Raw genomic sequence first — 140,333 nt, 5'->3', positions numbered from 1 at the left:
GAAGTTGGGGGAAAATATAGTGGCGGGAATCAATTATTATAATGTTGACGACCGATGAGACGCCACTACCACTAAGCAGAAGATAAGACGTGAAACCCCTTATGATCAAATGCAGAAGTCAAAATGAAGACTGGAAGTATACTATGCTATACATTTAAAATCTGAAGAAAATTAAAATCTTGACGGGGGAACAGCAGCACACTTCAGCGTTGGTCGTGGAAACAAGAAGGAGGATGTCACCTTGTCTGTGGGGTCAATAATTGCTGACCGTATTGATAGCAGTTATAATGAACACAGAGGGATCCAGCATTCGGGACGAGAATAGCTCTTAGTAGAGTTGTGCTAAAACATCCGGGGGGCAAAAAAAATCCTCAAATGTGAAGGAGATGAAGGAATGGAGTGACGGACAGGACGGAGACATTTATGAGAGAAGACAAGGTTCAGGTGATTGCGGGCCTTATGAGTGGCAGAGGACTGGGACATAAGGAGGTGGAAGGGCAGCCAGAGTGACAGAAGGACACTTGAACGAATGTGCCTGACGTGTAGGTTGAAGTCTCCCAGGAGAATCAACAGAGTGTCGTACCAGGGAGAGAGCTCAGCAAGATGTCAAGGTCATCTCAGGAGCAGTAAGGAGGCCCAGTAGGGTGACAGAACGATCCCGAGGAGTGGTAGCGGTAGAGAGTGTGTGGAATTCAAAAGAGGACAGGTCAGGCAGGTGTAGCGGGAGAACAGAATATTACTACTGGGGAAGAGATCAGCAGGACTGTGCCTTCACCTCTACTAGAGGAACGTAGGGTATGGGAGAACAAGTAGTTTATGGAGAAGGCTGCAGGTGTGGCTGTGCTATCTGGCATAATCCAGGTTTCTGTCAGGGCTAGGAGGTCCAGTGAGAGGCGGGAGGCGTAGGCTGGAATGATGTCGGCTCTCCTCACAGCGAATTGGCAATTCCAGAGTCCCATGGAGAGGTTGAAACAGGATGGAGGGCTTCATAGACAAGGAAACACCAGATTGCTGGTGCAGTGGGAGCATGTCGGTTTCTGATGATGATGGTGGTGCTTAGTTCGGTTATAGGAGACAGCTTTGATATAGTGTTCAGCACACAATCCCTTGCAGAACATGATGTGGATGGCAGAACTTGCGTATTAGCAGTGGACTCTGGTATGCAGCTGTTAAATCACCAGACTTCCTAGTTACTGACATAAAAGATAACTGAGATGCAGGAGACAAACATATTTATGCTTTCTCTTAAATGCAGTAATTTATAGCTGCTGCCATGCTTCTTTTTTTTCTTACCATTCCTGCTATATTCCTGTCAATTCCATTACATTCCATCAGTCTTTTAAAGGTGACAAATTGTAGCCAGCAAAAACTCATTTTTTGGAGGGCAGTACTTACTTTTTATACTGTACATTATCCAGTGTATTATTAATTTACAGCACCACATCCTGTATTCCCCTTGTCTTTCTCTGTGATAGTCAAAATATACAGTAATATTTTTTTCAGATTTTGTTTAAATTATACAGCTTGTTTTTATTACTTCCTTGAGGATTTATAGTTTTGATATAGTTAATCCATGGGCATGAGGTAAAGCAACTTCACCATCTTGTCTCTTGGTTTGTTTTATACTAACTGTGTGTATGATGAACGATGAGACCAACGTTAGTAAAGTGGGAACACTAGACTTTCTCAAAAAGACTAAGTGGGAGTACTGAAGGAAATGGAAGAGGACTAGCAGCAGTTAAAAGAATGAAGTAGATCACACTGACAATGGACATACCCCTTTCAAGACTAACCTCAAACATGCTGACATGGCTGACTGAAGTTAACAACACACACACACACACACACACACACACACACACACACACACACACACAAACTGCTTGTCCCAAGCAGGGTCGTGGCAAACCAGACCCTAACCCGGCAACAGAGGGTGTAGGGCTGAAGGGGGAGGGGACACACCCAGGACGGGATGCCAGTCCGTCACAAGACACCCCAAGTGGGACTTGAACCCCAGACCCACCTGAGAGCAGGACCCGGTCAAACCCGCTGCGCCACCACACCCTCCCAGAATAATAAACGCATTAAACCCCAATACAGAATACATCCGTCTTTAGACAGTTCCAAACCTACAAATAGCAGTGACATGAGAAAGACCAAGATGCAGAGCAAGTATCATGAGTCACTTCGGAGAGGATTCAAGTTCCAGTATCAGTTGACTTCAGTGCTTTCGGAAGCAGAAACCAATTTTGTGCTTCTTTTCATATTTAGCCCTGCAACAGGGGGTGGGGGGTCATCTAAACTGAGGGCATCACTGCAAAATGCATGTGAAATGCAACTGTATTGTACCATTACAAGTACACTATAAGATTAATTTACAGCAGCTACCAGTAGTCAGAACATACATATTTAATACACTTACAAAGTTACTACAGCCCTCTGAAATGCAGAAATAGTCTTTAAATCACTATACTATCACTGACAGTATCTACTTAGGCTGGCAGGAAAAATAGCAGCCACCACACAAACAGCATTTATACATTTTTAATGGTGAAAAACTATCTTAAGATCATTTTGAGATGAATTTGTGGGGGGGGGGGGGGTTCTTCGCAGAAGACAAGGTGAGGGGAAAAACATTTACAATGTTAAAACCAATATTATTGCCAAAAGTATTAACATTTTAAAGACTGAAGTACCTATCAATACACTATTTTGTGGACATCCTATCAGTAGCAACCATAGAATTACTTTGTTCATGAAACACTGAACCACTAAATGAACAGCAAATAAAACATTTCATTCCAATAAAATATTTAGCATTTCAAGTTAAAGGATTTGATAACCTTTCTTAAAAGGCACTTTGCTCATTATTGCATTTCAGATGTAAACTATACTTTTAACGGTAACTAATTTCATGTCCTTCTATCCCTATGCTGCTTCTCAGTCAAAATATCTTCAAAGCTCCCTCTTCTCAAATAAACTGAGGTTTCCTCAAGGCTTCACTGGGCAGAGCAGTCATTTCTAGCAGTTGCCGTGGCCAGTACAGAATTATAATTTCACCAACAGGTGTGTTTGTTGAATTGCACACAGCCTAAAACCAGGAAAGTGAAACGATTAGACATTTACCTCAGTGAAGCAATCTCAAAGCCTATCACCTACATTATAAAAAATATCCTGCCCCAAAAAATTTTACTTTTTTTTTTTTTTTAAACAAATTTTACATAATGTAGCATGTCTTTATATAATGTCATATGTAGAGCTGATGTATTACGATTAGCACACGTTACAGGTCCAAATGTTGTGCATACAGTATTAGCATCTGAACAGGACTGCAGTAAGTGTGTAAAGTAACACAATCCAAAGTAAAAAGGAGGTTAACATTTGGGGTTTTTGAAGGCAACTGGCTTTTTGTAGTCAACACCTCAAAACTCCCAGGAGTCCATCCATTTGAGACCAGCCATTGGACTGGTTGGATCATGGGCAAGGGGTCCCCTCATGCCATAGGAGAGGGGGTGGAACAGGTAAAAACTGGAAAGTGTGAAAAGAGAGTCACAACATCTAGAAAAGCTTCATTTAACCTACTTATCTCAAGAAGCCAATAGGGTAAAATCCTACCATTCACAATTATTTAAAAAAAAAAAAAAAAAAAAAAAAAAAAAAAAAAACTAATTTTATGCCTTTAGATTACAATACAGAGCTACATCTGGGTTTAAATTACATCACACTGTAAAAAAAGCAAATAATGTTCTCTATATGCTTCCCTCGAACCATAAAATGTATTCATCCATCCATCCATCCATCCCATTTTCCTGACCACCTGTGCAGCTAGGGTTGTGATGACAATAGGGAGAGCAAAGAAGCCCAGACATCCCTGTCCCTCGCAAGATCCTCCAGCTCAACCTGAGGGATCTCCAGCCGCTCCCAGGCCAACTGGGAGATATAATCCTCCAGCGGGTCTTGGGCTGACCTCGAGGCCTCGTCCCAGCTGGCCATGCCTGCTATACCTCCGAAGGGAGGTGCCCAGGGGGCATCCTTATCAGATGCCCAAACCACCTCAACTGGCTCCTCTCAATGTGGAGGAGTAGCGGTTCTACTCTTGAGTTCCTCCTGGGCGAACTCCTCACCCTGTTACGTAGAGTGAGTACCATCACCCTGCGGACAAAACTCATTTCAGTTGCTTGTATCCGTGATCTTATTCTTTCGGTCATTTCCCAAAGTTTATGACCAAAGGTGAGGGTAGGGATGTAGACTGACCGGTAAATAGAGAGCTTTGCCTTATGGCTCAGCTCCCCCTTCACCCCTACAGTCCGGTACAGCGACCGCATTACTGCTGCCACTTCTCCCAGTCTGCGGCCGATCTCAACTTCCCTTCTCCCCTCACTTGTGAGCAAGACCCAAAGATACTTAAACTCCTCCACCGGGGGCAAATTCTCTCCCCTTACCTGAAGGAGGCGTGTCATCCTTTTCCGTGAGAGGACCATGGACTCACGTTTTGAGGTGCTAATCCTCATACCAGCCGCTTCACACTCGGCTGCAAACCGTTCCAGTGCGTGTTGGAGGCAACCATGTGACGGTGCCAAAACGGCAACATCATTCCGCAAAAAGCAGAGACATCACCTTCCAACTCCCACATAGAATGCCCTCCTGACTTTGACTGCACCTTGATATCCCGTCCATGAAAACCACAAACAGGAGTGGGGACAAGGCACATCCTTAGTCAAGTCCAACACCTACAACGAACTTGACTTAATGCAGAGTCTGCGGACACAGCTCTCGCACCGTGTGTAGACGCTGAATGGCCCGCAGTAGTGGCCCGAGCACCCCATACTCCTGAAGCACCTCCCAAAGAATTTCTTGGGGAACATGGTCGTAGGCCTTCTTAAGTCCACAAAACACATGTAGACTGGATTAGTGAACTCCCACACCCCCTCAATTATCTGTGAGGGTAAAAAGCTGGTCTGCTGTTCCACGACCAGGAAGGAATCCGCATTGTTCCTCTTCAATCCGCGGTTCAACTATTGGCTGGAGCCTCCTTTCCAGTACAGTAGACTTTCCCAGGGAGACTGAGAAGTGCGATACCCCGGTAGTTGGCACACACTCTCTGGTCCCCTTTCTTAAAGATAGGGACCACCACTTCAGTTTGCCAATCCAAAGGCACTGTCCCCAAGGTCCATGCAACATTGCAGAGGCGTGTCAGCCATGACTGCCCCCAACATCCAGGGCCTTAAGCAGTTCTGGGCGAAATCTCCTCGACCTCTGGTGCTTTGCCACTGTGGAGCTTTCCAACTACCTCAGTGATTTTCACCAGGGAAATGGACTCTGACGTCCCGGAAGCCTCTGGCCATAACTCCTGTAAGAGAGGCATATTTCTTGGGTTTAGGAGTTCCTCAAAGTGCTCCTTCCACCTCCCGACAATGTCCTCATTTGAGATCAGTTTCTCCACCTTTGCTGAGCACAGCTTGAGGGAAGCTCCTCCGACCCCTCCTGAGCAGCCGGATAAGTTCTCCAGAACCTCTTTGAGGCCGACCATAAGTAATTTTCCATGGCCTCTCCAATTCCTCCCACGCTCCAGATTTTGCTTCTGTAACCACAGCTGCTGGCGCCTTTTTTGCCTGGCGGTACCCATCTGCTGAGTCAGATGGGTACCGCCAGGACTCCCATCAGGAGTCCTCAGAGCCAACCAGTCCCTAAAGGCCTCCTTCTTCAGCTTGATGGCTTCCCTTATCACCGGTGTCCACCAGCGGGTTCTTGGGCAAACTTTTGGCCACAGCTGCACCTGGCTGCTTCCACAATGGAGGTTTTGAACAGGGTCCATTCAGATTCCATGTCCCCTACCTCCTCCGGGATCTGAGAGAAGTTCTCACGGAGGTGGGAGTTAAAATAATTCTGGACAGGGTCTTCCGACAGTTGTTCCCAGCACACCCTCAGTATACACTTGGGTCCACCGGGTCTGTCCATCAGTTTTCACCACCAGATGGTGATTGGTTGACAGCTCAGCGTCTCTCTTCACCCGAGTGTCCAGAACATGTAGCCTCAGGTCAGATGAAATGACTACAAAGTCAGTCATCGACCTTTGGCCCAAGGAGCTCTGGTACCAAGTACACTTATGAGCATCCTTGCGTTCGAACATGATGTTTGTTATGGACAAACCAGGACTAGCACAGAAGTCCAATAACATTTCAACATTTGGGTTTAGATCGGGGAAGCCGTTCTTCCCAACCACCCCCCTCCAGATTCCAACAGTCATTGCCAACATGAGCGTTGAAGTCCCCCAGCAGGACTATGGAGTAGAGCCCTATCCAGAACCTCATCCACTCTCTCCAAGGTCAAATACTCTGAACTGCTGTTTGGTGCATACGCACACAACAATCAGTTTTCCTCTCTGTGACCTTAAGTCACACTGAGGCGACCCTCTTGTCCACCGGGACAAACTCCAACTGTACGGCAGCCAGCTGGGGGCTTGTGAGTATCCCCACGCCCACTCGGTGCCTCTCACCCTCTGCAACTCGAGTAGGACAGAGACCACCCCCTATCGAGGAGTTTCATTCCAGAGCCGACACTCTGACTGGAGATGAGCCCAATTATATCTAGTTGGTATTTCTCAACCTCCTGCACCAGTTCTGGCTCCCCCCCCCCCCCAGTGAGGTGACGTTCCACGTGCCAAGAGCCAGTTTCTGCTGCAAGGGACCGCGACGCCATGCACCACCCTGCCCCCTCCTGTTGCCTGGAAGGCATTGCACCTAACCCCCCTGTTGGACCTTGCAGGTGGTGGGCCCACATGGCGCCCCCCACGTTGCCTTTTCGGGCCAAGCCCGGCTGGGTTACGTGGGCTGCCCATCCACCAGGCACTCGCCCAGGAACACTGCCCCCAGGTCTGGCTCCAGGGGTAGGTCCCGGTGACCCTGTTCCGGGTAGGGTACACGTTGTAAAATAATTTAATATAATAATATAAAATTTATGTGCTTACCAAAACCCTGTATCCCACATGTATGATATCTACGCTGCATCTCCGAACAGTCAGATCAACAAGCCTGGAGACCTGAAACCTCAACTCTTTGTACTCGTCTCCTTGAATACACCTGCTGCCTTGTGCTGAACACCAAGCACCACTGAGGTGCAGCGCAGCCACCAGTCTCACCTGTAAAGGAAGGCAGAGAGAAGCAGGGTATGTGCCCCTCTCCGCAGGTGCGAGGCCACAGAAGGAGGAAACACCAGGTCTGCGCTCTGCAGGAGGACATCCCAGGTGACGCCTGGAGTACAGAGGACAGTAACAGCCATACAACTGACACTTCCACATAGATTCGGGAGACGGGTAAGGGTACCCGGTGACCCACACAAACAAGGAGGTCCTATGAGATGTACTTGAAAACAAAGAGAAAAGGGTGCCAAGGATGTCGAGGAGGAGCCATGTGCCGCACATGTAGCTGGGAGGCTGGAGGCAGTTGCCCTAGTACCTACCTGTGAGCATGCTGTTGAAGAGCATGGCTGGGAAGTAGTGGTGGTAGTAGAGGATGCGGCCCATGGTGTAGAAAGGCAGGTAGTGCAGGACCCAGCCCAGGAGGAGCAGCCCGCCACCATCCAGTAGCACCCGGCAACGTTCTAGGACATTTAAAGAATGCTTGGGCAGGGATCCCGATGAGGAGATACCACCAAACTGAGTAGACAATGAGTGGAAATTTGAGATCCCTTCTCTGACCTTGTCCCTGCCTACTGAGGGCGACTCCTCTCTGGAGTGCCACGGCCACAGCCGTCGCCATGACCACATACAAGCAAATGCAGAGCAGGTTGAACCACCAGATCACCTAGCACAAGGACAGAACAGGCACACTTTGTTAGCCTGAAAAAACCTGATTGCCTTTTGTGAAGCTGGGTAATACAAAGAAAGAAAGTCTTGAACACACTTCAACAAACGTGCTAAATAGTGGTTTAGAGAACTGATGTTTAAAGAACTATCAAACTGGACAGCTCACTCATGTCACCTGCTTTGCCTGCTATTAAGACTCAAGTGATATTTCACCAGCACTGCTGAAGCTCTCTCCTGTTTGGCCTTCTTGCCTCTGCTATCAAACCTCTACAACTGATACAAAATACTGTTGCACGAGTGTTTGACCCGCAGAAGCGTTCCCATGCATCACCCTTCTCCTGTCACTGCACTGGCTTCCTATAGGTGTTTGCATCAAATTCTAGAGACTCTGGTTACTGCCTACAAAACAACCAATGGATCTGCTGCTCCATCAGCTGGCAAACGATCTGCTAAATGAATAAATAAAGTAATGTTCACTGAAGATGGATACCGCATTTGGTGAAACACACAGTGTAAAACTTCACCAGGACGAGAAAAAAAACAGGGAGCATAGAACCTAAGCACTTACTGGATTTCCAAGCAGATACACACGATACTCTGTTTCATTTACTCCAGAGAACCTTAACCCCTGAAAGAAAGGCAAAAGCATTGGATTTTTACCCACTGTATCACATTTCACATTCTGGAACAAATTTGCAGGCCACTGATGTTTCTGACCACCCCGGCCTCTAATCTGAGTCTCAGAAGGGAAGGTCCTTCACCTGGTAGTTGATAGGCCAGTGCCATGGCCTGGAGACAGCTTCATGGTCCTTGGGCTTCAGACCACTGTTGCCCTGAGACAGAACGTCAGCCATCATTCAACTAACAAAAACCCTGGATTGTGTGAAAGTCTCGGGCAGGCAGTCCTGACCGCAGATCTCATCTTACTGCAAAAACCTGTTGACCTTATAACCTTGACTCACCCTGATCATGACGATGTGAGACTCAAGGAGGATCTCCAGGAAGGAAGGTTTTAGCACTGCCAGGCTGATGTTGGGCACTGTGGACACAGGACAGGACTGCGTGTTGAGGAGGAAGGGGATTTCTTAAGAATGAGCAGAGTAAACCCAATGTGTTACTGCAGTACATCAACACACAGGTGGCACGCCTACACTTACACCTGGGATTTATGTGGTCCTCAATATTCCACTGGGAGCTGGGTGTCTCCTTTAGATATGGGCTGCACGTCACCTCCACCTGTTCCCATCCCCTTGAAAACAAACACCATGGAAACAACACACTCTGGGTGCTATCACTCAACATACTGACTCAAAATTCAAGTAGAAGCTAATCCACCTGTCTCAACCTCTTTTAAAGAAAAAAAAAACCAGAGTTCAAACCCAAAAACACATTCAACAGATAATGTAATGCAAGCTTATGGAGCTCATATGAGATGGGAAAAGAAGTGGATCCAAAAGAGATGCCTTTGAGACCCTTCTTGAACACTGATAGGGATTCAGCAGTTCCAAGGAACAGAGGGAACTCATTACACCACACTGGAGCCATTTTGAATAAAGGATTTGCTTTCCATCGCAGCAATTCAAGAAACAGGGGTGCTCTCACCATTTGGGCAGGGTCTTGCCAGAGGAGTACAGAACACAACCCGTGGAGCGGTGCACCAGTCGCACTTTGCTGCGCAGCACCTTGACCAGATCGCCAGGCCGGCCCCCACACACCTCTACTTGCCACAGGTCGTTGAGGTCACCTGTCCCATTCTGTAGCACCACAGAAAAGTCACTGAGAAAGGCAAGGCCATCTCTCTCTCACTCTCTCTCACACACACAGACACCACATTCTGCATGGGGTAGCAGTGAGACCAACTCTCTGTTTAGTCATAAAAGACATGAAAAGCATGAATAATGTGATAAGTGCATTTCCATTTGCTGTATAATACGTGCATGTGGAGCCACTTTCCTGAGAATTACTGCGGACAGTAAATTTCTGTTCCCCGTTAAGCAATTTACACAGGATTACTATGTTCTCTGTGCTACTGTAATATCTAGTACCTACAAAAGCAAACACGGCATCATGATTTCAGTTTGGCTTTTCTCCACTTTGTCCTCGTTTGACATTACGCATTATCATCACCATCATCTGAATCAGGAGTGAAATACAGCAACAGCATTTTCAGCAGCGGAGCAGGGTGCTCACACTCATGACACTACTCACAAATCCATAGCCTGTGACCTGCAGGTGCTTCTTAGTGAGGGGCGCCTCCTGGAGGTGGCTGTGAAGATTACGAGTGGTCCTGTTGAAGAACAGTTCACGTTTTCAAGGACACTTCCTCCACTGTGTGCGCAAAGCAGATGTCGGCAGTAGAGAATTGTTTTGCAGGCGGCGGGGGCGTACTCTTTGTGCTTCAGTCGGACAACGTCACCATGACGAACGAGGTCTGGAGATCCAGACTGATCTAGTGCACAGAGGAGAGTTCCAGAGGGGGTCACGCCACCGACCATTCGAAATTCACCGATCGTGTGGATTTGGGTTAACGTGAACCCGTGCGCTCGCTCACCATCCTCACCGCGTTGCCTGCGGACCAGCCACAGGTTGTTGTAGTCCTTGTGGAGGTAGGCTGTGACCTGCAGGGGGCAGCGGAGCAGTTAGCCAAGGCTCTGGGGCCAATCCACCGGGGCGCCTCCTTACACATCGGTGCTCATCTGTGAGAACAGGGTACTGCATGAGGTGCAGCCAAAGCAACCGCGGTCAGAAGGGTGCCCACCTGCTGCTGTCGGGCGCCCACCCCTTCTGGGTACAGGTGCCAGTGGGAGTGGAGGTAGCCGCCAGCGATGCGCACGTTCTTCAGGGTGATGGTGGAGCCATAGGCCAGGTCTGCAACAGCGGGCATCGGGGAAGAAGCACAGCGGCGTCACAACTAACAGGACTTGTGGGAAATTACGGCACCTACGTTTCCGATTCTGCTCAATCCAGCCCAGCGCAACATCGGCAGGGAACGAACGCGGAGGAGGAAGCTGTGGCGAGCGTGCTGGGGGCAAAGGGGAACGCACACTCGGGCATGGAGGCGTTGTGCAGGTTGTTCCCGACCAGCCGTGACTGGAAGGCCGAGCTGAAGAAGCCGTCTCCCGGGCCGCTGGGGAAGAGGAGGAAACAGGGAGCGCTTCATACACCTTTACTGCACACCTTACCACACACTCAGCTGCATCCGCCATTAGTCAGTCATTATTCATCACGTCATACTGTACTCTCCATTCCTTACACGTCATGTGCCGGGTATCTCACACACACTGATTCAGGGAGCAAACGCTTCTCCACAAAGCGACACACAACTCAGAAGAAAACGTGCATTTCCCCAACAGACAGAGATCTATAGTCTTAAATTAATATATAAAAGTGGCGATATTTTGGGCTTAAACATGCAAGTCATACACATTTAACACATATTTTCCAAACAGTTTTTTGAACACTCCGATTTCCTCAAAAAAAAAAAAAAAAAAAAAACCCCATTACGTGTTTCATTTTTCCATGTGTCATTTTTACAATTTTTTTGCTCATTTTCATGAAGGGGCCAATAATTAGAGAGGACTGTACAGTCAATTAGTGAGCTCCGCCATTTTGCTCTTCCTATTGATGTGACATACTTTTTATTCTCTCAAATGTACGTTGCTTTGGAGAAAAGCATCTCCTAAATGAACATAAGCGGACTTGTCCCCCCCCAAAAGATATAATGTAGTACTGTACTGTAAACCCAATATGAGAGATGAGATGAGGTCCAGAATTTTGGACCATGCTATAAGCAAGTCAGCACTCTGTCAAATCTACGTATTTTAATGTAAACTTATCAATGTTTCCTTTGAGAGAAACCACCAAAGTACACAACTGCAAATAATTACCGTAACAGCAGACATAGCAATCTTGTACATTTTTTCAATGCTGGAAAAAAGAATTTGCTTAATTTTTTTGGTGTTTTATTGCCAAGAACAAAATTCACACGTCCAGATAAAAAAATACTTGCGCTCCATCATTATCAATTAAAAAAATATATTGATAAGCACATAAAGATTAAGAATGTGGCAGTAACAAAGCAAGCGTTTTTGCATTAACATAACAGTGTGAAAGAAGCGATTGATGGCGTCGACACAACACACACCTCATCACACTGCGGGGTTTCTTAATAAACGAGTAAAGTGAACTCCTTCCTTGTCTTCCGCTTCTCCCTTTCTGCAACTTCAATAATCAATTTCATATGAAGGGTATGAATTCTGTCCGCATTCCCGATTCCAGCACTGAAATGAGGTCTCCAAGCTGCTGAAGCCTCCGCTGCCTTAGGGGGTTGGGCAGTAACGCTTATTCACAGGACATCATGGTGCAGATAGAAACACTGCTGATCACTCCATGGGGTGTGTGAAAAATCAACAACGTTAAAAGTTCATCAGCGGTAAACGCACTGCGTTAAATCTGACGTGAACCATGAAGAGCAGAGTGGGACTGGGCTCCAACCGTCACATCGAGTCTACGGTGTATTAGATGGAAGCTAATTAAGGTGGTAAGATTATTCAAGCATACCGTGGGTCTTAATATTGTACCATACTGTTAGAGAATGCATTAATCTTCAGGGTTTAAAAAAAAAAAAAAAAAAAAAAAAAAAAAAGGATATACCATATTGTGTATGTGTGTATATATTATATACATATTATACACACATACACACACACACACACACACACTATGGTATAGTTGATACTTTGATTCACAAATACTGCTGACAACATGCTCTTAGACTCACACTAGTGAGAAAGTGAAACTGCACCCACCTCTTGTTCAGGACAGCAAAGTGGACAGCAAAGATCACGATGTACAAGGAGAGGGGGAGCAGGATGAGCCCCAACACCCTGGCCAGAAGATGCTTCCCAAACTCCACCTGTCAGACGGAGACGCAGAAGAACGTCTTTTGCCCTCCCTTCCTGCTAATTTACATTCGCTCACTGGGCAGGCGCACGTCTTTGTGCGTGCGGACGGGTACCAGAGGGACGTCCACGTTTCCCAGCAGCCTCCAGAGGTCGCCGGCCGTGTTCAGCCCCACCAGCAGGATGACAAAGAGCCCCACGAACTTCACCCCAAGAGCGCCGGCCAAGTTCGCTCCCGTCAGCACCAACCACAGCCACCAGGGAGCCCCGAAGGGCCTGGACAATGTGTGAAACGTGAGTGGAGATAACAGGCGTCATAATCCATTCCAGCAGTAGTGCGTAAAAACAGCATTAATTCATATTTAGACGACACCTCTTTCCAAAGACACACCACCCAAACTATGTTTATCAATTATCGACGAATCCACCCAACGGAGCACTTCAATTCAGGTCAGCAGGTGGCGCAGCACTTAGAGCTGGCACTCGGCATTGAATCCCAGCTCCTGCTGTAATGCCCGAGATCGAGGCACCGACCTTGAAGCGATGCAGTAAAAGTTACCAGGTTTTATAAATGGCTAAATCTCTGCAAGCAGCATAAAACTAAGTGACTTTGGCGAAAAGTGACAGCTATAAAGTTAAATGTGAACATAAACAAAACACACACTAAGGGCAATTCAGAGTCACAAATTCACCTGAACCATATGTCTTCTGACTGTGGGAGGAAACCAGAGCACCCAAGGAAACCCACACAAACCCAGGGAGAGCATGCAACTCCACACAGGCTGATGTGATGGCCAGGTGGACCCACATCCAACACCGCGGTCCTGGAGTTGGGAAACACCCACATTTGTTGCACGCAACAGGGGGCGTGAGACCGTGTGCTGGGTGTTACCTGTTGGCCTGCAGGTTGAATTTGACCATGCTCAGAACTGAGGCCATTATGAAGAACATGAGGATGGGGTCCAGCAGGATATACTGGGAGATGGTGATGCAGCCTGTGTCTGGGGATCAAACACCAAGACAGGTTCAGTGACCGATGAACTTTGAAAAATCCTCATAATCATCACCAAGTAAACACTCAAGAAAAAGCTCTTCGAAAGAAAGGAGCATTGCAACATCTCACACTTCCTATATTCAAACCATCAGCTTTCATCACGAGTGAAGCCAATCTGGGCTGTTGCTCATATTTCTGCTCCATGTATCAGAGAAGCCGAGGGCAGTTCCTTCACGCGAGCCAGGGTGTGCAAACAGGGAGCATCCTTGATCACAGAAACAGTCTGTTTCCATGGCGACTGACACCCACCGAAGACGAGCGCAGCAGCGGCGACGAGGGCTGCGGGTGTGGACTGGGAGAGCTCCAGCACCGTGAGGTAGGCGAGAGGGGGCAGGCAGGACCCCAGCAGAGCACAGAACTGCAGCCAGAACCAGATATGAGGGTCAAACCACGAAAAGGTGAATTTTTTATTTAAAAATAAAAATAAAAAAAAGAAAAAAAAATGTATATGATCTAAACATTTCTATTTACCTATCACTTTTGTACAAAGCGACTTATTTATTTACCCTTTTTTACAGCTGGGTAATTTTACTGAAGCAACTTATGGTAAGTACCTTGCTCAAGGCACTACAGCTGGATGTGGGATTCAAGCCTGCAACTTTTGCTCCAAAGGCAGCAGCTGTAACCGCTATGCAACCAGCTGCCCCAAACACATCATCATAGCAAAATATTAAAAGTGAGCCCAGGCACAGGGTAAAACTTACCCCTCTCATCCCCCAGTATTTGTGATGCTCATATCCGTCCCCCGGTTTGACGAAGGGGAATGTGCCGTCGTAGCCGCTCAGGTGGCCGGCCAAGCCGACGAGCATCTGGGAGACAGGAGAAGCAGGGTGTCAACATGTTTCAAATGCGCTTCACACACCAGGGTTGGAAGTTAAAAAGTTTTAATTTTTTTTTTTTTAAATCTGCAACTCTAAACATTTATTATAATAGCAATGTTGCTGAAGTGTGTGCATTATTCCAGAAAACTGTAAAAACTGTTTGCCGGGTAGGCTCTGGCTCCAAGCGGTTCAGAAATGTGTGTGTGTGTTTAAAATTGTTAAAAATGATGTCATCGATGCGGAATCCATGGCTGCTGTCAACCAGCTTCCCTCCCCTATGGATCCTCCGCTGGAGCGTCTTTAGCACCTACGGACTCGTCCGGTCCGAACTTGGGAACACGAGCTGGGGGTGGCAGAAGTGACCCGCACTTTTAGTAAAACTGTTGGAGTCGGCGAACCAAGAACGATAATGTCATCGTTATCTAAAAGTTGTGGTGTAATTTAATTTTTCACATGTTTTTGTCATGGGGGGCATGGCAGCGCAGTGGGTTTGGCCTGTGCCTGCTCTCCGGTGGGTCTGGGGTTCGAGTCCCGCTTGGGGTGCCTTGCGACGGACCGGCGTCCCGTCCCGGGTGCGTCCCCTCCCCCTCCGGCCTTATGCCCCGTGTTGCCGGGTTAGGCTCCGGTTTGCCGCGACCCCGGTCAGGACAAGTGGCTTCAGACAGTGCGTGTGTGTGCTTTTTTTCATATTTATGTTTAAAGCTGACTTGTGTGTTAAACACTGTGGTTTAGTTCTCCTACATCCTTGTCGCTATTAATTCGGTTCACTTTTTTTACTCATTTAAGCACTTTGCGCTGATGGTTTCCAGTCATTTAAAGCTGCTTTCAAGTGCTTCTAAACACGTTACCAAACAAACATTCTAAGATTTGATGAAACATAAACATAGTGAAGAAGAAGGAAAAAAAAAAAGTCACTACATGTAAGAAAATTGTTGATTTAAATCAGCGTGATGTAACGCGCACACTTTGTGACGCAGGGTCCAAAAGCGATGAAGGCGCTGCCAGCAGACACTTACTTTTCCCAGCGGCGGGTGGACGTCGAAGAAAAAGGTCCTGTTGATGTAATAGCTGCCCATTTTGCCAAAGTGGGTCTCGTCCCAGCTGTGAACACACACAGAGAGAGAGAGAGAGAGAGAGAGAGAGATCACCGCTGAAGAGCAACACATCTGTGCTACTTTAGCCCGAACGGACACCTTGCCCAGCAGGTGCTGCGGTGCTTAGGGCCGTTGTTTCGCAACCTCGAGGTTGTTGGCTTGAATCCCACTGCTGCTGCAGCAGTACCACTGATCAAAGTACTTACCCTGTAAGAAAACCCTACTGCATAACTGTGTAAAGCAGCACAGAATTAATTGCCTAACTCTAATTAATTACCTCCCCCCCCCACAGTCACCACGCCCCCTGCTGGACACACAGGAGACACAGACAACAGAGCACCGCCTCACCATATGTGCGCAGGTTCCAGGATTCTGTAGAAGCGCGTGCACAACGAGAGGACGGACACGAGCAGCACGAGGCGGCTACGACACCGTCCTCCACGGCTCGCGATGCTGCTGCTCGGCTCCGCTGTGGACTCGCGTCCCGTGGCGGCGTGCCGCTCCTCCCCATGATGATCGGCCCCTCTGCAGCCCCCTCTGCGCCTCCTCGCGGGGGGGATCTCCCGGTGGGCGCGGTGTCGCGTGCAATACAGCGATTCCATCAACACGCGCCGCAACCCTTAACTACGGGTCGGGTCAGGTCAGGTCAGGAGCTCGCGGCTCGTCCACGTCGCACTCACGCTGTCACCGTGCGCGGGGCTCATCGACGCTCATCGCACCCGCAGCGAACTAACACACACACACACACTGCGCGTGTCTGCAGCAGGTATACAGCACACCTGAAATGCAGCTAAACGCTTCTACTTCAGTTTCTACACATGTATCGTATGTGATTACGCGCTAACGGCTATTTCGTGGCCCGCGTGTCCAACGCAATGGAGAGCGAGTTTCTGGGAGATGTATTTCCCCGCAGGATCCCGGGATGCTCCAAATGGAGCAAGAGAACTATATTTCCCAGAAGCCAGCGGGACAGTCGTACGTCACATTCAGCCATTAGTCGGGAGCCGCTGCTTCACACTGGGGCGGTGATGTGTGAATGAAATGATGACTGAACAGTTCGCTCGCAATTTGTGAAGCGAAGTTTCGGAGGTTTGGATTGGAAAACCTGTGTGGTTTTAGCACTGATTTTTAATATTTATGCAATAATATTTTCTTTTTGTCCGGAGGTGGTATTACTATTTGCAAGTTCAGTTGGTTTCTGACGAGAGAAACATTATGAATACCATGGCCTTTCGTGTCCCAGATATTAAATTAATAGTGATTAATTTTGCTACTTGCAAAACTTCATAACTGAGTAAATTTAGTGGCAAAACTTTCTTTGGTTTCATTCATGATGATGACACAGAAATGATAAAACTAGAAGAACATTGTGTGCTGATCTGGGCTTTCGTGTCGTCTCCCTTCTCCTCTCTCCTGTCTTCTTTCTCCTCTCGTCATTTGTTCACTTGTCTCTGCGCGATATTTTCTTTTTGCAATGTTTTCATTATTAACAATTTGGGCCTGGCGCTCGGCCTCGTGCAGTAATGACGTCATCCGCAAGGTGGCGCGCGTGGCGCACGGGTAAACGGGAGACTAAGCCGGTATTTTTTTCCCGCTCATTTATTCATTTTTTTGGTTAACTGCTTTCTGGCATCTTGAATGTGTTCCCAGCTCATGTAAAAGACTGACATCAGGTGCAGAAATGGCCACATGCTTTGATTTCTGCCCCAGAAGGCAACACAGCATGGAATTCCTGGACGTTATACTGTATTACTTTATTTAGCAGATTTTTTTTCTCCAAAGCGACTTCCAATGAGCTCTGTGTAGTGTCATCAGCCCAAACACCTTATTCAGCAAGGTGACTTACACTCCTAGATACTCTACTTACACTGGGTCACTCATCCAAATATCAGTGGAACACACACTCTGTCACTCGCACACTATGGGGGAACCTAAATAGCATGTCTTCGCACTGTGGGAGGAAACCAGAGCTCCCGGAGGAAACCAACATTTGGGTAGGTTAGAGTATAATAATGGCTCGAGCTTACTTTTTAGGGTTAGGGGTTTGGGGTTAGGGTTTAGTAATTCTTAGTTCGTGTTACGTTAGTTTAGGTTTACAACTGAGGTTAGAATAGGGTTTAGTTAGGGTTACAGTTTGGTTATGGTTAGATTACGGTTGCATTAGGGTAGGTTAGGGTATAATGTTCAGCGCTTACTGTTTACGGCTACAGTTAGGGGTTTGGAGTTAGGGTTAGACTTTAGTAATAGGATTAGGGCTTAGGGTTATAGTTAGGGGTTAGGGATTAGTATTGGTTAGGTTAGTGTTACATTGTTAGCTTAAAGTTAGAATAGGGTTTGGTTAGGTTACGGTTGCATTAGCCTTAGGTTAGGTTGGGGTTGTATTAGGGTAGGTTAGGGTATAGTAATGGTTGGGGCTAATTGCTTAGGGTTTAGTAATAGTTAGGGTTGGGTCTTATGGTTTAGAGTTGACTTGATTTAAGATCTTTAGAAAACGGTTTTGTGCTAGTTTGGCGAGCTCTTCCAGTGTCGTCACCATTTTTGTTGTCAATGTATCGAGCCATCTCATTGTGGGTCTTCTTCTTCTCCTTGTTCCTTCAGTCTTTCCGATCATGATTTCCTTCTCTAGTGATCGTTCTCTTCTAATTGTGTGGCCAAAGTATGATGGGCGTAGTTTCATTGACTGAACTTCGAGTGACATGGTTGGCTTTATTGCTTCTACAGTAAACTTGTTTGTTCTTCTAGCTGTCCACGGAACACACGATATCCTTCTCCAACACTAAAGTTTCAATGACTCTATCGTCTTTCTGTCTTGTTTCCGCACCGCCCAACTTCCACACCTGTAGTTTACTATTGAGAACACAAGTGCCTGAACATCTCAGTCTGGATTCTTATGTCTTTGCTTTTGAACACCTTATTGAGAGCTTTCATTGATGTTCTGCCTAGAGTGATCTTATGTAGAATTTCTTCACTGCTAGTTGCTTCGTTGTTTACATAAGAGCCCAGCAGGTTGAAGTTTTTCACAATTTCTATTTCTTCGCCATCAAGCTCAAAGTTCTCAATTTTTTCCGTAGTCATAATTTTCGTCTTTTTGATGTTTAATGCTAGACTGGCTGAGTGATCCAGTGTAAGTAGTGTATCTAGCAGTGTAAGTCACCGCGGTGAATAAGCTGTGTGGGCTGATAACACTACACAGAATTCATTGGAAGTCGCTTTGGAGAAAAGCATCTGCTAAATAAGTGTAAGTGTAGACCCACATTACGGCTTTTCTCCTTCCTTAAGAAATATTCCATGTCTTCTTTGCCACTAGTTAACATCGTCGTATCGTCAGCATATCGCAAATTGGTTATATTTCTGCCTTCAACACTTAAACCAACTCGTTCTTCTGATGAGGTATCTCTACGAAATATTGCTTCGGCATACAAGTTGAAAAGGTAAGGTGACAATATGCAGCCCTGCCTCACTCCTCGTTTTATTTGGAACCAGTTTGTGTTGCCATATACGGTACGTACTGCAGTTTCCTGATTTTCATATCGATCTCTAATTAGCTGCATTTTGTGCTTTGGTATTTCCATCTGTGCCAGAGTTACCCACAGTTTGTCATGATCAACACAGTGAAATGCCTTGCTTGAGTCAATGAAGCAAAGATAAATAGGCCTTTGATATTCCTTGGTCTTTTCCAATATCCATCTCACGTTGGCAATAATGTCTCGTTCCTCGACCTCTTTTAAATCCTGCTTGAACTTCTGGCAATTCCCACTCTACTTATGATTTCAGTCGCCACAGGACTATTTTCAGCAAGATTTTGTTGGCGTGAGAGAGAGTAATCGTTCGGTAGTTTTCACAATCCTTGGTGTCTCCTTTTTTTAAGTATCGAGACAAAGACCGATTTTGTCCAATCCACTGGCCACGAGCTTTGCTTCCAGATCTGCTGACGTAACTGTAAGAGCCATAATGGCACCTTCAGATTCTTTGATCAGTTCAATTGGGATTCCATCTATTCCTGGTGATTTGTTATTCGACAAGACCTTTAACCAGCAATAACCTCTTCTTTAAGAATATTAGGTTCATCTTTTAGTTTCAGGTTTCAAGTTTATTGTCATAGGTACAAGTACCATGTACAAGTATCATGAAATTCTTCTTGAATGCTTCTCCACAGACGATGGACAAGAGAGACAATACAAATGCTGCAAACATGACAATGACAGTGAGTAATGCAATAGCAATAACGCTAATGATAACGGTAACAGTAATAACAATAATGCCAATAGACAGCCAGAGAACTCAGAACGTGAGAATGAGAATGCTTAAAGTGACAGTGTAATTTATCAATTTGCTTGGGGGGAGCAGTCCAACTCTATTTACTAAAGGTGGCAGATTGGTGAGTGTTGTATACTCTTACAGCAGTGGGGTAAAAGCTGTTCCTGTACCTAGCTATGCGGGTTCGAATAGACCTAAGCCATTTTGCAGATGGCAGGGAAGAGAAAAGTGCCCACGCGGGGTGACTATGATCTCTCATGATGCCCATTGTCTTTCTGAGGCAGCGTGTGGTGCAGGTGTCCTCGGCTGCTGGTAGCTGTGTGCCGATGATTTCCTGAGCTGTTTTGACCAGCCTCTGTAAGGCTTTCTTGTCCTCCACAGCACACCTGTAGAAAGTGGTGAGGACTGTAGTGGACATCCTGACTTTCTTCAGATGCCTGAGGAAGTTGAGGCGTTGATGGGCCTTTTTGATGGTTGATGCTGTGTGCTCAGTCCATGTGAGTTTGGCAGTGAGGGTGACCCCGAGGAATTTGAAGCTGTTGACCCTCTCTACCATGTCCCCTCCTACGTAGATGGGTGCCTGAACCGTATCCTGTTTCCTGACGTCAATCGCCAGCTCCTTAGTTTTACTGACATTTAGAGACAGGTTGTTGTCCTGGCACCACTCTGCCAGGAGCCTCACCTCCTCTCCGTAGGCCGTCTTAATCGTTGTTGGTGATCAGACCCACAATGGTGCTATCGTCAGCAAACTTTATGTTGGTGTTAGAGCTGTGACTGGCCACACAGTCATGTGTGAACAAGGAGTATAGCACTGGGCTCAGGACACTTCCCTATGGAGTGCCAGTGTTGAGGATCAGTGGGGAGGAGGTATTACTGCCAATCCGCACACGCTGGGGTCTGTTGGTGAGGAAATCCAGGATCCAGTTGCACAATGCGGCACTCAGTCCCAGCCCTAGAGCAGTTTTTATTATCCAGGTGAGACAGAATGGTGTGAAGTGTATGTGATATCATGTCTTCAGTGGGCCTGTTGTGGCGGTAGGCAAACTGTCCAGGTCCAGAGTGTCTGAGATGGTGTCCTTAATGTGTCCCAGCACCAGCTTTTCAAAGCATTTCATTGCAATGGGGGTCAGTGCCACTGGGCAATAGTCATTAAGGCAGCTCACTTTGTTCTTCTTAGGAACGGGGATGATGGTGGTGTTTTTGAAACAGGTGGGTACAGGTGGGTTTTTAAGGAGGTGTTAAATATGTCTCTGAAGACAGTAGCCAGTTGCTCACTGCATGCTTTTAAAAGTCGCCCTGAAATTCTGTCCGGACCAGCAGCTTTGCGGTTGTTGACTCGGCTAAAAGTTTTTCTCACTTGTGCCACAGAAATGGTGAGACTGGCGTGACGGATGCAGTGACACCTGTCAATGTTCGTGTCTGTGGTTTATAGTCCGTTAGAGTTTGGATCCCCTGCCGCAACCTACGTGCATCTTGAGTGCAGTTAAACTGTGATTCTACCTTCCTGCTGTATTCCCGTTTTGCGCGGGCGATGGTTTTGTGGAGCTCGTACTTACTCTTCTTGTACGCGTCCGTGTCTCCAGACTGAAACACACAGGTTCGCGTGCGGATCTTATTTCAGATTTCAGTGGTAATCCACTGTTTTGTTATGAAATGAGCGGACTCTTTTATGGGGTTAGCGGACACTAACACGGTACCGGAAGAAGTCTGTGACCACTGTGGCATACTCATCCAGATTGGAGGATGAGTTTCTGAACATGTCCCAGTCCAGAGAGTCAAAGCAGTCTTGGAGCCTTTCTTCCGCTTCTGGTGTCCACCGCTGCACAGTGCGCTTCGCAGGCTCCTCTCGCTTCAGTTTCTGCTTGTAGACCGGGAGCAGCAGAATTGAGGCGTGATCTGACTGCCCAAGGTGCGGACACAGTAGGGAATAGTACACTCCTTTGTGTGAAGTGTAGCAGTGGTCGAGGGTGTTTGTGTGTCTGGTGGGGCAGGAGATGTGCTGATGGTACTTTGGGTACACATTCCTGAAATCGGCTTGGTTAAAGTCCCCAGAAATAATGAACAGTCAGTCTGGGTGCTTGTTCTCGTACTTAGTGACGACGTGGTACAGTTCGTTCAGAACGCTGTGTGTGCTCCCTTGGGGTGGGATGTAAATGTGGCCATGATGAGCACAGCCGAGAACTCCCTGGGCATGTAGAACGGTCAGCATTTGATCAGAAGGTATTCGAGGTCCGGAGTGCAGTTCTGCGCAATCACTTTCACATCCGTGCACCATGCGTTCTTAATAAGAAAGCATACACCCCCTCCTCTCTTTTTCCCCGATGAATCAGTCCGATCTGCTCGGTAAATTGAGAAGCCCTCGGGCTGGACCGCATGGTCCGGCGTGCTAGTGGTGAGCCACGTCTCCGTAAAGCAGAAAACGCAGCAGTTCTGTAGGTCTCTTTGGAATTTAAGTCGTCCTCTGAGATCGTCCGGTTTGTTGTCCAGAAACTGAACGTTGGACAGGAAAATGCTGGGCATCGGATGTCGTAGCCTGCGGTGTTTCGTTTTCACCTGTACGCCGGCCCTGCGGCCCCATTTCCGGGATCGCGTCTTCCGAGTGGTCCCAGGTGGGACGCGGTCATGATGTTGCTCGCGGTAGAGCGAAGGTAGCGAGTTCAGCTCTCTAACGCTAAGAATTGCGTCTAATCGCACCGTTTCACGTATTTGCGGAAGTGTTTGGCAATCACAAGTAATAAGAGAGTAAACTGGCTGGAAGGGCAGTGACACAAAATAATATACACTAAACTAACAAGTCTGCGAGGAGAAGCAATCAACACGTTGCCTCACGCCAGCGCCATGTTGCTCATTCTGCCTCCTTTTTTAATTTTTCAACTTCTTCAAAGTCGCCCACAGCTCCTTTCTTGCATAGATTCTTGTTGTATTCCTTCCAGCGTCCTTCAATTTTATCAGGCTCATTCAGTATTACACTGTTGGCATCTTTCAGCGCTCCTAGTCGAGGTTGAAATTTTTGTCTTATCCTTTTTATATTCTGACATGCTAGCCTAGCTTTTCTTCTGACATGTTCTGACTCAATCTGCTTGCAAATCGCTTTGAAATAAAGTTCCTTATCCTTTCTCGCTTCTCGTTGAAATGCTCGATTCATTTGTATTGCTGCCTCTTTAACGCCACATATTTTAGCTTGTTTTCATTGTTCCGGTATTTTTCCTAGTTGCTTCTGACATCCAAGATTGTTTCTTTGTTCTCACCTTCTTTATCAGCGTTTGTTCCGCCTGTTTTTATGTTCATCCACAGCTCTTCAGGTTCTTTATCACCCATGTCTAGAACAGTGAATTTGTTGTTCAGCTTTTTCCAGTAGTCTTCCGGTATGTTCTCTAGATTATACTGTATTTAAGTGTAGCTTTGTTAATGATCTTCTTACGGCACTTAGCTTTGATTTTGCACGTTAGGAGTTCATGATCAGTACCACAGTCAGCCCCAGGTTTTGTTCTTGCTGTCAAAACTGAAGATTTCCACCTCTGTCCAACATTTATGTAATCGAACTGATTGCGGTACAATCCGTTTGGAGAAGTCCATGTATGCAGGCGACATTTATGATGTTGAAAGTATCTATTCATGATGGTCAGTTTTATTGGTTTGGCAAAACTGAACAAAAGTACACACACACACATTTTCAGAACCGCTTGTCTCATACGGGGTCACGGGGGAACCGGAGCCTACCCGGTAACACAGGGCGGAAGGCCAGAGGGGGACACACCCAGGACGGGACGCCAGTCCGCCGCAAGGCACCCCAAGCGGGACTCGAACCCCAGACCCACCGGAGAGCAGTACTGCGGTCCAACCCATTTCCAGTTTAATTTCGATCGCCGATTCCATACTTCCCAACCACTGAATCTTCGGCTCTGCTTCCGACTTTTGCATTAAAGTCTCCCATGAGAACAAGCAGGTCCTGCTTTGGAGTTTGATCGATTTCAGTCTGAATTTGTTCGTAGAATAATTCAACAACTTCATCGCTGGCATCTGTCATGGAAGCATATACTAGTATCGCTGTCACATTGATTGGCACTCCTTGAAGACGTATTGATATTATCCTATCATTAATCACATTGTATTTCAGTATTGTCTGGACAGTCTTCCTGTTTACGACAAATACAGCTCCATTCCTCCTATGCGTTTCCTGACCACAATAGCAGATCCAGTGTTCATCTGACTGAAAATGTCTCTGTCGTTTCCACTTAAAGTTCACTGATACCAAGCAAATCGACATTTGCCTCATACATTTCATTTGACGATGTCTAATTTTCTCTGATTCATACTGCGGACATTCCATGTTCTAAAATTGATGATATCTTTGCAGCTTCTGATCACCTCTTTCTGTCCAGCAACATCAGCTTCAGGACGACCTTGCGGCTTTGTTCCATCTGCTTTACAAATTTCGGGCATATTCTAGCTGCCCATCAGCTCTTTCCTAGTAGTCTGTTGAGTACCTTTCCAACCTAGCAGCCCATCTTCCAGCACTATATCAAAATTCTTTCTGTTCACTCATTAAAACAAGTGAAGTTAAAATTTAGAACCTTTAACCACTGGGACCCCATGTATCCAGGATTCTTGCTCTTTAGTGTATATTCTTGTATGTAACTTGATAATACCAATAATAGTTCCATATTACATTTACATTTATTCATTTAGCTGATGCTTTTCTCCAGACTGACATACAATGTTAAGCTACTTTCAATTATATACCCATTTATACAGCTGAACAATTTTTACTGGAGCAGCTTAGTGTAAGTACCTTGCTCAGGGGTACTACAGCTGAAGGTGGGAATGGAACCTCCGACCTTTGGATCCGAAGGCAGCAGCTCGTCATTTAATGTTCTTACGCATAAACTAATAAACTCCATTCAGTACTGTGAAATATTAAAGATTCTTCAAATTTAAAGTTTGTGCAGTGTATTTCAATTAGAGTAAAAGATGTTGTCAAATTCTTGTCGGTGTTTTCAAAGTATTATCAACGTTACCAAATCAGTATTCTCAGATACTTTTATATATGTTCCATATAGATGTATTGTAACGACCCATGTTACTGAAGAGAGCCCTTTTCGAGCAGGAACAGATGTTTATTGTAAATTTATTTTTTCAGGGATCAGAATGGATCACCAGCCCACCAAAGGTGTCTGGTTCCACACGCTGTCCAACTCGACAGGTAAAAATTTCTCCATTCATCATTTCCGGCAATTAAAATCTTTGTTCAATAAATAAGTACTTAACTGTCATGCCAAAATAAAATCTAAAATAAAACAAAAATAGTAAGACCAGCTAATATGAATATACTGCATGACAGAACTTTTAAAACACTAAAAGACATACCCCAAGGCTTAAAACCATAAATAATAAAAAAGGAACTAACCCGGTAACTCCACCGCTCAAGATGGGTAGTCCTCTGGCCTGTTCCTAGGGTGTTACCATACACCTTACCTACCGTTTTTGGGTGTTTCCCTTTTCACAACACATCTCCCCTACTGACGTTTTAGTAAAACAGGTGAATGGTATAGATACATATACACAATCAAAACATTGACAAAACACCCTCACAGTAAACTAACCTACACTATAAATAAATAACAATGACAGTAAATAAATACACACCACACATGTAGTCATTTACAAGTGACTACTTGAAAGTGTGGGGGTGCGGTGGCGCAGTGGGTTGGGCCGCAGTCCTGCTGTCCGGTGGGTCTGGGGTTCGAGTCCCGCTTGGGGTACCTTGCGATGGACTGGCGTCCTGTCCTGGGTGTGTCCCCTCCCCCTCCGGCCTTACGCCCTGTGTTGCCGGGTAGGCTCTGGTTCCCCGTGACCCCGTATGGGACAAGCGGTTCTGAAAATGTGTGTGTGTGTGTACTTGAAAGTGAAATAAGTACTAATACATTATAAAAAAAAAATGTGTAATTAAAGTGTTAAAAAGGATTTAAAAACCCTAACATAAAACACACAACACACCACAAAGCAAATGGGAGGCCATCCCTTCATGACAGGTGCAGGATGTTCTGTCTCATTATGTAGTTTGGCCATTAGGAGAATATTACATGGGTTATTGTGGGTTTCGGTGTTGTATTTATTGTAATATTTTAACTGCTTTATTTTAACCAGATTTTTATGTTGTGATGTATGGTGAGGGAATTATGGTGTCATGTTTTATGGGGTGTTATGTCACAATCTTTTTATATTATGAAACGTACTGGACAGACGGTAGAGGGAGCAGTTCAAGTAAGGGAAACATATGTTATGATGTGTTATTGGTGATTTAATTGACTTCATTCAGTAATGTTTGATTAAAAATCAAAATCCTTTGAAGACATTGATTCCTTTAGAAGTCACCGGTTCCTCGCGCTGTGTGCCGGTGTTCCAATAAACATTCGTCATCAACGGTGTTTGTGTCTCTTTCTCAGTCCCATCGGGGCCCAAAGCAGCACGCGGTACAGTACAGTACAGCAACTGAACCACCTGTAGTATCTCTTCTGATGAAGAATGGACTTTTCCCACATTCACTGCATGGTGCACCAGTTCTACTCGTATCCTTGAGGCTGTAATTTACCGTATTTGCATATTTATTTAGTGTGACTATTTGTCGCTATGGAGAGAAGCATCAGTTAAATGAAGTAATGTTTCATCCACAGTAACATTTATTTAGGTGGTGCTGTTCGCCAAAGCAGCTAGCAATGCTGAAAACTGAAAACCAATTATATTATATTAAAGAGCAAACAAAACGCACGCTTTTATTCTTTCACTTTATTTCCATGACTGAAAAAAGTACTTGGAGGGGGTGAAGACAGCACTGATCAAGACAAATCTCAAAAAGAGACCAGGTCTTCTTTTCCTTATGGTTTACAGAATTTAAAAAAAAAAAAAAAAAAATAAGGCAAATGTGCTCATCATCATACTGGAAGACTCATTAACCTCTTGATGTAAAAAGAACGATACAGCAGAGTATTATTATCTATGACATACAGTCACTGCATATTAAGCTTCTTTACAGAAGAATGCAGGTCGAGGGCATCAGTCATTGAAAAAAAGGCACGATCCGATAACAAAAGATATGTATTTCTTTCAGGGCTTGACAGAGTCTTTCCAGATACAGGCAAAGGGATGCAGTGCTTTGATCATGGAGCTCCAATAATATTTGACCTCCAAAATGCTGAGAGGATCAAAATAATTTTGGAACCACTGAGAAGGCCAGCTGTGGTTCTCCAGGCTGTGCTCTTTAGATCAACATCCAATTACAGGAAAAAGACAATGCGTAGAGTACGATGACAATAAAAACTGTTTTCATGACGGACGTCATCATCGGAGGAGACGCTGACATGTTTGTCGAAGCACTGGCACCAAACCTAGACTATGTCTGAAAACACCACCAGGCCCTAAAGTCATTTCCATGGTCTGCTCCACAGGGCAGGATATGTACACTTTCTATGGTACACTGTAAACCATTGTTTGTTTTTTTTTTTTTTTTTTCCCCAAAAATAACCATGTTAAAAAAGCAATTTGACATAAATATAAAACCTAAATAGCTAAGATATATAGTGGGTGTTTTTATTGTTTTGTTGTTATTTTTGTCGCACAAAAATATTGATTTAAGTACATAGCTAAAGAGAATATGTAATAAATGCATATTTAATACACAATACTAGATCTGTACAAATTATCTCAAACCCCTTCATCAAACCTTAGCCTGCTTTCTGGGTTGTACAAAAGGAGAACAAATAAGAAAAGATAATAAATGGGATCCTGCAGATAAATGGCTAATAAAACACGTTTCTGCTGAACGCAGAGCATAACCATAGTTGTAGTGCTGCTGTTGTCATACAGTATGTGTAATAGTACATATGTGTTCACCGTTCATATGCGATGCATACATGATACTGCCTTTCTTTACTGTTATAAGTGCCATGGCCAGGAGAGGTTTGAAAACCCCATCGAATGTAATAATATAGCTCAGCATATACAGTTAGACCTCTTGACTGAAACAGACACTTAGTGAGAATACTGGTTTGTGGGGATTGGACGCTCAACGCGCCTGCTCCGGAAGGACCAACTTTCAGCGTGTCGCCGGGACTGAGGGCGAAGAGACGCTCGAGGTGTTCGTGGGGACCTGTGCAGGGTACTGCAGGGCAGATGTCGTTTCGGATGCTAAATGACGACAGCGCTTCCTTACCGGTGTATTTAGGGGCCGTGTGGAGCGAGTAGGGCCTTAAGCGCAGCCACTGACTCGAGTGCGAAGGGGACCCTTGGGCTACAGGAGCACAGCACCATTCTCGCTGTGCTCCACGCAAGTGGTTCTTCTTACCGATGCTTTGATGAAAAGGTTCAAAAGGGAGCAGTCTGGAAAAGTGGTTTTGTATTCAGCGTAGTGATGTGTGCCGCACATTGAATACGCACAAACAAGCGTGTGCTCAACTAAGACTAACTGGCACTCTTGGACCGTGCTGTGTGTACGGCTTAGCGACGACCGGGGTCCCGCTAGTGGTGCTGTCCTGCGTTGTGCTTCCGGATCAATCGTCTTGCGCAAAATGCCATCTAACAAGAAGCAGAGCTGAATGCGTGGAGCGGTGGCGAGTCACGCTATTATTTCCCTGCAGCGTTACAAAAATAACCAGTCAACAATAAGCACTTGAACCCTTCCTGTAGACGGGCTTCTTTAGGTGTCCTTTCAATAAGCTCTGCGTCTTTCCAATTCAGTCATAACTCAAAACACCTGACAAAACAGAATTCATATATATAATTTTTTTTTTTTACAAAACATAACTTAGCATTGTTAGTTTAAAAAGCTTTATGTTCTAAAAGAAATAAATAATTAACGGAACAAAAAAATCCTAAATTGTGTATGTACATAAAATTCTGCGGGGCAACTGGAAATCGGGGGGACCTGACTGGACGGCCAAAGGAGGAGGACATGAGCTGTGGAATGTTTGGATTCGGTCTTCGGATCCCTTTAAGGTACCTACCAACGGGTAGTGAATGTATGTCAGGGTGTGCTGACCTCTGTTTCTGCTCTACTCTTAGAGGTTTGTGCAAGGACTGTAAGAGGCCTTGCGGGAAGGAAATGGAGTGACCGAGACACGGGCCGGTGGTGGACAAGGGGGGAGGGCGGAGCGCGCAGCCACACTGCTCGGCCCCGCCTTTCACTTTCCCGCCTCCCTCCGGGTGAACTCCCGCTCTTCTGGGATGCACTCGTGGGGTTTCGCCGTGGTTACGAAGCCCGGTAGGCAGGTGCACTTGTACGAGCCTTCGGTATTGGTACACACTCCGTTCTTGCACAGGGGCACCTTGTCGCTGATGTCATCACATTCGTTTATATCTGGAAGAGAAAAAAAAGGTGGTGGAGTGAGGATCGCGGTCCTGTGACGGCGACGGCCGTCCTCTCGCGCTTCCAGAATCGCAGCGTCGCCAAGCCTGGGGAGAGGCCTTTCGTGACTTGGCATCTGACAGACGAGGGGTATGAGGGCATCTCGGCAAACACAAACTACACTCAAAGTGGTGAGTGTGTGTGTGTGTGCGCGAGAGAGAGACAGATAGAGAGTGGCAGGGCTAAAACCTCCCTAGCAGGCAGCACACTTGTGCAGGGTTATGGCAGCAGTGACGCACATGTCTGAGCCACCAGTTCTACCGTTTCTGTGCTGTTCTCTTCCGCTGTAATGGACCCTCTCGCCGGCGCCCTGCTCGCCTTTAAACGCATGGAAAAGCAGCGTGCCGTCATATTGCTTTTAAGAACCTGGCACGGCCCCGTGGCCCTGGGTAGCGCTTTATTCCGGCGCTGCGAGAATTCCGCGTCCCGCTTCCTCTCGTCGGCTGCCCGCGCACGCTTTTCATTTCCTGTGCTGGCACCGCACGGCCGCAGCTGTCGTGGCGATAACCTGGAACGACCTTCTGCGGCGGGAGCTCCCGCAGACGCTGGCGGCGTCCGTGTCGCGCGCGCAGCTCCGTGTCTAGGGCTCGGGGGGCGGGGGCCGTCCGGCCTCGGACCCCCCGCCTCATACCCACCGCACGCTGCTGCGGAGATGAGGCCGGTCTGCTTCCAGGCCGAACAAACACCGCAGATTCTAAATGCGCAACATCCACTTCTCACACGATGCGGCAGATGTCCAAAAACTCGTGCTGCTGGCTGGGTGGCGTCACTGTTATTCTACTCAAGTACTACTGGGCAAAACCCAGCAGCTCCGTAGGCAACTTCATCCATGCCTCTAATTAAAAAGAACAGCAGCAAAGCCATTAGAGAGAAAGCCTTTGTTTTTACAGCGTGCGGCTGCATTGAGGCGTAACGCGAGAGAGCGCGGCTACGTGGATCTTTCCAGCATCGTTACGCACTTAGTTTGCGTCATATCTCTTGTGCCCGCACTAAATTATCTCTCGTTTTTAATCCTCCGATATTTCTAAATTTAGCTAAACGTGAGCACGTCGGCAGGACTTTCAAAGGCAAATGGACGGATGGCCAGGGTCAAGGCAGCAGCGAGAGGAGACGGGGAATTCTGGGGAAAAAGGCCAACCTACCAGCGCAGGCCATCTTGGTCATGTCGAGATGGTAGCCATCAAAGCAGTCGCAGGTGTAGCCCTCGCGCACACGCACGCAGCGGCCGTTCTCGCAGCCGTTCAGGATGCCGCATTCCTCGGCCCGCAGGCCCTCGAATTCGTCGTGCCGCTCTGGAAGGGGGGACAGACCCGAGCTCTGATTTCGCACACGCGTTCAGGCCGTGTGTTTCAGACCAACCGGCTAGCAGCACGTTGTCGGGGCGCCGCAGCATGCGGGGTGTGCGTGTGTGTGTGCGTGCGCGCGTGTGCGTGAGAGATGCGCACCACTGTAGGGTTCCACCAGACGAAGCTGGAATTCTCGTGGTCGATGGACGGGGACCCTCATCACCTCGTGGGAGGTGTAGTCATGGTGCGCGTTCTGTCTGATGAAGGAGGAGCCCCCCTGGGACTCGCGGGGGCCGTACTCGGGACTCCCTGGGCCGTTATAGTAGTTTTCCCCCCCGGTGGGCCCAAAACCTCCGAAGTACAGAGGGGGGCCGGTGTCCTCGGGGTCGTACTCGTACCCCGGTCTCTCCCGCAGGCTGTCGGACCCCGATCTAGGCAGGTTACACAGCATGGCGTAGTCCTCTGATACCGCACACGAAAACAAACAAACGCAGAGAGCAGTTCAGTTCAGATGTGGGCTGAGTTCAGATATGCTGCCAAATCTGTCAGCCAGGTGAAAAAGTTGCAGTATTTCTGAATTTTTTTCCTTTTTTTTTGGATACCTGAAGCTCATTTCTTCTAAACCCAATATCCAGAACAGTGTTTGGATAAAGTCGTTCAAGCAACTTTCCCCCTTTAATCAAGAACATTAAGACAATTAACACAATTTCACCCTTAATTTACCACAACTGCGGCTGCAACCAAAGTTCCGTTACCGACTCGGAATATCGCAGAAACGCAAACGCTGCATTGCGACGTGTCGTACGATTTACACAAAGTCCCACTGGTGGATCTCGAACACATTTCAGCAGTATGGCTAGCGGTTAATGGCGCCGTTAAGCTGTAGGAGCATCACGAAGCATGTAGGCCTACCAGATGTCTTGCTCGGGCATAAGGCACAGTGGTTGCTCCAGGCCAGTCCGAAGAGACAGCAGCACTCTGCGTAGGTAGTACTCCTGCCCAGCAGGGGTCGGGAGCACGTGTTGTCATCGGTCAGGGACTCCCAGCAAATGTCTATGTGGATTTCCTCATAGGGGTCGGGGTTCACTGCAGGGAGAGCAGCACAAGAGCCAAACTGCCTACGGGGTCTTTGCCTATTAAGCCACGTCAGCTCGCGTGACACACAAAGCCGTTCCAGCCTCTCGGTACTACTGTTCCATTAAATTCTAATGAGTCCTACAGCAGTCGTTTTAAATACTTGCATAATCAGGTTATAAAATGTGTGAATGAATCAAAAAACAACAGGGCAGGGACACTTCTGACCCGGTGAGACTGCAATCTGGCACGTTCTCCAAAACCACAAACCAGTCGAGTCCAGAGGCATCGAGATCCGGCCTTTATGGACCAAAGTGGCTTTTGACGTTTTAAACACGTCTTCGTGCAAGCAGATGATTTAGCTCTACTGGTAACTGGAGATGCAAAGCACAATGGAGGCACATTAACAGCCAGGAGAGTTCCATCCTCTGGTGCCTCAAACCGTGAGACTGAAAGAGTCTCCTCGGGTTCAAAGAGCTGTTTCGGTTATGGCGTGCTTTGCCGGCGGCTGAAAGGAACCTGAAAACAGGCAGCGCTGTGGAGTTCCGAGGTGTGCGTGGAGACGGCCGCCCGGTGCGATGCGACAGGGTGAGCCCAGGTCCGGGACTTACCCTCGGTGTCATTAATGCTGACGCAGCGGCGGCGCGTGCCGTCCAGGACCAGCGGGGGATTACAGAAGCAGTTGAAGGAGCCATCTGAGTTAATGCACATGCCATCCACACAGCTGTCCTGCTCCAGGCACTCGTTGTGGTCTGAATAAAGGAGGGACATGACAATACGTGCATGCATACTCAAATGCTCATATACACACACGCAATTTATCGCAAACGCATATGCAGCACGTGAATACGGACAGACTGCAGTCTCTGCGGGTTGTGCTCGACAGCGAGCAAGAGAGGAGTTCGCACATACAGCGCATTAAGAGAATATGAGATGACACTCCTACAGGCGGACAGACGGCGGATTCACCTCGGACGCACCGACGGCGCAGAAACTCACCCACGCACCCCAGCCGAGCAGCATCGTAGTAGTAGCCGACGCGGCAGAAGCAGGAGAACGCGGAGTACGAGTTGGAGCAGCGGCCGTTCTTGCAGATTTCAGGCCCAAACATCTCGCACTCATCTGCATCTGGAATCGGGAGAAGGGAGAGCGGAAGGAAGGAGCACGGCTCAGTCGCTTGCAATTTACGGCACGGTTCGTTCTTGATGCGACGCTCTTATCGTGCAGATAGGCTCAGGATGCGTTCGCAAGTTTACCAACAAAACAAGTGAAGACTCGTCACATACGACTCGTTTAAGGACGACGCTATACGTTAAAGTAATATGTACGGTTAAAATAAAAGTCCCAAAAGCAAACTAACCGATAAGGGGTGAAATATGGCACGAGTGGAATCCGACAGAGTCAACGCCGCCCTTTATGATGAGGAAGCGGCAAGTTACGGCTTCGTAGAGTAAAAAGTAAAAATCAGGCTTCGCAAACAATTTATTGCTAATGTTAAGGAAGTGTCTGCTGTTCATTCTCATTTAACAGAATTAATCACAAGGGTTGTTGACTCGATTGCCGATATTTTCAGGGGCTTTTAAACACTGTATTTATTTTGTCAAACTAAAAACATACTTTTACAAATGAGGTATATAGAGAAACGTTCAGGCTTCAAGCATGGAACCCAGTTGTGCTTCGTCCGCACTTTCCTTTCGCTCTTTTTGCGCTTCGTATAGCGCGACCCCCCTTGAGCTCTACGAGGACAAGCTGTTTGACTTGGCGTGTGCGTTTCGGTCAAATCGCACAAGCGGTTAGTTTCTGCGTGAACGGGGCCAGAAATGAAATACTTTTACACCGGGGAGAGGGAATCCCAGCTGCGCTTGGGGTCGGGCGACTCCGTTACCTTTGAAGGTCTGATGGCTGAAGCCGTGGGCCAGAGGCGCGATGGGGATGAGTCCGGTGCCGTAGGGACACAGCTGGTTGTACTCGGCTGTGACACACAAACGCAACTCCGGTGAAGGGACACAGATTCGGACGTGCCGTGCCGAACGCTGGCGCGCGGAGAAGGTGGCACACGCTTCCAGTCGAGGGCTTTTCCCGCCCAGGGATTGCGCTCCAAGTCTTGCGATCCGTTTCGTTTCGGTGTTCGATTAACGCGGATCGGCCGGGAAGATTTTCGCTTTCTGGCTGAGGCGCTATTCACCCTCTCCTTGTCTCCCCACAGTCCAGGCCTCACAGTTCATTTCACCGTCCCCATCAATTTCCTGGCCGCTGCCCCCACCTGCCACCCTTGACCACGTCTGGCATTCCCACTTAGCCAACGGCTGTCCCCGTAATTCTACTCTCCGAGTCTGTATCTGGCCCACCATCCCCACACAGCCCTCAGGCAGTGAGCTACAGTGATTGCTATGCAATATTTAGCGGACACCTTTATCCAAGGGGCCTTACGGTGCTAGATACACTGCACTGAACTCCCAAGAGCCCTTCATCCATTTACACAGCAGAACAATATAGCATGTGAGCATTACCAATCCACCTGGTGCTACCAGCCGTGCCTCCTGTTCCCAGCCTCCTCGTACCTCTCTCTACGAGCGGGCAGGGGTGGATCTCACAGTTGTCGCCCCAGCCCGCCCCCACGGTGCAGCAGCACTCCTGCTTGGTGGTGTTCCGGGACAGCACGTTGCTGCAGAACTTCTCGTCGTTCAGGTTGTAGTAGCACTCCTTTCTCTCCTCTTCACTGGAGAGCTCCGGGGGCTCTTTGGGAGGAGATACACAAGTCAGCACAGAAAACAGAAAGCAAATACAAATAAGACAAAAGAATCACTGACGCGCGGTCACAGTTAGCACGGCTCTGCTCCGTCCTGTGGCTATATGGAAAACTGACCACAAGGGGGCAGCGGTACGATCGCCTCCCTCTTCTGCTAAGCGGCCGGCAGAGTTCTTTGTCAGCTCTATTGCGCTCTTCTGCAATCATTTCCCAGGGGCTATTATGCGTGCGCAGTTGAGCAGCAGGCTCAACAGAATGGAAACACTGGCAAATCAACATTTCACTTTTCACCTGACCGATGAGCACATGCCACAGGCTTACGGTGGAATGCGGCAAAAGTACACGAGGCATTTCTGGGGCTTAACGCCGAGCGAATCTCGCGCAGCCGAAACGCAAACGGTCCGACAGCGTAAATATCCCCCGTTCGGCGCAATACAAGTGGCCACACGAGGACCGGCCAGTTTTGAATTGAGGTGAATTTTTCCACCCGTTTCATTAAATCGCAATGCATTTCACTTGGATGTTTACATTTGGAGATGCCGATGTGTTCAATTTTATTGGAAAAACATTATTTAGGACAAGTCGGCCAACAACTCTGGCGTATCCTATTTTGTTCTCGGAGAGCCTTGGGAATTGCGCTTGGCACAAAAGCTGCTCGGGAGAATGAAGCAATAAGAAGAGAACAACATCACCTAAGTGGGATATACTCTGGATTCATACTCCAGCGGCTTTTCCCCATTGAGTGTCGGGTAATACGAACGCTCGCATTACCCGACAGAAAGCGAGCAATAGTTTGGGCATACGCAACAAGATAAATGACCTGATAAGTGTCCTCAGGAGGGAAGAAAACATTAAAAATTGTGGATATGTCCCTGATTTAAGGGATTGCGGCTGGACAACCCAGGAACCGCTCCATTTGTGTGCGTGCGTATGCGTAGGCGTGTACGCGCACGCGTTACCCGTCATGAGCACGCGGCCGCGACACTGGTTGGTATGCGGATCAAATTCCTCGCTGTCGCTGGTGCAGACGCACAGGAAGCTGCCTTCCACGTTCTCGCAGAGGGCGTCGCCGCAGGGCGCGGGGCTCATCTCGCACTCGTTCACGTCTGCAGAGGGAGGGATGAGTGAGCGCGGACACGTTATGCAGACAGGCATCCTGACTGATGAGTTTCCCGAGCCTGGGTCGCTCACGGGTTATCCCGTGAAGCCTCCCAGGTTCGGTACGTAACGAACTCCGACGGAAGACTACCGCGAGAGAAATATTTTCTGCGGAGCGATACTATTACACTAAAACAGGCGGACAGGAACAGCAGCAGTAAGAGCGGTGCGTTTGCAGTACTGTACATACCCACACATACGGGTGCCCCAGGCGAGTTGGTATAGCCCAGGTCACAGTGGCAGAGGTACGAGCCGTCCGTGTTCTTGCAAAAGCCATGATCTCCACAAACGGTCTTGTTCGCACACTCGTCGATATCTGCAATGGGGACACACGTGGGGGTGTGGTTGATATGCTTCCGCCGACTTCGCTCTTCCGGGTACGCGGAGGCAGGCCAATAAATCGGTACTAGGGTAAGGGCAGGGTAAGGGCAGGGTAAGCGCCGGCGAGCCGAATTCAACTCGTAGCGACCGCTCGCGTGGTTTCCGAGGTGAGGGAGAGTACGGAAGCGGTTTACCGCCGCCTTCTTCTGCGCATGTCTTTGGGTTGTGGGAAGAAAGCCACGTGGACACAGGGGAGGATACGCAAACTCCACACAGGCTGACTGGTGACCAAAGGCCAGATCTGAAACCACCGCGCAAGAGCTATGGAACGGCAGTATTAGCCACCATAGTACTGCGACCGTGCCACTTTCTAAATCAGTACCGCTTTATTTCGATCTGAATTCTTGGGAAAGCAGAGCGGCGGGAGGCACGGTTTGAGGCAGGACACCCCTGTTAACATCCCCTGAATAACTGCACAGAATTAGTAGGGATCCTACTTAATTCAGCTTGGAGCATTGCAAAGGCTCACACGGCTTCCACAGCAACACATACGCTGCAGCCCCATGCCAGTTGTCCTTTTCCTCTGTGTGTTTGAGCAATGGAGGCATCTGGAAGTTTTCCTCAGTCCAAAGCTTTCAGCAGCAATGTAGACAGGGCAAGAAATAATCTGTTGCTCAGTTACTGGGCTTGCAAGGATGGATTATATAACAGCAGGGAGGGAAGGGCTTAGGAACAGCCCCCACGCCCCCACGCCCCCCCACCAAGTGCATTTTAGCCACTGAAGAGACACGTTTCTGCAAAAACCCCAAACATAAATAAGTGTTTCTTGCTTTGGAAAGCTGCTTTTGTGGAACAATCACGTCTGTAATTGTTCCTCGTATCCATTATTGTAAGCCTATTACGCCGGTGTGTGCCAAAGGCCATTCAATGTCGTTCAAATGGAGTCGGGTTTCGAGATGTGCCCCCCCCCCCCCCCCCCCCAAGCCCCCGTGGTGCTTTTGAGTAAAGGAGTTGATGTGGAACGGCTCGAAACCTCCATTATTCTGTCCATCTGTCAGGAGATTGCCTGCGTTAGGAGCGCAGAGGGCCCATTCCTCAGCGCTGATAGAGTTATCGCCTTGCCTCGACGGGGGATGGGGGCCCGATCCACGTTCGCCGAGATGGATTAAATGGATCCCAGGCCCGGATTAAGCTCCCCAAAAGGTCCTTTAGAAGGCAAAGCCAACTGCTGCGCGCCGTTTCGTTCACGACCAGGGCGGCGTGGTCCAAAACAACACTGGTCTCTAAGCTCGTCTTTATTTCTTTATTCCCTAAGCAATTCCGAATCTTTCCGGGTACAGGGTTTACCTCACAGGGGACAGAGACGCACTGGAAGACGCCTGGTTGCAACTGCAGCGGAAGCAGATGCCCTGCTCGATTGCATTTCGGTCACCGGCGACAAGCCTCTAGCCAACCTGCAGACACGTCGGGCGGCGGTCCGAAGCACGCGACTGTGTACCGCTACTGCCCCTTCGATGCAGATGCAGATGTTGATGGGCCATCGCAATGCGTTTGCACATCTTGCCAGAAGGCCAGATCACGAGCATAAGGTATATTAAGTATATAATGTTTGACAAGGCAACCGACACAAAGCTGGAGATCAAGAGCATTATTTAAAGTTTGTGCTGAGACCACGCGGCATGTTTTTGTGCGTTTCCCTGTAACAAGAAACAAAAGCAACCACACCGGTCCAGGAAAGGACTAATCTGTCAGAGAGTGTGGACAGCGCAGTGAAAAGGAGCTGGCACTTTGTTAAACAAGTCCTCGACACCTGAGAGGCAGCTCTGCCAATACGGGGAGCCGCACATGCCGAACCCGGTCCGGGAGGGTGGATGCGACAGGCTGGGAAACGCTTGCCGTCCTCCCTCTCTGTGCCCCTCTTCCTTACAACCGATCGAAGAAAGCGTGCGTAGAGATACGGCCACAATCACCGTGATGAGTATGTTTCCTAAGAATGAAGGTTCTTCCATTTACATTTATTCATTTAGCACATGCATGTCCCCAAAGTCACATACACTAATATGAACTGCTGACACATTTACCAAGCTGACATACAGTGCTACGTACACAGCACTAATCTCCCTGCAATCATCTACACATTTATGCCGTAGAGCAACGTCACACACACCAGGTCAACTCGCCAATCCATTTGGATCACCGGTCTTTTCACTCCTGGAGGAAACCGGCACATATCCATAGGAACACAAGTTTAACGTGCAAATTCGACACGGACCGAGTCGGGTCTGAGCCCCGGTCCGAACGCGCGGCCCAGGTGCTGCTACGCGCCTGTGTGGCGCCAGCTCACCGAGCACCACAGTACAACAGCACGGTAACTACACATGGGCTTCCTCTATTAGCAACTGCCTCGGCCTTTAGTGAACACAAGGGTTCTGCGTTGGTGCAGGAATACTCACTAGACGCAGGTTCTCTCTTTCGGTACAGGCCTCCCGTTTAAGTAAAGGTGTTCTCACACAGGGATACCATGGGCTTGACCTCAAAATCATTTTATCACTTTGATGCATGAAGGTATCTCTGGTTGCTGCTCATTCTCAGTAAGGGTTGTGTGCAGTTATGGGAGACTGTAGCAACAGGAGGTGAAACGCGGCCAGTTTTCTTCCATTGTGTCCTCAGTACGCTTTCCTAAAAAGGCTCTTCTTTCACTCTATTTACACAGGGAGCCAACTTCTTTTTCCACAAGCCTCAAATGTCCAGGGGATTACAAACAGCCCCTTTCTGTCTTTCTTCTCTCTGCTATTTCGCGGCTGGACTACCTGGCGCTGACTAATGTAGGTCACTCCTGGGGGGTAGACAGAGAGCAGCACCAACGCACGACAAAGTAGGACAGCAAAAACGCTATGCTATCTTGGAATTATCTGCAACATTTAATGGAAACAATGGCAACAGTCAAATGACCAAGGTGCTCGAACACCCGGCACAGGTAAATAGGATCAGGTATCGGTCCCCACAGGCAGTCGGGATTACGTAACGTGAACACTGAGGCTAAATGGTGAAGGCGGGGACCCTATTCATCTAATGAAGGAACTGAAGACTCAGCAAGAGCAAAATGGCCAGGAGAACAAAGAGAGAGGGAAAAGAATCAATGCATCCAGGGACAGCGCGTTCTCATGACACATAAGTTGATACCAAATGTAGGCCCACCGATGTAGGTCAGAGCTGGGGTGAGTGTAATGCTCTTGCTGGGGTTTATGGAGTGATCGGGTCCTGCGGGTAACAGCGTGACAGTCCTTTGACCATACTGTTGGACATAACTACAGTATCGATGTTGATACAGGCAGCTACAGGAAATCAATGTAAGGAGATGAGGAGGGGTGATATATGGGAACACTCAGGCATATCAAACAACTCATGCCCCGGCATTCTGTATCAGCTGAAGAGCCTTGATGGGGGAGGCTGGAAGACTATACAGTGGGGAGTTGCAGTGGTCTAGGCAAGATATCAACATAGCCTGGACCAGAAGCGCTGTAGACTCTACTGTGACATATAGGGTCGCTTCTGCGGGTGTTACACAGCAGGTATCTGCAGGACCAGATTATGGCTTCAATGTGTTGGGAGAAGCAGAGAGCTGAGTCTACTACACCCAAGTGGTCTCCCTTCTTGAGAATGAAATCCACACTGATAAAATGAAATGGGCACGATCTATTTAGGAACTTCCGATTTTCCCTGCGTGGTCATGCACACCTTTAGACTTGCACGGAGACTGCAAATCCATTTCGTTACATTTTTACACTCTATTTCTGTGTATTTTTAATAGGCAACTGTTTTCATTCAAGACCCAGGGATTTTAACACACGATGAGGACCAGGGAGCAGACATATTTGTGCCCACAAGGGTACCACACTATATCCAGAAAGACTTTACATTTACATTTTTCCTTTAGCACGTTTCTCCAAAGCTATGCACCACTCAAATTGAAAGATAGCTCATTTCACAACAGACAAAAAGCTTCAGATGCAGACCGTTTTATTTGGTCCTACAGCACTCCTAAATGTTTTACTGTATAAAGCAGGGAGAGGGTCTACCAGAAACACACAGAAAATCTGTCCAAGGTGCGGAGGATGGTTTAGCTGGAGACCCCAGGCTCCTGCTAAAGTACTGTACTTTATAATGTGCTAACCACTATAATATCCCATAATAATCAAGAGTGCTTACATCAGGCACATTAAAAGACACAAGTTGCTCTCTTTGTCACCTCCCCAAATACTATAGGATTATCAAAATTGCCTTGGTGAGTGTATGGGCTATAAAGTGTTTATCTACGACAAAAGAGAAATTCTGGAATATGTGGTGATCCACAAGGCCTTCTCTCCATGACCAAAAGTTTAATCAAGAGACCAGAACAGCAGTCAAAATTCCCTGTATTACTATGCCACAGGGAGAAACAGGCAGTGCCCAGGAGGCTGTGCTCATGAAACACAAGCTGCAAAGCAAGGGTCACCTTGGGAGGGTAGGAGGGGACTGTAAATTCTGTACTGTGTCCCCCTCCTCCACGTTCACCCACCCGCCAATGCTCCAGAAACAGGTTCAGGGAAATGGCTTCAAAGCAGTGCCCTAGACACGGAGAGGGAGGGGGTGTTCGCTCAGTAACTCTGAAGCGTCGTACTTTACAAGTCAAAAGCTTGTGGTGGGTGGGTGGTTCGACATCAGAGCAGCCCTAAGTATGAGAACCAGCTGAACTGGGCCCTCAGGCAAGCACCGGGATAAATGAATTCCAGTAATGGCAAAAAAAAAAAAAATCGGTGCAAATATCTCCTACCGTTGAGAGATGCGACACGCCACACCACACACACCACAGGACACCACAAAAGGCTGCTTCCAGTTCTGCCAACGGTATGCCATCTCCTTCAGCTTGGCAGGCTAGGGAACTTGCACGAGTGCTGACGTAATGTGATGAGCTCCAGCAGTAACCCTTCCCTGGGAAGTGGGGGCGCTTTTCTTAATGATGACATACAGATCGTGGGAGAGAAAGTGCACAGGTTAAGTGGACCACCATACTCCTCTTGCTAATGTGGAGCACATTAGATCAGTGTGTGTGTTGGCCAGATATGGTAGCGCCTATCTGGTTCCCCAACACTGCATGTTCCGATTGAACCCATGTGCAATGCTTAGCAAACACTGGGCTGGAAGAGAGGAATTAAGAGGACTTTCCTGCAGAGGGGCATATTCGGTTCAGGGGCAATGGGGGTCCATCCCCCTCCTCTTGCTCCATCCCACTGACCCTGCTGCTAGAGGCAGCTGTGCAGGTGAGAGCTGCATTCACACCAGCGCTGGCAATTCCACAAACACTGTCACTCATCTGGTTGAGAGCACAATGCATCGCTGTCACTGACAGCAAACCGCAGTAAACCAGAAAGCTGGGGAGGTGAGGTGAAAGAGACCATCTCTATCCCCACCTCCAGGCACCACCATAACATCAATCCACTGGCAGCGTCTGTTGAAATCTTCACATCTAAGAAATAAATCACCAAGAAGGTACCAAGAAGTTCATCACAGGCAAAAATGACAGTGGTATATGTATTTGCTACACTTCTGAGGATTTCATGGAGCAACACCGGAGCAGAAAAATGAACAGGGTAACCACTGTGGCCAGGGATCTCTGTTATTTTGTGCAGGAGACCAACCTGGCGCGTCCTCCCTTCCCGGCCAGCCCGAGTGGCTGGGTCCTTTTACAGCACAAACACTTCAGGCCATCAGCCACACCCGCCACAAATAAAGGGCAACGTGGGAACAGGCGACCCAGACATCCTAGTTGAAGAGTGTTTATGGAAGTCTAGGCAGCTGCCCAGTTCCCAACATTACGGAAGGTTAACACACAGACATAAATATAAGATAGAACTTTATTTATCCCGAAGGAAATTCTTGTGCCAGAGATTGCTCAAACAGGTTAACCACAACAATTAAATATAAAAGTAAAAAATAAGTAAGTACAAAAAAAAAATAAAAAAGCTAAGTGGAAGGTAGAAAGTGACACAGCACATGCTATTACACCTTATATTACATTATTATGTTAAAATTTAAAACAATTGCACATGATATTGGATGGTTATATTGCTAGTAATGTTGAAAGAAGTAATGATATTGCACATAATAGTTATACAATTATAGTCAATGTCTCGATGTTACCACTTTACTCCCTACAGAAGGGGGAAGAGTTATACAAATTGATGGCCACTGGTATAAAAGACCTCCTATGGCGTTCTGTGGCGCTGTGCTTCCAACGTGGCATGTAGGGGATGAGAGGCATTATCCATAACACTGAGTAGCTTCCTCAGCATCCTCCTCTCTGACACCTCTACCAAAGACTCCAATTCCACCCCAAGGACAGAGCCGGCTTTCCTGATGAGCTTATTGAGTCTATTGGCATCGGCTGCCTTCATCCTGCTGCCCCAGCACACTACAGCGTAGAAGATAACGCTGGCCACCACTGAGTGATAGAACATCTGCAGCACGGTTCTGCAGACATTGAAAGATTGAAGTCTCCTGAGAAGGTACAAGCGGCTTAGACCTCTCTTGTACAAAACCTCAGTGTTTTTAGTCCGGTCCATCTTATTATCTATGTAAACACCCAGATACATGCAGTCCTCAACAATGTCCAGCCCTGTTCCCCGGATGCTAACGGGATTCGGACAGGTCTTTTGCCTCCGAAAATCTACCACCAACTCCTTGGTCTTTGTTATGTTGAGTTGCAGGTGATTTAATTTGCACCACTTCACAAAACTGTCCACCACACTCCTATACTCAACCTCCTGTCCCCTACTAATAAAACCAACAATGGCAGAATTGTCAGAAAACTTCTGCAGATGGCAGGACTGTAAGTAGTATCTAAAATCTGATGTATGGAGTGTGAACAGAAAGGGAGACAGGACTGTCCCCTGAGGTACCCCTGTGTTGCTCACTATTGTATTTGACACAGAAGTCTAGGCAGCTGCCCTGTTCCCAACATTACGGAAGGTTAACACACAGGCATATGAGGTAGAGGAAAAGAAGGAGGCACCCGGTGCTCTGCTAACTGCAAAGTTTTTCCCTTCGATTTTTACAACCATGAAATGTGCAAGGGCAACGCAAAACTGAAGACAATCCAAGCCTCGATAAGAAAACCACAGGAGCAAACAAGACAACGCCCAGAGGACGGCAGTGCGGCAAACAACTCGTCTGGTCTGCCTGCGTCCACTCAAAACACTTTTACGAGTCGTCACAAGGCCCTGCGAGTGTAATCATCCACTTTATTGGGGTGACAGCAAAATCTCCCGTAACTTTCCGGAACTCTCTCGAACAAGCACCCATTGTGCACGATGGCCAACTCACGGGTGGGGGAGAGCTCATTTTATGAGTTTAAAGCCTGGCTTGGGGTCAACGGGCCAGACAAACAGGTCTGTCCTTTGTTTGTGTCATCATATAGCATGGAGAGGGGCTCATGTGCCAAGAAGGGCTGGCATCGGGACTGCGGAGTGCACAGCACTCATCCGTGACTCCATCTGGATTCACCATCTGGCTCGAGCGCTGGGTTTGAATGGACCTGTCCAAATTTAATGGGTGCTACATAAATGTTGTCCACGCAGCTTGTAAAATGTCCCTGTCCCTCACACATCCCCTTTCTTCAGCTTTCCTGTTAAGATGAGTACATTACAAGAATGCATCAACATAGTACCTCCCAGCTATGAAAGAACACAGTGGAATTGCAAGTGAGGCCATGACTTTGACAACCACTGCGGCAGAGTTTGCGGCAGCTCTTCGTTTTACATTCAGTGGCGTCACTAGGGTTGGTGTCACCCAGTGCGGTAACTCATGGTGTCACGCCCCCCATAGACCTCCTCCCGTATCAGACCATACAGAATCCTTAGTAAATTTTTTGTACTAATGTTACAGGCAGTCTCCGGATTACGAACGAGTTCCGTGTCCTCGGTCTGTCTGTAAGTCGGATTTGTATGCAAGTCGGAGGTTGGTATTTAACGTCAGTTTGTCAAATGTTTGTCTTAGTATATAGTATATACCGTACCTTTCTATGCATAAAAAACATTAAAGAAACACTTCCGGATACACTAAAACATCTTTAGTATAACAATAGAGTAATAATAATAGTAATAATACTAATAATGCAATGCAATGATAACAATAATAAATGTAACTACAGTATATATAATAGAGAGACATAGAAAGAGATAATAATAAATGTTACAACTGTGATGATGAACAGAGAACACGGAGGAGGCTGGACCCAAGTGCAGGATCGTTTATTCAGAATCAAAGGAGCAGACGTGTTCTCGTGGTCGGTCGATCGGCAAACTGAACGGAGGCGAGGATCCGAAATCGTGCTCGAGGGACGAGGCGGGCGGTCGTTATTAAAGAGACGTGGAATGGGACAGAGGAACGACAAGGGACAGGACTTGGAAGAGAAGAGTGAGTGAGGTTTGAGAACTCAGTGGGGATGGTGGTCTCGAGTGAGATTCCGCAACTGGGAAGAGGCTGAGAAGTGTCTTTTATAGCCAAGTGCTCTCAATGAAGCTGCTGGTTGAGGTGCGGGGCTTGGTCGTCACAACTACAGTATTTATGATAGAATGAGAGAATGAGAGTGTGTGCGTGTGTGTGCACGTAAAACATTAAAGAAACTTTAATGTTCGCTTTTCCAGTGTTCATTGGCGTTTCACCTTTTTCCAATAGCATTTTAATATTTTTTCCACTTAAGTTTCACTTGCATCACATTTAAGTTTGGTGCCATGGTTAGGAGGGTAAAAACAAAAAAATTAAAGCCAAATACAGTAACACATGAGACACTGTTAACAGCAACGTGGTCTGTCTGAAAATAAGGAAGTCTGTCATACTTCATGTTCATGCGCCCCGCCCACGAGCCGACAAACAGCCGTAGACGCGCAATGTTTTGATCTGGGTTGCAAAGTAGCGCCCGTTTGTTATTACAAACCATTATATGTAACTCAAATTTTAAATATAACAGGCTTAATCATTAAGTTTTATTTTTACTTAAAGGTGACAAAAAAAAAAAAAAGAACTTTCGGTCAGTAAGGGAGTGGTTCGTAACTACGGGTTGTACGTAAGTTGGACGTTCGTAACCTGGGGACTGCCTATACTTGTAAATCGTAATTCCCGTAGCTATATCACTGAATCTAATGGCAATAGTAGTGACATAAACAACTAGAAAAATTAAAATTACACCTTTAAATTACAATATCATACGAACAGCCTAAATGTATTTACATTTACATAGTGTCGCGGTTAAATTGAACATTCGGTAAGAAAAAACTGAATTCAAAGTAAAAATGTTTAAGAACTATATCAAAATTATGTTTATTTTAATGTGACTGATATAGGTTCACAAATACCAATTGCCACAATATCCAGAAAGTGTGACAAAATCAGCGACTATATAAACAGCAGCGGCAGCGACGGAAACAAGAGTGGGTGTTTGTAGTGCGTGGAGACAAAACCGCCGCGATTCGACGCGTCACCGTAATCGGGTAATAATGAGAGCTCTGACCGGAGCGCAACGCAAAGTTCAAAAAGTAAATGAGCACAAAGTTTTATCCTTGTAGGTATGCTGACGGGGGGGTCGTCGGGTTTGAGCGGTGCCCGCCGCGTGGCGGGTCTGGGGTTCCGAGTCCCGCTTGGGGCGCCTTACGATGGACCGGCGTCCCGTCCGGGGCGCGGCCCCTCGGCCCCGTGCCCCGCGTCGCCGGGCTAGGCTCCGGCTTGAGACAAGCGGTTGTAGACATTGGTTGGTTGGTATATTGATACATGTAAGCTGGGCTTGATTATGAAAAATTTAGTTTTTGTTGGGGGGGCACGGTGGTGCAGTGGGTTGGACCGGGTCCTGCTCTCCAGGGGGTCTGGGGTTCGAGTCCCGCTTGGGGTGCCTTGCGACGGACTGGCGTCCCGTCCTGGGTGTGTCCCCTCCCCCTCCGGCCTTATGCCCTGTGTTGCCGGGTAGGCTCCGGTTCCCCGTGACCCCGTATGGGACAAGCGCTTCGGAAAGTGTGTGTGTGTGTGTGTGTGTGTGTGTGTGTGTGTGTGTGTGTGTGTGTGTAGTTTTTGTTGTTATAACAAACTACAGGGATATTTTAACAAAAAGATACATTTCTGCTGAAACACTGCACAGACATTTTATAGACAGTCATTCTGATGTCACCCCCTCTGAAGGTGTCAGCCAGTGCAGTCTGCAGCCCCCAATTGATTTCGCTGTTTACATTTATTCATTTAGCAGAGACTTTTCTCCAAAGGAACATCTAACAAAGTCTATGTAGTGTTACCAGCCCACAAACCTTATTCACCAAGGTGACTTACACTGCTAGTACTGTACACTACTTACACTGGGTTACTCATCCATACCTCAGTCAAACACATTTTCTCTGTTACTCACACAGTATGGGTGAACATGAGCAGCATGTCTTTGGATTGTGGGAGGAAATCAGAACACCCAGAGGAAACCCACACAGATGCAGGGAGACCATGCGAACTCCACACAGACTAAGGAGGGATCGAACCCATGTTCTCTCGTATCTAGGTGCTGTAAGACAACAGCGCTACCCACTGTGCCACCATGCCACTCTTTGCTTTAAGGCCAGTGCAATAGGGATGAAAAGCATCCATTTACCCAATACCCTAAACCAGCACGGCGTTACCTTCCTTTTTGGCTGCAGACTCTCATGTTTGAACAACACTGAACAACATCATGATCTCAAGCTCAAAACCTACTTTGTTATTTGAATCCTGGGCCAATGTAGCTGCCACTGGGTTTTCTCCTAAACCACTTTTCACGTGTATGAAATTTCTGCTGCATTCTAACATCAAGCAGGGAGGAATACAAAATATTCTTGAGTGTGTTTATATAGAGGGGGGCGCGGTGGTGCAGTGGGTTGGACCACAGTCCTGCTCTCTGGTGGGTCTGGGGTTCAAGTCCTGCTTGGGGTGCCCTGCGATGGACTGGCGTCCCATCCTGGGTGTGTCCCCTCCCCCTCCGGCCTTACGCCCTGTGTTGCCGGGTTGGCTCCGGTTCCCCGCGACCCCGTATGGGACAAGCGGTTCTGAAAATGTGTGTGTGTGTGTGTGTTTATATAGACGCCTACTAAATATGAGGGCAATATTAAAAAATTGTTGTTTAAGCTTTATCTGGAATAGGCTAGGACAGGTGCCGTTTCTTCGAATTTGTTCATAGCGACCGCTCGTGTGGGTTTTCTTGGAAAAGGAGGGATGGAAGCGGTTCACCCTTGCCCTCTTCCACAAATGTCTTTGGGTTGGGAACACGGGGAGAACATACGACCTCCGCAGACTCTAAGCTGAATTTGATCTTCTATCCGAACAATGAGCTCAGGAGCCGTGAGGCACAGGAATTTTCTCCTGCGCCACCGTGCCTCTTTTGTCAGGTAAGCCTACTGAAAATCGGGAAAAAAGTGGCACGGCCCTGCATGTGAACATTACAGCTAAAGTACAAAATGAACCACAGCTGAAACTGGGGACTGCTTTCAGCCAAAAGGGCTGTGGGAGTAGCAGAACTTGAAGGAGAACGGCTGTCTGTCCATGCTGGGCTAGTGTCCCTGCAGTTATTGTTCACTTGGTGCAAACACAAACACAGACAAATTGTTTCAGGTCCCTGTAAACACAAAACTGCACTAGGTTTCTTTCCACAGAGACACGCTGTTGTCTTTAGACAGATGTGGATCCAGATGTGCAAGCGTCACCGCACCCTGCCCCGTGACCCTTGCCCTGGTGTGAGTCCAATGCTGCTGTCGCGATCACATTGCAGTCTCGGCCTCTCGCCCCAAATGCCCCATTGTGTCTGCAGTCGGAGTCATTATTTGTTGGCACTTAAAGTGGGTTTGGATGTCAAATGTTCTCTGTTGCTAAAGTGCTTCAATTTCAGGGCCATTTCCCCCCCAGCGAGTTGCCCAGGAAGACCCTGTATACTTGATCGCATTTGCTTTATGAGACTGTCTGTGTCTGGGTTTGCCAAGCCAGGAGCGACGCCAGGGCCCGGGCACGGTGTTGGTATACTGCAACTACCACACGGTTCCACTCACCACAGTCCCCATTTTCCTGGTCATAGAAGCCGGGCTGGCATCCCATGAAGCAGCGGTAGGACCCCAGGGTGTTCTCGCAGCGCCAGGTGCCGCAAACACTGCTGCCATATTCCTTGCACTCATCCATATCTATGGAAACAAAGCAGTTATGGTGTCTCGCATGAACGCATAATCCTCTAGATCGCTTCAAAGCCGAGGGCAGAGGTGCGGGGTCACACTGTCAACAACTAGGTAATTAAAATGTGATAGAGCATTCATGGGAACGCATGGGGTGCTGGTTAACTCCTTCAGTCTGGGAGGACAGGTCAACCAAAGTGACCTCCAGCCAGGAGCCAGCTGCCACACCACTGGCCCCAGCTGGAATCCCGACAGTCAAGAGGAGCAGGGATGTAGGGATGTTCACCGGTGTTGCGGAGAGTGGTGGGGGAGTCTGCAGCAAAACAAACTCACCCTCGCAGTGTCCCGTGTCCAGAGAAAACTTGAAGCCAGTCTCGCACAAGCACTGGAAGGAGCCATCAGTGTTGAGGCACTGCCCATGGGAACACACATTCCCCTCACTGCACTCATCCAAGTCTGGGGGGGGATCACAGACAGCAGAATGAAGCAAACACATGAGGCAAACACAGAGGAAGACAGAGATATGTGCAAAAGTAACTTCATCACTTATAATCCTTGCTTATCAGTATTAGAAGTATTAATTAATAAATTATTCTTAGTCTGATATCACATAGCTAACACCTTTACTTCATAAATAATGAATACCGTAGGCCTCATTTTGAGGAATCAGTCCATCAGCTGAATTTACATAACTAATGCTGGTGGTTTTTTTCACCCCTGTGCACTTTTACTTGTATGGCCTCAGCTGATGTTGCCTGTGGGTTTTTGGATATCACCCAGTAACATACAAAGAATACTGCTTTTTCTCTTGGTATATATGGCAATAATCTCTCGTTCACTTGTCATTCGAACATGAAGATTAAGACCCAGCAATGTAAAGAAAGGAAGAGATGAAAGACAACACTAGTTTCCAAGTTCCTCTTTAAAACTAGCAAGGTTAAAATAAAGACAGCTTGGGGTACAGTCTTATGTGACAGACTGAAGGATTACCGGCACGCTATACACTTATTAGTTGTGCCTTCTGGTGTTCTACTTCGGGACGGCAAGACACAGCAAGGGCAAAAATAAAGTATTTAAAATCCTGTTTTGTCTGCCTATATCCAGAGGTAATCTTGGTGAAAATATTTGAAGAATTGCACTGCGAACACAAAGCAGATGTCTAAAACAAACACTAAGAAAGACACCGAGCAGGGTGTGTCCAGGAAATAGCCAAACTCCAATCAGGAATATGTGACAGTTCATCCACAGAATGTCCCCTTCTCCCCGACACCCTGAAAGGCTTTCACTGATGGGTTCTGGCTTCCATTGAGCTCACGCCTTGCACCAACAGTAGACAGAATGAAAACATAGCTCTCTGATTTATAGGATAATTAAATTCCTATATTTGTAATGGTGATGGGCCAGGGAGGTATGTGAACAACAGGGAATCGGCAGCGGGGGACACCTTCTTACAACGTGATACTGTCAACGCCGTCTCGCCGTTCAGTAAATACAGCGTGTGGGGCTCTCCCATGCATCACCCCAAAGGCCCCCAGGCACATCAGGCCCAGGGAGGGGGAAAGGAACCTCCATGCCACATGGTTGCTCCCCCCTCAGACACATGGAAAAGTGAGCATGCATTGTTCTGCAGTGGTAACCAAGGGAGACAACAGCAGGGAGCAGGTACGGGTGTCTCTTTGTTCTTTAAATGTCACTCATTCCTTCGTGGTGATTCCCGGATGGATCAAGTCAGGTACTCAGGCGAGCGTTCAGAGCCACTTTTCTCTTGATGCTAGTGCATGCAAGGGCACTGGGTGCAGCTGGAATGACATCAAACTCCGCACACCGACGTGGATGAGCATCAGCAATACTGCCAAAGTCTGGTCAGATCCCATTAGGAACAATGGGCCAGTTTTGTGCAGTACCAACCCCCTGCCCATAAGAGAGTCTTGGTGTCACCGGGGAACTGCGGGACAGCCTGGCGCAAGGGAGGACACTGCCTCTCAGCTATTACAGTTCTGACTATTTAGCTTTGGAAGGATCAGACTGGGTTTCACAGGGACCAAGGCAGGACAAACATGCACAGCTCCAGTGACCCAGGCTCGATGCATCGGATGGGGCACCTCCCTTTCTGTAGGATTTAAATTTGCCGCATACCAGCAAAAACTCCCATTACACATAGTTACCGCATATATCATGGTAGGTTTTGTCATAACTAATTAGTGCTATCAAGTAATTAAAAGGTTTAGATCACCAAGAGCAGGAGAGCATCTGGCAAGACAGGCCACAGATCGCTGTGGTTTTAACTGAAATATGGATCCAATTTGCTTCAAGGATTATCAGGGATTAAGATGTGTTTTTCCAGGGACCGCGCCTGTCCCTGGGGATGTACCACTCACCTCGGCAACCGGTCCCATCACTAACTGTGGTGTATCCAGTCGAGCAGATACAGAAGAACGAACCCTTGGTGTTCAAGCAGTCGCCTTCGCCACAGATCCCCAGGGAGAGGCACTCATTCACATCTGTGACACGTTCGCACATAAAAATTAGCATGCAGACAACCATGAGGAAGAGCAAGGCTGACGCCTCTCAGTAGGAGCTGTAGGAGCTGGGTATGGTGCGATGCCTCCACACATTAGAATGGCTGAACTCATTGCACCCTTTCACATTTGTGAGGTGAGGGGAGAGCGAGCGTTCAGGTGCTGGTGGAAAGCTCACTGGGATGGGGGGTATGCCACACTGACACTGACACAATAAATGAATAGCACTTTTAAACCGTGATATTTTCTGCCAATTATAGCTACAATACCATCTCTTTTGAGAGGCCAGAAGAGTCTCATAATCAAGACAGAACAGAGGCAGCTAAGAGCACACAGAGGAATGGGTATGTACGTATATCTCTCATTATACCCCATTTGAGAGCCTGGGTGAGAAGGGTTTGAGGTACCTTCACAAGTGAGGCGGTCGGCTGATGGCATGAAGCCTGCATCACAGCTTATGCAAACGAAAGAGCCCTCCGTGTTGGTACACAGACCCGTGGGACATGCTTCGGGGGAGAGGCATTCATCAACATCTGCAGAGGTGACACCGTGGTGTGAGAGCTGTGAAACCTGCCAGTAGGTCTCCATGGGCCTCTACACTGACCAACGAGGCCCAATAGTGAGAGATCAATCAGACGTTCGATCCCAGAAAGGACTTTCAAGACAACAGGCAAGTCATGATCACTACCGATCTTAGCTGTTGATAAAACAATGAAAAATGTACTATACTGTTGCAACTGATATATTGTTCTTGGCCTGCACACAAAAAAATCCTTCATGAAAGCAGGCAGACAGTCCTTTATTAAAAAGGGCAGACAGATGAGAATGCAGGGAAAGAAAAGGGTCTAATCACAGCAGGCTATTATAGGTGATTTATAAAGACTGTATGAACAAACACGCTCTGTGCAAGTGCTGTGTGCTCCATGGAAATTTCTGACAGTTGTATGGATTGCGTTTCCTTCAGAAAACTCCAGCCTACACAGCTTGCCCTGTTGTTAAGCAATTTGCTAATGGGCAGAGTGCCTGTGAGTTTACAGGAAATTTCCTTGCACCTCTGAGGTTTGAGCTTGGAGAATGCGGGCAGCAGCTGATTTCAAACTGAGCAGTAAATCCTCCTGTGTAGCAGGAACACTCATTAAAATCCAATCAAAGCTTCACTGGGATGATCTGGGGAATTTACTCATAAATGAAGGTTTTTCAGAGGGGGGAACTTCCAAGAATACGACCATCCCTTTCTTCCACAAGTTGTCTGCTGTTACACACATAGAGTTTACAAGACTGCCAGAGCAGTGTCCCACTTCTCAAGCACCACCTCCCCGTTTCCGTACCTTCACAGCCGTACCCATCTTCGGACAGCTCGTACCCGGGACCACAGCTCTTACAGATGTAGGAGCCCACTGTGTTCTTGCATAGCCTCCCGGGACATACATTGGCTAATGAGCACTCATCCACATCTGGTAGACAAAGATCCCCAAGGTCAGGGGCTTACAGACACCATCACACACTGACGTATACTTACATTTATTCACTCACTTAGTTGACGCTCCTCTCCAAAGCAAATTTCAACATTAAGCTGAATGCAGTTATTTACCCATTTATACAGCTGGGTGACTTTACTGGTGCAACTGAGAGTAAGTTCCTTGCTCAAGGACTCTACAGCAGCAGGTGAGATTCAAACCAACAACTTTTGGATCCAAAGGCGGCAGCTGTAATCACTATGCTGTCAGCAACCCCTTACTAATTTACACCCACACTAAGACACACACGCCTAGGCACACATTGACATACTTACACATGCATATTCACACAAAGAGGCGCCCCTCCTCACCTTCACACTCCAAACTGCCCTCTGAAAATCTGTAGCCAGCCTTGCAGGAGACGCAGGTGTAGGAACCTGCTGTGTTGACGCAGTTGCCAGTTGGGCATAAGTTGGGCATTGTGCATTCATCGATATCTGTTCACCATAAAACAAAACAAAGTGTCACGTAAGAAGATGTTTCCAGATGTTCTCAGCCAGCAGGCTTTCCTTGAGGCGAGGGTACACTGACCTTTACAGAGCTCTCCATCGGCAGATACCCTGTAGCCAGTGGGGCAGGGAACGCAAGAGTACGAGCCCTCAGAGTTCAAGCAGATGCCATTGGAGCAAACATCTCCTAGGCATTCATTAATATCTGCAAGTAACCAGAAGAAGTGAACATTCAGAGCTTGCCGGTGTTTCACTTGACATCATCATTTGGCTAATTCAAATTCTTGAAATTTTCTTTCTTTCTTTCTTTATATACTCCCCTAACCTCCATATTGCTGTCAAAGTCTTGTTAAGTCTAGTCTGACATAGCCAAGCAAACAAACTCAAGTTTGCTCATTTGGGAGGATGGTAAACACTGCCATTTTTAACCTAGAACTCACCCTGGCATCTCTGCCCATCCTGGGAGACTGTAAAGCCAGGGCTGCACGGTTTGCAGGAGAAGGAACCTGCTGAGTTGCTGCAGAGTCCATTGGGACATGCATCTGCCTGCTCACATTCATCCACATCTGCCGCAGAAGCCCGCAAAGTTAGCATACCAAAAACAGACAGTTCCCATGGTCTAATGCTCTTTCCAGAGAAGAGCTGTGAACATTGTGTTTATTATGGAGGTATTTTAATAAAGTGAGGGCAAATTTTCATATTACCTTGACACCCCAGTCCATCTGCTGACCATGTGAAACCAGGCCTGCAGGAACATGAGTAGGAACCTACAGTGTTCTTGCAGATGCCGTTGGGACACGTATTCTGTGCTGCACACTCATCGATATCTTTAGACAGAAATGAACCCCAATGCAGCGAGTAAGTTTTATGAATTCATATTTTATACAATGCAAGGAGCTCAGGCACTTAACATAAATATAAACTGGGTGCAGACCTTGGCAGGCTTTGCTATCAAAGCTGACTTGGTATCCCAGGTTACAGATACACCTATAGGAGCCCTCCAGGTTGACACACATGCCGTGGAGGCAGGTCTCTTGGCGGAGGCACTCGTCCACATCTGGAAGCAGACAACGCCAAGACAATATTACCTCCATCTTTTGAAATCCACTTTCAAAGCCAAGACCTTAACTAACTGTCAGTTAGTGTAAAAGAATCTGTTACCATTTGCTACATCAATGAAATATGACCACAGTAATTGCCTGCTTAACACCTTGTCCATGACACCATGTTTTTAGACCTGTGCCGTTCTTGAAACATGTTCACTAAGGGTCACTTTATGGACCATGCTAGTAAGTACTTTTTCATTAAGGCTTACATTTACCAATAATATTTGTTTCTTATAGGCAACCAGTGGATGGAAGTATGGGTCTGATGGTATTTAGGAATTGTGTTATTAAGGAAACAGAACAAATAGTACAAGAAAAGCATATTAAAACACAAAACATGAGTCTTAAGCAGCAATCGTATAAAAGCCAGTCCGAGCTGCACAGTGCAACGACTCCTATCCTACGTCAGGCCATTTAAAACTATAAGAGACGTGGGTCAGGTGTGTCCAATAGCGCAGGATAAGCATAGCCAGTCCCCTGTGTGCCAAAATTATTTTAAGTTTCAATTCATTTTGCAACTCTTTTTTATGTAATGTGTTATTTCAACAAATTTACACTAAAATAACTATATGTTGCCATTTCCTGACAAGAGCAGACATACATCAGAGTCTGTGGTTCGAGGAACAGACACCTTACAGGTCCTCGTTTGGCTGCTTACTTAAATAATACGTGCCAAACACCAGTATTATCAGCAACATAAAGAAGGTGTGGGTTGAAATTTCCCCTGAATATCTTCATAAATTGACAGCTAGAATGCCAAAGGTCTGCAAAACTGCAGTTGCTGCAAATGGAAGATTGTTTGATGAATGTCAGGTTTGATGCATAGAATCTCGACGAATAAAAGTATCAATTTCTATCAGTACGATGAAAATTTCTGGGTGATTCTAAACGGTTGAGAAACCTGGCACCCAATAGTCTTTTTAAGGCTATGACTAAAAACTTATATTTTAATAGTTTCACAAACATCCAGGATTGGTACCTTGGCAGCTTCTGTTGTCTGTACTTGGCTGGAATCCCTGGTTGCAGATGCATCTGTAGGATCCCTCAGTGTTGGCACACCTCCCATGAGTGCACACGTCCTCATCCTGACACTCATTTACATCTGGGGAGAGGTGAAAATTTTAGAGGGAGATGATGAGGCTGGTGGGTATAAGGGGGCTACTTGACTAACATTCCACAGCAAGGTGTACAGGGAAACCGAGCTACCCCTCCTTTCACCGCTCACCTCACCGTTTCCATGTCGCAAACGCAAGACGTGAGAATAATTTCATATTCGCTGAACACTTTGGGAAGAAAAATATTGTTTTCCCCGAAACCCCCAGGCTAGGAACAAAAACTGTATTTCATAAGGCAAAGTACGTGCCAGACAGGTGTAGCTAACATGATTAAGGTGCAGTGACTTTGGCGTGGCTGTAATTGCCCAGGGAAACAGGCCGGGGTTCAAGGTGCTTCCTTCACGTGTGGAGAATGCGGGGGGGGGGCATTCTGACATTAAGCTAAACACAGCAGCACAGTTGAGGCGGAACACAAATGGATAGGGGGACCGAGAGCCAGGGTGAAACGGCACCATTGTGTCAGGCTACGGCCAGACGGCTGTCGACGCTTCTCAGGCTTAGTCGCTGCAAACCCTTGGCTCCTATAGAAGCCCACTGCGATAAGGCTGCCTTTAACCTCACAGCATAATTCAGTCCTTTCCAACTGGCAGCCTACGTGGCATTACCTACCATGCTACAGGCAATTGACTAAATGAACACTGGCGACAGCAATGTAAATATAATTCTTTCATGCTTGTTTTATTCAGTTATTATTTCCACCGAGCGATCATGATAGAAGGGCTTTTATAACCGAAGCCCCGAACTTCATATTTCAGGCCTGTTTTCTTGGGGAAATACCCCTTGGCAGTGGACCCATGCTCAAAATGACTCGTAATGCCTGGGAAGGTTGCTGGCTTTTGTGCCACATGCAGCATTTGAAAGATATTGTTTCTATTTCCCATGTTGTGTTAACTATTTTGGGAAAAATAGACATGTTTATAGAATAGTCAAACAATAAAAAGCCAAGGAAAAGATTTTAACGTATTCCCTGAGAGGTGAACAAACCAAGGAGCAGTAAACTGCCTTTGCGTTTTCGGGCACTTTTCATCTGTGGTGCAGCACGGCTCTGCTCGCGTTGCGGAGAGACAGTCAAGGGAAACTACAGAAAACGCTTTCGGCGTCACATTGAACACTGGCAGCCCTTTCAATATACAGCACGGTGCCAGCTCGGATATGGTTTTCCTTTCCGTACACTTCAAACTCATGAGATTTGACTTTTTCAGGTAAAGTAATAGCACAAATTTTGGGGTGTAATACAATTTTAATTTACATTTCACTGTTATCAACTTGATGTCTGCTTTCCCCCACAAGTAAATTTCAAAGTGCTTATGAAACGGGCAAGACACTTAACAAAAATTCTGGTCAGTAATATTTTAAAAAAATGATTAATGATACTAGGAAGTACTGTATGTGTTTCATACTTCAGCTGATTTTTAAACTATATTTTAATGCCCTTTTGTCCTTTCAGAATATTTTCACTTTTCAACATTAATATTCATCCCTTTTATGTATGTCGGTATGAAACCCTCAAGCACTGCCAAGATGAACTGAAGTGTCCAGAGTCATCCAAAAATAATAAGTGGTTTGTTTAAGGCCGTGGCCAAGAGAAAATATTTTGATTCTTCCAAATTGAAGTATTACAAACAACCTTTTACAACGGCAGAAGATGTGAAAAGATCAGCAATAACATGTCATTGTGTTTAAAATATTTGCTGTTCCCTGGGGACTTAAATAGGATTGAGATATGTGGTTTAATATAAAAAAAAAAAACACAAAAAAAAAAAAAACAAACGGCTACTGACAGTCTGTTCAGCTATTATACTTTGCTCATAAACAGACAGACAAACACAGAGCTACACACATAGCTAAAAACTGTATTGATCATTAAGGAAACTCAACAATTGCACAATTCCCTGTAAATGTACATTTTAAGTATTCCAACATGGACATTTTCATCTGTAAGCCTGAGGGACAATATTGGAGAACTTCCACACCTTAAAAAAGTTAGCTGCCAAGCCCTTGACTTTCTGGTGTTCACCAGTTCTTTAGTTTGTATGCCTACTACACATCAAACTAAAAGAAATTAAGCGGTTTCCAAGGCTGACCTTCCTACCCAGGCATGTGCCGTTGGCCGCCCTAAACCCGGGACCGCAGCCCTGGCACTGGAAGCAGCCGGGTGTGTTGACGCATCTCCCGGTGGGACAGACACCGGGGTCCTTGCACTCATCCATGTCTGACCAGCACGGACAGGGGTGGGGGCGGCCGGAGGAAATTGTTTACAACAAGCACTTGTGGAAATAATATTAGATTAACTAGGCCCAGTCCCCCCACTAAAGTCTGCCTTATTTCCAAATGGTTCCTTGTTTGTTTCCCCTCTGGCAAGGGCCTGAAGGGAAATTATAAGAAAGACTTTCTGTGGCTGGACTGCATGTTAAATGCTGTGTATGTGTCGCTTATGAATAACCATGTTTAATGCTTTTGCACTCTGACAGAGGCTATACTGAGGCGAAATGCAAGAAGTCCGACGTACCTTCGCACTGACCCCTGCTGGATAAGGCGTAGCCGTGGTCGCACTCACAGGTGTAAGAGCCGACTGTATTGACGCATCTGCTACCTGGGCATTTGTTGGGCATGTCACACTCGTTCACATCTGAAGAACATTTCACAACAACACACAGGAGTGGAAAAAAGTCAGTAATAGCTTTAACTCTAAAAACACAATGTTTTCATCTACAAGACTGAGAATTCCTGAAGCATTCAGACAAGTCTTGAGGGAGCAAACCGCATTGTAGAATTTAAGCCTGGACAGTGATGTGGGAAATTTTGGCGCGATGAGCCAGAAATTCACACAAACATCCAAACACCTTCAGACTTGGGATAATAAACTGGGGCGTCATGGACAGACAGTGACTAAGTGGCTGCCATGTGAGGGATTCCCCAGTGAAAGGGGAATAATTACCCAAGGCTATTGTGTAACTGTCTCTATCACTTGGATTACAGCAAGCTTTTGAGAAACACATGGTTCGCTCTTTAATAGCAGCTTAACATATACACTTGTGTAGCATTGAGGAAGAAGTCACAGTAGAATCACTGGACAGGTTCAGAAACTTCCAAACTATATTACCCAAGATCTATTGCTCTCCTCACCTTGACAGAATTTCTTGTTTTGGGTAATGACTTGACTGTAGCCCGTGTAGCACTGGCAAGCGTAAGAGCCGATGCTGTTGACACAGCGTCCTTTGCCTTCGCAGGGACCACTCTCGCACTCGTTGATGTCTGCAGTCAAAGTGACCGGCGTATTATGTTTCAGCAGGGAAGACATGCATATTCACTGCTCTGGCTCACTCCAGACGAACCAACATCCTGTTATGAGTAACTGAGGGGGACTTGGATGCTGTCCTGGGAGTGAGTTCACATATCAAAATCTTTCTGTCAGCTTTCAGGATTAGTCTGACTGTTTTCAGGCCTGGGACCACAAGACAACATAAACATGGTGATTAATTTCATAACATCTTTGGATTTCTCAAGGCTCCGGTGCTCGTGGTGTTAAAGAAAGTCACCCACATATTTCACAAATAATGCACATAGCCATGAAATCCCCGTGAAGCCTCTCAGTCCCACCTCTTGATGTGCACTCACCAACACAGCGCGTCTGCAGCGGACTGAGCTTGTAGCCTGGGTTGCAGTAGCATGTGTATCCTGCCTGCAGAGACACACATACCCCAGGACCGCAGATAGAAGGGGTAACAGAGCACCTGTCCACATCTATAAAGGGATGACAGAGGAACTGAGAGGGAGGCACTGCACTGCACTGCACTTTATTTTAGTGATTCTGCAACAATAAAGTCCTGTACCAAGACTCAAAGTAGATTAAAGAGTACAGCATATGTTGCATACATTGTGAGTATACTTTAGACAAAGTTGAAATCCAGAGTAGATTTCAATCCATGAGGGGCCCTAACCCTTTTCAGCATGATGCTGTAAAATGCGGGATTTACTGAAGAGACTAGTCATTAAAACAACAGACGGCTGAGGGACTTCACTGAGATGAAACGTTGTAAATGGCAGAAGCCAGACAGCATTAGAAGAAGACAGTAGGATGGATCCAAGGATACTGGAAAAGTCTGTCTTTAAGCACTACCTCCTTCCTGCAATGTGATAATAATAGGGGCAGCAGGTAGCATAGTGGTTACATTGATTGACTTGCAGGTTTGAATCCCTGCTCCTGCTGTAGTACCATTGAGCAAGGTACTTACAATGAACTGATAGAGTTACAAAAATACACAACTGAAGCATACAGCTTTCTGTCTTTGTGAGTTCCAGTACAATTGTAAGGGTGTTATAAAGGTAAAGTAATTCAAGTAGCTTAGTATGAAAATCTAACATTCTAAGTTACTTTGGAGAAAAATGTCAGCTAATTATAGTACAAGTGATGATGAGAACTTCATTAATTACAAAGGAAATCAACTGAAGCTACAACAGCACACATACAACAAAACAGCGACAAAAACACAAACAACAACAACGATAATAATAATACACAATAATTTAAACGTCACTTCGGTCCCAGGCTCTCACCTGTGACCTGGGTAGCAACGTTGATGGGTGCTGTGTCCTGACCCTCCATTTCTGGCCTCAGGTTGATGGGAGAGTAGGGACTGGTCTTCTCCACAACATCTACTACAGAAGCAACAGATTGCTGACCCAATACTGTACAATCTGTCAAATCCTCTAGAGATGAGCTATTCATTACTCAGGCTTTGCATAGTAGCTAGATGCTGAAATTAAAAAAGATGTGCTTTTTTAAGGTGGTTAAAAGCACTAAAAAGCATCTATAAATGTGCATGGTAAACAATGTCTGTGGAACAGCTGTACATGGAATTGTTCCTAATGTTTTCACTGGCAGAAGAATTCCCCTTCTTTATAAGGGCACTTTGTAAGGTTTCTTTTAGCAGTCACTGGGCTTTTGACTATAAGATAAATCTCTTGTTTTCACAGGCCCTCAGCTGCCACTGTTTACGTGTCATAATATCTGCACCAGTTTTAGGGAACATTACGATATTTACATTACTACATAAGACATATCACAAAGTGAATAAGCAGTGGATGAAAATTAGAAAATAAAAAGAAAACATGTTTACCAGGATATCTCGATGGTGATTCAGTCACAACAGCAGGCTAGTAAAATTTAAAAAAAAAAGATAAAGGGTTTTGGCAAACTTGGTTTTATAAGAGCTATCCTAATCAAGACAAATCAGACAAAAATACAAGTAACCAAGGAACACTTACGGGTCTCAAAATCTCAACATCTGTGAAAAGACAAGAAAAGAGAAAGTTAATTCAGTTACTTGGGGACCCAAACGAAAATCTTGAGGCTCTGACATCATTGGGTGTTGTTCTGCTGAGCTTCAAGACCAAGGCATCTTCCTGGCAGAAGAGCAACCCAGAAATGAAACTGTGCATCTTAAAGTCTTTCGATCTAATAACTCATCTTATTGCACATTTATCCTTTAAGTCTGCAAGATGAATCTGACAATTCTCTACACTACACGAAAAGGATGTGCATAACAGCAGAGGAAAAGGAAGAACATTTCAGATAATAAGACAATTCATAAACATTTATTGATAATTCCTATAAATCTTTTTGCTTTGTCAATGCCAAGAAATTACCTCATGTACATCAACTATAAGGAATGTTTCAATGACAGCCCACGAGTGGCAGATGTTTTGAACTTTCTGAAGTCTCAGCCTTCAGTGTCCATGTCTTAAAAATACGCACAGTGACATATTTGCAAACATTTACCCGGCACTTTAGAATTGAGAAATTGTTACTAAAGTATAAGCCAAAATTTGTTTATAACATTTGCCCTTAACACTTTCGTACATTCATTATACTGACAATACACAGTGGTAAGAGCTGCTGATGATACAAATTGACTGCGAATGCTATGTGAGACTAGAACATTGCAGTTGATGATGATGAGACAAGGTGAAGTGAAAGTTTTGGCAGCAATTTGTATCTCAAATGTTGGAATGATTGTAATCTTTACCTTCATTTTCCCAAATGGGCACCTGGGCAGGGTGATGAACATCAAGAGAGGAATAATCGGGCTGCGGGTGTGGCTGACGGGAGGGGGCAGTCCCCCTAAACTCCTCTTCCTCCACCTGCCGCAGGGTGATCTGTATGTCTGACCTGGAATATGTGTAGCCATGACCAGCTGGGCAGATCTCCTTGAAGTGGTCTGCAGAAGGAGGACACAACAGGGCAGTTCCAAGAGAATTGTGAGGACATATTGCTCTCCCATTATCCCTCCTCTCTATCCCAAACATCGCAGGCTCCTGAGCACTGCCAAAGTATTACTACACACTACACTTGTGTCAGGTATTCATGGGCTGGCTGGACTTTGTGCAATGCCATCATGCACGGCACGCAGCAGTTCATCCTTGATTAGGATCCTTCCTGTCTCAGCCATCCCTGAGGAGCAAACTAGCCCTTCCATTTAGGTGGATGTCCCAGTGTAAGTGTAAGCGTAAGCATAAGAGCTGCAGATGTGTCAGGAAGGGGTCAGTAAGCACCGGAGGGAAGGCAGTGAAATATAAGCCGTTTCCTGAACTTTGAACTCGGCATTAACTACACCACAGAGAGCACGTTCTTTGGGAGGGGCTGTTGCTAAGCCTGATGAAGGTGATGAAAAATCAACTGATTAAACCTCACTATATGTTATACAGCTTTTATAGAGGTCTCCGTGGCAAAGTGAATGGTAGTATCTTCTACGTGACCCCTGAACGAGAGGCCCGTGCTAATATTTACACTGGATGAATGCGTTGTAATAAATCGTGTTGACTGTATCATCACAGCAATTAAGACCAACAGGAGTCAATAAAAATTCTGTGCAGTGTTACCTCCCCTTCTAGCTTTAAGTTATAGGATTTCTGATAATTATGGAGGAGGATTACAGGTGAGAAGAAATGACTGGATAAGAACAAGGAGCTGTGAGAATTCTAAGCATGGTACGTCTCCTGTCAACTGCTTTGTGAAAAAACCTAGTTCTTGGACCTTGTGGATTGAACTCGCCCAACAGTCACTCGGCCACTCCAGAGAGTGCTCTGGAGATGGGGCAACTGGGCTCTATATCAGTCACATAGCATAAATCTGCAGATCAGTGACACCACTAAGATATAAACTGCTTGACCTGAAGGGCTACAATGGAGTTTTCCCGCAGACACCGAGGATAAGATCAGAGAACGTGGCACATGATGTCTTCACTTTCCAAGTTGCTTTTGCCTGTTTATTAGTGCCAAAAACAGAGTGTCTGCAAGACATCCCTAACCTCTGCTGTGTGCCTTTGCAGGAGACCTGTAAGGCATCAGTGGGGTTGGTGGTGATACTCTTGCAGCACGTCTCACCCTCAAAACAGCAATTTCAAGCATGAAATCTTAACGTGGTGTACATATTGGTGTAGATACTATTATTATACGAATTTCCTTGTTGTTCAGCTGATGCCTTTGTCCATGGTGGCATTCAGGGATCAGTTGCAAAATAATAACCAGCTCGTGATGGTTCAGGACTCTATCCAACACAGTCAAGCTACCTCAGAACTAAACAATCAAATAATAATTCACACACACACACACACACACACACACACACACACACACACACACACACACACACACACACACACACACACACACACACACACACACACACACACACACACACACACACACACACACACACACACACACACACACACACACACACACACACACACACACACACACACATTTTCAGAACCGCTTGTCCCTTACGGGGTCACGGGGAACCGGAGCCTACCCGGCAACACAGGGCGTAAGGCCGGAGGGGGAAGGGGACGCACCCAGGACGGGACGCCAGTCCGTCACAAGGCACCCCAAGCGGGACTCGAACCCCAGACCCACTGGAGAGTAGGACTGCGGTCCAACCCACTGCGCCACCGCACCCCCAAATAATAATTCAATACTCGCAATACATATTTCACATAGTTTGCATTACAGAGCTTCATAGTCAGCACAACTAAAGGCTGCCGCAAATGAGTTACATTGAAATAAGCCATTACGCTTATGCAAAAATATATCGGTAATCAGCTGTTATTTGCAAGCAGCACTGTGTTGCCATTATATATTAGCCTGTGCACCACACACAGGTGACACATCCTTGAAGGAAAACACTAAGCACCCATCACCCACTCCCCTGCATGCATAGCGCTCAGAGCGCATACCTGTGTCTGGCAGTGGGCAGCGTTCGCACGCTGGACCCCAGGCTTTGCCCACACGGCTGCAACAGCAGATCTGCTTGGTTATGTGCTGGGACAGGGGCAGCGAGCAGATTCCTGCTGATGTAGAACGGTAGCACATGCCACGTGCCTCTGAGATGGCCTTGTCCGCTACGGACGGATTGGGAGGGAGAGTCAGGTCACAGGCTGTACACCTGTCTCCAATGATAGAATCCTTATATGCATTTAATCTCATTTTGAAATAAATATATTCACACCCATAAAGACATTTTCATATACTGTCATAATTAATTTGCATTTAGAGAATATCTTAGTGGAGGTCCTGTAACCCATACAGAAAATCTGTAATATTTTGAAATAAATGACATAAAGTACCAGCCAAAAGCATGAGTACACTTGCTAGCAACTAGACCTTCTGCACAAGACATTCTGTTAGCAAATTTGCTCAGGAAATGAGCAAACAGGTCTCCCCCAGCTCTTCTCCAGCAATTCCCAGAGATGCTTTGCTTTCAGTCTACCATCCAGTTCATCCCATACATGTACTGCCCAGGTTGAATAGGTATACTCACACTTCAGACTGGTACTGCAAAAGAGTGTGTGCTTTTGTGCTGAAGAATGTATACGGTGCTGCTCAAAAGTATGTGGACCCTAGAGGGATGGTCATTATTATTGTATAAAATATAAAAATAAACATATAAAATCAAAATTTACATTTAGCTGATGCTTTTTCCAAGCAACTTACAGTGTCAAGGTACTTACAATTATTTACCCATTGAAACAGTTGGGTAATGTTACTGGAACAATTTAGGGTAAGTACCTTGCTCAGAGGTACTACAGGCAGAGATAGGGATTGAACCTGTGACCTATGGGTCTAAAGACAGCAGCTCTAACCACTACGCTACCGAAAGTCTTATCTGATACTCAATCTTAAATCTTAAAATAAACATATAAAATGAAAAAATGATTATGATTTACACACCTGATTAGACTTACCTACTTTATTTAACCAGTGAAACTTGGGGTTCACTTACTTTTCAAACTGCACTACTTCCCTTCTCTACTACAGAGAATTTCCTCTAAAGCAACATATGGAACTGGTTATTACATACCTATTTTGTCAGATGAGAAAAACACTGCTTGTCATTAAGTAACCATTTTGTACAAAAACTAAGGGACACAAGGGGTTTACATACTTGCAAGCAGCACTGTATGTATGTACAGTATATACATATGTGCAGAAGTGCATAACTGTGAAAACAAGTAACTCACAGACACAGTGACTCCGTGCTGGGTCCAGCATGTAGCCTGCCTTGCAGGTGCACCTGTAGCTTCCTCTGGTGTTGAGGCACTCGGCATTCTTGCAGATCCCAGGCATCAAGCATTCGTTGATATCTGTGGGCCAACGGCACTCTAATGCAATCTCAGCCCAGCCACAACGAGCACGATGAGTACCCGAGAGCCAGCTGGACACAGAGGAATCACGGCAAAGAAAACGGCAAAAAACTGAAACTCGCAAGAATAGTGAACGCAATGACTAAATCTGATGTCCCCTGCCTACCTGCACTGGTTCTCAGTTCTCAATCACGGTCATTTCGGAACAACCTGGTTATGTGGTTCATCACAGACTACAGACTCCAAAATACACAACGGGGTTAGCTGAAGAGGATTATGTTTCTACCACAGCACTGGGAGACAAAGCAGAGCTGGAACTTAGTTTACGTACAGGACCCAGTGTTATCTTTACACTTCAGGACCTGGGCATGTGGATCGTCTCACCAGGAATGAGTGCTTTCATATTCCAAGGTATAGGTAATTCGTGGTTACACCTCAAAGGCAGAAAAACTGCAGAAGACCTGTAAATAACTGGCACTGAGGCAAAGCAGAGGGCGCTTTCATGTGGGAAAGCCGTCACATCAGAGGAGGTGGATGCCGAACAAAAGCAAGCCAGAAGGAAATGTACCCTGTACAAACATCTTTGTACAGCCTCCACGGACCCAGCGCAGAACCACAAATAACCTGGAATGTACAGCGTGTTACGATGGAAAGCCCTTACTCTCAGACTCTACCCGCTCCCTTTCGTCTGACACTGGAAACCTGATCCCAGGCTGTTTTGGAAAGAATGATTGGGTCTTAAGCTACACAGCCTTGTTTGGGGGTGTGCGGGGGAGGGCGGCGGCAGTGGTGGTCGTTCTCTCGCTCTGTGTTCCGTCTCTGTGTCACTCAGCGCAATGAAGCTACAGCACCAAGCATACTGTGCTGTAAATCAGACCTGAGGTGGCACTCCTCTGGCTCCCAGACAAAGGCATCCTTCTTTGTGGTAAACAATCACATTCCTGTCGATGTGTAACCAGATAATTAGAAAGCGCTGAGAAAAGGGCCTCTATTCTTAGCACGACTTCCAATAAATGAGGAAAAGAAGGGCAGTGGCTGTGCAGGGTGGGGTGTACATTCTACGTTATCGTTCATGGTTTCAACAATGTATTTCCAGCGCATCGTCTGAGCATATTTACACTGAGGCTATAACTAGGACATCAGCAAAGTGTTTGTCACTTAATGCCTCTATGGGAGGAACACAGTGGCGAGCGACATTCATTTATCTGTCTTTTCAGCGGAGGAAAATCTTAGGATGAGTCACAGAGCAAATGAAGTCAGGTGAGTCCTGGTCAGCAGAGCTTGTATTGACTCTTACAATGCCACCCCTGGGGTGTTCGGGAGAGGGCCGGATTTGTTTCCCTGCAAAATAAAACAAACCATCAATTATTTGCTCTTCCCTTATTCTGTCGAGCGGTCATCGCATTACTTCCTGGCTGGTCACCGGTCAGACAAGCAAGACTGTCCAGCTGCTGCCATCTGCATGGAAAAATTGAGCTTTCAGGTGAGTAAGAGTAACAGAAGTAAACAAGTCTGTGTTTGTCGGGGTGGCATTCCAAACAACACAGTCAAAACACACCCCTAGGACACGCAGAGATGCCAGGGAACGGCTTGTCAAGAAACTTTGCGCTACCAAGGGCTGTGTCCCTCGCAGACGGGTCTGGTAGCCCACTCACCAGCGACGAGACGCTGTTTTCAAAGAGAAATCAGAGTGTGACTCACGGCGCTTGAACATTCTCAGAGCCAGAGAGTGCGTCACATCAAGTGGCTGCACACCAACACTATTTCAACTGAAAATACCTACAGGACCAGGACATCTGCTTCACTACACGCCATTTCATCTGTGTTACTCGTGGCTCCTTTGCTATTAGGAACAGACTTCGGGCCACAGACGCCGAGATGAGCTGGACCCCAGTAAGGCACTGAAAAAGGTGACAGCAATGAACCAGCCCTTTCAGCTTCGTCCATACAGAAGAGGCTCAATGCAACTTTATTTAGCATTAAGAGCTCACTAACAGGGCATCTGTACATCAATCAGGATACTAAACAGTGCATTTTTTTTTGACCACATTGTTATAGCAGCCTAATGATGCGCAGTGTCCTTCTGCCACAGCGCAATCTCACAAATGAGCTGGAAGGTCACCAGTGCAACTCTGGTTGACAAATGATTCTCTTTCCTGAGTTTAGCAGTTTGGTTTTAGACACGCACAGACACGCACAAACTCACACAAACAATTCTAAAAGATTACAGCCTTTGTTACACACAAAGACAGCGATCCATTTAGACAACTAATCTGGATTTATCTTGTATAACATTATAATAGCACTTTGATTGATTCCTTTTTAAGACTACTTTGAAACAAACCGGTGCTATTTCCGGCCTTAAATTAGACATTCAATATAACCTAATAAGCCTACAGCGCAGACAAAGGCTTGCGGGATTGTGAAGAATGAGTCTCTCCTATTTTAAAGGATTAAACAAAAAGCCAAACACAAACAGTAATTAATCTGAGGCATATGCTCCTTCTATTCCCACAGCTTGACCTCTGATTTGCATCACAGTGCAGTAATGTTCATCTGCACTTGATAAAGTCCTTACACGCCGCACGGGGCCTTTAGACCTCTCTGGACAATACAACAGAGCGCCGTTCCGCACATTTCCTTTCAGAAGTTACGGCTCCGCGCAGGAAGCCAAAAAACGTACCAGTAGTCTGACCCTGTTGAAAACTTAAATTGACATACGCCACATTGCAGCACACAGTGGGATTTTTATAGCCGTTCCGCTGCCATGAGCGGTATACCGTTGTGCGGATCGAACAGGAGGAGGAAAGCTGATGGTACTCTGTTGCGGAGAGCGCCTTGGGGGACACAGCTTACTTAGAGTACGAGCTGTTCACTGAAACGCGTTACCTTTTATTTCAGGTTGGGTCCCGTGGCGAAGGCCTAGGTGTTGAAGAAGGAATGCCGGCACGTCGTGACTGCTTGCCGAGCAACAGGAAATGACCACAGGCCCCCTTTGCTCCAGAAATATAGCGCCTCCGGTAGAAAAGCCCAAATGATTCTTTGGCAGAGAGGTGGCCAGTTCCATAATGAGGACAGAGTCCTTGCAATAATCAGTTACTGCGGTCTTGGCAGGTTTACTGAGGGTCGAAATTAAAAATAATTTGGGACACGTAGCTCCAGAGGAATGAGACAGAGTGATTTAGTAAATATTGCAAAAAGCTGCCGGCTCAGTTTGTCAGCCCCAGAAAAAAGGAGGAACGGAGCAGAACATCTTGAAACGATAAGGGGAAGCAAGCCGAATCAGAGCTGGACACAATACTGAGCTTGTTGGCAGCCCCTCACGCTGCTTTGAATCGCAGGCACATTAAAAAACGTCCCTGTCAACAGTTAATGGCAAGAAGGGAGGGGGCCAAAAATGTTTCCTAGTCTTACCAATGCATTCCAATGGAAAATTAAAATGCCAGTGTGCATGACAGAGAAAGCAAACAAGAAAACTATAGCTTTTCTAATCTGATGATAAGGACAGCCAATTATTTGGCTCACTGAACAGGAGTACCTAGCCGAAAGGGCCAGGTGAAATCAGCGAATGGTCTTCAAATTAGGTTATGTGGCATCTCGTTGGCACTGTAAATGTCTATATTGCTGGCCAGAATAATCATTACAGCGGGACAGTCTCAATGAGCAGGGGCTAAGAGTTGAAGGATGTTTTTACAAGGCTATAGCGTATCACAGCCCACTGTACGTTCATTTGCCTGTTGGCCGATGGAACCTTATTCATTCCACGGTGACTGCACGGTACAGAGGTTTTCATTCTGTGGTCCAAGTGTCAAGCTGGGACAAAGGTCATGTGTACAGGATCTCCCTGAGCTGACTTCCTCCAGCCTGCTGAACTGTGTTTTGCTTCAATGGGTGGGGTACGACCTTTCCGCTTGACGCCGTTTCTGTTCCAGAAGCTGGCCGAGTAGAGGGTTGTTTAAGCCGCCACCCTTTGGAAATGATAGTGATGCGAGAGGCCACAAAGTCAGGGGGGTTGCCTGGGTGAAGGGAGGTTGTAAAGAACTGTGGGTGAGGTTTACGGGAAATTCCTGGTAAATTAGCACTGAAGCGAATTATTGACTCCCCTACTGAAGTAGATGCACCCCGTCTACGTCCATGCCGATGGTTTCTGAAGCACTGATGCAATGCGAGTGGGAAGGCATCTTGTAAATGTGAATGACTCTCCAGGGAAGTGGTGCACTAGTGTGACCCGAAGGGAGCAGGAAACGACCTCAGTAGTAGACATGAGAAACTGCCTGACAGAGCCTGCTCTGCTGGGGGCACCGGCACGGTTTCATCTGACAGCCGTAGCCGAGGTACTAAGATACCATTGCTTCAGGGGTGTTTAATTTCTTTGCACCAATGTTTAACTGTAACAGGCTAGTGTAGTGTAGGAATTCAGACAATTGGTAAATCATCCTGGTTCCTCACAGTCCAAATGTGAGAGCTACTCAAAATGTGTGATGAAAACTTTTAAAAAAACAATAAAACGATACGAAACAAAACTACTCACAAATGGAAAGTATAACACTATGGAACCACAGTACCGGAAAATATGACAGACAGAGAACCCCACACTTGAAGTGTGCAAATGCACTTCTCCGTATAAAATCCTCCTCCCTCTCTTCAGCTGAATCTCCAACTGCAGTGCCTCATATTTTGTACAGAAATAAACAAACAAATGTAGAGCTCTTCCCACAACAGTAGTATCAGCCTAAACTCTATAGAACCTCTCTGAAACCAGTGTGGAGCCTCTTCAAAACCCGAAGACTGAGGTCACTCTTGCAAAAAATTCCCTCGTGTACATGATTAATAGTTGGATTTCACATTCATCAGGCTCATCTTCTGTCCAAACATTATTTAGTCCAAGAAAAAAGACCAATTTCTGACCAAGATCACGAGAGACAATATCCAAGGCCTGATAATAGGTCCATTGAATGCAGCCTGGTTCCCTGCAGACCTAAACAGGTTGGAGCAAATGGTTTCACCCAACTGCTGGAATTAATGCTCTCTTGTACAGCAAGAGCAGGAGTGCTTGGCGAGGGCACCCTTGGTTCTGTTGACACAGGTGTAAAATGTCGTACCAATAAATCAACAAAACCCACTTCCACACGTGTTACATGAGCAGCGCTGTCTCTCTGTCGGGACAAAAAAAGAATACAAAGTTGTATTAGAGTCAACAAAGTTCAGCTGCAGTGACTACACGGCATGCCTTAAAAGAAAAATGCTAATATAGCTATGGCATTCCTTTCTAATATCTTTTCACCTACGTTCCTTCCTGTTTAGGTACCAGTTCGGTATTAAAACTGCATTCCACAGTGTCATCCGCATCTGCCTGGACACCTCAAAGCTTGTCGTGTTCCTTTTTTTGGCGAGTCTCTTTAACACAAAAGTCACATGTCACCAGTAAAAGCAGGAGAATGTATACTGTGCAAGTTGTTGCAGAAAAACAGGGCCGTGCAGAAACGAGAAAGGTGTGCAGGGGGGCTGCTGCAGTGACTAGCTGAGGTTGCCCTTTCCCAGATCAGGGCCAGCTGTGGAAGAAGTCTCCTTCACAGCACACACAACCGAGATCGAACCCGTATTCTGAATCACAATATGCCACCTGCACGCAGGAAAAGCTCTCTCATGAGTTGAGGAGAGAGTCTGTGAGATGAATAAACAGTAACAGCAATGTGAAGTCCCCATTTCTTTCAATTGTACAATTGCCCGCCATGTAAGCCACACTATTAAAAACTAGTCTGGACAGGGCCCTCACTGTTTATCAGGGAAAGTTTATTTTCGCAAGCAGATGGATGAGAGAGCTGGAATACACACACATCCCTTCAGCTACGAGATGATTTACTGGAAGGGTTGTGCAAGACGATGTAAGACTGGAGCTGCAACTGGAGCTGCTACCTTCTAAGCACTCTCCAAATGCCACATAAACCATAATTACCATAGCACTTACATTTCTAAACCAGACATCAAATCAAAATTCTAGCGCAAGATTCTACTGGCAGCTGAACTTTGAACCTGGCCAAACCCAAAAGCACTACTGACCCCATTATCATTTGAGCTACGCACAGAACTTAAACTACTTTTACAACTACTGTACTTCAAAGCCTCTGCAATTAGATCAATGTACAGAGACCGAGATGAAAATGTCCTATAATGCATTGAAAATTCAAGGTTTCACACATTTACTTTCAGAGATTTCTAACATCACCTGATTATGATTAGAACTGCCACATTTTGAACCAAGCTACAAACAGTGATTCATGAGCTGACCTTCTTACAACCAATCAGCATGGTTCCATCACCGCTTGTTTACCACGATGTAAGTGAACCTAGAGGTCATTGACAAATACATAATACATAATAACAGCAATGCTCATTTATAAGTTGAAGTCTGATCCTTGCCAGCAGTGCCAGCTATTAACAACCCTAACCTATGAACTGGAATGTCTGACTAGGGAGAGGCTGGCTCAGATCAGAAACAGGAGAGAGCAAATTTTATATATATCCATCACAAGATATGAGGTACGGTGGGGATCTGTTATCAGAATTAGTTGACTGTGAAATTTACTGTTAGGACAGGGCAGGTCAAACCTGTCACTGCTGGTCACACTATATCATGGGAAACTAGGAGACCACCAGTAGTTTCTCAGGGATTTGTGAAGGAGGGATGTTATCTCAGAGCCGAGCTATTCAAATTTGACTGAATAGCTCTCAAAGCAAATACTGTTACTGATCAGCTGGAACCATTTGGTTCTGAATTCCACAGGACATTATTTGCTAACCTTCAATACAAAATAGTGGATATTATTTTACTTAAAAAAATCTAACCATTTCATTTATAAGGAGAAAATTAGTACAAAATATTTTCATCCCTTCTTACCTTGACAATGAGTGACATTCATCCTCTTGTAACCTTTCGGACACTCGACGTGGCCATTTGCAATTACTGCATACGCTACAAAAGAAAATTGCAGACGACTGATTAGAGAAGGCAAAAAAAAAAAAAAAATCACATAGAGAACTTTGTCTGCTTTAACAATGCATGAAGTGCAGGAACAATATAACTTGCAGATGTGAGTGACTTGGCTGGGGAAAAAGAATAGGGACCTTCAAATGAGGCCTGAGGGATACCAAGGAACACATGCCGCATATCAATCAAATGCATTTATTTGAGAGCGTTGCATGGCCATCAACATCACCCATCATTCCGCACATTGTTAGCACACAGAGACCTTGGATTCATATTTTGGGCGCTGATTTCAGATGGCTGTGAGGTCACTTCTGCAATGGAGGCGACCAGTCCATGGTGAGAGCGGAGGCTACTGGGGCCGAATGCTAAATGTGATTGATGGGTGCCGGTCAAGGGGGCGCGGTGGCGCAGTGGGTTGGACTGCAGTCCTGCTCTCTGGCGGGTCTGGGGTTTGAGTCCCGCTTGGGGTGCCTTGCGGCGGACTGGCGTCCCGTCCTGGGTGTGTCCCCTCCCCCTCCGGCCTTACGCCCTGTGTTGCTGGGTAGGCTCCGGTTCCCCGTGACCCCGTAAGGGACAAGCGGTTCAGAAAATCTGTGTGTGTGTGTGTGGGTGCCGGTCAAACCTTGGGTGATGTAAAAAAAAAAAAATCATGCAGTAAAAATATCTTAATCGAAAAACAGGGATGGGGCACACCACTCAAAGCCAAACTTGTAACCATAGCATTGGTAAACAAGTGAAGTGTCACGCGGAACACAGGGAGCCGGGACGGCTAAACCCAAGTGCAGCGTTGTTCATTAGAAGTTGAGGGAAGAGGCAAGTTCTCAAAACCAGGGACGGGCGAAGGGTCGGTCGATCGGCGAACAGGACAGGAACGAGGATCCATGGACGTGGTCGGAAAACGAAGCAAGAAGTCAAAAAACGGGAGATTGTGAACAGAGAATAGAGTAAGTGCGTGCGCGAAGTAACGCGAGGAAGGGCGGTTGTCCCAAACGAGATTCCGCAACGGTACGGGAGTTGAAGGGGGTCTTTATATCGTGAGCGATTAATCAGGAGCTAGCGCAGAGTCAGGTGTTATCAATTGTGTTGTGGGCGTGGACGTGACATTAAGATAGCTTTAACGTAATGTTGACTCCTTTATGCCAGTGAACAACACACACACACACTTTCAGAACCGCTTGTCCCATACAGGGTCACGGGGAACCGGAGCCTACCCGGTAACACAGGGCGTAAGGCCGGAGGGGGAGGGGACACACCCAGGACGGGACGCCAGTCCATCGCGAGGCACCCCAAGCGGGACTCAAACCCCCAGACCCACCGGAGAGGAGGACTGCGGTCCAACCCACTGCGCCACCGCACCCCGTGAACAATATAATGTTCTTTCATTTTCTTCAAAAGAATTTTCTGTATAACTTCAAGTTTTTCTGTAAATTTTATCGCCAGCATGCCTCTTAGAATATTCACAACTCACTTTAGCTAGACCTTGCTTACTAATAAAGAAGATATTGTGAAAATAACAGGAAAACTGAGGAGAACCTCATAATCAGCACTTTCAATATAAAGCATGTGGGAGAACTGCACATGCTGTGTGCATTCCTTCAAGGGCTGCCGATTTCAGCAGTGTTACATCTGATTTATCGAGTGACGCAAAGCGTAAACGTGTCGGGGATTAAATTGCATATAAGCCAACGCAAGTTTCATTCCTTTATTTACCCATCATGTATGAGCCAATGTGTGTTATCAAAACTCGCATAGGAGCAGAAGTTACTGAACTCACAAATTTCATAGGCTTAAACCAGGTAATTTAATCCATGAAGGCAGAGTTTCTTAAAAGGTAAAAGGTGACAAATGTAGAAAAAAAGCATTGCATTTGCCACTTAGGAATGTTGGACAAAGAACAGGAAACCGACACTTAATATTTACCCTGTCTGCCTGGAAGAGAAACCGTTAACACATCTCTTCAGTATGTCTGGGAAGTTAAGAAGAGCCAAAGAAAATCTGTATTTTTTACGTATGTTTTAAACGTATTTCCCTCCTTGTAAGTTCAAGCATCAATATTTGCCGAGAAGTAAATAAAAGCCGTGAAATTCAGCAATTTCAAAAAAAAAAAAAAAAAAGAAAAGGAATGGAACGGGACGGACAAACTGTTTTGCAAAGGATTTGCATGGGACTTTCATGTACAAGCAGCACTACTTGAATATGTTGGAGAAACTGCCAACAAACAAGGCCCATGTGACCAGAACTTAGGCATTTCCTCACTGGAATGGACATGAAGCACCATGCTGTTGCTGTCCCACCAGCCCAAACTCCAGCAGACAGCAGGCTGTTTATCCAGAGTGAGCCAGGCTGGAGAAAGAGCAAGAGCAACGAGGCAGGCGGGACCGGGTGGGTACCTGGCTGGCAGACAATGGTTAAACACAACAAGATCCTCACATATCTCTATAAATCTGGACACCATGGTGTTCAAACAACACTGCTGCTATTATAGAAGCCTTCGAGGGCCCTTCTAATATTGATATGGGAAAGCAAACATCTATGCCATTGTTTTTCTGCACGTTAATGGAGGCAACAGTCTGGTAATGTGAAACATAAACAAGAAATGTAGATCTGGGGTAGAAGCTGCCAATGTTCGTTATTCTTGTGCTCTGCGTGTCGAAAAAATGTGTTTTCCTTGAGCTTAAATTTATAAACAGGTTGTCAATGTTGAAAGGTCGTACCCAAGTTCAGAACTAGACCCCCCTCCCCAAGTTCAAAGATCGCCCATCCAAAAAAGCTTCATGTGGTAGGTTTTGTGAGGGATTACTCATGCTGAAGACTTGTTACTGCTGCTTGTGCCTCGTTATCACTGTATTGTTTCTGCGTGAGTTTAGTGAGCTGAGATTGTGAGTTTTGGAAAGGTCTGCAATGGTGTGACTAGAAGGTCGAGGCAATCCTTTGCTTTTCCTGACAGTCAAAGAATTTGTGGAAGAGAACCTGAAAGATCTGAGGCAATCATAATCACTGTGATCCAGCCAGGTCTAAAGGGTTCCATTTTTTTCCATCCCAACTCAAACTCAAGGCAATCCTCCAGAGGTAATGAGCTGTACTGGCTAGGATTCATTCAGGAACGCCATCAGCAGGAACGTACGCTGACTGACAGTTCAGTGGATCTTTCAGTCAAGAAGTGGTTGCACAGGCACAAATATATGTCCTCAAATAAGTAAGAGAATGGAGTAGTGGCATCCCCAAACAAGAGTGAAATCAACAACCGAAAGCTCAGTATCACTATCACCAAACTATTTCCTAAAAACAACAGCGTTCCCAAACCCCCACCTACACACATACAGAGAGTATCACTATCACTTCCTGACTGAAAAAAAACTTCAGTAATATTGATTGCGCTCAGCATTTCTGCCATTTCCAGCACATCTACCCTTGACCCTCAGCTGTCCTTTATACAGACTTTGACATCTAAAATTAACATCTCATCTCTAAACAAATCAAAAATGTCTTCTTGGTTAGACTGAACAATTATCTTTGTTTTCCTTTTCACTGGAAACTGGTACGAAGTCCGCACAGCCTGCTGTCTGTCAATGTGCAGCCAATGAATCCACCGTCATTACAGAGAGCCGAGAAGCTTCCAGAGGTAACAGTGGACGGCCCGCATCATAAACCTTCCTCTCTGTGATGTCCAAGGGAAGATGTGTACTGTCATCAACCCCCGGCAATTACAGCAGGAACAAAGATGAAACCAAGTAATACCAACAACAGACTTTCTGTAATACTGTTCCTTTGAATGGTTCTGTAATGCCTCAGGGACCGGTAGCCTCTCGGCTGGCTTTCTCCAGTCCTTATCAGCCAGCTTTCACTCATTCAAATACCATTCATGTTGTTTTGATGACAGGAGCAATAAAGTCTGTTTTCAAGCCAAAAAAAAAGTCTGAAGTAAGTGCACTTCATGTTCAAGAGGGAGGTGTTCTAATGCCTTTCAATGGAAGGCCTCTCAAAGAAGCTGTACAATGGGAGGCACTGTCAGAAAGCTGGTGATTGGGTGGGTAGGAACATGAGGTCAGCACCCAAACTGACTCACTGGGCTTTTGCTTGTTGGGAACCTAGCACTTTAACTGATAATTTAATACACAGCAAGGGTCACGTTGTCCAGGCCACCCTGTCAGAGAGCCCATGAAGAGGTCCACCCTGTTCATCAATCACATTTCAATCCAGTGTAAAAGAAAGTCTTAGGGGCCTGCTTGGGGAATCAGAGCTTGAGCATGGGGACATGACTTCACTGTTGAGGGAGCAAAGGAGGACAGAGAAAGGGGTGCGGTGTATCGTGTAGGCAGACAAGGCTCTGCCCTCCTTTCTGATGTACTGAGGCAGGGGAACCGGGGCAGACGGGAGTGGGCAGGAGACAGGAGATGGATCTGACCATCCACAGACTGCTTTCACTCAACCTAGCTGATAATAGAAAGCAGCTAATGGGCAGAAATCAGCATTCAATGCAGAATTTTCATTCTGACACATGTCAAAGGAGGACACCGTTTAATGTGACGAGTGAGTGATGGCACAAACATTACATTTGACTCCCATGCCACAGGCTGTACTGGGAGACAAATCATAAGACTTCTCATGAGCTCAGAGTTAGATGGTGCAAAACAGGATGGCACACAAACATTAGTTCAATGCTGCATTTACCTAGTTCAGTAAGCTCAGCCCTGCATTCATATATTGAGCGAGTGGCACATGAAGCTGCTTTTATGTGTGTTGGCAGACCTTGCAGAGACAGTAATGTGGGCTTCACCAGAGTCTCACTCCTATGAAATCATCCCTTGTCCATTTTTCCTGCTTTGTTGACCTCATAGTGAAAATGACCTCACTGTTGGCATATTTCTGAAATAATCTGATTCATTAACTCAGTTTTTATATAGATTTGACAAGTTTTAAATCATTCATTTGACTTTAATTGTAAAAATGGCATGCCCACAGCAGCTGTCACACCTGCAGAGTTAGGTCTCGTCAAGGATTTACAAAACCCATTTGTGTAGTGGTGCACGTTACAACAAGACAGATTATTTTACAAAATTTTGAAATATGGAAGGTTCTTATATTATGCTAGCATGGTGATTAACAGTAAAAATGAACAAAAGCTCTCTGTGAAAGTAAAACTGAATCCTAAACAATTTGCTCACCCGAACAGATTGTCACTTTGTCTCAACCAATGACTCAAGAAACAAGCCAGGGAACATAATATTATCAGTGTTGGTTCTCCTGTACAGACCTTAGAGAAGGTCCTCTGACTGGAATTCCATCAACACAAAAAATGTCAAGGGTTACAATGCAAGGTCTTTCATATTAGTCATTAACAAATCTTCACAGTTAAGTAACTTCCAAAAAAACTTAAGAAAAATGTGTGAACTATAATAAAGAACAGACAAAAGGCTCAGGGGGCAGCAAGTTCAGGGTTCTGCAGTCCTAGTGAAGGATGAGTTCATAAGGGACGATGTGGAACCTCATCCTTTGTTCCCTGAGAGATCTCATGCAGTCTAAGCTGCTGTTAAAGGAGGAGGGGAGCATGCTGAGGCTGAGATCATGCTGACCTTGCCTGACTCAGGAGGAAGAGGCTCATGGGCCAAGACTCCTGTGGGGTGGGGTGAATTATTTCATTCTCATGGGACCTCTGACCCAGCTTCCTGGGAAGGGTCTCAGAACAAAGACAGTCACAGGAAGAGGTTCTGTTTGGTAGAACCAAAAAAGAAGACAAATGTGTGGAACTGTGTGACACACAGAATGGGGAATAAGTCTGTCACTCGCTCATCGGCGAAACCCTTAGGGAACACACTAGTTCACCCAATATGACAGTGAATCCAGAAGCAGTACTGTATCGCGTCGCCCACTATCCGTCTCGAAAGTACAAAGTGAAGGAAAACACCTGGACCCAAACAGTAACTGAAGTCACAAACTATCCCATGTTCTCCACATCACATTTCTAGTCTTTGGTCTTCTGGAGTCCTCAGATGTCCTTGGCTCTTCAAAGGGTCTTTGTCAATTATTCCACAGACTTTGGAGCCTGAATCCAACCAGGACACCTGGTGCACTCGAAGTTGAACAGCCAGTCCCAGTGGGCTCACAAAACCACCCACAGCTTGAGGTAGTTGAAGCGTGCATAACAGTCTGCATTGCATGGGCATACAAAGGCCCATTTGTGGAGTGCATTCAAGACAGGTGGCATCTCAGCTAATTGGTAAGCCCTGACCTCCAATCCCATTCTGACTTGTTGCGCAGAGAGCTGAAGAGGTCAGTAATTCACATTCCTGATACCATGATGCGATTCCTGAATTATTTTTCTGAACTACTCTGATAAAGCCAAAATTAGTGCGCTGTACTCTAGTTTTTAAATCGACAATTCAAAAAATTATATAGAACAGAGAATAATAGATAGAATAAAATCCTGGAGTAATCTGGGTTAAGTAAATCTTCTTTCCCGCTTGTCCTAGTAGGGTCGTGGCATATGGGATACTATGGCATTCAATTTTTAAAAAATGCCGAGACATTCAGATTATTTTTTAAAAGAAAAATAAAACTTTTCTCCTCCTATCAAAATTTGCGTTGTATGTGTGGAAACGGGTATGATGTAAACCTGTGAATTAACCCAGGTTTCACTATAAGACTGTGGAGAATACATAAACATGGACTATTGGGGGGTTCAATATGATCCACCCATATTGGGGGTGGGAGCACCCCCCCATCCATTCTGTATCTACACAAAATTATGCCACTATGATCTTGTCTAATATCTGTGGAACACATGCCAGCTCTAGTTCAAACTGGTCCCAGTAAGGACACATTCAGAAATTCACATTACTGGCAAGATGGACCATCCTGATATAATTATCCCTTTGTTTGGAGCCTAAAAAACTGAATTTTCCTTTTACTGTGATTAAACATATGCTCTAATCTTCTTGCACCTTCAGAACCCTTATTGTGTTTTTACTTCTGGGACAGAACAGGAAATGTCACCATGTGAAGATGTCATAAGACAACACTATGGAAATACAGAGAATGAATACTTGTGTTTCTCTCTGTTCGTTTCCATCTTACCTCCTCTCTTATGTCTTAATGAGGATGGAGACCAGCCTCTCAGTGGGCTGCTAAACACTTCTCCAGAACAAATAGAAACATCTGAAAAATTCAATGCAAGCACAGCTAATTAACAGTCCTTGGAGTAGGCGTTCTTAAGAGAATTATGTTCGAAATGAAGTCTTTGGGTTTTCCTCAGATATCATGACCAGATGAGTCTGTAAATGATGTACTGGATGTGGGTTTTGCCGCTTCTGGATTTCATTAGAAAATGATACCAACAGCTACACTTCACTCTAAGCTACTCCAGATTCATCATGTCACGTTTGCCACACACCATTTTCCTCGACACCGAAGCAGTTTTCTTCCTCGTCCAAGTCAAGCGCTACATGAAAACCACTGCCTAAAACTACACCTCTCATAGGAGACATTCACTACCAGAAGCACCGTGTGCAGATTTTCACTGTGACAGAACCCATTGAGAGTGAGGCACAGCACAGAGGAACAAAGCCGGCGTACGTGAGACTAACTGAGAAGAGGACAGGAAATGGGGGACAACAGCACAAATCAGGCCATGGTTCTGCCTTGATTTTTTTTTTATATCCATTGTTACTTCCAGACGGGGGTGCGGTGGTGCAGTGGGTTGGACCGCAGTCCTGCTGTCCGGTGGGTCTGGGGTTCGAGTCCCGCTTGGGGTACCTTGCGACGGACTGGCGTCCCGTCCTGGGTGTGTCCCCTTCCCCCTCAGGCCTTACGCCCTGTGTTGCCGGGTAGGCTCCGGTTCCCCGTGACCCCGTACGGGACAAGCGGTTCTGAAAATGTGTGTGTGTGTGTGTGTGTTACTTCCAGAGAGGCAGGGGTGGCACGGCGGGTTTGGCCGGGTCCTGCTCTCTGGTAGGTCTGGGGTTCGAGTCTGGCTTGGGGTGCCTTGTGATGGACTGGTCTCCTGTCCTGGGTGCGTCCCCTCCCCTTCCAGCCCTGCGCCCTGGGTTAGGTTCCGGGTTGCTGCGACCCCGCTCGGGACAAGTGGTTTCAGACAGTGTGTGTGTTAACTTCAAAGCTACTTGATAATACATACCATTGAGATCTTATTTATTGTGCCAGTAATTTGTCTATGGGCTTGTTTAAACAATTGTCAGTGAGGAAAAACATGGTATCTACATACTGTATAAAGAATGATTAAATCATTGAGAAAACTGCACATTTCAAACTTAGGTAATAGACTAAATACTGTATAAGCCTTATACTAAATAATTAACAAATGCTCTTACCACAGAGCTATTTATATTTATACTACATTCACTTATTTAGCTGATGCTCCTTCGCAAAGCAGCCTGCTATTTTAAGCAACTTACAACCATTTATTCATTTATGCAGCTCTGCAATTTTTTTCTGCAGCAATGTTAAGTACTGCGATTCCTGCCTGTCCCCTTAAAGTGAACAATGACAGCACTAATTACTATGCCACCTGCTGCCCCAGTATGACACAGTGTGGATTTCAGAAGTGCTTAAACTGACCAAAAACTAGATGTTTACCAAACACACACTTTCTGAACCGCTTGTTCCATACGGGGGCGCGGGGAACCGGAGCCTACCCGGCAACACAGGGCGTAAGGCCGGAGGGGGAGGGGACACACCCAGGACGGGATGCCGGTCCGCCACAAGGCACCCCAAGGGGGACTTGAACCCCAGACCCACCGGAGAGCAGGACCCTGGTCCAACCCACTGCGCCACCATGTTTACCAAACATATAAACGAAAATAAAAAAAATAAATCAGATTAAAATTGATTTCACAGCACTGCACACAAACCAAAGCAATTTGATTAAATAACAAAACTAATTAAATACTTGTTACAATATCACATGTACACAGTACTTTCATTAGCCTTTACATTCACATAAATTAGAAAAGTGTGGATATTTCACATCACTAGAAAAAGCAATAACTGGCTGTCTGTGACCGTCTCTCCTGCACTGTTGAAAGCAGTGTGAAAAAAGTAATTCTCCCGCTGTTTGGAAGTCACTCTCGAAGGCTCCGTGTTGCACAAAACATGCCAGGATCAACCCTTCAGCAGAGTAATGTGTTCAAAGGCCATAAATGTATAGAATGATGGAATGCTTATGGCCGGTGCACACATTTGGCTTGATACCAGCTGTTACAACATATATTTTACACCACAATATGAAGTGAGCCAGAGAGAACAGTATCAGTGCAATTCCCTTCATTACAGCAGCCATTCAGCTGTCCCATGCATACCTCAGGTTAGTCATACATTAAAGATACATTTAAAAGACACTTCATTTAGGCGAGCAACCAGTGATGTTGTTGATGCCAAATGTGCTGCTTTTGTCTCTGATACCAGAAGGTATTTCCAAGGAAGTCCATGGAGGACTAGACTGCCCTGTCCCTGTATTTTTTTGTGCACATCACTGCATATATGGCTTGCAACAAAGGCCCGTTTGTCTCTAAGCTCAGAACAGCATAGCAGAATGACAGAAGAAGGGGGATTTTTCTATCGCCCTATAATGCTTTGTATGAGTGCCACAAGAATGTTTAGGATTAACAGGAGTAATGAGTGGCTATTTGCAAGGATTTTCAGGACAAAATTTGGCCTGCTGAGAAAAGGGAAATGAAGGAGCGCTGCAGCCTCCGAGACCAGAGCTGGGGTTACAACTGCTTCGGACCAGAACCCCATTAGATGGCAAGAAAAAATGAAATATGACAGCCCCTTTGACAAGCAATTGACATCTACCACAGAAAGATTGTGAAGGCCAACTCATTTCCTAATTGGATTAACAGTACTTGGACAAACATTGGGCTTGGACCTCCCTCTTAAACAGCAGCACACACTTGCATAACAGGGTCAAAGGGAGGTAAACGGGAGCAAAAACCCTTAAGGTTGCTGCTTAAGCCCCTGCGCAAAACCACAAAAGCAAGCCATCTACCTCCACTTCTGGGACATTACTGAAAGACTGGGTGAGTTGTAGCTTTTCCAAGCAACCACATATGCTGGTGCAGTCTGGGAAGGGGCTGTGTTCTGGAAAACAGTGGCACTGTTCAGAACGGCAGACTGCTAGCATATCTGATTCAAAGGGTTGCAGACATTCCTGCCTAGTTGCATTATTTATGGCCGCTGTGTTTTATTTTTGGAGCATGGTTTTCTTTATGCAAGTGCAAATACTGCTTTCTAATAATGGGGGGAGGGCAGACTGCTGAGGTCAGGTTTCCACCATGTACAACGGGCTGCAGCAATTACAAACGATTACAATGGGCCCTTACTTCAAGGCCAGGCCTGAAAGTAAAGTATCTTTGAAGAACCTCATTAGATTAAATATCAAATTGCTGTCTACACAGACTGCATAAATAACCTTGAAAATAACACTGGAGGAAAAACATTAACACATCCTGTCATCAGCTTGTTCACAAACATCACTTGAATGTGGATTGCCATGGAGACAATGGAAACATGACTCCGGTTCTCCCTTGTGTTAAAATAGTTTTAATACGTTTATTCAATGGAAACTAGTAACAGGATGGAGCCCAGGAACACATGGAGGTCTGAATGAAATACTTTCTTCACTGTTAGCATGCAGCACGATACTCAATGCTCAGGGTTACAGTGAGGACTATTTATAAAAAAGACAATCATGTAAAAATGAACACTGCTTTCTAGTGAGCCACAAAGAGGACTCATTTGAAATGCATTCCTATAACATCCTGATTTTCACATTACGTCAGATTTATGTCTGTGGAACGGGGAGTTGCACCAGCTATAAATTTCATGTAGTAAATAAGAAGTAACTCCACCCATGTGGAATGCAGTATGCAGAGTACATGCACATGCTATCAGCTCAAAGCTGTGTGTAAATGTGTCCAGAGTTTTATAAATCTTAGTATGAAGAGTACAGTGTATGCGCATTCAACTTCACCCAGGTAAGCGTAGTATGAATGTAGGATGTAGTATAGTGAGCAAACATCACAAAATGACAGAATGATTTAAAGAAACTAAAAATCAACCCACACAACACCAAAGAAACAGTCCATTTCATCTGTGTGTCTTCACACAGAAACTCTCAGAGCCGATTTAACTCAGTGAGTTTCACTGTAAGCAAGACTGGGTATACGCTATAAAGGCAGAACATGGGCAACGGTGGTTATGTGGGCTCACCCGGCTGGGGTGGACACTGGGTGCATTTGCTCAGGCCCCAGGAGGCTCCCACGCTGCCACAGCAGTCGTCTTGTTTTGTGAGCCCAGGGAGTGGCTTACCACACTGCAAAGCAAGCACATGCACAGAGAGATAGGGTCATAGGGTCACAGGATCACACGAGGCAGCAGAAAGTCAATGGAATTATATCACCTTGCAGTGAAACAGAACTTTCTTACAAATAAATAGATAAATCTCTCAAATAAAATATACTCAGATTTATGCAAAGAGACAATGTCAAAGGATTCCAAGATGTGTTATGTATAGCTAATGCTTGACATTTCAAAAAAGAGCTATACTGCAGTTTGCTGGGAGCCATATGCAGAAGCTGCACATTTCTTCCATTCACATCAAAAAGAAAAACATTTGACAATGTTTAGGTGAGGCTAAAACAAGCTACACCACAAACATCTGTCACTGATACAAGTCATGAAAGTTAGATATCTGACTACATTAAAAACAAGCCCTAGAAAATTCCACGCATGTCACATTTATGGAGCTTGTGTGTGTGAATTTAAACACAGGGTGTCAATGACATGTTAGTTTTCAGAAAACTAAAGAGCATCTAAGTAAACTTCTTCATAAATACAATCATTAGTAAGTCAGTCAGAGTTTTATGTCGAAAAATAACCTGATATCTTAGAAGTAATGTAATGGTTCTCCGTCCTTTCGAAAATGATCAAAGATGCTCCCTCCAAAGAAAACAAATGTGTGCCCACAGCCTCCCATGGCTGGACAACCACTGGGTGTCAGGTTTGGAAAGAGAAAGATGGAGACAAGAGGAACATCTAGAAACAGCCATGTAGGCCAATCACTGGGTGATTGGCAAAAGAAGGAGGGTGTGAGTCTTAGGGGAGGCCTCAAATGTTGAGAAATGGGGGGGTCCTGGGGAAAGCAGACTCCTGGCTGGAGTTAATTTGCATGCCACAGATAGATATGACAGATCTTGAAGGTCTCTTATCATCCCAGTCTTTGTCCCCAGTCTAACCCTAACACACAAAATTTTCCATGTTGTGACTGGAACACAAGAAGTCCAAACTCGGCAGAGCTCATAAATTCTGGTAAGGGCATAGATCTAGGTGAAAACAAAGGTCCCCAAAGGGTCAGCTGGTAGCAGTGGGAGGGCAGGAAGGTGTCATAAAAGGGGAAATGTTTCAAGCTCTGAGATCAGCCTACATCCTGTTGTTGTCAATCACTGGTCAAGTGAAGCCCTTAATGGTCAAATCATGTGTTCTTTTACCATACCTGTCCATCTATGGTCTCTTGGAAACACCTTCCAACATATCCATTCAGCCGGGTATGGAGTCTGACATGACCATTGCTGTGTCCATTCCTGTTGCTGGCAAAGATGGCATTACCATTGTCGCTGCCATGGCCATTGCTGGGCTGCGATCTCTGCTGCACCGAATGTGTTCCATCCATACCACCATTACCCTCAGTAGGAGGCACCTGGCCCTGCTTGACCCGGGCCACCTGATGCACCTGTACCTCTGCCTCTGGGGGGTGTTGGATGTGCACATTCACCAGGGAAGGATGCAGGGAGGCTGCCCAAGAACAATCACAGTTAGTTGTAGTTTTACCACTGGCATGAAAACAGCATCCACACAGCCAGCAGAAAATACAGGTAAGAATACTGAGCAGATATACCTGGTAATACATCACTATTTTACTGCATTCTCAGTGGAACACAGTCAATAACCTTTCCAGTTTCTGCAGTGCAGAAGCCTTTTTAAAAGAACTTAAAAATACCACTGCACTACGTTACAAGTCAGTAATAACATTACTCAAAGAGTTTGTCTGGGCAGTTTAGAGTCACCAGTCTACCTGAAACGTATACCTTTGGACTGTGGGAGGAAACCAGAGCACCTAGAGGAAGCCAATGCATTTCAACTCTTGAGCACCTTGTCTTCTGAGCAGTCTGAGTCTCATGAACTAAGGCAGTTCTAGATGGAAATGAGAGATTCTCTGCTGCCTCTTTTAACAAAGGACACCACCTGGATGGACAGGACGCTTGTACTACGATGTAGCGGTACACAGATGTTACCCATGGCGCTAAAGTAGTCTTATTACAGCGACCCAGGAGGAAGAATTTCAACAATGCTATGATATAGATGGGAGCTTCTGTTTCTACTTACTCCAGGACAAAGTGGAGCGGGCAGCAGCAGAAAGAACATTTTTAGAATGCTGTCACTTATTATAGTGGATAATTATAGCAAAAGTTCTGTGTCTAATTCTCCCTTCAGTCATCCTGCTGATAAGGACTAGTCTGTGAAGAATATGAGCTCTTCCAAAAAAAACATACGGTAGCTTTTAATATTTGAAATAAAAGTGATGTGTACAGCCAGATTAAAAAGACAACGTAAAGGGGAATGGCAAGGCATATGCAAAATACAAGTGTATAAGCATCTGCATTATTTCTTGGCATCAGACCAAGTCAAATTAAGGAGAAGTTAATTCAGATATACAATTTCAGTGGAAATCACTTGCACTGGCTGTTTTGCAACAAAAGAAAGAAAAACATGGCTGGACGACATGGATAAAACACAATCACGGCTCTACAAAATGACTATAAACACAGAATTTCAGTCTTCCCGGCAAATAAGTTTTATGGCAGTAATTCCAGCACAAGACTATGATCCAGGACCTTTATGTCTCACAGGGCACACTTGGGCCATGGCGAGGCCATTACCGCTTACCCTGCTGGTTGGAGAGGGGCAGGGTGTACATGGAGTGTAAGGAGGAGTTCTGCCCTGCCTGGCTGGCCTCCTTCCTGTTGGCAGGGGGCTTCCTGTTCGGAGGCGCGGCTGGGAGGTGGCAGAACTTCCCCGTGGAGTTTGACGGACACCAGCAATGGTCCCTCCCGATGCACCTCCCCCCGTTCATGCAGGGGATCTGACAGAAGACTGCAGGACATATGAGGGTAGGGAGCAAGATGGTTTGGGGCACATCATTAGCAGAAGCGACTGAGTGAGAGTCACAATCTTTAACTGACTTGTTTGATACATCTTTACATCTAGAGAGGCTGGCAGGAGCCACACAGATAATGAGAAGCAGCAGCAAAAGTCTGGGGTAGTGAAGGAGGGAGGGGAGGTCAGTGCCCACGCTTTGGTTCCTGCTGGGAGCTCTTCCGTGTTCCAGTCGCACCATTAAAGACAAGATGTTTGAAACTGCTTTATGAAGTTAGAACATCCATTCAGAGCCACCAGCACAGAGGCCCTTATTTACTGCATGTTAACTACAATGACCGCAGGGACCGTTTCCTCTCCCTTTTAACGCTAATTAGCAAAGCATTGCACAAGGAGACAATCACTTGTTGCGCAATTAACACGTATTGCCAAAAAACCCATTTAAATTGGCTTTGCTGAATTCCAGGAAGGCCAAAGAAAAAATGTACAAGGAACTGGATATATAATTGTAAACATGGACTTGAGATGATGGAAGCCATTTGGCCTCCTGCAGCAGGACTTTTATTCCAACGTCAGAGAAGGGATTTTTGCAATGTAAAAAACGCCTCTGTCTCTTTGCGCAGATTAAATTTATGGCCTGTGATTTTACTAAGGAGATATATGTCAGCATCGCAAGGTCCTGCAGACAGTGAACAGGTGACACCTGACAAAGAGCTTTTTCAGTCAAATAAATCCCCCTTCGGCTGCAGCGGCAGTCTGTAACATACCTGGGCCCCTGATCTATAGAAGACTTCACATCTAACCTGTTTTTAGTTCATGCTTCAAAGCCTGGGAAATGAAAAATGTATGCAGTCCGCACAACAAAAGAAAACTTTAATGGGTACAGGGCACAGGGCAGGTTTTGATCGGAAACCATTTTGCAGCTGAGAACCACCTTTTGGAGCCCAGGGCTGGAGGGGTTACATTCCACCCTTCTTGCTTATACAGTGAGAACAAGCTAATGCACTTCAGTCAAATGGCTCTTTCTTGGGAAAGAGTGCGCACGGGACAGAGCCAGCGATGCTCATGGAAAAAGCATGAGGAACAACGCTCCCCACCATGCCCCAAGCAGGCACGGCCATCACAAAGATACTCGTTGAGTCAACTGCCTCCAGCCTCTCCGTCCACGTCTCTGTCGCTCGGACTCCAGCCCAACCGTGGGAAATACGGCGTTTGACTACATCTAGAGAAAAGTGCTCCTACAAAGAGCTGCTCGTTCCCGCAACGCTGAGGTTGAATTGTGCTCTGGGCTGTTTCACCATCTCCTCACTTCAGCATGTGGCAGGACACATTCTATTCTTAGGTCCTAGTCGTCCCCCACCTTGGCCACTGAGGCCCCGCTCTCAGCAACCCCCAACACACCCGCTGTGCAGAATGAGAGCTCAGAGAGCAGTCCAAGTGAGGCAGGGGGTTACCTCTCACTGGGGAAACGAAGACCACCCTTTTCTTTCAGCAAATTCTGCAGATTTTCAAACTGACCTTCCAGAGTTCGTTGACAGATATACAGCATTTTATAGGGTTTAAAGTAATCTTATATCGTGAATGAATGGAACGAAACTTATACAACTTCGTCATATTTCTCAGTTTGCTTTCATTTTCCTCCTCTAAAGCCATAATAAGAGCATGAGATAAGCGCTTATTGCAAAGTGAACATTCCTCAATAAAATGTACTTGGCTGTAGACCAACGGAACTTCATTTTATCCGCATTGTTAGTTTAATGATAAGAAAAATCTTTGCTTAACGAGGTGGTTTCGTGTCGTTTCAATATTCAGGAGACAACAAAAATTGGGAAGCAAGTGTAACATTTCATATCTCTGCACAAATGACAAAATCTATTAAGAATTTGAAAAAGCCACAAAAAGACCCTGTTCATAGATGGAAGTGATGGCAAGTGTGGCAGGATCCCCTTCTCCATAAACACTATGTAGCGAAGGAGACGTGAGGCACTTGTTAGACATGACGTGTGACTGCTGGCATCGCTGGCCCCACACCAGGTTTCGTTCCCCTGCGCAGGTTTATGGGAAAGCCGGTGATTTAAAACTCCCCGTTTTAACGTAATCCTTATTAATCCCTGTCTCCCGGGCCACCTTGCTACATTAAGCGGTTCATTTAGGACCCCCCACCCCCCCACCCCCTTGAGAGAGGGGCAAAGCAGACACGGACAAGAGCCGTGCACCAGGGGTGCGAGAGAGCACCAGATCATCCAGTGTGCATAACAAACCCCTCGTTCTTAACAGTTCATTGGGTAAAAAAAAAAAAAAAAGAGCTATTCGTAATCCCCAGTTCTTGAGCGGAATTTTCACACCTCTTTCATTCTCGTTTAATCCTTCACATTTTAGCAGTGTTTTTGGGCAAAAATTTCCCTCCCATTGTAATTACCGGTGGGAAACTTCAACCAGAAGCACGTTTCGCTTTTTCCTGGGAAAAACACCGTAAAGCGCACAGACCGCGCTCAATAAAAGGGCTGTTTTTACTTCGTTGTGTGTAGCACATAACATCTGATAAGTTCCAAAGAGGAAGAGGAGCACACAAAAAAGCTGAGAGGAGAACAAGGAGGAGGAGCAAGACAGGCACTTACAGAGACGGAAGCCCTGCGATCTGGGTGGCTGGCTGTGGCTCTGATTCTCACTGTACACCGTGGTGGTTTCACCTTTCTCACAGCTGTTGTGGCAGCGTCCACCAGTACAAACCCGCCGGCACACCATGGGTGTGAAGACGATCTTGATGCGGTCCAGGTTTGTGGTCAGGTTGGCGCCTGGGAAGGAGAAGACAAGCTGGGCTAGTTGGAGGAGGAGGAGGAAGGAGAGTCCGACCAGGAGAGGCATCGTCTGAAGCTACAGGTTCCTGTTACTGAGAGCCGGAGGCAGAGGCGGAGAAGTTTGAGCTTGACTGTGTGCGTGCATGTGTGTGTGTGTGTGTGTGTCTGCGCGTGGGAGCTTGCGCACGCTCCTGACTGCATCTGGGCAGTGACACACAGGGTTGATGGAGGGGAGGATCTGTCACTGGACGGTGAGGTGGGAGCAGAGAGGATCCAGTCAACGGGTGGGCTAGCCTCCAAGGCCGTTATCATTAAGACAAGGTGCATGCGAGTGGGAAAGTTGTGTAATGGTGGGAAGCTGTTCAACTTGCGTCGGGCAGCGGGAGAGAGACTAAGAAGACAGGCTGTGTTTATGGTTCGCAAGACTGGGGGAAGGAGGCGGTAGAAGGGTGGTGAACGGCTATGTGCTGCCCAGGAATGGGGTGCCAGTGAAGCGGGTGGGGGAAGCTGCTCCTAGGTGCGTGCTGTTGCCTGCACATGGCACTCCCTCGAGGGGAACGTTGAGTGTGCACCAATTAATGCTGTGGCCACAAGGCCTCAGATAAAAAATTGTCTGAAAGCAAAGAAGAGGGCTTAGCGTGAAGACTCAAGGAAAATAGTGACATTTTATGTAACATCTTCTGTGCAGGTTCTCTGCTCTCTGCATGTGGGCTAGATGTAGACGGTCAGCGCCAAAAGAGAAAGACTAGGGTGGCCGGGAAAGTCATGAGGAGCAGAAGCTAAGAGTCAAATTTCCTCCAAGCAAAGAGCAGCTCTCCATCAGTTACTCACATGGGTTCTTCACAGACCATCGACAAATACTAAATGACTAATGCATGAGTGCGGAGAGTTACCTGTGGGACCGACAGCGTTGTTCAGGTTCCCCACGGCCTCGCTGCTGGTGGTGGGTCTGCGGTGGCTGTAAGATGCCCCGTTCCCGTTGGGTAGAGCATTGGTGGTGATTGGCCCGCCGGATGACGGGTATCGTTTGACCGTGCGGGACGTCCCAGTCTGCTGGGGGGATGTGTCGACTGACCCTCGCCTCACCTGGGTCCTGCCATTCACATAGACCAACACTTTTACAATCACTTGCGCTCCTCTGCTCTGAGCTCTATGCTATCGAGCACCGAGACAAACCAAACACAACTGAGTCTTGAAGTATGAGATACGGGGCTCTGTCACCGACGGCTGCAGATGTTAAAGCTCAGTTAAAACACTGGGTATAGCGCACATGTTACATATATACTCACACATTCACAGGAGCTTGTGCTTAGTCACACAGCTATTCATGTGAGGTACATGTTTGTTTAAAAATTTAAAAAGTGATAGAGAATTGATTCGGATGAACCTTAATGCAGCTACTCGTGTCCTGTACATTGGTTCATGTGGTGGAAAGTAAGAAATTAACTGCGCTTTAGAAATATGCGTCTGTATCCAGGTATATCTTTCTGTTGATGCGAAGCACTCATTATATAGCATTTTTTCTGTGAGATGTTCGTTGCCTTGGAGAAAAGCATCTGCTAAATGAATAAATGTAAATGTAGGTTGGCGACTGCATAAACTGATGCACACACACTCAGTGGAACTAGCACTTATTTTCTATACATATACAGTACGCACACAGCAACATGCATAGGTGTATATATTCAGCCTCAGATTCCTAATCCATCCATTCAGATTCAATAACTGCTCTGCCCTGAGCAAGAAGGAAGTGATCCAGAGCCTGCCCTGCAAGCCTTGGTTGCAAGGCTGGGGAAGTACATCCTAGATGGGAGGCCAGTTCATTGCAGAGTTGACTCATATTTCATTTGTTGAGACAACACAGAAAATAAAATATGAAATGCAATGCAATCTGGAGAGTACACGGATTCAAATTAAACTTTAAATTAATACTTTCACCCACTTCCACATGTCACCACGGTCTTCCTACTTCCCAGACTCTGGGAAAAAAAAAAAAAAAAAAAAAAACTAACCAACTTCCGGTTTCAGTTACATCGTTAGGGTGATATGCGGTTACATCAAAAAGTGACCTTCAGCAGGAGACACAATTTAACATTTACTTGACAATTTACTCCGAAGTGATTAACAATATTAACCTTCGTAGCATACATATCCCTTTATCCACTTTGGCAATTTTACCGGAGCAATTTTTAGGCTAAGCACCTTGCACAAAGGCACTATGGCAAGAGATGAGATTCAAAGCAGATCCAATGGCAAAAGCTCTAAGCACTATGCTACTAGCTACCACACACACACACACACACACTTTCTGAATCGCTTGTCCCATACGGGGTCGCGGGGAACCGGAGCCTACCCGGCAACACAGGGCGTAAGGCCGGAAGGGGAGGGGACACACCCAGGACGGGACACCAGTCCATTGCAAGGCACCCCAAGCGGGACTCGAACCCCAGACCCACCGGAGAGCAAGACTGTAGTCCAACCCACTGCGCCACCACACCCCCTTATTAGCTACCAGTTCTGCATCAGTTCTGTACTACCCGCTCAGTTATTTTGTTATTCCTCAATTCTCTGTAAGTATTAGTCGCAGCAGCGTGCAGTTCGTTGATATTTCGCAGCAGGTTAGCGATAACCACAATAAACACTCGATAAATGCGGATCTTGCATTTTGGCCAAAATAATTCTCACTAACTGAAAACAAAACCATTCTCTCTGAGGTCATTCACCAACAGATTTTTATAGAAAAAAGGCAATTATTCTTGTACGCATTCTGTCATAATTGAATCAAGGATACAATATTCCAATGTGATTTGTCATGATTTATTAACATCTGTTAGCATTCAAAGAGCCTTGTGTCGAGCTAATTTATTGAAAACTGCCTGACATTAAAGGCACTGCAACGCAACACCAGCCACCACTAATTCACATGAAAAGAACCATCTGACAATTACACCATTAACACTTGCTGCTTGCTCATCCTCTACTACACAAGTTCTCATTCAAAAGACGGGGAGCGCACGCTCTCGTGGTCTCCGCGAGAGTAACTGGGCTGTTCCTTTGTGCGCTTTGAGACCTGCAATGAGCTCATGGCACATTTGTGTTGCGCCAGTCCCTCGGAGACAGTGCCGCGCGCGTGATGTATGGCTGCAGGAAGTGTTCGTAAATGCACCGAGAAACAGACAGCACCTTCTGCGCTCTATTACGAGATAATTACCCAGCAGCCCCCGGGGCCCCCTTTGATGTCTCCCCAATTAGAGGCTAGCGGAGGTTAGCTCAGCGAGCGTAGCGACACAGTGCGTGGGGGGCAGAGAACGTGCAGGGCGGCTGTGGTTGCGCCTGTGCCTGTGCCTGTGCCCCAGGAAGAGAAGCAGCCAGTGCAGGTGGAAGACGTCCACGGGCTCCCAGAGGCGGGTTTACCGTCCGCATTATGTTGAGCACCGGACCGAACCGCTGCATCTCATCGTCTTCCGACGGGCCGAATTTATGTTACGTGTGGCACAGCGAACCGATCGAGTGAGGACCCGCAGAGCAAGAGCGTGTCGCGGGAAGAAGTACGTCTCCTAACGTACTGCCCGGGAGCACTGCAGTGCATCAAAGAGCAACGTTAAGCAACAAGAGCCCCACAAATCTCCAGAAAGGCGTACATTACATTTACATTTATTCGCTTAGCAGACGCTTTTCTCCGAAGCCATGCACATCTCGCAGAAAATGTACACATTTGTACATTTTTGCTGCCACGTTTGTACGCGCTTTTGCTGGCCGTGCACCGAAAATATTATTACATTTTCTCAATGAACTCCGTGCTGTAGTCTTGTGGCCTCTGAGTCCTAGAGTCTAAAGTTGCTAGCAATATCAAATGTGACGCAAGAGAGTTAAGACAGCTGAACGGGATACGAAATTCTGCCATTAAGTTCACGCTGCAAAGGCCACAACAAGTCAAGAGTCATTCAGCTCCGCATTGGCCAAAGGAAGAAAGCAAGGCAAGGTTCATCCACCCCTGTAGTGACAGCCTTTTTCCATCCCCTGGCCCCCACGATGCCTTCGAGTGTGTGCCTTTCCCTCTCTTCCTAGCTTACACCAGATGTTACATTTACTATCAATAAAGGTTCTTGGCCGATGAGGTCAATGATGCTTTCTCTATATTTGAAAGAGCAGTATCATTTAGTTTGATGTCATTGTGGCTTCAAGGCTAGAGGAATTACGGATGGGAGGAATCCCCGCAGCCTAGGCTGTCAAATGAGGGTGAATGGAAATCAGTCCGGGACCCCTTCAGCCAAGTTTGCCCCAGGCACATTTAAGAATTTGGAAAATATGCTTCAGTATAAAATTGTAGCATGCAATGTTAATTAAAGCTGGATCTATGGTTGCAGATGAGAGCCACATTAAGAGCGAGAGCAACATAAACCAAAATGAAAAATGATCTGAATTAGTAAAAACAGATTTACCAGTTTTGAAACTGTTCTCTCTCTCTCTCTCTCACACACACACACACACACACACACACACACACACACACACACACACACAAATTCTGATACATCATTCAAATACTATTGGCTCAAAAGTATAACCTTGAGCTGTGGGGATCTTTCATCACCTACAAGAGATTCCTGGCATATTTTGGTACAAACGAACACTGTTTACAGAGCATGGCATACAACTGCCTTTAAAGGGCAGCATGGTGGCACACCGAGTAGTGCTGCTGTCTCACGGTGCCTGGGTGGGGCAAGAGGACAGGGACTCGATCCCTGCTCAGTCTGTGTGGTTTGCATATTTTCCCCGTGTCCGCGTGGGTTTCCTCCCACAGTCCAAAGACATGCTGCTCAGGTTCCCCCATAGTGTGTGAGTGACAGAGAGAGTGTGTGTGTTCCACTGATGCATGGATGAGTGAGCCATTGTAAGCAATGTATCTAGCAGTGCAAGTCACCTTGGCGAATAAGGTGTGTGGGCTGGTAACACTACATAGAGTTCATTGGAAGCCGCTTTGGAGAAAAGTGTCTGCCAAATAAATAAATGTAAACGTAAAGAGCACTAAGCCAGGCTGTACTCTTTGCATTAACAGTCCAGATGAGACAAGCACCCCAGCATTCAGATGAAAGCCATGTGACATCTTCATCGCATTCTCCCCCTGCAAGAGACTCTTAAGGGAAAAACAGCAGAGAAAGTGTGACGCTATAAAATTAGACCTTCCTTGAGGTTGCTGAATGAGTTAAAGCGCTATGTGGAACCAATGTGTTTACAGAGGTCTTTCTTGCTTTATTTCAACCAATCAATCAATCTTCATTTGCCCGCAAGAACATTGTGCTTTTCATAAGATGTCACTGGTCTTTCAGAACACCAGATATACAATTATAGCAGTATTACGATGCCTTCACATCATGCAAGGACACATACGTGTGCAACGGCTGTGCGCAGCTACGTACTGGTGGGACGGGTGTATGCAATGAAAGTGGTGTTTGGGGTCCTTCTGCAGCTGTCCAGACACAGGAACCTGTGGAAAGTGTGCTTCTTCAGTTGTCCCACACAGCCCGGCCGTCTATTCTTACAATGCGTAACACGCACAAACTTCTTACAAGGTGCAGAGACGTACAAGTGCAAAGGGAAAGCTCTCTGTGTAATATGCTTTATGACACAGTATGTATCTATTGGTCGAGTGACTATGCTTCCGGTGCAACAACTGAGGTCACACCCTTCGTAATAACTAGGCTGTTTGAGTCTATTCTTATCACTGTGGATGTGTTAATTGCACCATTTCCCAGAAAAGAATTTAAGCACTGGAACTTAAACCAGGACCTCAGAAGAAGTCGGTCCCTGTGCCCAGTCCCAATACTGCGTAAGCACAAAATGTTTCTCCTGCGTAACTTCGCTCCAGCGAAAGGCTGACACATTCTGCTTGATGCACTGGTTTCAAAACTCAAAACACTGCCATGACACTTGGGAAAAAAAACAAAAAAAAAAAAAAAATGACTGAAGCATTGTTAATGATTAAAATGGCAAACCACAAACCACACCTTACATTAAAAAGCAATACCAAAACCTCAGTTTACTTTAGGAAGAACACCAAACTGTCCATCAAGTTGTATCACAGGCCAAGACTCCGCATTTGTTTGTGTTGGAGTGTATATTGCTGATTGTTTTATGTATACCTACATAAAAATGAAAATTCAAATCAGCCCATCTGTGGTTCTGGGACTGAGACAAAAAAGTTATGTCAAACATGACTTGTGGACCTCAATGAAAAAACGTCAAATACACGAGGTGGAAGGGAGGAGGCTGACCTGTTAAGATGCACCAGTCTGCACCTCCTCTTTGCAAGTCCTGCAGACCCCGTACAAGCACAGAATATACTGTATCTAGTCTATGGGTAAACCCAATGCAAAGAACTTGCCATCCCAACAGCTTCCTGTGGACCACGAACACAGGAGAGCACACCGTGTATTGAAAGACCAAGATCAGAGCTTGTACTGTCGGGCAGCTTCAGATGAGAAGGAGAAAAGGGGCCGAGTTTGTTCCCTTCCATGAATATCTGGCAAACAATTTTTACCATGTTTGGCAAATTCAGTAACTCACTAATGCACGGGAAAGCCATGATAGCGATGGAAAAAACAAAAGACTTGCCTTGTACCCATTCCAATCCATTACGTAGTGTAGTTATTTTGGCAAGGGGCTGTGCTACTTCTTCCAAACAAGGTACATTGCACCATTACATCATGCATATAGCCATGCTCATAAAAAAAAAGAAAAAAAAAAAAACTGACAGACAAGGCTGGCATTCAGCATGCCTTCAGCTTCCTGCTCATAAGTACCCAGGTGAAAGAAAGGGCATAGTGGAACGTGGAATCACAGGCTGCATATAGTGGGTTTCGATTCACTCTTTTTTCTTTTTTTGGGTGGGGTTCCTCCGGTCTTGATAATCATAGAAATTTAATTAACATAATTCAATTCACCTAGCATGCAAGAAAAAGCATACTTCTTGTGAGCCTTTAAGTAGACTTTCTGTGACGCAATGCAGTGCAACACGAGAGGTCAATCAGAACTGAACAATCCGAGTAGCTGGACTATTTGCCTCCTGTTCACAGTTCCAAGAAATAATATTTAGACTGCCTGGTTATTCATTACTGATGGACACCAGATCCACTTAGATATAAACTGTTTTTATGTGATGCAAAATAGCATGCCTGCGGTTGGGTTGAAGACATGACAGGAAAATTTATGAATTGTTCACGGTGAAATGCTCCATTTCGAAGCGCCAACCTCTGTAACTGCTGGTGGCACAAACCCTAGTGGGGTTGTTACAGTTGAGGAAAGGAGGGATTATGGGGGGACTCTGCAGGGCAAAAGGAGAAAAAAGACCACATATCCCATAAAATGGGCTGCTGACGGCACCTAATGATCCGATGTAACGGAACTAGGCAGCACGCATTCTTTTCGCGCTGTGCTGCTGGCGGAAGGGGGCGCGCTTAAGGTTTCCGTGCGATGTTCCTGTGAGCCGGCTTTGCCGGGCTTTCAAGAACCACCAGACATTCAGGGGTTCGGGGAAGGCTCTCAAAACATCACTTCCTATGGGTACGCTTTAACTGTTTCTGAAAAACATTTTCATGCGGCTGTTGTTTTCTGGAAGGTGCCCGTCAGCTGTAGGGAATTATGTGCCACCTTGAACAAAAAGCCCCCACCTCTGCGGCAGTGCCTATCACGCCCGGTGGAGGGCCAAGGATGTGTGTGATTCACGACTAATGCTACTCCGTGTTTGTTAGTGGGGGAAAAGGGCTGTGGACAGTCCGCTTCCTTGGTTTCCCAATCCGGTCTCCAAAAAGGGGTCTCTGTGAGCCTCCTTCCTCCATCACGACGGCATCGGGTGGGTCTCTTTTCCCCTCCTCAAGCGTAACAAGAACGTTGGGGGTTTGCCCCCAGCAGATAGCTAGTGATTAATGGGCATCCACAAACTGCGGGACCTGCCTGGAATTTGCCCTACACCGGCATGAGCTCAGGCAAACACTTGCACTCTGCATTTTTTCAAGCAACGCACCCCCCCTTGATGTCTCCATTGAGGAAAACAAATACCCCGTTAGGTAAACATATTCAAAACACAATCCACATGGAAAACCCAGATGAGGAATTTCATACATTTCTTTGCTGTTCTAGTCCTGTAACACAGACCAGACTCTTGGAGCAGCTTGCTACCAAAAAACAAGAAAAAGGAATTTCAATACTAAACAGCTTTGACATTTTAAGTGTCAGAAAAACATGGCCTGAAACAATTGCCTATGTCAAAAATAATAGTGCCGGGCTCCCACAGGTGGAAATAAACACTTTGATTACACTAAGGGAATAAATGTCCCCTGTGAGGACGAGTATTTCTACAAGAAACTCCGAGCATGAGGCTGCATCATACATCCTAAATATATCACGCAACCAATACGAAATTCCAGTACTAATACATTTCGCTTAGGGGGTCGGCTATATTTAGAATACCTGAGGTCTGGATCATTTTAACATTGAGCAGTACAGCAACTACAGGAAAGAGCAAATGTAGTACTGGAAAATCAGTGGCATGTACCTCAGCGGGTGATGTTGAACAAAGCTGGGTTATTCTTTTATATTTCTTCTGGAACTTGTTGAAAAAGGCTCTAGATCCACGACACTGCCACACTACAGGAGACTGATGGCGGGGTGCCGGGACATGGTAGTCAAGACCCAAAGTAGAGGGTGCTGACAATGTTTTGGCTTTGTAAACAATTTTGCCCCACATCAAGTGGCAGTACAGGCCACATCCGTGGATCCGGCACCGGGTGCCGGGCTGCGGCTTTTGCGACGTCCCACCCGGAGGCCGAGGGCCGCAAGGAGAGACGAGCTGCAAAGCCCATTCTTTGTTGGAAGGCCTTATATTTAGTAATGCTCGCTGCATGACCCCAAGCAACAGAAGGCGGATGGTAGGGGTCGGGAGGGGGACACGTCCCGAAGGCACTGTTTAGGATGCTATAACAAATCATGCACTGCCAAGGGACATGTTCTGGTTAAATCACAGAGGAACACAAGCCACAGAAACCTGCTTCTTTGAATTTGCATGAAATGCTTAATGCAGCCCCCACCTACAGGCATAAATGAGACCTATTGTACATAAGTCCACTGCATCCAGCAGCAATCCATTAGCAGCACTGAACCAGCGAACAGAAAAGGGGCCACAGATCACCAAGGGTATGGGCTCCAAACAGATCGCATGATTGATTCGGAGCAGCCGCGAGCACTCGGGCAGGCTATATAATTATTCAGTTCCACATGTTTAGGCCAGAGCATAATCTCTGCTGTAATGTTTCAGTGATCCTAGGGAGACTTACAAAGCGCCTCTGACTGTTAAGGACAGGCATCAGGGTGCTCTTTTCCCTGATCCAAGTACTTAAACTGAAAAGTAGACGTACTGAGGAATGTTTGACCTTTAACTAGAATGATCTGTTTAATAAGACTGCAGCGATCAGGACTGAAATAAATTACTCCTCAACAGTGCAATTTAAACAGTTAAACCAAGATGGCAGTGCAAGAATTAAAATATATTTCAGAAACGGTAAATAAAAAGGCAAAAGATATCAAAAATGCCATATTTTGTTGAAAAACTCAAACCAATCCAACATTTTAGATAGAAGAGAATACCCTATGTGTCCTTAACTCCTCTTACAAGTATCCGCACAAATTCCAAATTGGCAGTCAACTGAAAGGAATTTTGGACGAGAAAAGCATTGGATGTTATTCTAACTGTCTAGCCAACAATGCTTGCATTCACTGCAAGATGCTGAGAGGAAGAGACACTAAGTTTGCGCAGAAGTACGTGCAAATCATGGTGAAAGTGTTCAGCGTGTACTACGGGACCAGTTTCAAGGGATACGATATAATGGAAATGCTCTCTTATGAGCTGCATCCAAACTATATTGCTGTATTTCACATTTAAGTCAATTAAGCGACAAGATTCTCTTCTGTGACACATGAACATAGGACAAATAAAATGGGCATTAGCAAAAAAGTGTACTCAGCCCTCCAGTAATGGGTTTAATAACATAAATACAGTGCAGGATTATAATTATATGTTCATGGTGCACTATTACTTTCACCTGCTTTTAAAAAACCTGTCTTGATTTTTTCTGCACCACCGGAACACCCATTTTTCACCATCCTCCTCCACAGACAAGCTGAAAATAATATTTTTTTTTTAATATTTGTAACTAGAAGGCACGGTGGTGCAATGCACAGCTCTGCTGACTCGCAGCACCAGGGCTGTTCAGTTGTAGGTTTGACTCAGGCTCAGTCTACGTGGAGTTTGCATATACTCCCCATGTCTGCATGGGTTTCCTCCCACAGTCCAAAGGCATGTAGTATGTAGTCCAGGTAGATTAACAATAAGAAGCTGTCTGCAGCGTGTGTGTGTGTGTGTGTGTGTGTGTGTGTGTGTGTGTGTGTGTGTGTGCACGTGCGCACCTACCCTATGATGAACCGGCATCTTGTCCAGGGTGAAAAACCCACTTGCCTAAAGTAATAAGCAATATCAACAGGCAACATTATAAATTGCTCAGTTAATTAAAGTGTCAGCTGATAAGCAAGGACATAATATAATAGAACAAAGTGTGGCTTTACTTACAGTATATTGGTCTTACAGTTATACTTCAGAAATAGGCTTCAAAAGGCAAGAGGCAAACTTGGACACAAATATTGTATAGTTCACGAGCTTTAGTTAGGAATGGCACCCACGAGTCACACATATTACCAAACACACAAAAGATCACTTGTGTCAATGTTTTCTGCATTCAGAGCCCAGCTGCGCAAAGAATTACAAGAGTAGTCTCAAGCCTAGCATGGAATGACTTCCCAGATCAGCCTGAACCATTAATGTTCCTCCATCAAATGCCTGAAAGGTCACAGAATGGAATCGAGAACCAAACATGCCGTCTGCTGCAGCGCATCTCAACTATACTGGTGACGTGATGCAGTTGCAGGCAAAGTTTATTTGAATTCAACACCTGTTTCTGCATCACTGTGATATGAAAAAGGACAGGAAACCCCAGAAGGCCCACCAAATGATTTAGTAGGCTCATGCTAATACTACAGACCTGTTGGGAATCTCTTCAGCTGAACACATTCAAAGCATATATGAGCATTTAAAAAAACAAAAACCTGGAACACATTTTCGACATCTACTGTCGTCTGAGGAATCAGAAAAGAAACTGTAAAATGTGCAAATGGAAGCATAACACCGTCTGCAGCCGACATAATCACCATGACAGTTATGGTGCCTGAAATATCTAGAACTGAAGAATTGGGATACAACAGCAGGGAGGTAGAGAGACAACTAAGAACTTCATGATTTATCTCCATAGATTTTTGGGGAAAGAGAGTTTTGAAAGGTGAGACTCATGTTAAATAACAGGACGTCACAAAAAGGAAGGCGAGTGCATTTTAGAGGATTCGTCACCCTCACGGCCACGTGCCTCACAACACACTTGCCTCGGATCAGGGAGGCACGGTCTAAAGGGGCAGTGCCTGCAGACCTGCTCGCGGAACTTCATCTCGAGCAACCGCAACTTCAGCGTGCTTAGCGACTTCGGCTCTCCTTCGTCCCTCTCCCTCGTTCCTGCTTCCCGGCTTCCGACCTTCGTAGTGCTTCCCCGGCTACGTCTCTTGCCTCGTCCCACGGAACGACGTCTGAGCATCGCCTGACCCGCGCCTGTCCTCCACAACGGTTTTCCCCTGCCCCTTTGGATCTGATTCCAATAAGCGCATCCGCAACTGGGTTCATTATAACAACTCCTCGGTTTCCCTTCTTCAAGATGACAGAACTCAGATTCCGCAGAGCACACTTTTGTATCCTAACAATAGCCCTAGGAATAACCTGTGAGAGACTTGAATGTCAAGGGCTTAGAGTAGGCCAGCAGAGGGTTAGCGGGCTTCATGTAAGCTGTTTCAATGGATGGGATAATAACCTGTTCCTCACCACAATAACACCATGGTCATTCTTGCAAAGGTTTACCGTAATTGTGCGGATAGATCCTCTTACAGAAAATTTTGCCTTTGGACCGAGAGTCTGCGAAACCCAATTGCTGGACAAACCTTCTGATGTCACCATGTTTTCGTTCCAATCAGGCCTTTGAGCTTGACGTCGAGCGTGCTTTTGTAAATATATGCTCTCAGAGACAACTATTTTTGTGAGCGGGACGACTGAAACATGTTGTTGTCTCTAGTAAGTGGCAACGTGGGTAACCATGGAACCGCATGGTTGGTGTGTTTGCCTGCAAACCTAAAATATCACAGAAGTCTCTGTCACATCAAAGAGCGACCGCAAAATTACAGGCTTTGGGAATGCTTAATCTCCAGTGGTCAGACTAATAGCTATGGTGTCACAGCTCTGCCATTTTGTGGTGCGAAGGCCTGAAAAAATAACCGGTCCCGCTGTTAATTCCCGCAAACTGACCAAGACTCCGCAAAGGGTCCACCCAGAAAAAATAAACTCATTACGACTAGTTCATCACTATCCATCTACCCAGTCCTAGGGAGATGCGGAGAGATAACATTCTCAAGGTCAGTGCAGCAAGCAGTTGTATTTTACCAGCTCTGTACGGATGAATTCAAGCATCCCGCACTTGGCCGATCGTCTGCATGCGCTCTTTATAACATCCCTCAAAAACACGTTTTCATGGAAATGGAATAAGCGCTAACTGCACTTTCCCTTGAGCTTCACCCCATTCAATTTGTTTCTTTAATTCCAGTTCGGGTTCCAGGTGCTGCCCTGCAAGTTCATTGCCATCACCCCTAAGAATTAAAAGCAAGCCTTACATACACAAACAATAACTGTAGTAACTGTGAAGAAGGAACTATGTTAGGTCAGCGCTGCCCCCTTCTTCAGAGTGCCAAGTTAAATTTAAATGTAGAACTACATGTATACACATTTTTCTGAGGTGGCTAGGGGATGATTTGTGAACCCTTAAAATGCCCGGTTGTGTAGCAGCAAACAGGAGATGGGTGTTAGACTCCAGATTGCACTATTATAGTATCTACTGGCATCGCAGCGTGGCTGACGGTGTCTTCTGGTTCACCGCTTTGTTCCGCCCATGAAACGCTGGACGAACAGCAAGAGTACCGAAGGCAGCATTTCTGTGAGAGGCCTAAATCACCCCTATCCCTCTTCTGTGTGTCTGAGCTATGCTCAAGGTTATTGTACATTGCAACAATGCCTTTATCTGTTTAACAGAGTGCCATCCATGCCAGCTGTCATCAGGGGCAGGGCAAAATTACACAAAATTACCATCTTTGACTCTCACAACCCCGTCTTCTACCTCCATGCCAATACCTGGGTCCAAAACTCTTTTGAGAGATAAAGAAGGGCAAAAATGTACATTACTTTAGAAGCGAGTCTCACTTCACCAGTATATCATGATGCACATGATGTGCAAATGAATGAACTGATATCAAGGAATAACATTTTTAATATTCCTTGGAAAAGCTTGTTTTTAAAAAATAAGCTTCAGTCACTGTGGAAGCAGCATAGACGAATGTTCAGGAGAGGCGGTCTGGATAAATCAGCCTTCAGGCCTTGTGTAAAACTCAGCTCTGGCTTAGGAATGCAATAATTAGACTGACACCAAAGCACTCTGCAGCGAATGTTCAACATTTGAAATATGACTGAAATTACACGAGCTGAAAATGACTGTCGCTGAGAGAGATGTGTGATTACAGCTGCGTGTTCATTCTTATATACTACCAACTGACAATTTACCCTCAGGCTTTGTGTCTATTGTTTCTTTAAAGTGTGCCAGAGTTATAAATAGAATGAACTACTTTCATTAGATACTATGTACACAGTTGTACATCTGGCTTTTTCCCTATAGCCAAGCTGTCCTCCCTCCGAGGATCTGCTGAACTCGTCTCAAGTTGAAGTAAAACCCTGGGGTCACCCACCCGCTGCCTGCTGATCTAGATCTCTCGGATCTAGAGTTCCCTAGAGCTCGGAGGTGGTGCTGCGTCTCCTGGAGGTAAGGGCAGAATCTCTAATGGAACTACGCTCCTTATTCTCCTTGACATTTCTGCAGCATTGGACAATTTGAAGTCAGCACTTTGGAGTCCTACCTTATGGGTAGATCCTACCAGGTCATTTGGTATGGCTCCCTGTCTTCCCTTCGGTCTCTCTCGACCGGTGTTCCGCAGAGCTTGATGCCGAGCCCTTCTCTGTCTACGCTTATTCCCTCGGCTATGTCATTGCTTCTTACAGATTCTGTTATCGCTGCTGTGCTGCTTATGTTCAGCTTTGATCTTCTTTACCTTTAACCCCTGTAGATGACTCCTCTTCAATGGCAGCCTACCTCCTGGACATTTCTGCTGGGATGACTGGCCACCATCTACATCTCTGTCTTTCCATGGCCAAGATCCTTAGTCTCTCAGCAGACCCATACACATGTCGGGAACTCTATTAGACTAAAAAATTCGATCACCTCATCTCGTTTCATATTCACTCATATCTCACAACAGACTTTACACTATTAAGTTTCCAGGCCACAGTGATATCTTCTTTGGATTATTGCAATTCCCTCCTATCTGGTTTTTCAGCCTCTACAATTAAACCTTTCTAGCTGATCCTGAGCGCTGCTGCACACGTTATGTTTGGCCTGCCAAAGTGTTCCCATATATCGCCCATTGTGCCCGTATCAAGTTCAGGACTCTGGTTACAGCGAATAAGACGCTCAAAGGATATACACCCTGATACTCACAGGTTCATTCCCTACTCCACACCAAGAGCCTTATGTTCTTCCACATCTGGCCACTGGGTGGTCCCACTCGCAAGAGGGTGAACGTGGCAGATGTCTCGGACGTGGTGGAATTGACTCCCTGTCTCCCTCAGAACTGCTGAATGAATTTCAATATTCAAGAAGGGTCTCAAAACCCACCTCTTCTGGACCCACTTTTCAGCTCAGAGCTTCATAAATTTCCATCATACCATGTGCTATCATCACCTTTGTACATCCCATCAGACACAGCTGTAGGCAGCTACTTGCTGCAAAACATTAGCGAACAAAAGTATTGGTATCAGATAAACTAACTGCGTTTTCACGCTCATGTTTACATCTAAAGATCCTCCCCTGCTGTGAGATGTACTTTGTTTACTCTGAGTCATACACTACTTACTGCTGGGATGGCAATAAGAGCTGAAAAGGCTTAAGACTCTCCAGCAAATCCCAGAGCCTCAGATGTTTCATATACGAAAAGAGCTAGATTTGGAGGAAACAGTGCTCCTCCACAGCAACTCTGAAAAACACACAAGTTCTGTTTCCCTTTATTTATGCATGCAAGAACTGCACACGGATTCGATATAAGCACTGACAGGTGCAGAAATAATAACATTCAGTGCAGGGGTCTTCGCACACTGATTTAAGGAAGCCATTTGAAAAAGAAAACAAAACATTTTCACTTTAAACTTGGGAAAAAGAAGAAAAAATGAAAGGGAGAAAAGATCACATGAAAATTGCTGCGGGGCTGTGGAATTAGAGCAACGGGCCATTTGTTTATTTTCATTTTCCAGTCAGAGAGCTGCTCCGTGTCAGCAGCACGCCAAATAGTCCGTTAAACTAAACACCAACAATTGCTGCTGCTCTCGGCTGCCCCGCACCCCAGGATGGAACAAGTGGGGAATGAAGGGCCCAGTCCACAGTGAAAGGGGCTGTATAGCTCCTTGCGGGAGCCATCATACAAGGCCCTTTAAAGTAACACGTGGCTAGAATGACATAGCCTACCGAATCGGTGTGGTACCTAACCAGCGCGGCGGTGACCGCCCCGTCCATCGCACCATACGCCCACGTCACCGAAGGCTGTTCTGCGCCGAGGCCAAGCCGAGTCCACAGATTTTAGCCGCTATGACACCGTCGAGTTTGGAGCCAGCAGAGGAACCACCGCTTCTCCTAAATCACGGGTGAGGATGTCACCCGCCTCTGGAAAGCCAGTGAGACTGTTCCTCAGGGAGTGGGAGGGAGGCGAGGGTTGAACCTGCACCACAAACAGGGTGGGAAGATGGTCCTGCACACCCCTGCACACGAGCCAAACCTGTGCATGGCCCCGTTTATTCACTCTGTCCAAACTGGAAAAACATACAGCTTCCCACATTTTCATGCTTATAACTTTACCAGGTTGGCTATTAAAGAGGAGGAAGGGGGTTCTTATTGTATGAAAGAGAGCAAGAGACAGCACAAGCATACCATATGGGAATGGGCCATATATCATGCTTGCAGATTTATCCCCCTCAGCACTTCCCTGGCAAGTGGCCTGCACACAGGACCGTAGCTCTGGAAGCTGCGGTGACCACAGCCTCCCCCACCCTGGCACTTCCTGTCTGATGAGGATAGCAGAGTGCTGGGGGCAGGATGGCTTTCCCAGGCAGCCACCTGCCCCAACTGATTCTCAGCATGTGCCACAACCGTCTCACTGGCACCGAGGAAGGTGCCCTTTTGGGTTTTTAAAATGAGTCTTAAATCAAGCAAGATAAATGCGCCTTAAAATATGCTCCCTGTCGTCTACCTGATATCGTGCAGAACAAAAAGTAATAGTTTATTATTTATCACTCTTTGCACTTACATTACTGCTCTCGTAGGGTGTTACGACATAACCAACCAAACACACACAGTCGGAACCGCTTGTCCCATACAGGGTTGCGGGGGGCTGGAGCCTAGCCGAGCAACAAAGGGCATGGGGCTGGAGGGGGAGGGGACGCACCGAGGACGGGACGCCATCGCAAGGCACCCCAAGCAGGACTTGAACCCCACGCCCACCAGAGAGGAGGACCCGATCCAACCCACCGTGCCGCCGCGCCCCTCGCCAACCGAACAGTCTAACTGAAAAAAGAATACAGAACAGGTCCCATATGCGCATCAACACACATACACAGAACATTAGCTACGAAGAATAAAACACACACTTCCCTCATACAGGTTTCTCTCCCGAACCAAAAGTGCCTCCAGCAAGGATCCAGGGTTGTGGAATTGCAGACCTTGATGGCGCAAAAGTTGGGATGAGAGAGCAGCAGTACAGGTTTGGCCAACCAGGAATGACTTAGGTCTGCTGGACATACCACGGCCTCCCTCTGTGGCCACGGGTTGCTGGGAGATGCGGCTTTGCGGTGCGGCGACTCATCCAGCAGTCGCGTGCGTAAACATGCCGCTTAACCGCAATATGTTAGTCACAAGGCAACAAGTGCAGCCCAGTAAAGAGAATAAAGAAGCCAAGAAGGATCGGCATCCAGCACAATCACAATTCTGCAAGGAGTACAAAGACAAACGGCTCTCACGTGTTTCATGGAGTTGCTTTGCTATTGTTTTTTAACCAATGTTTCCCATTCACACAGAGTGCCATTTTTACCATCACTATGCCAGGATCATTTTGAGGCTTGAGCCAGCAACCTTTAAATTCCACGCCTGTTTTTAGGTCCAGAAAGTCTTTAAGGCTATTTAAGCATGGCAGTTTGGAATTAAATGAACAACCCAACCTGCTTCCTTTGGACACAACGTGAGTGTCATGGCACTTGCAGTGTTGGTACATGTTCGTACACTCACTGATCCCTTGTCCCAAGGTCATGAAGCAGTACTTACTCTATCCATATGCTTACACCTTTTGTGACCGTAACTGAGAATGGTCCACTGTCATAATGTCCAAACCAGCACCTTCTGGGACCTTCCTGGAGACCTGCATACTCACACGTTTTCTGTTTTGGTCAGAGCCCCTGCCCTCTGGTCTTACTGCTGTTCCATTTCTCAGAGGAGGAATATAGCTGCTGATTTTATCGTCTCCTGGATCAGTATGTGCACGGCAGTGAGACGTTACAGGAAACATCCCCTTGCTTGGGACCGAACTGCAGGCGCCTCCTAATGAATGGTGTCCCCGAAGCATCATCAGGTTACCCACTAAAGCCTCTCAGGCCAAAAGACAAACACTGAGTGTAAGCAAAAAGAGTAGGATAACATTAGGAATGTTCTCATGCAGACAGATCATAAGGACCAAAATTACATTCACAGAGAAGTTTGTGGATCAAAGAAAACCATAGCCATTTTTCTCAGCTATTCCACCCCCAAACATTGTTTCTGTCCTCAGTCATGCTATTCAAAGCAATTCATGAAAATTTACATTAAGCATGCAGACAAAAGGTTTGAAACTCTGGTTGAGGGTACACATGGACAGCTGCAAGGACTGGCTATACTGGGACAATCCAGGTGTCTCGTCCATGGGAGTATGAGAAGCATCAAGCGCTCAACAGGGCTTAGAACCCCCGCTTACCACCTGGAGGCATGGAGGTGCAAGGTTACAGGCCACTTATCTCACACATCCTTTCATGCCCTTTGTCCTGTTATTCCGGAATGGTGATGTCATAGAGGGATCAACAGAGGATGAGAGGAAAAGACAAGCAGGCCAGAAGAGATTTTTATACCTTCATGGCCAGAGTGCCATCCCAGCTGCAAGCATGACATTTCCACCCAGAAGTGACCCTCATAAAAGAGGGTGAAGGCCAGCAGGCTGTTCTCGGACACTGGGTCCCTGACCTCGTTGCCCGCTGTTACTGTAGCAACTGCTACTCCGTGTTTCTAAAGCAGACAGATGCCATTCCCAGTTCTCAGACTCCATCCCATAACAAGGTCCTAACATGGTTCATACACATAGCTTCTTTCAAAATCCTACTACCACTTATAAATGGAATAGGGCTTGTTCACCACGGTCAGAGAGGAAAACCACAAACATAGCACCTCCACGAACGGGAAGCACAGCGTGTCCTGCTTTAACGAGACTTCAGCAGAGCATCTATTAAATTATTCTTCCCATATCGTTCATTTCAGCGTAAGTTTTTCACGGTTCAATTGACATGAGCTCTGTTTCATGTCATGTGGAAGAATAAAACAGTATAATGGTTTTAGGCAAAGGATGCCTCTACAAATTAGCTCAGACACCTAAACATCAAGGTACTGTAAAGTAATGGAGTGATTAAAAAGACATAACGCAATAGCTTTTAATATGACACGACTGCTAGAGTGAACTCTTACCGTTACACTGTATCTCCTGTGAAATCAGAATTCTTGTTTGGTTTTCTAAATGTTTAGCACTGTATCGATATTATGGGAATTAACTCTGGGAAGGTACTGAACTGGCTGGCAGTGACCTATGCTCACGAAGCTGGCAGTTAGGCCCTTGACCAAAGTCTCTGCCTACCACTGCTGGAGATACAGTAGAGTACAGAACAAATGTCACTTAGATTTCATAATGCATCTCAGCACCATTTCCAAAGCTCCTCTATGACAATCCAAACACAAGAAAAAAAAATGAAAAAGGAAGAAATGCACACTTATCCTTTTTGAATTAATTAACATCTGAAACACGAGTCAAGGAACTTTCAAGTGTTAAGGCTGAAGCTGTCATTCAGAAATGCTTCCTTTGGGGTTCAGATCACATAGGGATCTTTAGCAGGTGTCCATCAAGTCTGAAAACAAGCACTTAAGCTCCACTGGAAATGTAAGAGCAGCTGACATGAAAGAGAGAAGAACATTATGTTTATGCTACAGAAGAGCATTCAGCAAAGCATCGAGTGCAAAGCAGAGCACATTCCCAACCTTCCTGAAATGTGGTCGTGTTGGCATACAAGTTCACAGCAGGGAGCGGTACAGTTTTATTGTCACCTGTTGATATAATGCACCCGCAGAAGTTTGCTTGTGGTACACAGTCAATGGTGGGGTCTGGAAAGTAGGAATTTGTCTCAGTCAGAGTCTGAGGCTGCATGACTATCCAGATGACCCAGTACGGCGAGACCGCTCTGTGACCGTGTGAGCCAGCCAAATGCCATCTCAGCACCTCTTGGAACATTTACAAATGCCCCCCATTGCTCTTGAAAGTTCTTCAAAAGGTAATGGGCAGGGAGAAAGATCACTGGGGAAGTGGTCCCGAATTTGATTCCCAGACAGACATGGACCTTACACCAGGCTAAACTGAATGAGTTTGAGGGTTAAGTCTGGGGCTGCTGCTTGTGCAGTCTGGGCAGCCCAGGTCGACTCCTCCAGGCAGGGCAGGGGGGCCGGAGGGGGTAAAACCAGCAGGACGCTCTAATCTGCACTGGGGCTCGTCTCTTCACTTGTTAATTTGCCGTTGGCAACAGGAAGAGGTTTCTCACTGACCTCACATTGCTCCGCTGGCTCCGGCAGCCAAGCAACCAGTAGACGGTATCCAAGATGAAGGGTCATGTCTGCTGCTCTCTGAGCTTAGCTGGCCACCACAATTCTCCACCGCACCACCCAAAGTCTTACCCGTAATCTCACAACCCGAAACCTCACCTATAACCCGACCAAAATCTCATCCCAATTAACTCCTTCCATAACCCCACCCTAATCTGCTGTGCCCATAAACCTATCCTAAATCCCTTTACCCTTAACCATACACAGTGTCCTACCCATAAACCCACCATGAAACTTACAATTCATAAACCCTCTCAGGGTTCCACTCCAAACCCTGCTACCCATAATCTCATCCATAACTTTTGCATCTGCTTTGAAAACAGCATTATTCTTAGTGGAATTTCAATTTTTTACCCCGTTACACTAACAGTTTAATAAATTAAAAGTTTCTTGCTCAGAATAGCTTTTGTGATTCAACCTAGCAGTCTTTGGCTCACAGCTCAGTTTCCTTAAACACTAACCATCCCCTACCTCCTCAACCCCAACGCACACAAGTCCCACTACAGCAGAAAAACACTGCACACAGTCTGGCTATTTGTTGCTCTAGGGTGCCAGCTCTGCTTATCATAATACTTTTCACAAATATGTGTGTCTAGTCATTACAAGTGTCGGGCATGCTTATGCGGCAGCACCCTTCCGGTGCAAAAAAGCAAGTTCTAATATTTAATCTTGGTCTGGTACCTAAATGAACAAAGATTTGTTTAGAAACTGGTTTTGTGAAACCAGAAATCTAGTTGTACAAGACTGCACATTCATGTTCCATTTTCTTTACTATTTTAAATGTTTAATTTGATTATCTCTGTGAACAGCATCACTTCATCCTTTCAGTACAGAAAATCCAGAGTGAAACTGCACCAGAACAACATCCTTTTGGGGTTCCAAAACTGTCCAAATGTCACTGCGAGAGCCTTGCTCCCACGTTCCCAATGGAATCTGATGTATTTCTGTTTTGGCTGACTTATTGGAACTTGGACTGTTAGGATACCACATCAACATATAGGCAGCACATTCTCAGCAGCATCCTGCCATAACCCTGCCGCATGCCTGAATTTTTAAATCAACATAATAAATCAATTTCAGCAAATAAGACTGAAAAATATTCCCTTTTATGAACCCTAACAATCACAAGATGATTTTGGTGTTCAATCATTGAAGCAGCTGGTGTGCATTCTCATAACCAGTTACGGTAACTACTGAAGCAAACATGAAAAGTGAGCTGTAATTTGAAAAGACATGTTTTGGAGCGGATCCCTTAAACACCAAGGGATATGGCTCATCTTCAGATTTACGCCACCTGCTGAACAGGATCTGTCCTTTTCAAGAGTGCCAAAGCGCTTGAATTCTTCATCACAATAGTATGCATGAATCAGCTTGTGCTCAGCCTCTCGTACAGTCAAACATGAATACGGACCTCCTGTTTGCTGCAGAATTGTGACTCAGATCGCAAAAATGTCCACCAAGAGTGTATGAAAGGCGACATGTGTGCACCAACTGTGAATATTTTAAAAATGACCTTGTATGCATAAAGAACTTTAAAATAAACATTTATTCTCAACGGGGCATGGTGGAGCAGCAGATTTAGCTGGGACCTGCTGTGTCGTGAGTCTGGGGTTCAAGTCCTGCTTGGGGTGCCTTGTGATGGACTGGTGTCCTGTCCTGGGTGTGTCCCCTTCAGCCTTGCGCTCTGTGTTGCTGGATTAGGCTCTGGTTTGCAGCAACCTGGCTTACATCAAGCGGTTGTAGACATTGTGTGTGATTTATTCTCAAAATAAAAATGCAATAAATACTGAAGCTCTTGCATCTTCCAAAATGATTACTGGCTTTAGATATAGTGTTACCTTCATTTTTTGACTTTTTTAACAATTGAAATCTAAGAGGCAACAGAAACTATTGGTGATATAGGAAGGCAAAAGCTATCAGCAATCTCACACACACAGAGTCTGAAACCGCTCGGTTCACGGTGAACCGGAGCCTGTGCACCCCTAGCAGGACTTGAAACCCAGACCCACCTATCAGCAATCAGTCTGTACAAATAGATATCAAACGCGGCAAATTTATATGATGTGTACCAGAGGAAACTATAAAAATGGCTTTATAACTGCTTATATGGATAGTCAAACAAGAAGACAGTAAATGAGGCCAGTCCTGCACACTAGACAGAGTACCATGACTAATTTACCTTTACACAAAAGTGATATTACTGCATTTCGCAGAGTATTTCATCTTCAACATCTTCAGTTAAAACATGGGTGCTGGAACCTAGCACAAAACAGGACTAAATCAACGCTGTGCGCATGTGCGCTCTGTTATGGTCTCCAAGGCAGACCTCATGGAAAATAAAACCCACTAAACCAAGGCTATTCTATACTATTACGTCTTCCAATCACAGGTCTTTGGAAAAGAAGTTAATATGCTTTAAGGAGAGCCGACCACCCACTTGTGACTCTGCATGCAGTAGTAGTAATTTCAGCAGGGCTGAGTAAGTCACTGTTCATACCGACATTTTTATATTACAGCAGGACGCCAAACAAAATATAATAATGGTTCAAATCAGATTTTTTATTTTCAAAACGGCTTTGATTTACACAGCCTTTCCGGTCAGGAAAATAATACAACCACATGGTTTCGAACCTTTGAAATGTTCTTGAAACTCTTTGTTAAACCGGATCGGGGTGGATAGTACGCTGCCTTATCACAGGGAGGAGATTCTGCTCGCATCCCAAGGTGGACCAGTCAGGTCAGTGACAATCAGTCCCACGGTGACTTACTCCACAAGTGCTACAATATTATTGTCACCATTACCCCCAGAACCATTAAAAAAATCCTAAACCTCTACACAATGCTATATGTTTGTGCATTAATTATCCAAATGAATTTATGGTTGAGCAGATAAAGTACTTTAATCATTATTACATTGTGGAGTGGTTTTAGATTATTTTTATTTAAAAAACAAAAAATCCAACAGTTTTAATGAAGTAATAGCATGGCTCCTCCCTGGTACCTATTGCCTTTGCTCTATAGCTGTAGCACAGACCGCTAAGACAAACTGAAACCCGAGGATCGCGGCACAGGCCTGTGAAGGTGAGTCACCATCACCCATCCCTCCAGAGACATGCAGGCTACACCAACACAATGAGAGCGTGAGACCGGAGGCAAGCTTCCCACCCCTAATTCTACATAAACACTGCAGTTTGTTCTCACCCTTGACCAGGGTCCTCCTGTTTGTTCCACACTCACCCCCTGCAGTGTTACAGAGCATGTGCCACACACAGCACACACGGGTTACTAGATGATGAAGCAGCGAAAGGGTTCATTAACCACAGGGCACCCCGCAGCGCTTGGGTCATCTTTCTAAGCTTATTCTTTCTCTCAGAATGCATCACAGCTCCGGACCGGGAGGGCGAGTCTGTGGTGTTCAATAGGAAGTGTACGCATACAAAGACACACCCCAACTCACTCCATCCTATGTAACCCTAACACTGCCAGCTCTGAAGGCTGGATACAGCTGGTGAAGAAGACACCGCACGACGGTCACCATGTTTTAAACCAAGAGAATATCAGGTAGTGATCGCAGTACTACATGGGTGGCCATCCAGCCATTCTCAAGTCCTCCAGCCCCTGTCTTTTCACACAGTGAAAGACCCCACCCTAAAAGCCTGCTGCTTGGTGAACCCTTGCTGCTTGCAGAGGGAGCCAGGATGACCCCGTTTTACCTTGCCCCCCTCAGCCCCCACCCTGTGGCATTCTGCCCAGCTGATAAAGCGGGGCTCAGCAAACACTGCTGTTGGGTTGCATAACAGGAAGGCCCCATGCTCTGCACATTACAAACGTATGCTTCACCCCATAATACGTATCTCACGCAGCCCACAGTGAAAGCTCACCCAACCCTGATTCTGCCCAAGAGTCTGTAGCCTGTCGGTAGAGCTTGAATAGATCTATAAAGAATATGAAAAGAACAAATGACAATGCTGCATCTGACATCATATCTTTTATTATGGAACATATTCCAAGAGCGAAGCAAGTCCTGGAAGGCTAACGATGCACTAGTAATCTCCTCACCTGTTTATAAGCTCATAGCCCCGAAACAAATACTTTTAACAAGTCCAAGTAGTTGCCTTCCAAGCATCTCAGAGTGACATCAGAAGCAATGCAATTGTGCATTTGAACTAGACACACCAATTAAAATCCTTAGCCATACAGCTCTGGTGTTTTGTTACATTTTGTTACCAGGGTTCAGAGACCCCTTTTGTTATGGAAATCACTCTCACTAACTCACTTTCGTGAAACCCCCGTCCTGGTCAGGGTAACGGTGGTCTGGCTGCCTATCCTGGAATCACTTAGCGCTAGGCCAGCAAGGGTGCACCCTGGATGTGAGCCAGTCTATCGCAGGGTAGCCACACACACTTATTCACACTCTATGGGCAATTTAGAGTGACCAGCTGACCTGAAGCACATGTCTTTGGACTGTGGGAGTAAACCCACGAAGACACAGGGAGAACACGCAAACTCCATGCAGAGTGAGATGGATTCAAACAGCACAGGAGCTATGAAGCTGCAGCACTACCCGTTGCACAACCGTGCATTATGGAAGCCTGATTTTTTTCTTCTTATGAACCAAGGATTCAAAGTTAAGCAGAAAATGCATGTTTTTCATTAAACTGCTGTGATATGATATCCAGCGTGCAGTACCTACTAATAGCTTATGTCTCTCGTGAAAGTGGATGTTGTTTCCTGAGGTCAGACTGTGTTTAGTACTGGAGGCCAAGTTCCTTCACACTGTGTTTGTGAAAAAACAGACATCTCATGGTGCGCAGAGGAGCGCAGAGGAAGGACAGAGGTGAAAATGCTGCAAACTGCCAAAGTGGAAAAGCATGGTGGTTTACGGAGAGTCACAGTGGTTCCTTTCTTGGGAAGTAAAGGAATGTTAATGGACTTACGCAGCAGAGAGCGGCTGTCTGGTGGCTGCGGCCTGGGGGCCAGTGGCAGGGCTGTCGCTAGCTTGCCGCCGAGGCTGCTGGGGTGTTCTGCTGGGCTGTAGGGGTCGCAGCATGCGGGAGTTGCCGGCGCGGACGTACACCTGCTCGGGGGCCACCTCCTCACAGCGCGCGCCCTGGAAGCCCGAGCGGCATACGCACATATGGGGACGACTGCAGGAACCTCGGTTCTGGCAGGGGGGCTGACAGTCAGCTGTTTGGTGAAGAGCAAAGAAAAAGAAACACTGGTGTCAGTGGCATACTGGAGCACACCGTGACACACTGGGCTAAACATTAACACAATGACGAAAGGGATGCAAACCGGTCCTACTCAACCAAAGCAGCAAAACGACAAAAATATTGGTGGAAGTGGCCTCGTCTTATTGGGACAAACAGAACATGACAGGGGGAAATCAACCCTAACGAAGAGTAACAAGAAACTCTCTCTAAATGACTGAACTGCCCAGTAGGGAGACAACATTAAACTGGTTCAGTCCAGACAATGATTACTTTAATTGGGGGTTTAAGGGCTCAGATATAAGCTGCAGCCACAGAACCAAGATTACAGATTCCCATAACAGTATAAGGACTTGAACAGTTGCTTCATTGCACCTAATCATGTAATTATTTGGATACATTCAACATCTTGCCTTCATCTCAGAGGCTCACTGCTTGCTTTATAAACATATACAATGAGTCTGCAGCATATAATTGTTAAAATACACATAATATGCACGTAATATCCTGGAAAAATATATTTTATACGTGTTAACAGAAAGTTTTTTTAAGAATTACAAAAATGATCAATGGACAAATGGTCATGAAGAAATAGACACTGAGACTGCGGTGGCCTGATTATCCAGAGTAGCAGGAGTTGACACTGTATTTGATGCCTCAAACCGGATGAAACTAACCACCCATTTCTACATCCACTGCCCCCCCACCAGCTCCCCCCGGATGCCAAAGTTGTTTCGACAACCTTTAGGGGCCTGCGACCCGTGACCTGCAAAAAACACCTCCCCTTGAAACATGCATGGGGATGTCAATGAATCCCCTGGGAATTTTCAAGATGCTAAGCCGGGCTGTACTTCTCAAGTGGCTCAAGGAAAGAGGGGCTGTCTAATGAAAGTGTGGCAATGCCACCGACACCCTGATGTCCCGTATCTGTATTGCCTTGCCAGCGCTGTTCTCCCACTGACTGGCCATTGCCGTGGTGAAACTGGCACACATGCAATCCATCACTTCTCCGAGGGATGAGTTTATAATGCCACTTTATGGCAAAGCCATCAACCATTTGAGCTCTCCTCTAAGCTTATTTTTACCATAATAATGAAATCACTGTGAAAATGTTCAAATAAAAGTCATAATGCTGCCCACATTATATTGCAGCCTTTGGTCAAACTTGCCTAATGATTATTGTGCATATAAATTTAGAGCAGCAGTAGTTAATTATGTTCGACAGCAACAAAACTGGTATAGCGTGGGGGCTAAAATAACAGACTTAGACTGCATTCCTCTGGTTTATGGCAGAAAAGATGCTATTTAAAAATGAACAAATTTGTTTCTACTGCTTTGAGGAAAATAACCCCCTCTTTCTGACAAAGTGATCTTAGTCATGAAAATGTGCTTGCGGACTCATAACCTGTCACGTGATGCAAGTTTTCCACCGCAGGATAAAATAAGATTCACTCAGAGCTGTATTTTGCTAGGAGTTAAATATGTCATCTACTAACTAGACTTATGGCTGGTCTGCTGCCAAGGTGTGGCTTGCAGCCTATTTAGCCCAAGGCTTTGCAGGAGTTTTAGGATCTAGCTCAAAGGTTTTAACACTGGGAGCTGAGCAGGATGTTCCGCTGAAGAGCGAAACGCCATCTGCCTGTGCCACCCATCCAGAAAGTCGGGACCCTCAGCATCCGAGAGAGGAGCAAAGACGAGTGCTCCAGTGCTCCTGAATGACAGACAGCTTTGTGTGAATTTTGCCCTTCCGCTTCACAGGAGCACAAGGCACCTCCGCAGCAATGGGGCAATGACGCACACCAAGGCGTTCAGAGAATTGAGAATGTCCCTTTTTATTGCAGTGGGAGGCTCATACCAAGTGAGTGTCGCTGCCTCTTGACCAGTCGCGCCATCGCTGTAATTGCTGTCGTGTCCATTTGTCCTGGACATCATTAAAGTAATTGCCTTGCATTCCATTCATTTGACAAGTATGTGGTTTAATTATTATTAAGTGGAGGAAAAATAAATGAAAAAAATTATTTGTTGGACTCAATTGCAGTGGGTGGTTGCCCAGTTTGAGTGAAATAAACTGAGGAGTTAATAATTTCTACGGAAAAGGTGTCTATGGAGAAAGCTAAATCAGGGTCTTGGGTGTACATGCTGTCTGATGAAGAAAACCCGCCAATCCAGGATGACCAAATCAATCTGCCAATACAAACATAATGAAAAGCAAATCCAAGTTCTGGCACTTTAGACATTTTACTGGAAGGAAGGCAGACTGAGAAGGAAGCACATACTTAGAAACAGAATAACAGTCCTGAACAAATGTACTACTAGTGAGTCCCATGCCTGTTGAGATTTACATTTATTCCTTCAGCTGATGCTTTTTTTCCCACAAAGCAACTGACAATGTTAAGCTACCTTCAATTATTTACCCCTTTACTGAGCTGGGCAATTCTTACTGGAGCAGTTCACGATAAGTACCTGCTCAAGTATGACAGCAAGAGGTGGAATTCAAACCTGCAACCTCTGAGTCAAAAGGCAGCAGCTCTAACCACTACAATACCTGATGTTCCCACTTTACAGCGGCATCATGAAAAATCTGCTCCTACCTACAGGGGTCATCGCACTCCTAAAAGTCTATATGACAGATCCTTGGAGAAACAATGGGTACCAACAAGCATGTGGGATCTGAGGAGTATTTCACTCACCCCAGTCAATGTGTCCCTTCTGGAATAACAAAACGTTGCTGGCCCTGAAGTCACTGGTGTTATTTATAAAAGCCAGCAGGAGTGACTGATTTATAAATCCAGAAGACAACTGAAGAAAAGAAGTGAAATGACAGAACTAGAAATTGTCCTTGAGCACAACTGCCAAACAACCCCTCTAAAAAACTCCATTTAAACAATCCATTGGAGCAGTCCCATAATAATTTCCCCTTGGCAACTTTAGTTCAGTGCTGTAACTGTACTTAAAGCAAGACTGCATCCAGAAAAGTATTTCTCCTGAAAGTTTTATGATATTTTGATGATTTACGTTTTGCTTTGAGAATACATCCCTCCATCTAAATCCTGTTCATGTGACCGTCCTTTACAAGGATGTCCAAAAAGCAAGCAACACAAAAAAATGTTTTGAATTATTCAGGAGAAGATCCAAGGGAATTAATGGCAGATCCGTCCGGAGTAAACGTAACCACCTTGCCTTGAGGGTAATCAGCTTGTGAAATGAAAGGTGTCCGGTATGATAATTTGTCATTGTGGCAAAAATGTCTGTCATAATAGTCTCCAAGCTTTTTCAACAAGCCTCACCATGTGTCTATAGTCTTGTTACTGAATTTGACCCCCCAGTGAATTCATACTCAATGGAACAAGAATAGGAAAGTGACCCGGGGAGCTCCATGAGTTGACTATCACATAATTTCCCATGTAATGATCTTAGAAGGGGGGTGCGGTGGCGCAGTGGGTTGGACCACAGTCCTGCTCTCCGGTGGGTCTGGGGTTCGAGTCCTGCTTGGGGTGCCTTGCGATGGACTGGTGTCCCGTCCTGGGTGTGTGTCCCCTCCCCCTCCAGCCTTACGCCTTGAGTTGCTGGGTTAGGCTACAGTTCCCCGCAACCCCGTATGGGACAAGCGGTTCAGAAAATGTGTGTGTGTGTGTGTGTGTGTGTGTGTGTGTGTGTGTGTGTGTGTGTGTGTGTGTGTGTGTGTGTGTGTGTGTGTGTGTCACTCCCCAAGGAACAAGCCAAGTGACCGTACCTGCGGCTCATTGACACGATCAGATATAAAGGGAGCCCCGTAACCGCACAAGGGTGCGGATTCTTGCAAACGCCTCCCTTTGTGGATTTGCAGTTTCAGCGTTTACTCCTTGCCCTTAGTCCCTGCTTCGTTCTCTGACTCTCCTGACCCTCGCGTGCTCTCCCGACTCCTGAGATTAGCTTCACCCTCGTATCGACGTCTCCACCTTGATAGACCTTCACCTGTCCCCGACCATCGCTTTTGTCTGCCCGAGCGAGCTCCATTTGAAATAAAGCCGACCCGCACTTGGGTCTATTCCCTCACCTCCTGTCTCCAGTCCTCTTGCCTGACACACACACACACACACACACACATATATATAGTTAATTCTTATGCAACATACGGGAATGCTTTCAAAGACTTTCTGCTGAAATGTGTCCGTCACGAAAAAAAAGACGTTGCACTCTCCCATCTTTTCTCTAAATCTTACACACACCACAGGGATTCAAGCTCCCAAGCCCTTTATTAGTTTTTTTTCACCATCAGTCCATCTTCTGCAATTCTAAAAATAAATTTAACAATTTAAAGTTAACTTTTTGTAATTATGACACATGCTTGAAACTGTGGGGAAAAAACACAATGTAATACTTAATTTCAGCACAGAACAAAATAAACAAATCCAGGCTTCCAATAAATCGTCAATAAAAAGAAATAGTAATTTTAAAATAGAAGTTAGTCATAAAGGAACTACTTTGAGCTGCTCTCGTTGTTAATCATGACCAATGCATTGCTCACTACTGAAAGGGGCCCAGAGTGACTATCAGGTCCAGGTATTTCCTTTCGTGGTGGGTCTGGCCACAGCAGTATTTCATGCAATGGCAGTCTTGGTTTCACACTAACTTTGTGTTTTTCTTAGACTGTTTTTCCATTTTGTGCAATAGGAACTCATCACAACTGCCCCATATTTCCAACCTGAATTTTTTTGACCTGTCACAGACCCATGACAAGGTGTACGTTATCATTAGCTCCTAAAAAGTAAGCTCATTATGTGCTTCGCTGACACAGAGATTCTTCACACTGACATCAGCAGCTCATCCATGGATACAAAATTCTATATATATGAAAAAATAAGTGATTTATTGATCTCACATTGCAGCCAAGAAACACTACTTCCACAGGCAGCATTCTACTATTATAAGACAGGAACCTATGTAGTACAAACCTGCCACAAGTTGCAAATACTCTAATTTTTAAATGAGTAAATGGTCCTCGGTTGTTCCCTCCTTCCTGTTCCCCCTCCATCAAAACTGAGACCTAACGTTTCTTTTTTTAGCACTAGCTCTACCTGTAGGAATGGAACCTGTTCAAAGTGTTGCCTAGAAAAACTATGTCTATCACCAACAGGAAATGCACGTTCCACTGCCAGTGCGTCATCATCACCTTGGCCATGTTGCTCCCCAAAACAACTGAGCAAAGCATCAGGGAACACAGGCCTAAGAGCAACACAGACAGACCACTTGACACAGCATCCTGACTTGTAGACCCAAAGTGAGTGCACACAGCCTCAGACACTAGTAACAACAGCCTTTTTTCACACTGGTTGTTGACTACAGGAGATACCTAATAGCTTATAATACTCTCCAAACTATAAGGGAGAGTTATCAACTTACATTTTACATTTATATTTGTTCACTCACCGGGCACTTTTCTCCAAAGCAACTCAAAGTAAAAGTGTATTTCACACTGCACAACAAGATTTAGAAACATACATTTGGCTGTCAAAGCACAGTTTGTCTGCCAGAACCTGTATGTCAGTCGTGAAATCCACTTTTAGTTATTATGGGTTGTCCAAGCCTGGCTGACAAATGAGGAGGGTTGGGTGTGGGGCTAGCTACCCCACACCGTAAAAATCAAATACATACCAATTTGACTGGTATATGTATTAATATACTGCACTTTTTATTGTTATTTCAGTGTACTCTTTCTGCTTATAAAAAAGTTTACTGAAAAACAGTATGCTGTGTTGTGCCGGCAGTAGCATCATAAATCTCACATTTGCCGCGTCTCTTTACTGCATACCGTCTAGGTATGTATAAGTACACTCTTTGATCGAGGCTATACCATCTAGGTTTGCATAAGTACAATCTATGATCGAGGCTATACCATCTAGGTGTGTAGAAGTACACTCTGTGATCGAGGCTATACCATCCAGGTCTGTATAAGTACACTCTATGATCGAGGCTATACCATCTAGGTATAAGTACACTATGATGTTCGCACAATGACAAAATTGCTTAACGATGCATTTCTCAGAACGTATCACTGACGCATGTCACTACGTGCTTTCAGTTTTGGACCTCTTGTCAGTGGGATTACCAAGCAGACAGAAGTGGAGAAACACAGTGCTCTTGCTGTGATTTTGGAAATGATCTGGCCCTGTAGGTATTGGGGTGTAAAGCCTTTGACCAACTTGTAGACTCTAAAAAGACTCTTGAGCTTGATATGCCTAGCCATATCAATGGGGGAACTACGTGAAAAAATATTGGGAAGTCAGATATAATGCATTTCCAAGCGTTTTGAAGGAGAAAGTTGCAGTAATCCAGACTGGACATCACATGGCCTGGACCAGGTGCAATATGGACCGTGTGGACCTTGTGAATGCTATGCAGGACATCTGCAGGATTGGGTTATGGCTTCAATGGGCTGGAAGAAGCAGAGACTCGACCACTAACTATACTGATGCTCTTGACAGATGAGTCAGATGAAATGAACGAACTGTCCAGATTAATAGAGAGTTGCTGACAGGTGGATGGACTTGGTAGGAGATGGAGGATATTGGTCTTGGAAAAGCTGAATTATAGGTGGTGGTCAGTCATCCGTTCAGAGATGTCCTAGATACAAGCTGAAACATGAGAGGATTCTTCTGCAGTTGTTCATGGTCAAAGCAAAAAGAGAGTCAGAGGTGAATATCACCAGCATAGCGGTGCCGTGAGAAGCAACGACATAGGCAAGGGAAAAGGTGTAGATGAAGAAAGGGCTCAGCACTGAGCTTTGTAGAACACCAGTTGTGAGAAACTGAGGGGAAAACAGGGAGTCATGCCAAACCACCTTGTAAGAGCTGACTGATGGGTGAGATTCAAACAATTTCAGTGGCAACCCTTGGTTTCCAAACTGTTTTAGAGAAAAAAAGCATGAGTTAGTGGCTGACAGTGTCAGACACGACATTGAGGTCAAGGAGAATAAGAAGAGAGGAAGGGGAGACAGCTCTAGGTGACTGAACAGCTTCTGATAATGGAAGGAGGAAAAATCACGGTGGAATGGCTGATCTCAAATACAGACTAACGTAAGTGTCAAGAAGATCATTCTAGGCCAGGGAATGCAGGTAACTAGATATGTGTTGCACATTAAAAGAGTTTTAAAGGAGAGGGAGAAGAGTTACGTTGCTTTGTTTAGCTGACGCTTTTCTCCAAAGCAACTTACTGTGTTAATCTACCTACAATTTACTCATTTACACAGCTGGATAATTTTTTGTGGAGCAATTTTAGGGTAAGTACCTGGCTCAACAGTATTACAGTTGGAGGTGAGACTCAAACCTGAAACCTTTGTGTCTAAAAGTAGCAACTCTAACCAATACCTGTGCTACCAGCTGCCCTGTATTTTTTTGCTGGTCTATTATTCTGGACTGAATTTGGGTCCAAAAAGGGTTTCTTTAACAGCAATAAGATGTGGGCAGATGGCAAGCAACCTACGGGAGTGGGGAATTAGACGTGTAAAAGCTAAAAGAATGAGTTGTGATGAAATCAACTACAGTAGATGAGAAGGGATGGGATCAAGAAAAATAGCAGCAGTTCAGTGTGAGAGTAAAAGATTTGTTTTCAGAGAGCAGTTGAAATGCAAGAAAAATATTTGCATGTGAAAGGTCAATGTCGAGAACCTGTTGGTGACGTAATCAGCTTTGTCTCTAAACAAGGGAAAATAATGTAAAATGGTAGTGGATGAAAAAGGTGGAGAAGGAGGGGAGAGAAGGATGACAAACTTTTGTATAGACCAACACTTTAATCAATGCTGAATGAGACTATGAAATTATTAAGACAGCATTCATAATCTGTATCATTACATACTGTTATGGAGTCTGTTACAGATATACAAGCCACACAACACTATCATACTGTCATACTGCAATGAAACTAGAAAATATTTTTTATAGATCATATTAGATAGCATTTTTGAATTACTGATTTTTGTAACAGCAAGTTTTTAATGAAATTTTTATTACTCAGGATAATTTTTTTCACTTCAATAAGAACTATGCATCTTTATTTGTGAAAGACCTCTGCTTAGCCCTCAGAGTCTAATGTCAACTGACATGAGCTTTGTTAGGTAGCGTAACCTAAAAATGTAGTGTAACCTAGGTTGCCAAAGTAAACAGATAAATAAGACAAGTACAGTGAGAATAAATGGAACTTTAAACAAATCATTAGAACTCAGATTTAGTTCATTAGGTTTTGAAGCAAGACCAACAAAAATGCAGTTACTTATCTTAATTAAAGAAAATTTGGTTGAAATACTGTGTAAGTAAATAATACTCTGGAATGAATTACTTAAAATAGTTTTGCTGGCACCACTCTTCATAAGACGGAGAAACTGAAGTCACATTTGAAAGACAAAGAACCATCAGAATTTTTTGTAATCCATTTCCTGTGTACATCACCTACTGGGTTCTTTTAGGTAGTCCACAGAAATTTTTCTAAACTATGAGTACACTGGCTGCAAACCAGCTTTTTTCATTTCTCCTGAGTTTTGCTTTCTTTCTTCAGTCCATGTCTTCACCAGTTGAACAGGTGTACTCAGACTTTTGACTGGCACTGTAACTCTTTTCATGATGTATGTGGGGTCAAACAAAAGCACAGGAAAATGAACAGGGCACAAATGATATAAAAAGAGGAGAAAAAGAATGAAAAAGAAGAGAAAAGAACTTAAGGCAATACGTAACGAAGCTGACATCTCACCGAACACAATGAGGGGGTGTGCAGAGAGGATCCACTGTGTCTAGGTTTATTTTGTAGCGCCCCCCCCCCCCCCCCCCTCCCAAACATGACTGTCTCGAAATATGTTTACCAAGATGTTCCCAAAAATGAAGCTGCTGCAACTGCATGCTTGGCCAGAAGAATGCCACTCTAAAACAAATCAGGCAAAAAAGACAAACAGCCTCTCCAAAGACCCCCACGAAAACTGGAAGGTTTTAATCTGCCTGTAACAGCAGTGCTGGTATGATCAAATTAAAGAGGAATTTCTGCAAGGGGGTGTAGCAAGAGGTAGACCTTCTGCATGAGGAATCATTCTGGGTTTGGATGAGCCCCTGCACCACTCAGCAGGCCAAAGAAAGCTGGAACACCATCAAAAGGAAAGCTCCTTTCTGGTGCCTTTCATTCCGTCAATCACTGCCCGCTCAAGATACCCAAAAACAACTTAATTCCTCCATGTGTACGATACACCTTTCGTTCCTTGTCTCTTGAGTAAGCTCCGGTGTTTTGGACAAGGTTTTCAGAAGGGGGGTAGTCAAGAAATGAGCCACACGCCGCCTGTAGCTACATGTAGCACGTAATAAAATGAAAGAGTCTGCACTGCCTGTTTACACTCCCAGTGTGCTCTGTTCAATTCGATGTAATTAAGCGTCATTAAAGCTGGAAATCCGCTATTAAAGCTCCTAAAAGTTAAGCGCCTCCATGCCTTCAGTCTCACATGCCAGCAATAAACAGATGCTCCAATTGGCCAGGCACTTTTCCATTTGGACAATCGTGTAATTGAGCTAATCCTCAATAGACTGAGGCCGAATACTGAGGTTTCCCCCAGAGACAGACTGTGTCTGCGTGAGTTCTTCAATAAAGTGTCCAGCACTTTTTCATGCAGCGCTTAACTCCATCATTTGTTTGTCGCCAAACGGTTCTGAAGTAACACAAAATGACAAGGTGTGGCCCCTTACACTGAAGCCAGACCATCCAGAATCCATTCCTTGCACATAGACACAAATACAGCGCACAGTTTTAAGCAGCAAAACAAGTAACTGTCAACATTAAATGTCACAAGTCGACAAGTTGCCAAGACAGAACCTACTGTATGACCTAATATTCTGTGCCAACAATTAATGTACCGAATGGGCCAGTTGGACATTCAAATTCAGAAATTATATATGGTGTCCAAACAAGATACAAAAGCCATGTTCTCCATCACTGGCACTCCTATAAAGACCCTCAGATTTATAGCATGTACTGTAAAGCAGGCAAGACCTGTGAAGAACAGTCTTAATTTTTCTGCATACTGGCTGAAAAGGGGTTGACTATTTTGGGCTCAGAACTCACGTGAGTTTGACGTATGGTACTAACCTGTGTAACATCACCATTGCAAGAGAACCGGAGACAGTTGTCACCTGTTTTCTCTGTCATTCCAGCTTCCTATCCTTGTCTTCCAAGTGCAGTCCACAGTTCACACTCCCTGTTCTATTTTTCTCATCTGCCCTTTGACATGTCAAACCACTTTGTTCGAAGAGATAGATAGCTGTGTGTGTGTTTTTACTACATATTTAGGATTCCACAAGTGTGAAAAAGAGGTGCAAAGCGAGCTCAGGTTAGACGATCTTCAAAGACATGAAATGAAACAGTAAAATACTGCTACAGAAGAGCATAGTTTGCTCTAAAGTTCCATCAGAAATCCACAGCAAAACGCTGGAATGAACAACAGCCACTGAGATCTGCACAGTCCCCAAAATTGACAAGCCACTAGGCTGTAATGTTTTCTGTCCACGGGTATATTCTTCAGAGCATGCTCTTACTTGAATGGCTCCCCTCAGGAAGGTCTGGCATCTGGGCACACTGGGGCAAAGATGACCCACAAACCAAAGCAAACAAAACAAACTTTGGCCGTGCAGTTTGTTTGTCATTCCACGTCTTACAGAAAGCTGAAGACTGAGACTGAACAATAAAATAGAACCCTACAGTACAGCCTGACATCAGATGGTCATCAGATGTATATCAATCACTGTAAATGTCTGCTTTCAAAGCTAATTTTAAAATTTTAAAATGACAGAGCTCAGAAATGTTATAAATAAATCTACACAGCAGTTTTGTTAAGAATGTGAATAAGCTATACCAAAGGAACATCTTATTGCCATGTTTAGATTATTTCAACCACGCTACCTGAGTGAGGCTAAATCGACAGAAAGTAATGTGCAGGTTGCAAATATCTACTAAGGAGGGTCTGTAAGTTGAGGAAAACCACAGAATAAACTTATCCATCGACATCCATGACACCTGTTCACAGTCCAGACAGTAAAAACATTGGACCCTCCTGTATAACTGATTACCACAACTTGCCCCGAGACAAAAGTACAAATGTTGCATTCCTCAATGCAACAGCCCACCAGGCAGTTGATATGTATTTTCTTTTGCGTCCTCCTTGTGCAGATATAAGCAGATCAGACACCAATGTATGACTAATTTAACCAGGGCAGTAACTGGGTTAACGCAAGCAATGCAAGACAATCTATCAGATTTAGAGTCATATAAGCAGTCAAAAGAGGGAAAAGGAATTCCAGGGACTCTACTCATAAAGCTGCTGAAAGTTAGATTCATGGCACAGAATTTCAACATCCCATACATGAAAGCTGTAGGCTTATCTTGTTCTAAACTATCTTATCACTCAAACATAATTCAGAATATTTTAATGTTTTGTTTATTCTATATTGTCAAGATAACAATGGCTGGCATTATGACAACTCCAGGGAATGCCTTTCTCTAGTGAAAACTGGATGAGCAAAAAGTTGACTTGATTAAAGACTAATAATTACACTAAAATGATTTGTTATGTTCAGGACCCTTCAGCAGAACAGGAATGACTCTCCCTTGGTTTTTTATTTCCTGATGCCCATGTGCTTTTCACTGGAAGCTTATATTTTGTTTTCATTCTAAGCCTATAATGGGTTTCTAAATCTGAATGAATCAATCAAATCGAATCCACAATGACAGGTAGTAGAAGCAAACAGGGTTCTGTGCCAGGAGCCATGCAGGACAGTGGCTGCAAAGACCTTGCTACATTTACATTTATCAGACACTTTTCTCCAAAGTGACTTCCAATGAACTCTATGTAGTCTTATCAGTCTACACACCTTATTCACTGCAGTGACTTACACTGCTAGATACACTGCTTACACTGGGTCACTCATCTATATATCAGTGAAATACACTCGCTGTCACTCACACCTGAACAGCATGTCTTTGGACTGTGGGAGGAAACCAGAGCACCTGGAGGGAACCCATACAGACACAGGGAAAACATGCAAACTCCACACAGACTGAGCGAAAAACAAACCCATGTCCTCTCGCACCACCGAGGCACTGTGAAATAGCAGCACTACTTGCTGTGCCACTGTCTATCTTCTTTTCTTCTCATCAACTGGCAAGTGTCCAAGGTAAGGAAGATGGCAGCATCCGCTATGCATCTCATCGAAATTGCTTGAAACAACAAGACAGAAACAACTTCTTTGGCCACTTCCCACTCACACATCATTTGTACTAGCCTACTAATGTCCATTTTCTTCAAAAAGTCTGGTAGTCTTGGAAGGCAAGACGTGGTCAAGAAAAAATTTTTAAAACACATAAACATTGTCTGAAACTGCTTGTTCCGAGCGGGGTTGCGGAAAACCGGAGCCTAACCCGGCAACACAGGGCGTAAGGCCGGAGGGGGAGGGGACACACCCAGGACGGGACGCCAGTCCGTCGCAAGGCACCCCTCCCCTCAATTTTAAAAAATTATCTTTAAAAAATAACATTTCAAACCCTCTGGAGAGACATCAAAGGAAGTTCTACCAGTACACTTGCAGAGCCAAGAATCTGCCCAGTTATCAGATTTACAAGCAGGGTATCTTCAAATCATGGTACTTCAGGGCTCCAGAGCACCCCGACAAAGCTTACTACTGGCAGAGTTCAAATCAGATGATTGAACAACACACACACATTTTCTGAACCGCTTGTCCCATACAGGGTCGCGGGGAACCGGAGCCTAACCCGGCAACACAGGGCGTAAGGCCGGAGGGGGAGGGGACACACCCAGGACGGGACGCCAGTCCGTCGCAAGGCACCCCAAGCGGGACTCGAACCCCAGACCTACTGGAGAGCAGGACTGTGGTCCAACCCACTGCGCCACCGCACCCCCTGATTGAACAACATCACACACACACACACACATTTTCAGAACCGCTTGTCCCTTACGGGGTCACGGGGAACCGGAGCCTACCCGGCAACACAGGGCATAAGGCCGGAGGGGGAGGGGACACACCCATGGACGGGACGCCAGTCCGCCGCAAGGCACCCCAAGCGGGACTTGAACCCCAGACCCACCGGAGAGCAGGACTGCAGTCCAACCCACTGCGCCACCGCACCCCCTGATTGAACAACATCAATTAATATTTATATGTTTTCATATTTTTGTTTTTTCTTCACAGTTGAGAAGTTTCCCTTCTAGAAGCCGAGGCGTTACACCTTCCTCGGTTCCAGCTCAGCTTGGCCTCCCTTACCAGCACAAGTTTTGTCTGCAAAGCAACAGTGGTACAAATGCCCTGATGTTCTCTGGTGTCCCTTGTCACGGCCTGACATGGACATGGCATTGTGAGCCATAGGCATGGTCTGGCTCTGTGTGGGAGCGACTGATGATTATAAACTGACACCAGGGTGTGTTTCAAACGCTTAAGGGGGACCAGATGTAATTTGGTGGGGGGGGGGGGGGTCAGATGGTATATGGATTTGGGAAGGGAATGGTTTGAAGAAATACATTATTTTTTTCAGGCAAAATTATTTAGCTTGATGTAGCGACTGTTCCACTTTTTAAATTAGAGAGCAGTCGGCGCACCATTAACTAGGACATGAAATTGGGCCGGGACACCCCTAGCTGGGGTCCTTTGAGCATTTGGGTTTGGGTGATTAAGGGGAGATGGGACCAAAGACAAGGCCAGAAGCAGTGATCACTGATGTTATATAGTATAATGCAAGTTTTTCCATTGATAATATTCATTAGTGGACCAAATGAAATGAAGGGCAAATGCAACTGAATGGATTGTTGCCGAAAAGACAATGAAAAAAATAAGGAGCATGTGAGCAGATGACGAATTCATTTTAGAATCATTTGTAAGGTAGCTTTTTGACAGAAACACCTGCATTGTAAATGAGAAACATTTTTACACTGGGTAGAGATGGTTGTTTCTCACGTGTGGCATGTTCTAAGTGCAGACATACGTACATTCCATGTGCGTGTTTGGACTGCATAAAACTTAAAGATAACCATTTAAAACGCTTATTTTCATACCCTGTTATTCCAGTTTAAGACAAATAACAGGGATCAAAAAATAAAATGAAACCTCTGTTTCAATAAAACCTTTTAAAAAGGTTTTTTTTAAAAAAATGAAACACAGACCTTTTCAGTTATTTAGTCTAACTGCCAAAGCAGGCTGGGATGGAAGTATTTTGGTGGCATTCATTCCAAAGTAAATGCAATCATGGTTGAAAACTCCTGCAAGCACTTACAATAAATCGCTTTAGCCCCTAGATGACATAGTCTCCCGTGAGAAGAACAGCAAAAGTCAGAAAGGTCTCTACATGCTTTGAAAATGTTTACAAGCAAAGGTATGGCAACACTTGTGTGCCACTAAAACGTTCACTAGAATTAAAACTAAGGAGTTTAATTAGTTTAATTAAAACTATAACAGTGGTGGCACCGGCCAGTATCTGTCATTTAGCTTTACACTGTACCTCAACTGACACGACGCATATTTCAGCGGTCTTATAAAATGAAAAGAGCTGTTGCAGCCATAATTAAGGCCTTGTGATGGTCAACATCCTTCTCACGTGATGAGTGCCAAGGTCTGGAAATTGCTGATTTATATGCCCAGAGACTGACAGCCTCCCCAAACCGTCTGCTCCGAAACATGTACGTATATATATATACACACACACCCACACACCATCTGAAACCACTTGTCCCATACAGGGTTAGAGGGAGCCAGAGCCTAACCTGGCAACACACGGCATAAGGCTGGAGGGGAAGGGGACACCAGTCTGTTGAGCTGGTGGGCTGAATGAATCCTGTCCATAAATGAACACAAGGCTGTCATTTGTGATTTCAAATGATAAAATATGAAAAAGACACACTCACTTTATGATTTTAAAGGTCAAAATTGTGTGCAGGGACCCTGACTGAATATAAAATATATCTGATAAAATGAGGGCTCTACTCTCAATCCAGATAATAAATGACGATGACAAATTTTCTTTGCCCATAACATGGACCCATTTTGCCTAGATGTCTTAATTAGCATTCTTCTTAAGATCTCTTTATTTAATGTTATACAAACACTACATACCTGCTGCGTCTATCGGAGGAAAAAAAGATTGTGTAGGATTTTTCAATATTTTAGTTGGAAAATTACAAATGTCCTCAAATTTGGAGTAGGAAATATTGATTTATTGTTCATTTACCCATCAGACACTAGTGCAAGTTTAGTATATGCAGAAAAATCTCTGCAGACCCTCAGTGTACAGTATCAACTTCATTCTTTCATTAGTTCTATTGTTTTCAGTGGATTATTTGCCTCTCCTTATTCCAGGAGCTAGTGGCAGAACAAATGACATCTAGCATCTGGGCAATTCCCATCATTCTTTGAATTTTCCACTATGCAAACTTTGGGGGGAAAAATGAACCATTGACACAAGTGACATCTGAAACAGAGCTGCAAAAGCTTATGTATTTTTGGAAGTCATTACGGTGAGTTAGGAGAAGCATCAATAGGCAAAGAACGTTGCCTCTTTCAACTGAAATGATTTTCTGCTTCTGGCTTTTCTGTTAAAGGAACAAAAAAGCTGGTCATTCAGTGCTTTCAGCTTGGCCTCCTTCCACAAAGGTAGTCACAGGAACTATAGAAAGTGACACAGTTTTCCTTTTTGGGCTCACACTGAAATTCATTTTTCCAGCTTTTCTTATTGACTTAATGTACCCTAGGCAGGATAACCTCAACTTTGAATTCAGCCTTTGCACATTTATCGGTTGTTCTCAAAAGGAACATAGCAAGTTAAAATTCTTTTTATGTCTTATTGAAAGTTGGACCCACTGAGCGCTCGTTAAATACCTGCAGTACATTGGTCACTTCTACTATGAAAAGGAGGGGGAGCGTGGTGGCGCAGTGGCGCAGTGGATTGGACCACAGTCCTGCTCTCCGGTGGGTCTGGGGTTCGAGTCCCACTTGGGGTGCCTTGCGACGGACTGGCGTCCCATCCTGGGTGTGTCCCCTCCCCCTCCGGCCCTACGCCCTGTGTTACCAGGTTAGGCTCCGGTTCCCCATGACCCCGTATGGGACAAGCGGTTCTGAAAATGTGTGTGTGTGTACTATGAAAAGCGAGACGCTACCATTTTACAGGCTATGAATAAACGCATATATTAAAAAGGAAAGGGGTGCTGGAGAAAAACAGAACCTCAGCTGTAGAACACATCATACAGCAAATCACACTAGTGGTTTACAGCCAGCTTTAAGATGCCTAAATGCAAGTGAAAGTTTATGGAATCGGTATGGTATGTGTAAATCGATAATTTTTATGACTTCCAAGAATATGAATGGCATGAAAGGAAGACTGTGGTACGACTCACACCTCAAGCTGGATGAGTGGCAATTTGAAGACCTCGTCCATGAACCATTTCTTTTAAGGCCCTTTACCCCATGTACTCTCAAGGATGAAAAAATAAATCTACTCCACCATTCTGCTTGCATGAGCCTCAGGCACCGCCTTGCCCCAGACAGTCTGAGCACAGGTATATGGTGCTATATAGACAGCTGCCAAATTCTGCTTTCATAGCTCTTAAATGTCCAGTCACTCTTCCTTTTTCACCGTTAATAAAAGTCATTTCTATTTGCCTGTGTGTCTGCAAAATGTATGTCGCTTTGAAAAAAAAGCATCTGCTAAATGAATAATTGTAAATGTAAACATTTCGATACTGCTGGTAACTTCGCTCAGTACAATGCAGAGATCTAAAAAGTGCAATGACCAAAGGTACTGTGCAATTCTCTCATTCCACTAAACATTTAACAGTAGTATGTCTTTTACAAAGAAATGTAGAAAAAAAACAAAACTGTGTGGGGTCCTTCAGTATTCTAGTTGGAAAATTAGAACAGGCCTCAAATTTGAAGTAGTAAATATTGATTCATTGTTCATTTAAATATCAGACACTAATGCAAGTTAAGTACTTTTTCAAGAGCTCAACAGCTCTATAATACGAAACACACTTTTGTACTTAAGACTGTTTTAATACATGGAGGACCTGAATTCATCTGACTTTGGTGTTGGTTTGTTTAAGGACTTCTGAAAGTGGTTTCTGTATGTGGTGCGCACAAACTCAGGGTACCTGAGTTCACCTGGTGGTGTGAACAGGAAACAGTCTGGCTGGAAGAAGATAAACTGCACCATCACATATGAACCCTTAGAGATGATGGCCCTTTAATGTCTGCAGATTATGTTTTTAAGAGAGAACTGCACATAATCAGCATATTCTTTTGCAAAATGTTCTGAGGGTATAGGACCTTCCACAGTAAATTCAGTAAAGCATAGTATCATTGGCAGCCTGCAGTGATGAGAGAAAGTCATTAATCATCTCTTTGACCCAAAATTAGATCGACACTTAACCAGTAATAATCCTTTTAACTACTCCTGTTCCTTTGTTATTGTTATGTGTCAAAACTGCTAATGTAATGCAAGAAATAAGACCAGTATAATTATTATTAGTTCTTTGTAGAGTGCACAGTGTATGTGAAGTTTGAAACTTTGCCAGAGCAAAAGACTTTTTTCAGTGATTTGGATATCAGTAAATAAACCAAAGGTGGAAACAGTAAGATGGAACATTAGTGAGTGAATTACAGAAGACATTTACTCTGCTGATAAACATCAAATTACTCATACAGGAATCTGAATATTGTGCCAGTCCTTAATTTTGTTTTGTGTTGACAGTAATAAACACTTTTGCACATGTCACCATTTTATTTCTTGACAACCTCTCCATATTCTAGATTCCAAAACTTCAACTCAAGGTTAAATAATAAGTGCATAAGTGTGTTCTGGGGGAAAATGACAGAATAGTCAGTCAAAAGCAGTGGATAGCTCCTGGCCAGAAGAGAGTCAAAATTTGCTCAAAACACACTTATCAAGAAAGCCTCCAAAGCTGTGGGTGTACTTACGTTTTATGCATCTGTTGGTACCGGGAGCCACAGCCCATCCTGAGCAGCAGTGCTGTCCCCCGCACACATTGGGCCTGAAGAGGACAGGAAAACAGTTTCAAACTGTCAACGGGACAAAGAGGAAACACACAGCTTAACACTGGTGTTCCGGGTTACCATTAGTGAATAGTTTTAAACCTGAGACTAGTGATCCACCAAATCTAGTAAAATGTCCTAAAGAAAGCCTACAAGAACCAATTGTTTTGAAGTGAGAGAGCCCACTAACAGAATACCTTATAGAAATGCACATAATTGCATTTGATCCCATTATGATTTTCAGCTAAGGGCATAAACGTGATTGCAAAATCAATTCTACATGTCTCCGCTGACTGGCCACAGAGTCCCCTGCGAAAAAACACTAGGCTACATGAACTTTACCAGGACAGAAGAGAACCATGAGGCAGAGGAGTGCCCTGATGTTAGCATAATCTGTTATCTCTAGTTAAGGACAATTCCTGAACCATAACAACCAGACTGTACACAGGGCTTATCCTGGCCAGCGTCACTTAGATGTTTCCACTTGGCCCCCTTTCATAGGATGTGCTGAACAAGGTCGGGGTGCCTGGTGAGCACCTGTACAACTGGTGTTGAGATGAACGGCATGGAACTAGTCGGCACTTCTGTCAGCGGAGAAGCTGGTGACAGGAAGCTGACGGCAGACAAATGCAGACTGAACCTGCTGAGTTCAGTGACAAATCCCTTGTTAACAAAGGCTGAGTAAATAACGGGTATATGCTCCTGACAAACGCTGTGCCCTCCATCAATGTCATCTGGCAAGGTCCATCAAAATCTTGAATAACTGTAGAGTTTAGCTGGGCTATCTGAATTGTTTACTCAGTTCTACCATCCTGTCTGCATTGCCAGCCACCTTGTAAAATCATCCTGGACAAAGATGAGATGAGGGAGTAATATTGTCATTTCAGCCTTAAAAACATCCATCCAGGGCAACAGAGCAACACTTTATTTCTGGAACAAAAGTCACTCCACATATTACCATTAGAGTCGTTCTCTGAAAACATTACCATGTGAGCAGCCATTTCACATATTTTCACAAGCTGACATTTTCAGGAAATATTCAGTGTACAAAACTGAATACCCATAACTGAAACTGAAAGCGTCAAGGGAAAACCGACCTGTAGCAAAGTTAACCAGCAAGAATTTATCACCCATGACACAGCAAAAAAAAGAAAATCAGACCACTAAATCACCTGCATGTTTAAAAGCTTTTGAGTCACTTATTACAATAAGAAATTGCATGCCAGCATCCTCCAAATTAGCCTTGCTCCTCTGAGACAGGTTGCATGTCAGCTCTCCCTGTTTACAAGATTCTCCAGGAAGGACATAAACTCTACAGGACAGATGCTTTTGTGTGGAGAAAAAAGGACACAATCAAATTAAGGCCCCTCTACTGAAAAAGGAATCAAAAACTTCTTTATTTGTCTGGTATTTGTGTGATTTGCAGTGAACAGTGACAGACTTCCTTCCACTGAAGGCTTCCAACAGTTTACAGACGGTTCAAAATGAGGACCTGCTGTGATTGAGGTCTGCATCTGTGCAGAAGCAAACAACACAGACAACTGCGTATACTGCTGTGTGCTCAAATCAAACAATCGACATGCCACTTGGCAGACATGCTACCCTTTGCCAAGTCAACCGAGTCTAACTTTCCATAATCAACTGCAATTACAAAAGTGTAACTGATTGGTCAACAGAAGACAGATATAGTAGCCTTGAGCATCAAGAAATTTTGCCAAGGGCACATAGAATCTGCTTAGAAACCTGAAAAGCGGTGAGTAGGTTCGAGTGTCAGATTAAATTAGAAGTGTTTATTTGCCTGTTATCCATATGTAAACGTGCACGATGTGGACACCAAAGCTCAATTTACTTCCTTTATGACATAATTTATAGAAGCCATTGAGGATACTGCTCGCTTGGGATGTCTAGCTTTGTGCACTGATGACTTGTGGGGGTTCACGCAAATGTAAGAGCTGGACTTCATTACTGCTCTGAAGTGAGCAGGTATAGATTGAGAAAGTTCCAACCACTAGTACTTGGGGGAAAAAAAATGCTTGAATGAGTCAGTAGGGCAGGAATTCGTTGAGGAAATGTGCCAGTCAAATATACGCTCACGCTCGACCACCAGATGTTTCACGTAAAGGTAATGAATCAGAAAGAGACTAAACACAAGACTTGTGAAACCACAGCAGCATTTCGCAAAGAGTATTACTTATTGTGAAAAACTATTCCTGTAAGCTTGTGACACCTTCAACTACTGTGAAGAACAAGCTCAGCACCAGCTTTAAGATTTCTCAAAGACCAATTAAAAGGCTCCACAAAAAAAACCTGTCCACAATGCATTCTGGGACAGTGGCAGCAGATGCGTCCAGTTCCCAGACCCAGGGCAATGCAGAATGTCACAGCCGGCTCTTAAAGTGTGGTTGTCAGCTGAAGCCAAACAGCAAAGCCAAGCTGTGGCAGAGCTAAAAAACAAAGAACGTTAAAATAATGTGGTGCAGCTTTTTGGACGTTAAACAGGGTTTGTGGTTGTTTCTCAGTGCGTTTCAGGCTACAGCTCTCAGGTTATAGCACGGTTAGAGCAGTGATGAAATTAAACCCATGTGCACAACCTTAGGACACATGACAACAATTCTCTCATCCCTGTTTTGCTCCCAGTAGCGCCTCTCTTGCAGACTGTTTTACCGAAAAGGCAAAAATTTTTTGCCACCAATATATCCCACTGACAATAGGATATACTGTATTAGTGGTAAAATGAATAATTCAGGGATGGTGCCTGGAAAGAATTCCGAGAAGTTGCCTTTGTAAACCAACTTACACTATGATCACAATTCAAACTGATTTCTGACTGATGCTCTGCTTGGGTCTGTCCACGCAACACTCCTCAGCAACAAAACCACAAGCCCGTCTCAGTGGAAGCAAATGAACGATCCTCTGGAAGAGCGGAGAAGCTGGGACCGGGTGGTAGAGTAGCACAGGATTGAGGACTATGCAGCACAGGAGAAACGGTTGTGATAACCAGGTGGTTCTCATCAGGGAAGGAAGCTGAAAGTGTGCTGCGTGGCTTTGCAGATCATTGAATGCCTGCTGGCAGTTTGCCCCCAACAGAGTTTGCCACCAACATATTGCTGGCCAAGGGACATTGGCACACGGCAGGCACTTACATGGCAGCTTTTACATCTAGACGATTCCTGATACAACAACAGCAGGCAAATTACAAAATAATTGTCTGATATAATGTAATGGCATGAACCACAGTAACTCATGGGTCTGGCGCTCGAGTCCTGCTCGGGGTGCCTTGCGGCGAACCGGCGTCCCGTCTTGGGTGCGTCCCCTCCCCCTTCGGCCTCGCACTCCGTGTTGCCGGGTTAGGCTCTGGTTCGCGGCAACCTTGTTCGGGACGAGCGGTTTCAGACAGCGTGCGTGCGCAGCAACTCACAGAAACCAAGACGAACTAAGTCCTTCAGAATCAGCACCTTACTAATCAACGTTCACATAACGCATCAGGAGTACTTTTCAGCAGCTGACGGGGTAAGGAAGCTTTGGCCGTCTTGAGGCGTTATTGCGCTTTCACAAGTAAAATATGAATGGATCAGCTGCCTTAGGACAATAAGTGAATTCAGGAGAGCACGCCGGCTCTCTCGCGGCTCTCCAGTTGGGCCCACGTAACGGATGGAATGCCGATGACCTCCGTGAACGCCGGCGGGAGAAATTTTGAGCAAGATGTAAGACTGGAAAGAGCAAAGATCCACACCTGGGAGGGATTCCAGGCAATTCCTTATTAATCCTTCAGTTCGTCCATCTGCGAACCACGAGGCCGAGTCAAGACGGACTTTCTGTCTCTGGATTTACGTCAAGACGTCCTTCCTCCCAAGCCGGACCTGCGATTCCCCGCGGCCGAGCTACCTCAGTACCTGCGGCCGCGCGGCTGCTTCAGCGCCGCTTTCACCTCGTCGTACCTCGGGGCTCGCTCCGCTCTCCGCAGCCAGCTACGTGGGAACTGCTCTGTCCGACTGCTACATACCATAGGCTATAGGTCGTGTCTTCGATAACGTGTGGGGAGAGCAGCTAAACTCTTTCGCACACCCGTGAGCGATTAGCTGGTTAACCTCACTTTACTACTACTACTACTAGTCACTAGACCAGTTGAACTTGTTCAGCTCCCTGTATCAGTCAGTGCAACGGAAGCAACTAGACTAGTCACTCAGCGCTCAACACTTACATACATACATACAACAAGGCAACGCATTAGAAGTGACTGGAGAGCATGTGACATGTGTACAGAAAATCTAGTTCATTCGGGGATGACAAATGTAGAAGTGAAGTCACGTGACGAGAATATCATGTACCGTGCGTGAAACGAGTCGCCGCGTCGAGGCTTCGCGGCACAGCGGAACCGTCGCGTCAGAGTGTCGTGGGCGAATCTTGTCCGTTTGCCGTGAGTTTACACACAAAAGTATGCGCTAAGTCTGAATGACTTCTTTGGCGCGTTTAATTCAGTCGAGCGTTCACTAATAATCGATAACCTTATTTAATTTAGCAGTGGCAGCGAGCCTGGCGCCGCTGCACTGAGTGACTCTCCGGCACCGGCGACTGCAACTGTCTCACCCAGTGAGGCGCCTGGAAGCCGCCGCGCTCTGCCGGCTGCTCGCGCTCGCGCCCGCGCCCGCGCCGGGACTCTGAGTCTGTCTCGCGCCGATCCGGAACCTCTGCTGCTGCTGCTGCTGCTGGGGCTTCGGCGCGGCGCGCGTGGCGTCCCGAGGAGGCGCGCCGGCGGCGGCGGCGGCGGGGGGCTCGTCGCTCGGCGCCGCGGCCGTGGGTTTGCTCCTCGGGTTACTGCGCGGGGTCCCGGCGTGGCCGTGCGCGGTCCCGTGCGCATCCTCGCCGGAGACGCCGGCGTCTTTGGTGTCCCCTGCGCCGTGACCTCTGCGTCTGCCGCCGCCGCCGGCTGCAGCCGGCGCTCGCTCGCGGTCCCACAACGCTCGAGCCGCCGCGCCCTCCTGCCCGTCGTCATCTGCCGAGTGCGAGTCCCTTTGGCCGTCACACGCTCGCGCCGCTAAAAGCGCGAAAGCCGCTAGAACGAAGATGCAGCGCCGTCGCTCCATCATCATCATCATCATCATCACCACGCCGAGCGAGCGTCGCAGCCGCAGTCAGAGCGCGCGCGCGCGGCGCAGCCCCGCAGGTCCGCTGTCCGAGTCGAGTCGCTTCACTTGTTGAGAAAGTGCGGCCACACACATCCAGCGAGAAAGAAGGGAGGTTGTTATATCAGCAGATACTAGTAACGCACGTGGACACAAGAAGAAGAAGAAGAAGAAGAAGAGAGAGGAGCACAGCACGCACTTCTTCTTCTCTCAGCGCTCCCGCTGCTCATGCTGCTCAGGCAGGGAAACAACCGGGCAAAAATGCAGAAAAACGTGCAAACTAAGCGCTTCCTTCGTTAACCTGCGTGTGGCTTCAGGTACGAGCTGAGCGCGGCAAAGCCGGTTAATAGAAAAGGCGTCTCCGCTCCGCGCTGTAGGGCGACCGCGTCACGGCGCCCGGCCGTTTCTCCTTCTTCTCTCCCTCAATGAAACGAGAGCTGCGACTCTGAGGCGGAACTCGTGCACTTTGAATGGAGCTGCCGCGCGCCCGAGCGCCTCCTTCATCCCAACTAAGTCACCTTTTGCGTGTCTCTCCGCGCTTCTGGAAACTCCCACTTTCGGCCTTTTTTTTGCCGAGACCGTGTTGAGCGCTCGCTGCAGCACGACGGGCTACATGTAACGCGCTCCCCGTGTCGCGTGAAAAAGCGCGTGAGAAACGGCTTCGGAAGAACGTACGCTTTTTCGCACAGTCGCGCGCTTTTATTCAGCGCTCTGCTCTGGACGCGTAGCGCCGGAGAACGCTCCGCGCGCTGCCGTCCTGCGCGAGATTCAGTTACGTGAAGCAAATCTATTTGGGCAACGAGAGCAGAATAAAATTATTACTTTTACGTTGTCAGCTTAGTGATGCAGCTTAACCGTCAGAAAAAAAAAAAAAAAAAGTGTTTTAAAGAGAATCACAAACATTAAAGCGTGTCTAAGTAGGCAGAATTTATTTGCACTACTAGGCAAAAAAAAGCCACAGTGGAGCTGAAGACAAATTATGGCGCTGTCATCCAGCAGCGCTTTGTTAAAATGAATGATTCACTCATTATTAGGCACTTATTCCGCACTTGAGACGCCACTGCTGCTACAGTTTAACAGCGGCCGCCGGCGCTTGCGAGTAAATAAATCTAGCAGGGCATGGCACATTAATTCACCCGTTTCTCAATTTCCTCAGGTGGTACTTCTTGTTGACGGAAAAAAAAAAAAAAACAATGCAAGCATTTGTACAAGACATGTGGCGTTTGCTAATGATTTATAAACCTGTGCCTTAATTGCCTCTCACAGCGCGCCCAGGGACCGCATAACGGGAGTGTGCTGTGTGAGCTGCGGGGAAGCTGCCCTGGCCTTCTTTCTGCTCTTATCAAACACTTTTATTTCACCTCAAGATCCGTTCTGCATAAAAATATCAAACTAAAGCCTAAACATTCAAAAGGAAAGGTACAATGCTGGAGTTAGTCAGTGATTAAATAAACCAGTTCAAGGGGGGCAGATGACTGTTGAAGAGCACTTGTCCACATGTGGAGTGTCCTCACTGTTTCGTTCACCGCACAGAGCTTTTCTACAGCATCTTTTAACATTTACATTTATTCATTTATCGGACACTTTTCTCCAAAGCGACTTCCGATGAACTCCGTGTAGCGTTATCAGCCCACACACCTTATTCACCGCGGTAACTTACACTGCTAGATTCACTACTTACACTGGGTCACTCATCCATACATCATGGAACACGCACACTCTCGCTCTCTGTCACACACACTATGGGGGAACCCGAACAGCATGTCTTTGGACTGTGGGAGGAAACCAGAGCACCCGGAGGAAACCCACACAGACACGGGGAGAACATGTAAACTCCACACAGACTGAGTGGGGTTCGAACCCACATCCCCTCGCACCACCCAGGCACTGTGAGACTGGATGGTAGTGGTGTTGCAGGATACCGGGGCTTTTTCTTTCTCCAGCTTAGGCACAATGGGGGGGGGTCACGTCCCCCAGTTCTCAGTCAGACCTGTTTATAACTCATTTGAGTGCTATTACCAATATTTTTGCTCACCCAGCACCTGTCAAGTTGTTATATTCTCCAGTGAAAGGTATATACAGGCAATGTGGATTTAGCGGTCGCGTGTATTCATAAAAATGTATTCAAAGAATGGTCTAAATATAGTGTTTATTAACTCCAAAAGGGATTAGAAGTGCACTTAAGGAACAGCTTTCACTTTTAAGATTTCTCTACTAGTCTGACATACTGTACGTATCACATCGTCACACCACATGTCGACCACTTTTATTGGTAAAATTGATGATTTCAGTGTTTCGGAGAGAAGTTGGCATGTTGGCCATCTAAACATTTAGATTTACATTTACATTTATTCATTTAGCAGACGCTTTTCTCTGTAGACCTCAGAAACTGTTGAGTTGTCTGAAACAAGTCCCTTACAAGCTAAAACACGTTAATTTAAATACATTTCTGCTTTCCAAGGCGTCGGTGTCCGTAGTAAATTAATTATCTGGATTCACATATGTTCTGTCACTTTACCCCATAGTAGCTGAGTGGTACTTTGTAAGAAAATTTGTGAGAAGGCGAGGTTTACCCACTATGCACCTCTGATCTCTTCTGGGCATTTACTGTATTCTTTCTTTCTTCTCTTCAACACAGCAAGAGGCTTGCAACCTCGCCTCAAACAAACTGGGATGTGTACAGAACTTTTGCCATGTATTTTCTGAGCTTCATTGCGGTATACCAAAATTGTGCCTAAGTTCTAGAAAAAAAAAGGGGCCCCATTTGCCACGTTTATTCCGGTCTCCCATTTTCTCAGGGGACTCTGGGTAAAGGAAAGACCGGTCACGGTGGGAAGAGGGGGTAAGTGAGATTTAAAAGGGAAATTAGAGAGGTTGTCACGCTTAAAGTGAAGGAGCATACCTCCAGTTGTGAAACCTGCACTGCATCTCCACGTGGACCAGCTGAGAGCTCCGCTCTTCAAGCAGCAAGGCGGTGGCTTGGACCCATTGCCCTCGGGCCTCTTCCCCTGCTTTGCCTCCCAACCCAAACACAACTGGCCAGACGAGAGAGAAGACTTCCACAACCCGACGAAAGATTTAATTAGGGTGAAAGCAGTTCGTTGTCTCATGACTCTCCCCCGGCCTTGTTGGAGCTCATTCCGCTTCCCTGGGGCGCCAACCTTTGCCGTGAGAGGTCAGCCGCCACCATTGACAGCGCGGGATCGGGGAGACTCGGCCTCTGAAACGGACTGCCTTCCTGGCTCGCACCAGATGCTTGGTGAAATCGGGCCAGAAAATTTTCTCAAATCCCACCCGTGCTCTA

At 45.8% G+C, this 140,333-nt stretch overlaps 2 protein-coding genes across 4 annotated transcripts; both read right to left on the bottom strand.

Annotated features, from left to right (window-relative positions):
- Positions 1–2,443: 2,443 nt before the first annotated feature.
- On the bottom strand, positions 2,444–16,554 carry pomt2 (protein-O-mannosyltransferase 2). Of its 3 annotated transcripts, none has more exons than XM_018746120.2 (21): positions 16,023–16,554; positions 15,597–15,681; positions 14,464–14,568; positions 14,009–14,117; positions 13,598–13,706; positions 12,822–12,981; positions 12,613–12,719; positions 10,849–10,931; positions 10,563–10,672; positions 10,356–10,422; positions 10,193–10,253; positions 10,013–10,091; positions 9,407–9,558; positions 8,962–9,053; positions 8,767–8,843; positions 8,566–8,637; positions 8,373–8,432; positions 7,697–7,802; positions 7,459–7,599; positions 7,139–7,250; positions 2,444–3,528 (listed from the first exon to the last, which is right to left on the bottom strand). In XM_018746120.2, exons 1-21 carry the CDS (start codon positions 16,274–16,276, stop codon positions 3,423–3,425), a joined length of 2,247 nt encoding a protein of 748 aa, XP_018601636.1. In that variant the 5' UTR covers positions 16,277–16,554; the 3' UTR covers positions 2,444–3,422. The 3 variants fall into 3 exon arrangements, with proteins under 3 accessions (XP_018601636.1, XP_018601638.1, XP_018601637.1); XM_018746122.1 differs by having other exon boundaries at positions 2,444–3,091; XM_018746121.2 differs by having other exon boundaries at positions 10,365–10,422.
- A 10,196-nt stretch (positions 16,555–26,750) lies between these two features.
- LOC108930704 (latent-transforming growth factor beta-binding protein 2-like) lies at positions 26,751–137,008 on the bottom strand. The gene is made up of 39 exons (XM_029258617.1): positions 136,494–137,008; positions 131,832–131,905; positions 113,584–113,833; positions 89,318–89,517; positions 88,245–88,421; positions 85,417–85,623; positions 83,966–84,264; positions 82,684–82,786; positions 71,371–71,445; positions 64,350–64,472; positions 63,066–63,230; positions 60,855–61,046; positions 60,094–60,113; positions 59,946–59,982; positions 59,383–59,484; positions 58,444–58,569; positions 57,952–58,080; positions 57,335–57,454; positions 54,690–54,812; positions 53,539–53,661; positions 53,309–53,431; positions 53,045–53,170; positions 52,687–52,809; positions 52,467–52,592; positions 51,967–52,092; positions 51,046–51,171; positions 50,498–50,620; positions 48,453–48,575; positions 48,003–48,131; positions 35,789–35,914; positions 35,400–35,546; positions 34,253–34,429; positions 33,577–33,663; positions 32,691–32,819; positions 32,303–32,443; positions 31,530–31,703; positions 30,777–31,079; positions 30,474–30,623; positions 26,751–29,283 (listed from the first exon to the last, which is right to left on the bottom strand). Exons 1-39 carry the CDS (start codon positions 137,006–137,008, stop codon positions 29,108–29,110), a joined length of 5,895 nt encoding a protein of 1,964 aa, XP_029114450.1. The 3' UTR covers positions 26,751–29,107.
- Between the last annotated feature and the right edge of the window lie 3,325 nt (positions 137,009–140,333).

The sequence above is a fragment of the Scleropages formosus genome, chromosome 15 (genome assembly GCF_900964775.1).
Source record: "Scleropages formosus chromosome 15, fSclFor1.1, whole genome shotgun sequence".
Lineage (NCBI taxonomy): Eukaryota > Metazoa > Chordata > Actinopteri > Osteoglossiformes > Osteoglossidae > Scleropages > Scleropages formosus.
This window is presented reverse-complemented; position numbering and strand designations above follow the sequence as displayed.

Bases quoted from the DNA above. Each gene is read 5' to 3' on its own strand.
- pomt2 (XM_018746120.2), bottom strand. From the start codon at position 16,276: ATGGAATCGCTGTATTGCACGCGACACCGCGCCCACCGGGAGATCCCC. The intron at 12,720-12,821 runs GTACCCGTCCGC...TCCGTCTGACAG, and splicing joins GAAACGTGGACGTCCCTCTG to GTGGAGTTTGGGAAGCATCT. The intron at 10,254-10,355 runs GTGAGCGAGCGC...TCTGTGCACTAG, and splicing joins CAGGCAACGCGGTGAGGATG to ATCAGTCTGGATCTCCAGAC.
- LOC108930704 (XM_029258617.1), bottom strand. From the start codon at position 137,008: ATGATGATGATGATGATGATGGAGCGACGGCGCTGCATCTTCGTTCTA. The intron at 35,547-35,788 runs GTATGTACAGTA...CTCCCTCTGCAG, and splicing joins TGGGGCACCCGTATGTGTGG to ACGTGAACGAGTGCGAGATG. The intron at 30,624-30,776 runs GTGCGCATCTCT...CCCCCCTTCCAG, and splicing joins TCTGGTGGAACCCTACAGTG to AGCGGCACGACGAATTCGAG.